Consider the following 144179-nt stretch of genomic DNA (forward strand, 5'->3'; position numbering starts at 1 on the left):
CGATGTGTTTTGATATTTTGGGAAATTTCAATAGAGACAATATCCGAACAAATAGAAGTTATCGAGTCAAGCACGATTTTCGAGATGACTTTGCAAATATTTGCATTTAGTTAATGTGTAATATTAAATCTATCCTTTTAGGATGACCATAACCACTAAATGCGCCGATGAAACTAAGATTATGCGATACCGGCAGAGAAAAAGGGAAGAAGATGATGAAGAGTAAATTTTATACACAACTCTAAACAACAATAATTTTCTTAACGAGGTAACGATGTGTTTTGATATTTTGGGAAATTTCAATAGAGACAATTTCCGAACAAATAGAAGTTTTCGAGTCAAGCACGATTTTCGAGATGACTTTGCAAATATTTGCATTTAGTTAATGTGTAATATTAAATCTATCCTTTTAGGATGACCATAACAACTAAATGCGCCGACGAAAGTAAGATGATGCGATACCGGCAGAGATAAAGAGATGATGTTGATGAAGAGTAAATTTTATACACAACTCTAAACAACAATAATTTTCTTAACGAGGTAACGATGTGTTTTGATATTTTGGGAAATTTCAATAGAGACAATATCCGAACAAATAGAAGTTTTCGAGTCAAGCACGATTTTCGAGATGACTTTGCAAATATTTGCATTTAGTAAATGTGTAATATTAAATCTATCCTTTTAGGATGACCATAACCACTAAATGCGCCGACGAAAGTAAGATGATGCGATACCGGCACAGATAAAGAGAAGAAGATGATGAAGAGTAAATTTTATACACAACTCTAAACAACAATAATTTTCTTTACGAGGTAACGATGTGTTTTGATATTTTGGGAAATTTCAATAGAGACAATATCCGAACAAATAGAAGTTATCGAGTCAAGCACGATTTTCGAGATGACTTTGCAAATATTTGCATTTAGTTAATGTGTAATATTAAATCTATCCTTTTAGGATGACCATAACCACTAAATGCGCCGATGAAACTAAGATTATGCGATACCGGCAGAGAAAAAGGGAAGAAGATGATGAAGAGTAAATTTTATACACAACTCTAAACAACAATAATTTTCTTAACGAGGTAACGATGTGTTTTGATATTTTGGGAAATTTCAATAGAGACAATTTCCGAACAAATAGAAGTTTTCGAGTCAAGCACGATTTTCGAGATGACTTTGCAAATATTTGCATTTAGTTAATGTGTAATATTAAATCTATCCTTTTAGGATGACCATAACCACTAAATGCGCCGACGAAAGTAAGATGATGCGATACCGGCACAGATAAAGAGAAGAAGATGATGAAGAGTAAATTTTATACACAACTCTAAACAACAATAATTTTCTTTACGAGGTAACGATGTGTTTTGATATTTTGGGAAATTTCAATAGAGACAATATCCGAACAAATAGAAGTTATCGAGTCAAGCACGATTTTCGAGATGACTTTGCAAATATTTGCATTTAGTTAATGTGTAATATTAAATCTATCCTTTTAGGATGACCATAACCACTAAATGCGCCGATGAAACTAAGATTATGCGATACCGGCAGAGAAAAAGGGAAGAAGATGATGAAGAGTAAATTTTATACACAACTCTAAACAACAATAATTTTCTTAACGAGGTAACGATGTGTTTTGATATTTTGGGAAATTTCAATAGAGACAATTTCCGAACAAATAGAAGTTTTCGAGTCAAGCACGATTTTCGAGATGACTTTGCAAATATTTGCATTTAGTTAATGTGTAATATTAAATCTATCCTTTTAGGATGACCATAACAACTAAATGCGCCGACGAAAGTAAGATGATGCGATACCGGCAGAGATAAAGAGATGATGTTGATGAAGAGTAAATTTTATACACAACTCTAAACAACAATAATTTTCTTAACGAGGTAACGATGTGTTTTGATATTTTGGGAAATTTCAATAGAGACAATATCCGAACAAATAGAAGTTTTCGAGTCAAGCACGATTTTCGAGATGACTTTGCAAATATTTGCATTTAGTTAATGTGTAATATTAAATCTATCCTTTTAGGGTGACCATAACAACTAAATGCGCCGACGAAAGTAAGATGATGCGATACCGGCAGAGATAAAGAGATGATGTTGATGAAGAGTAAATTTTATACACAACTCTTAACAACAATAATTTTCTTAACGAGGTAACGATGTGTTTTGATATTTTGGGAAATTTCAATAGAGACAATATCCGAACAAATATAAGTTTTCGAGTCAAGCACGATTTTCGAGATGACTTTGCAAATATTTGCATTTAGTTAATGTGTAATATTAAATCTATTCTTTTAGGATGACCATATCCACTAAATGCGCCGACGAAAGTAAGATGATGCGATACCGGCACAGATAAAGAGAAGAAGATGATGAAGAGTAAATTTTATACACAACTCTAAACAACAATAATTTTCTTTACGAGGTAACGATGTGTTTTGATATTTTGGGAAATTTCAATAGAGACAATATCCGAACAAATAGAAGTTTTCGAGTCAAGCACGATTTTCGAGATGACTTTGCAAATATTTGCATTTAGTTAATGTGTAATATTAAATGTATCCTTTTAGGATGACCATAACAACTAAATGCGCTGACGAAAGTAAGATGATGCGATACCGGCAGAGATAAAGAGAAGAAGATGATGAAGAGTAAATTTTATACACAGCTCTAAACAACAATAATTTTCGTAACGAGGTAACGATGTGTTTTGATATTTTGGGAAATTTCAATAGAGACAATGTCCGAACAAATAGAAGTTTTCGAGTCAAGCACGATTTTCGAGATGACTTTGCAAATATTTGCATTTAGTTAATGTGTAATATTAAATCTATCCTTTTAGGATGACCATAACAACTAAATGCGCTGACGAAACTAAGATGATGCGATACCGGCAGAGATAAAGAGATGATGTTGATGAAGAGTAAATTTTATACACAACTCTAAACAACAATAATTTTCGTAACGAGGTAACGATGTGTTTTGATATTTTGGGAAATTTCAATAGAGACAATTTCCGAACAAATAGAAGTTTTCGAGTCAAGCACGATTTTCGAGATGACTTTGCAAATATTTGCATTTAGTTAATGTGTAATATTAAATCTATCCTTTTAGGATTACCATAACAACTAAATGCGCCGACGTAAGTAAGATGATGCGATACCGGCAGAGATAAAGAGATGATGTTGATGAAGAGTAAATTTTATACACAACTCTAAACAACAATAATTTTCTTAACGAGGTAACGATGTGTTTTGATAATTTGGGAAATTTCAATAGAGACAATATCCGAACAAATAGAAGTTTTCGAGTCAAGCACGATTTTCGAGATGACTTTGCAAATATTTGCATTTAGTTAATGTGTAATATTAAATCTATCCTTTTAGGATGACCATAACAACTAAATGCGCCGACGAAAGTAAGATGATGCGATACCGGCAGAGATAAAGAGATGATGTTGATGAAGAGTAAATTTTATACACAACTCTAAACAACAATAATTTTCTTAACGAGGTAACGATGTGTTTTGATATTTTGGGAAATTTCAATAGAGACAATTTCCGAACAAATAGAAGTTTTCGAGTCAAGCACGATTTTCGAGATGACTTTGCAAATATTTGCATTTAGTTAATGTGTAATATTAAATCTATCCTTTTAGGATGACCATAACAACTTAATGCGCCGACGAAAGTAAGATGATGCGATACCGGCAGAGATAAAGAGAAGAAGATGATGAAGAGTAAATTTTATACACAACTCTAAACAACAATAATTTTCGTAACGAGGTAACGATGTGTTTTGATATTTTGGGAAATTTCAATAGAGACAATTTCCGAACAAATAGAAGTTTTCGAGTCAAGCACGATTTTCGAGATGACTTTGCAAATATTTGCATTTAGTTAATGTGTAATATTAAATCTATCCTTTTAGGATGACCATAACAACTAAATGCGCCGACGAAAGTAAGATGATGCGATACCGGCAGAGATAAAGAGATGATGTTGATGAAGAGTAAATTTTATACACAACTCTAAACAACAATAATTTTCGTAACGAGGTAACGATGTGTTTTGATATTTTGGGAAATTTCAATAGAGACAATTTCCGAACAAATAGAAGTTTTCGAGTCAAGCACGATTTTCGAGATGACTTTGCAAATATTTGCATTTAGTTAATGTGTAATATTAAATCTATCCTTTTAGGATGACCATAACAACTAAATGCGCCGACGAAAGTAAGATGATGCGATACCGGCAGAGATAAAGAGATGATGTTGATGAAGAGTAAATTTTATACACAACTCTAAACAACAATAATTTTCTTAACGAGGTAACGATGTGTTTTGATAATTTGGGAAATTTCAATAGAGACAATATCCGAACAAATAGAAGTTTTCGAGTCAAGCACGATTTTCGAGATGACTTTGCAAATATTTGCATTTAGTTAATGTGTAATATTAAATCTATCCTTTTAAGATGACCATAACAACTAAATGCGCCGACGAAAGTAAGATGATGCGATACCGGCAGAGATAAAGAGATGATGTTGATGAAGAGTAAATTTTATACACAACTCTAAACAACAATAATTTTCGTAACGAGGTAACGATGTGTTTTGATATTTTGGGAAATTTCAATAGAGACAATTTCCGAACAAATAGAAGTTTTCGAGTCAAGCACGATTTTCGAGATGACTTTGCAAATATTTGCATTTAGTTAATGTGTAATATTAAATCTATCCTTTTAGGATGACCATAACAACTAAATGCGCCGACGAAAGTAAGATGATGCGATACCGGCAGAGATAAAGAGATGATGTTGATGAAGAGTAAATTTTATACACAACTCTAAACAACAATAATTTTCTTAACGAGGTAACGATGTGTTTTGATATTTTGGGAAATTTCAATAGAGACAATATCCGAACAAATAGAAGTTTTCGAGTCAAGCACGATTTTCGAGATGACTTTGCAAATATTTGCATTTAGTTAATGTGTAATATTAAATCTATCCTTTTAGGATGACCATAACAACTTAATGCGCCGACGAAAGTAAGATGATGCGATACCGGCAGAGATAAAGAGAAGAAGATGATGAAGAGTAAATTTTATACACAACTCTAAACAACAATAATTTTCGTAACGAGGAAACGATGTGTTTTGATATTTTGGGAAATTTCAATAGAGACAATTTCCGAACAAATAGAAGTTTTCGAGTCAAGCACGATTTTCGAGATGACTTTGCAAATATTTGCATTTAGTTAATGTGTAATATTAAATCTATCCTTTTAGGATGACCATAACAACTAAATGCGCCGACGAAAGTAAGATGATGCGATACCGGCAGAGATAAAGAGATGATGTTGATGAAGAGTAAATTTTATACACAACTCTAAACAACAATAATTTTCTTAACGAGGTAACGATGTGTTTTGATATTTTGGGAAATTTCAATAGAGACAATATCCGAACAAATAGAAGTTTTCGAGTCAAGCACGATTTTCGAGATGACTTTGCAAATATTTGCATTTAGTTAATGTGTAATATTAAATGTATCCTTTTAGGATGACCATAACAACTAAATGCGCCGACGAAAGTAAGATGATGCGATACCGGCAGAGATAAAGAGATGATGTTGATGAAGAGTAAATTTTATACACAACTCTAAACAACAATAATTTTCGTAACGAGGTAACGATGTGTTTTGATATTTTGGGAAATTTCAATAGAGACAATTTCCGAACAAATAGAAGTTTTCGAGTCAAGCACGATTTTCGAGATGACTTTGCAAATATTTGCATTTAGTTAATGTGTAATATTAAATCTATCCTTTTAGGATGACCATAACAACTAAATGCGCCGACGAAAGTAAGATGATGCGATACCGGCAGAGATAAAGAGATGATGTTGATGAAGAGTAAATTTTATACACAACTCTAAACAACAATAATTTTCTTAACGAGGTAACGATGTGTTTTGATATTTTGGGAAATTTCAATAGAGACAATTTCCGAACAAATAGAAGTTTTCGAGTCAAGCACGATTTTCGAGATGACTTTGCAAATATTTGCATTTAGTTAATGTGTAATATTAAATCTATCCTTTTAGGATGACCATAACAACTAAATGCGCCGACGAAAGTAAGATGATGCGATACCGGCAGAGATAAAGAGAAGAAGATGATGAAGAGTAAATTTTATACACAACTCTAAACAACAATAATTTTTGTAACGAGGTAACGATGTGTTTTGATATTTTGGGAAATTTCAATAGAGACAATTTCCGAACAAATAGAAGTTTTCGAGTCAAGCACGATTTTCGAGATGACTTTGCAAATATTTGCATTTAGTTAATGTGTAATATTAAATCTATCCTTTTAGGATGACCATAACAACTAAATGCGCTGACGAAAGTAAGATGATGCGATACCGGCAGAGATAAAGAAAAGAAGATGATGAAGAGTAAATTTTATACACAACTCTAAACAACAATAATTTTCGTAACGAGGTAACGATGTGTTTTGATATTTTGGGAAATATCAATAGAGACAATATCCGAACAAATAGAAGTTTTCGAGTCAAGCACGATTTTCGAGATGACTTTGCAAATATTAGGTCCTTACATATGAAATTGGCGTTTTGTCGTCCTGGCCACTTTGACCTCTAATACCTCCTCTTTGGTTAGGAATTTCAAATTCAAATCTGGACAGCTATTTACTCATGTATTTGTGCTTTGATGACCGTCATTCATTTGTTTTTTTCTGTTTGCGTCACTCATTTTACAAAATGGAAAACTCAAAGTATCGCATTATTTACGAGTACGAGTTCCGCCGTGGCACTAGGAAACTACACTACGTGCTGCGGAAACGACTCGAAGTGTGAATGATGTTTCTGGTGGTCATATTGCAAAAGAAAACACAGTTCGTTTTTGGTTCCAACGTTTTCGTTCTGGAAATTTCGACCTTCAGAACAAGCTTCCTGGACGGCCTGAGACCCAAGTTGATAATGAAGTATTGAAGGCTATTGTGGAAGCCGATCCATCGCAAACCACGTCCGAGTTAGCTGCAGACTGCGGTGTTAGTGATAAAACTATTTTTATTCACTTGAAGCAAATTGGGAAGATTAAAAAGCTTGAAAGTTGAGTACCTCACGAATTGACTGAAACAAACCGGCAAACGTGCGTCGACTGCTGCGTTACATTACTGAACCGGCACAATAATGAAGGTATTTTAAACCAAATCATTACCTGTGATGAAAAATGGATTCTTTACGATAATCGGAAGCGCTCAGCGCAATGGTTGGATCCTGGCCAGCCAGCCAAATCCTGCCCCAAGCGAAAATTAACTCCGAAAAAGTTATTTGTAAGTGTTTGGTGGACTAGTGCTGGTATTGTTCATTGCAGTTTTCTCAAATCTGGCCAGACTATTACGGCTGATGTCTATTGTCAACAATTGCAAACCATGATGGCAAAGCTAGGGGATAAACAACCTAGGCTGGTCAATCACTCCACGCCACTGCTACTTCATGACAACGCTAGACCACACACTGCACAACAGACGGCTACCAAATTAAAAGAGCTTCAGTTGGAATGTCTAAGACATCCTCCGTACTCCGCGGACCTTGCGCCAACAGATTACCATTTTTTTCGAAATTTGGACAACTTCTTGCATAAGCTAAGAAATAGTTTTACATATATCGCGCTTCTAACAAGACTGTAAAATTTTATGATTTTTTTATTATTCTGTTGAATAGAGATTTATTAAAAATTATTATTTGTAGAAACATGCCTCTGCTAAGTATGGAAATCTTATCCGTATAAGCCATATACAGCAACAGGGATCGAAAATTCCCTTTCCACCAAAAAGTATGTAAAGTCGATGTTATTGTTATGCTATTCAATTAAAGTACTTATATATGAACATTTTTTAAATCAGTCTTTTGTTAACAGTGTACAGTCCTATGTTCTCATTTGAAATATACATATTTCCAAATGTCTGAGAAGGTGCGATACAATTTTGTAAAATTAAAATTTTATCCAGATGTACACTTGGCAAATAATTTGTATTGAGGCATTCGTATGCTTCAATGTCATGGCATAGTAAAAGTAGTAGAAGAGATTTTCAGTGTACTTTATCCTTTACAGAAATGGTTATCGCGGAAAAATGTATGTAATGTATATATAGTTACAAACCTCTACATTAGTTTCTGTATTACTAGTATCGGTTCTTGTGATGCCTGGCGACTTGTCTCAGTTTGAGGCGTTGTCTTAAAGAAAATATTATTCACAACTTAGTTTAAAAAATATTTTAAAAGATATTATGTTTGAATATCGACATTTATCTTTTAAAGATTTCAAAAACTGAATGAGTATAACGTGAAATTGTTATTAATCGTAAATTACATTTTATGTCGTTTTCCTGACTTAATATCTATTTGGGGATTGAGAAAATACTATAAAAATCAGTGGCTTTGTTTGAAACTCGGCGTCACATAGCATGTTAAAAGTCGGTAATTAAAGCTTTCTACGCAAGATCAAGGTCATGTCTGTCTCCTCACAATGTTTTCCTTAATAACGTGAGCAGTTGTTTCTTTACACACACTGTAGTTAAATCATACGGATAGCTCTAGGTCTTGTGTTATTTGATATGCAATTTTCCGACTAAGTTCTAAAACTTTTCAAGGCATATTTATGAAATACGGACCTCTGGATTGGTTGGTGTGTTATTAGAATGATTGTCATTTGTTTCTTGCACGGCATTACCACTTTGGTCGTTTTGGGGTGCGGCCTAAAACAATAGCAATATTTTGACTGAAATATTATTATTAGAGTTATATATTAACTATATAAAATAAACGAAGAACCCTATTTACAGCCTCGTGTCAGCTTTAATGAATTTACAGCACTTAATATTACCGCAATATTAGCTATGGTGTTCTACATATTTCTACCGAAACTTGGGCATTTTGACAGTTTCAGGTGTATAATAAAATAGTTTTAAGAATCATCATCAATGTACAGGTATAAATATATTTTCAGGCTTTAACTGTAAATGTAGCTATTAGCCCAATGTTTTATTAAATGTTGAGATAAAATTACAAAGCATATGATTTGGGCTCAGGTGTTGAATTATATTAGTGTTCCGTTTCACGGTTCAACTGTTTGTATTAAAAAAAATATTGTTCTATTTTGCCAATCGATTTTACGTATCGTTTGTGATAACAATTCGCCGTAAACAACTATATAAATAAGTGATCTTACACGTCTTCTAGGGTTTTAAGGCCGTGAAAATCTAAGTTTACTTACAAAATTATAATTTATATATCTCAGCGTCAGAATCACTAGCACTGTTGTCGAAGAAATACTCTAGGGATGAGATCTGGAAAAATATTTAAAAAAAACAAATGAAGCTTAGCTTATTGAAGTATATTACTGATACTTTGCTTGATTCAAAATTGTACTATTTTATTTAGTATATAAAACTCAATTAATAAAATAATAAAACTTCATTACTATTGACATAAACGCAATTATTAATTCGTCTAACGAGTCTTTTGCAGTGATGATAGCAGTCCTAGTTCTATTAACATAATATTTTTAATGACGGATAACTTTTAGGTATTTCATACTTTTGTACATACCTACTTGAAATCGGTTAGCGTATCTGATAATAAACAAATTTAATTTTACTCTACTCGAACTCGTCTTTCAAACTATTCTAACTAGGATAATAATGATATTTACAGAACGGTGCATCTCGAATAATGATAACGTCGTTAACAAAGTAAGGTAAAGCATTTTCATATAAAGATTTTCGATTGGTTGCTTCTTTTTTAGAACATATTCCCAACTATTCCAGATTCCTCGTTCTAATAAAAACTATTCACGCTACTCAGCCATGTATCGTATAACTTTAGAGTATAACACAAATTACCAGCAAATATATATATTTAATGTGATTAAAAAATGCTTAAAAAATATTTAAAAATCTCTCGTATCTTTTATTAAAAATGGCTTTGTTATTCTTCCTTTATATTAAATATTTATTATAATGATCAATGAATCTAGAATTTAGTATGAATTTGTACTTTGCTATATTTTTTGTATAAATAGATAAAACTGTGCTTTATGTTTGAATGTGTATTCCGTTTTTGGCTTTTGTGTATAATGTAATTGTTTGAATATTGTTTAATGAGTAGCTGTAGGAATACTTAAAAAAAATGGTATAGGTAATAATGGTCGCCTTACTTATAAAATTAACTGTAGAATTTTCTAAGTACTGCTGATAAGATACTTAGATAAGGAATATATAATATAAGATGTTTTTACGGGATCAAAACGAAAACGGAACTAAATAAAACATGTAATTTTACTACGTTAACAGTGCTTTTTTGTTCGCATGAACACGGTTAAATATAGCACCATTCCAATCACCCTAAGCGTTATCCGATAAAGTATTCAAAACAATTGTTAGTACATACGGACTTCCCTGTCACTGTTGTCCTGTATAATCATCTTGCATGAAGTCACTTTCACTGATTAGAGGTAGGATCTGAAAATATATGTATTTGGTATTAATTATTCATGTATGTGCAAAATTATAATGATTTGGTAATAACTTTCTATGAGCGTTGCATCTTTAAAACAGTACGCGCCTTTTATTTTTGGTTTGATCCATGCCAATTTAATCAACCGAAATTCAAGGAAACCGTCTTTCTACACAGCAACATAAGGAAAAAATGTAATAATAATACATAATTATATATCAATAACAAAATCAGTGGCGCTGCAACATTTTTGATCTAGACCTAAGATTTTTCGTGATCATTTTTTATTTTTCTACGTATGTAGGTGATCAACCTTTTGTGCCCGACATACTCAGTCGCCTTTCTTTGGTCCAACACATGCGGACAATTTTATCCGCTCGCACGAACGGAAATGTCTGTGCGTATAGACAGAAAGTCCATTGGTCCAGGGGTCGAACATACGACCTCAGGGATGATAGTTGCACACTGAAGCCAATAGGCCAATACTGCTGAGTAGGTATAGAAGTAATAAAAATAACTAAGTTTGATATTTTTTTCATAAGAAAAATAAGATGATTAGGATTTAAATATCATAATTATATATAAACAATTACACATGCAGGGTGCAAGACAAAGAAATAACTTTTTAGTATACATAAACAATAATTTTTAGATTAAACCATGAAATGTCCAGACAGTAGTATACAAGAATATTATAATATATTAGTAATATTACGTATACCATTTCCTCTGGCTTTTCTATTTCGTTCGTGTCCGTACCAAGTGGTAACAGATGTTGTAACCTTTTGTCTCGTCCCAAAAAAACACCCAACAATTCTTCTAAATAGCTTTTCACTTCTAAAATAAAAAATATAATAAGAAATACAGCAAAAACAAAGTAATTATTGCACCGTTACTTGGTGTTACGATAGCGGTAGACAATAACGGACGTTTTTTTACGATTAGCATGTAGTAGTAATAGTAGGTTTATATTTTACAAAGGTTAACTAACCTGAAGTCTTATGTACTTGTCCTCTCCTCGGTTTTCCCTTAACACCATCTCTAACTAGAACAATCTTCCCCTCACTTATCTCATTGCTGTCTATCAAAGCCACATTTACCACGCTATAACTTGAAAAATCTTTTGTGTCTTGTGAATCATCATCCACCCACTCTACTAAAACCCATAATCCCTGTTCCATGGTTGAAAGTTTCAAGAAGTCCTATTAATAAATTACTAATTCGGTAACTAATTACGTCGTCGTAGAATTGAACTAAAGTAAGGTAAAAATCTATACAGTGGATGCGTGTGCTCATCCGGTTTCCCACCCACAGAAACAAAAAGATTAAAAATAAGAAACAAAAGGCGGTGTGATGATGTATCTTTATAATAAATATTAATTTAAATATTTAATAAATTATTGCCAATTTATTATTATATTTTCTTTAATGTTATTACTAAAGAAATATATAATTCGTTTAATAACCAGATATGATTTTGTACGTTCAATGAAGGTAGATGAAAATAAACTGAGGAACTTAAGCGAAAATTCATGTGGGTACTATTTTGATGTGTGATTAATGCTTACAGTTATGTTAACACGATCACGGCTTAGTATAAAAATATTAATGTGTGTATGAATAAAATAATTATAAGTTTATAATAATAATAAATAGCTTCAATCCGGTTAAAAGGTGTTTTCTATTAAAAGAAAACTTTTTTCATAATATCGATAATAAACTGTAAGTACTAATTATTACTAATTTAGCCTTTTTTAATTTGATTGTTGTGAGACAAGTGATGTAATGAAGCATTCGAAACTGTAAGCAAACTGGTCTAGATTAAAAATTAATAGATGAGGCCTAGAAAAATAAAATTAATGTTATGTTATGATAATGATATGAGTGAATAGAAAGCGATGCGTAAAATTAGATTATTCATGGTTTATTAGGATTTTTTATGATCATCAGCGAGGAATAATTCGTGAAAGATTTTGTCGTGTAGATTTTAAGTTGATTGACATCAGAATATGGAAAAAGTTCAATAATTACATTTATATGAAACACGTGTTAGTTTATTTTATTATAATTTATAAATTTTTGCTTATTAAAGATAGAAGATTGGGACAGCCTCGTGTATTTTTTGATTAAAAGAGTAATAGGAGTTAAAAATTATTACGGTACGTAAAACGTCACTATTTAATTATAAAATTAGTTCAATTTAATAAAGTTTTCTTTCAACATTAGTAGGATGAATCATGTGTATTAAATTCGATTAAAGGATGTATAATATAATACAAATCAAACCATAGGTAGTATCATATTATAAAATTATTAAAAGCTTATAAAATTTTTAAAAGCTTAACAAATACATAACCTTATTGATAACTTGTAGTAAACTTATTACCGCGGTTATAACAAACAAGGTTTCACATCCCTCTCGTCCACTTTTATTCCCTCACACCCTCACCACCCCTAAATCCAGGGACATGGGACACGACCCGAGTGAATTTACTACCAAAATATACTTTTCAATGCATTTATGATGCAAACTTTTGAAACGTATTGGTTCATATTATAATTGATTGCCTTAACTTCTCTAGTAACAGTTATTTATTAAAGTTTGTATAAGGATTATTATCATTAATCACATACATGCCACCAAAACCGATGCTGAAATGTATCTGAGTGAGTCTGTTGAGGCAATTAAGGATTTAAAACATAATTTCCTATTTTATATCTTTATTCACGTGTAAACATAAAATAAAATATATTGTACATATATATTTTCAGGTCGCGTGCGTTGGTATCATGGATTATAGAAAAATATATTTGAAAACACGAGTGGACGCTAAACTAACAATGGTATTATTCTTTTGTTAGTTCAATAATCTTTACTTACTCTGACAAACTTTATCTTCACATTCGAGACTAACCCCTAAGTTTGACTATATTATGTAAAACCAAATGCGTTTTTGCCACACAGGAGACATTCTTGTCGGTAAGTCCCCACTGTCAACCATACCTTTAAAGTTACGTATATATTGAATTGGACAAGTTCAAAAGACAATCTTCTTTCAACTACAATATAGTATTATCAAATAAATGTAACATATATTCAAAAACATCATTTACAAAACGGAAGTGAGTTTTTGGGTGTGAAATGAAACTTATCCTTATAACAATTCTTAATCGAAATTATTAGTATTGTCACATAATATTATTGTCAGCGATTATAAATGTTAGCAGTTTCAATTATTGTCAGAGTTTCAATAAATGTAAGGGAAAACTGGGTGGAATATTGTCTAATAATTACAATTTCACTTTTATTTAAGACAAACTTATTTAAAATAAAAAAGTTATTTCAGTTAATAACTTTTGGTTACAACAAATGTACATAAGAACTATGTAGAACGTTTCATTAAAAGTAGGACAATGAATATGCCTGGAACCATTAAATTAACTGGTTGAATAACAATATAAATTAAATAAACCAAACATAAAATTATATCATTAATAGGTATATACATACAAGGACTACTATGCTGTAAGGATTTTCAAAGAAATTATGATCTGGTGGTACCAACTGTTTGTTGTCTCGCTCTTTTTTACACGATGAAAGCGAGATAGGGAAAAGCTATAAGATTTGTTTTAAATGCACCAACCCTAAACCTGGCTAACTTTGTTCCATTTGCAAATTCGGTCAGTGTCTTCCGGTTTCTTGAAGTTGATAGTTCTAGATTCTAAAAGTAAATTTGGTGATACGTTTTTCTAACACAACTTGCTAATGTAAGTAAAATATAAAATATTATTTTGTTTATTGTATGTTTTTCTTAATTTAAATAATGTCAAACTAACATTATTTAAGAAAACTATTATACAAAATAATTGAGAACATATTTGGTAGTTTAGGATAGTCAAAATAATTGCTGTTTATAAAATGAATATTTTGAATAATTTAAGAATTGTAAATAACTATAAGTGTTTTATGAAAAGCTTCCAGTCAAAATACACACAGTTAGTTTTCAGACATTGCCACAACTACAAACACTGTTTTTAATAGCTAAGCGAAAGCTAATTAATTATTAATAAATATAATTAAAAATTAATTATAATAAAAAAAACTTTTTGAATAGTAATTTTAAAAAAAAGTATAATTTTCATCTTACATTTTTAAATTATTTTGTGAAATAATAAATAATAATTGATAAACAAATAGCTAATATGCCAATGTGTAGAACTCAATTAGGTATAGTCATTACGACACCATCAAATCGCCATTTTGTTATTGCCGCTGCATTTAGTTAACGCCATAATTTATAAATGCTAAGCTAACCTTTGCAGTTTTAAGGGCGTTTTGAATAATTTAAAATGAAAGTTAGTGGTAATTATTATCTTAACCTACCTATTTATTATTTTTCCCTTATTTAAGTTATATGTAAACAGTTGTTGTTTTCATTATTAAAATTCCCATGAAAGAAAAATCTCGCGTCGCGTCGTTTTTCCGATTAAATCTATAAATGTAAATTGATTTTTACAAAAAATTACCGACCCTGTGCATAAATAAACTTATAAATAAGTGTAAATTATTTTACTTAAAAAGGGTAAATTAAATGATTTGTGATACATTAATATTAATCTTTTTTTAAAGATTTGTTCATTTTGAAGTACGCAATTTTTTAAACAACATAATGACCGGTGGTCAGCTCCAGATGCTTCTTTGCTGACCACGACGCTTAGACATGAGATGACGAATGCCGATTAAAGAGAGATGAGATATTTTTTTGTAAACGAATTTATATTATTAGTTATGTACTTATTAATAAATTACGCCTTTTATAACCAGTAACTTGAAGTTCCAAAATTTTTTCTAAGGTTCAAATTTTATACCTAAAGGTTTTAGAAATTGATAATTTTAGCGAATTTCAAGCAGAATATATGATATAACAGGTTGTAAGGCGTCTCTTGGTAGGTAATTTGTCAAACCGGTTGGAGACAATGCGAGTACATCTAATAGGATGACCATTGTAAACAATACAAGTACCCAGGTACCTGATTGGACTAAAATCCCTTTTCGGGCTAACAATACTTCCAATTGTTACCTGCAGTGGAACAAATGGTGGATACTGCACGCCCTAAGGCGATGGATGCCTACCAAATGCCTATTTGAAAGTTTTAATTTTTAGTTATTTTAGCATTCAGAGTCAATACATAACTCTTTTAAATATATTTTGTCGTCATATTTTATTTATTTGTAGAAACATGTCTCTGCTTTCTATGGAGATCGCAACTGTACAAGCCCTGTTGAAGCTTCAAGGATCGAAAATCCCTTTTCCGCCCAGTGGTATGTAAAGTTGATGTTCTATATAACGTATATATTTATAAACATTTATTATTATTAAAGCTTTATTAATTAATCCATACAACAAGTGGTTAGTTTACATTCCTTAATATTAGTATTAGTGGTAGTATAAGTTTTAAAAAATTTAAGTTACAATTCTTTTTTGTATTGGCCATGTTAGGGTAAAAGCCTCCTCCATAACTTCATAATCATTTATTACAATCATTGTAATAAGAAAACAACATTAGAAATAGTATATACAATCTGAAATTCCCATTTAAAATAAATGTATTCCTATTCTGTTTGAGAAGGCAAGCATTTATATTCACGACGGTTTGTAAAATTATATGCAGAAACATTTTGTTTGTGCACGCCTCTGCTTGTCGGGGTTATCAATTGTTTAAAACAATACAATTTTACCCACATTCTACCTACACTCGGTAAATATGCTTTCGTAAGCAGCTACGTTTGTATAGTTATATCATTGCCTAGTAAAAGTAGTAGAATCTAATACAAACATTTATAATACGTTATTACGTGTACTTTATCCTTATTGCAGAAATGGATATAGCGGAAGTATTGGCCGCTGAAGCGTTATTGAATCTTAGGGCGTCCAACAATCCTTCAGAGAATTGTGAGTACAGCATCTTTTCGTTTCTTTATATCTATAGCCGAATATAATGTACGATATTATTTGTGGTTAGTTTTTATTTATATTAAGAATTTTCAGCTGATGGCCACATCATTGACGAGCAATCTATCAACATACCCAATGATATGGACGTAATAACAGATGGTGAATCTGACTCGTCATCACATCGGACTCCCCTGATTGAGATTCAAAATGTCAGTACATCAGTTAAAACTGAGATGCCAAATATGGAAAGCAATGAGGAGCTTGAAATGTCGACTGGGCCTTCTACTGTAGTTGCATCGAAAGGACGACGTTCTACTACGGAGAGATGCACGACGAAACGGAGAAGATCTCGAACAAGCACCCCAGTAAATATCTTATACTAGCTTTGTTTGGTAGATTTATATGTAGCCATTATACCAATATTGATTTTATACTTTCTGGGTTTCAAGAAATACAAGCAACCAACTCATTTATTGCTTTGTATATATAGTACTTAAAATTGGGATTTAACAGTATAATTTATTTATTTATTTTTATTTATTTACACTTCGTTACACTACAATATGAAAAAAATTGAACATTATTAAATCAAAAGGAGGGCAACTGGCGGCCTTATCGCTTACGAGTGATCTCTTCCAGGCAACCACTGGATGATGTATGATATATTATAAAATCTCTTTTCAACAGGAATCAAACAGACGCTGCGGCCGTTCGAATCCACAATCAAAGAATAGGTGTGGAAATAATATGGTAAGTAACTATTTTTCTATTGCGTCTTGAATATGCTAAATATATATTGTTTTAGTTCTTTTAAATTAGATTTATTTTTTAATGAATTAAAGTCAATGTCTGTTTATTCACCCAGATGCATAAAATGACAAATCCAATTATTTTAAGTTCCATTTATCTATGTTCAATGTATCGTTATAGGTTCGATTAGGAGAGGGATATGCCATGGTCCCTAAGGATGTCCTAGCGAATATTAAGTGGGAATCATATAAAAACGCAACAAGAAAACTACTAACAGCTGTTTTTCCTCGCGAGTGAGTACTTTTTAGCTATTACGTAAGGTAATTATAACACAAGCCTGGATTTTTTTCGCATTTCTAATATTATTATGATTATATAATAATAATAATAATCAATGGCGCTACAACCTTTTTAGGTCTGGGCCTCAGATTTCTGTATCTGTTTCATGATCATTTTTTTATTGAATAGACAAGTAGGTGATCAGCCTTCTGTGCCTGACACACGCCGTCGACTTTTTGTGTCTAAGGCAAGCCGGTTTCCTCAGGATGTTTTCCTTCACCGTTTGGGCTAATGTTAAATGCGCACATAGAAAGAAAATCCATTGGTCGAACCTGCGACCTCTAACAGTAAGTAACAGTGATCTAAATACCTATATAGTTATGATTATATAGGTAGGTCTTAAAAAAGCGATTTGGAAAGGGTCGAATTTTAAAAAGAACTAATCCTATCGTCTGTGGTATATTAAGAGATAAGTTTTTTTAATAATTTTCCTATAGGTAACCGTTGCTTTTTATTCCAGAGTTCTGGCAACGCACTCTATGTCAGGGAAACCATCTCCAGCATTTCCCAACAAACCAGCAAAGGCGAAGTTGGACCCAAATGTCATTAGCGATATTATTAAAACCGTTATGGCCAAATGTGGCGTAGCGGAAAATATAGTGAGGTAAATATTTCAATCATGGAAGCGCAATTGTTATCATCTCTAATATGTGTAATAGTATAGCAGACACTCGCTTAGTTATTTGTAACTGACTTTTAATAGCCAAAACGTTTTAAATAAGAAGTGTATTTCATTTACTTTACAATCGTTAGATTCTTTGTTGATAATTTATTTATTATAGTAAGTAAAATAATTTATCTATTTTTTTCTATTAAAACACTAAGTAACATTATCAAGCATCAATACTTATCTTTATATTATTGTCGCCGTCAATATTAACATGCAAATATTTGCATTTAATTAATGTGTAATATTAAATCTATCCATTTAGGATGACCATAACCACTAAATGCGCTGACGAGAGTAAGATGATGCGATACCGGAAGAGATAAAGAGTTGATGTTGAAATTTTAAACACAACTCTAAACAACAATAATTTCTTAGCGAGGTAACGATGTGTTTTGATATTTTGGGAAATTTCAATAGAGACAATATCCGAACAAATAGAAGTTTTCGAGTCAAGCACGATTTTCGAGATGACTTTAATAAACCCGAGCTACTCGTCTCTGTACTTTGCGAGCAAACAAAATCTGTGCTGAGAGAACTTTGAAGTATTTACTAACGTGGCTAATAAATCGACAGCCCGGTCAAAAACAGTTTAATGTTAACCAACATTAAAAATAAGCTAAGAAATAGTTGACTGTAAAATTTTATGATTTTTTTATTATTCTGTTGAATAGAGATTTATTACAAACTATTATTTGTAGAAACATACCTCTGCTAAGTATGGAAATCTTATTCGTACAAGCCATATACAGCAACAGGGATCGAAAATCCCCTTTCCACCTAAAGGTATGTAAAGTCGATGTTATTGTTATGCTATTCAATTAAAGTACACTTATATATGAACATTTTTAAATCATTCTTTTGTTAAGAATATACAGTCCCATGCTCACATTTGAAATATACATATTTCCAAATGTCTGAGAAGGTGCGATACAATTTTGGGTACGCTATGGCAGGCCCCTCTAAGGCCAGGTTTAAAACAAAATTATAAAATTTTATCCAAATGTACACTTGGCAAATAATTTGTATTGAGGCATTCGTATGCTTCAATGTTATAACAATTGTATCCACATGGCATAGTAAAAGTAGTAGAAGAGATTTTCAGTGTACTTTATCCTTTTTACAGAAATGGTTATCGCGGAAAAATGGATCAATATTGGGTCCTGAACCGTTTGGAAACTGAGAAACGGACAATCAATGTCCTTCGTTTCGCTTCCTTTGTAAGTACTTTTTCGTTTCTTAATTTCTTTAGCCTAAATTGAACGTTGTACAATATTAGTATCTTGAATTTAAATTATATTACGAATTTCTTAAGCCCTAAGCAAAAAAAACCCAAAAAATAAACATCTTCACTTTCAATTATTCTCAATCGAAAGATATCTGCATGTAGCCCATCAATTCCCCCCTCCCCCAGAGTATGAAGATGCAGTTTAAACAGAGATTACCCCAGGGGGGTACCACACGTTTCCGCTGTGGAGAATCCCCCTCTGAGCGTCCATCATCGGAACAATCAGTATTCGGTGGTGGATGCACAGGCTGCCCTTCGTATTCTGGGGTGGGCAAAAACTGCTCAAAAAACTATAAGTTTCGATCTCGGGGCAAACGGAAGAATTTACCGAAGGCATCCCCTTCCACGCTCTCAGTGGACTTTACCAATGTTAGGGGGCTCAACTCTAATCTTAACGCGGTTCACTTTCACCTCGAAACTGCGAAGCCGGCCTTATTCTTCCTTACTGAGACTCAGATATCCTTCCCGGCTGATACTTCCTTCCTCTCCTACCCGGGGTACAAATTGGAACATTCATTTGTGCCGCGGGCGGGAGTTTGCGTGTACGTCAGAGAGGATATCTGTTCTCGTCGCCTCGGGTCGCTTGAAGGAAGGGACCTATCTAGCCTCTGGCTGCGCGTAGACTGCGATGACCATCCGCGATTCTACGCATGCCTGTATAGGTCCCATAGCGGAAATACCGAAACTGAGCGACTCATTGAGCACATCCAAATGGCTACAGATTCCCTGCTCGAAGGGGTTCCTACCGCTGAAATCGTGATACTTGGCGATTTTAACGCTCACCATGCCGATTGGCTCGGTTCGGAAACCACCGATCACGCGGGAAGATCCTTTCACGACTTTGCTTTAGCTTACGACCTGTCACAAATGGTCCCTGCGATTACGCGAATACCAGATGTGGATGGTCATAAACCCTCTTTGTTGGACCTTCTGCTGACCTCACATCCGGAGACCTATCAAGTCTCTGTTGACCCGCCATTGGGTTCATCGGATCATTGTGTGGTCCGGAGTACTGTGCCTACTACGCGCGCTCCTCGGCCCCGTTTTTCGGGTTGTCGTCGTATTTGGCACTATCGGTCAGCAGATTGGGATGGGATGCGGTCTTTCTTTGCGTCCTACCCTTGGGGGCCTATGTGCTTTTCGTCGGAAGCTCCAGATTCCGTCGCTGCCTCTGTCGCCGAAGTGGTTCTGCAGGGCATGGAACTTTTTATTCCATTCTCTGCGGTGCCGATCGGTGGCAGGTCACAGCCCTGGTTTAAGCGTTCTTGCAAGGCGGCATCGCGTCGAAAGCGAGAATGCTTTAATGCATGGGCGGAGGCGGCGATATCCCGTGATGCCAATACCAGCGAACATAAAAAAGCATATAACTCAGCCTCCAGGTCCTTCAAACGGGAAATCGCTAAGGCAAAGTCAGAGCACATCGCCAGATTTGGCGAGAGATTGGCCCAACTCCCTTCTGGGACCCGAGCCTTCTGGTCTCTCGCCAAAGCTGTACAAGGGAATTTTTGTCAGCCATCGATACCACCGCTGCACAGAGAGGATGACTCGCTCGCCCACACTGCGAAGGAGAAGGCCGACCTCTTGGGCTGTCTCTTTGCGTCCAACTCGACTTTGGATGACCGGGGGAGATCACCACCGGCGATTTCGCGGTGTGATAACTCAATGCCGGAAATCACATTCCAGCAACGTGCTGTTCGCAGAGCACTATCTTCCTTGGACATTCATAAGTCGAGCGGGCCGGATGGTATCCCTCCAATTGTGCTGCGTACATGTGCTCCTGAGTTGGCTCCGGTCCTGACGCGCCTTTTCCGGTACCTGTACTCGCTCGGCACTGTCCCGAGGTGCTGGAAGACCGCTTCGATACATCCGATCCCTAAAAAAGGCGATCGCACTGATCCATCCAACTATCGCCCAATCGCAATAACCTCCTTGTTCTCCAAAATAATGGAATCCATTATTAATGGCCAGCTCTTGAGTTATCTAGAGGGCCACCAGCTGATTAGCGATTATCAGTACGGCTTTCGTCGTGGTCGTTCAGCTGGTGACCTTCTAGTATACCTTACTCATAGATGGGCAGAGGCAATTGAGTCCAAGGGGGAGGCACTAGCGGTTAGTTTGGACATAGCGAAAGCCTTCGATCGGGTGTGGCACAAAGCACTGCTCTCGAAGCTACCAGCCTACGGGCTTCCTGAGAAATTATGCGACTGGATCTCCAGCTTTCTAGCCGATCGGAGCATCAAGGTCGTCGTCGACGGAGCATGTTCCGACCTTAAACCCGTGAATGCTGGGGTCCCACAAGGCTGTGTTCTGTCCCCGACCCTGTTTCTTCTGCATATCAATGACATGTTGCAACTTAGCAACATTCATTGCTATGCGGACGACAGCACTGGGGATACTCTTTACACTGGCCGGGCAGGTATTTCTCGGGCAGTTGTCGATGAGTACCGGAACAAACTTGTGTCTGAAGTCGAAACTCTTTTACGTGGAGTCTCGGACTGGGGTAGACTAAACCTAGTCCAATTTAACCCCAAGAAGACACAAGTTTGCGCGTTTTCCGCGAAAAAAATACCCTTTGTCGCTACTCCTCTTTTCGAAAACACTCTTCTTGAAGCCACAGCCAGCATCGGAATACTTGGCGTTGACATATCGAACGACGTTCAGTTTCGCGGTCATTTGGAGGGAAAGGCTAAATTAGCCTCCAAAAAGCTTGGTGTGCTCAGCAAGGCGAGACGGTACTTCACTCCGGGCCACCGCTTGCAACTCTATAAAGCGCAAATACGGCCCCACATGGAATACTGTTCTCACCTCTGGGCGGGGGCTCCCCAGTACCAGCTCCTTCCACTTGACCGTATCCAACGAAGAGCGGTTCGAATCGTCGATGACCAATCCCTCTCCGAGCGGCTCGATCCTTTGGCGTTGCGTAGAGATGTGGGGTCACTCTGCATCTTCTACCGCATTTACCATGGAGAGTGTTCAGAGGAGTTGTTCGGATTAATACCTGCAGCTGAGTTTCAGCATCGGACGTCGAGGCAAAATACAAAATTCCACCCGTATCACCTCGACGTCCGACGTTCCACGACTGAGCGTTTCTCAAGGCAATTTTTACCGCGCACCACCGCTATGTGGAACCAGCTGCCCACTGAAGTATTTCCGAACCAATTCGACTTAGGGTCCTTCAAGAAAAGAGCGTACAAATTCTTAAAAGGCCGGCAACGCACTCGCGAGCCCTCTGGCATTGAGAGTGTCCATGGGCGGCGGTATCACTTAACATCAGGTGAGCCTCCTGCCCGTTTGCCCCCTATTTTATAAAAAAAAAAAAAAAAAAAGGTCAACTATGCTATCAGAAATATCTTATGGGATAAATTAGGTTTCTCAAAGGTTCGAAGAACAGGTTGCAACATTCGTAAATACTGTGATCATATTTTATGGCATGGCAAAGCCTGATCCCTAAGCCCTGGTATAGGCTACATAAAAAAAGGTTTTAGTTTGGTATTACAAGAAATAAAATCAACTTTTCAGATGTGGCAGAGAGAGTGGTGCTCCTTCAGCGCCAATTTGTTTATTAAATTAGGAATATAAGTATAGAAGAGGAAGGACAGTAACAAAACTGCACCATTGAGCAGACTTTATATTAAGAATAAGGGAAGTCGTAGATGGATGCCAACTAATCACGTATTATTGTTCACGTGCTTAGCTAATTCTAAGAGACGATCCAGAATGCATTATTGTTAAGGATTGTTCACTAATAAAACTTAAAAATATAAAAAGTTTATAACGTATTTCTTGAAGTAAACTATTGTTACCGTAAAATAAAAGCTAGTGAAACAACTCTAAGGAAGTGCGAAAATTTACGGAAGGAATCGGAAAGCTAATTAACAATAGATAATTTTTAAACATGTGAACTATTAATAAAGATATAAGGATCGAGCCAAGTAAACAATTTAAAAAAACAAACAATGCAATAAGAAAGGAGTATTATGATCCACAGAAGAGAAATTCTAACGTAGAACTTAACGACATATGGAAGGACGAAGAAAGGATGCTATTAAATAAAAATTGACATAAAAAGGAATTTTCATGATCAATTACAGTCAACTTATTACTTAGTATATATGTATAAGCTCTTAAATTTTTTTATCACATAATGACAAACAATCGGTGTCAGGATAAGAGAACACCTTTACACATTAGAACAGGTTATTGCCAAATATGTGGAGATCAGCAACGCATACCACACTGTAAGCCCCGTATTAATCTGGGAAGCTAAGAAACGAAGCAAAACTCGCAAAATACATTAAGTTACTTCAGAAAATATACGTGAAATTCACTAGCAGAATTGAATGAGAAACCCGAGGAGCAGAGTTTAAAATAAGAAGAGGCGTCAGGCAGGGAGATCCTCAAATTTCTCCAAACTTCATGTTAATGTGAAATATTAAATCTATCCTTTTAGGATGACCATAACAACTAAATGCGCTGACGAAACTAAGATGATGCGATACCGGCAGAGATAAAGAGATGATGTTGATGAAGAGTAAATTTTATACACAACTCTAAACAACAATAATTTTCTTAACGAGGTAACGATGTGTTTGATATTTTAGGAAATTTCAATAGAGACAATATCCGAACAAATAGAAGTTTTCGAGTCAAGCACGATTTTCGAGATGACTTTGCAAATATTTGCATTTAGTTAATGTGTAATATTAAATGTATCCTTTTAGGATGACCATAACAACTAAATGCGCTGACGAAACTAAGATGATGCGATACCGGCAGAGATAAAGAGATGATGTTGATGAAGAGTAAATTTTATACACAACTCTAAACAACAATCATTTCTTAACGAGGTAACGATGTGTTTTGATATTTTGGGAAATTTCAATAGAGACAATATCCGAACAAATAGAAGTTTTCGAGTCAAGCACGATTTTCGAGATGACTTTGCAAATATTTGCATTTAGTTAATGTGTAATATTAAATGTATCCTTTTAGGATGACCATAACAACTAAATGTGCTGACGAAACTAAGATGATGCGATACCGGCAGAGATAAAGAGATGATGTTGATGAAGAGTAAATTTTATACACAACTCTAAACAACAATAATTTCTTAATGAGGTAACGATGTGTTTTGATATTTTGGGAAATTTCAATAGAGACAATATCCGAACAAATAGAAGTTTTCGAGTCAAGCACGATTTTTGAGATGACTTTGCAAATATTTGCATTTAGTTAATGTGTAATTATTTTAAATCCCTTTTCCGCCCAGTGGTATGTAAAGTTGATGTTCTATATAACGTACATATTTATAAACATGTATTATTATTAAAGCTTTATTAATTAATCCATACAACAAGTGGTTAGTTTACATTCCTTAATATTAGTATTAGTGGTAGTATAAGTTTTAAAAAATTTAAGTTACAATTCTTTTTTGTATTGGCCATTTTAGGGTAAAAGCCTCCTCCATAACTTCATAAACATTTATTACAATAATTGTAATAAGAAAACAACATTAGAAATAATATATACAATCTGAAATTCCCATTTAAAATAAATGTATTCCTATTCTGTTTGAGAAGGCAAACATTTATATTCACGACGGTTTGTAAAATTATATGCAGAAACATTTTGTTTGTGCACGCCTCTGCTTGTCGGGGTTATCAATTGTTTAAAACAATACAATTTTACCCACATTCTACCTACACTCGGTAAATATGCTTTCGTAAGCAGCTAAGTTTGTATAGTTATATCATTGCCTAGTAAAAGTAGTAGAATCTAATACAAACATTTATAATACGTTATTACGTGTACTTTATCCTTATTGCAGAAATGGATATAGCGGAAGTATTGGCCGCTGAAGCGTTATTGAATCTTAGGGCGTCAAACAATCCTTCAGAGAATTGTGAGTACAGCATCTTTTCGTTTCTTTATATTTATAGCCGACTACAATGTACGATGTTATTTGTGGTTAGTTTTTATTTATATTAAGAATTTTCAGCTGATGGCCACATCAGTGACGAGCAATCTATCAACATACCCAATGATATGGACGTAATAACAGATGGTGAATCTGACTCGTCATCACATCGGACTCCGCTGATTGAGATTCAAAATGTCAGTACATCAGTTAAAACTGAGATGTCAAATATGGAAAGCAATGAGGAGCTTGAAATGTCGACTGGGCCTTCTACTGTATTTGCATCGAAAGGACGACGTTCTACTACGGAGAGATGCACGACGAAACGGAGAAGATCTCGAACAAGCACCCCAGTAAATATCTTATACTAGCTTTGTTTGGTAGATTTATGTGTAGCCATTATACCAATATTGATTTTATACTTTCTGGGTTTCAAGAAATACAAGCAACCAACTCATTTATTGCTTTGTATATATAGTACTTAAAATTGGGATTTAACAGTATAATTTATTTATTTATTTTTATTTATTTACACTTCGTTACACTACAATATGAAAAAAATTGAACATTATTAAATCAAAAGGAGGGCAACTGGCGGCCTTATCGCTTACGAGCGATCTCTTCCAGGCAACTACTGGATGATGTATGATATATTATAAAATCTCTTTTCAACAGGAATCAAACAGACGCTGCGGCCGTTCGACTAATCCACAATCAAAGAATAGGTGTGGAAATAATATGGTAAGTAACTATTTTTCTTTTGCGTCTTGAATATGCTAAATATATATTGTTTTAGTTCTTTTAAATTAGATTTATTTTTTAATGAATTAAAGTCAATGTCTGTTTATTCACCCAGACGCATAAAATGACAAATCCAATTATTTTAAGTTCCATTTATCTATGTTCAATGTATCGTTATAGGTTCGATTAGGAGAGCGATATGCCATGGTCCCTAAGGATGTCCTAGCGAATATTAAAGCCGGTTTCCTCACGATGTTTTCCTTCACTGTTCGGGCTAATGTTAAATGCGCACATAGAAAGAAAATCCATTGGTCGAACCTGCGACCTCTAACAGTAAGTAACAGTGATCTAAATACCTATATAGTTATGATTATATAGGTAGGTCTTAAAAAAGCGATTTGGAAAGGGTCGAATTTTAAAAAGAACGAATCCTATTGTCTGTGGTATATTAAGAGATAAGTTTTTTTAATAATTTTCCTATAGGTAACCGTTGCTTTTTATTCCAGAGTTCTGGCAACGCACTCTATGTCAGGGAAACCATCTCCAGCATTTCCCAACAAACCAGCAAAGGCGAAGTTGAACCCAAATGTCATTAGCGATATTATTAAAACCGTTATGGCCAAATGTGGCGTAGCGGAAAATATAGTGAGGTAAATATTTCAATCATGGAAGCGCAATTGTTATCATCTCTAATATGTGTAATAGTATAGCAGACACTCGCTTAGTTATTTGTAACTGACTTTTAATAGCCAAAACGTTTTAAATAAGAAGTGTATTTCATTTACTTTACAATCGTTAGATTCTTTGTTGATAATTTATTTATTATAGTAAGTAAAATAATTTATCTATTTTCTCTATTAAAACACAAAGTAACATTATCAGGCATCAATACTTTTCTTTATATTATTGTCGCCGTCAATATTAACATGCAAATATTTGCATTTAATTAATGTGTAATATTAAATCTATCCATTTAGGATGACCATAACAACTAAATGCGCTGACGAGAGTAAGATGATGCGATACCGGCAGAGATAAAGAGATGATAATGCTGAAGTGTTAAGTTTATACACAACTCTAAACAACAATAATTTCTTAGCGAGGTAACGATGTGTTTTGATATTTTGGGAAATTTCAATAGAGACAATATCCGAACAAATAGAAGTTTTCGAGTCAAGCACGATTTTCGAGATGACTTTGCAATTATTTGCATTTAGTTAATGTGTAATATTAAATCTATCCTTTTAGGATGACCATAACAACTAAATGCGCTGACGAAAGTAAGATGATGCGATACCGGCAGAGACAAAGTGAAGAAGATGATGAAGAGTAAATTTTATACACAACTCTAAACAACAATAATTTTCTTAACGAGGTAACGATGTGTTTTGATATTTTGGGAAATTTCAATAGAGACAATATCCGAACAAATAGAAGTTTTCGAGTCAAGCACGATTTTCGAGATGACTTTGCAAATATTTGCATTTAATTAATGTGTAATATTAAATCTATCCTTTTAGGATGACCATAACAACTAAATGCGCTGACGAAACTAAGATGATGCGATACCGGCAGAGATAAAGAGATGATGTTGATGAAGAGTAAATTTTATACACAACTCTAAACAACAATAATTTTCTTAACGAGGTAACGATGTGTTTGATATTTTAGGAAATTTCAATAGAGACAATATCCGAACAAATAGAAGTTTTCGAGTCAAGCACGATTTTCGAGATGACTTTGCAAATATTTGCATTTAGTTAATGTGAAATATTAAATCTATCTTTTTAGGATGACCATAACAACTAAATGCGCTGACGAAAGTAAGATGATGCGATACCGGCAGAGATAAAGAGATGATGTTCATGAAGAGTAAATTTTATAAACAACTCTAAACAACAATAATTTCTTAACGAGGTAACGATGTGTTTTGATATTTTGGGAAATTTCAATAAAGACAATATCCGAACAAATAGAAGTTTTCGAGTCAAGCACGATTTTCGAGATGACTTTGCAAATATTTGCATTTAGTTAATGTGTAATATTAAATCCCTTTTCCGCCCAGTGGTATGTAAAGTTGATGTTCTATATAACGTACATATTTATAAACATTTTTTATTATTAATAAAGCTTTATTAATTAATCCATACAACAAGTGGTTAGTTTACATTCCTTAATATTAGTATTAGTGGTAGTATAAGTTTTAAAAAATTTAAGTTACAATTCTTTTTTGTATTGGCCATTTTAGGGTAAAAGCCTCCTCCATAACTTCATAAAAATTTATTACAATAATTGTAATAAGAAAACAACATTAGAAATAGTATATACAATCTGAAATTCCCATTTAAAATAAATGTATTCCTATTCTGTTTGAGAAGGCAAACATTTATATTCACGACGGTTTGTAAAATTATATGCAGAAACATTTTGTTTGTGCACGCCTCTGCTTGTCGGGGTTATCAATTGTTTAAAACAATACAATTTTACCCACATTCTACCTACACTCGGTAAATATGCTTTCGTAAGCAGCTACGTTTGTATAGTTATATCATTGCCTAGTAAAAGTAGTAGAATCTAATACAAACATTTATAATACGTTATTACGTGTACTTTATCCTTATTGCAGAAATGGATATAGCGGAAGTATTGGCCGCTGAAGCGTTATTGAATCTTAGGGCGTCCAACAATCCTTCAGAGAATTGTGAGTACAGCATCTTTTCGTTTCTTTATATCTATAGCCGAATATAATGTACGATATTATTTGTGGTTAGTTTTTATTTATATTAAGAATTTTCAGCTGATGGCCACATCATTGACGAGCAATCTATCAACATACCCAATGATATGGACGTAATAACAGATGGTGAATCTGACTCGTCATCACATCGGACTCCCCTGATTGAGATTCAAAATGTCAGTACATCAGTTAAAACTGAGATGCCAAATATGGAAAGCAATGAGGAGCTTGAAATGTCGACTGGGCCTTCTACTGTAGTTGCATCGAAAGGACGACGTTCTACTACGGAGAGATGCACGACGAAACGGAGAAGATCTCGAACAAGCACCCCAGTAAATATCTTATACTAGCTTTGTTTGGTAGATTTATATGTAGCCATTATACCAATATTGATTTTATACTTTCTGGGTTTCAAGAAATACAAGCAACCAACTCATTTATTGCTTTGTATATATAGTACTTAAAATTGGGATTTAACAGTATAATTTATTTATTTATTTTTATTTATTTACACTTCGTTACACTACAATATGAAAAAAATTGAACATTATTAAATCAAAAGGAGGGCAACTGGCGGCCTTATCGCTTACGAGTGATCTCTTCCAGGCAACCACTGGATGATGTATGATATATTATAAAATCTCTTTTCAACAGGAATCAAACAGACGCTGCGGCCGTTCGAATCCACAATCAAAGAATAGGTGTGGAAATAATATGGTAAGTAACTATTTTTCTATTGCGTCTTGAATATGCTAAATATATATTGTTTTAGTTCTTTTAAATTAGATTTATTTTTTAATGAATTAAAGTCAATGTCTGTTTATTCACCCAGATGCATAAAATGACAAATCCAATTATTTTAAGTTCCATTTATCTATGTTCAATGTATCGTTATAGGTTCGATTAGGAGAGGGATATGCCATGGTCCCTAAGGATGTCCTAGCGAATATTAAGTGGGAATCATATAAAAACGCAACAAGAAAACTACTAACAGCTGTTTTTCCTCGCGAGTGAGTACTTTTTAGCTCTTACGTAAGGTAATTATAACACAAGCCTGGATTTTTTTCGCATTTCTAATATTATTATGATTATATAATAATAATAATAATCAATGGCGCTACAACCTTTTTAGGTCTGGGTCTCAGATTTCTGTATGTGTTTCATGATCATTTGTTAATTGAATAGACAAGTAGGTGATCAGCCTTCTGTGCCTGACACACGCCGTCGACTTTTTGTGTCTAAGGCAAGCCGGTTTCCTCAGGATGTTTTCCTTCACCGTTCGGGCTAATGTTAAATGCGCACATAGAAAGAAAATCCATTGGTCGAACCTGCGACCTCTAACAGTAAGTAACAGTGATCTAAATACCTATATAGTTATGATTATATAGGTAGGTCTTAAAAAAGCGATTTGGAAAGGGTCGAATTTTAAAAAGAACTAATCCTATCGTCTGTGGTATATTAAGAGATAAGTTTTTTTAATAATTTTCCTATAGGTAACCGTTGCTTTTTATTCCAGAGTTCTGGCAACGCACTCTATGTCAGGGAAACCATCTCCAGCATTTCCCAACAAACCAGCAAAGGCGAAGTTGGACCCAAATGTCATTAGCGATATTATTAAAACCGTTATGGCCAAATGTGGCGTAGCGGAAAATATAGTGAGGTAAATATTTCAATCATGGAAGCGCAATTGTTATCATCTCTAATATGTGTAATAGTATAGCAGACACTCGCTTAGTTATTTGTAACTGACTTTTAATAGCCAAAACGTTTTAAATAAGAAGTGTATTTCATTTACTTTACAATCGTTAGATTCTTTGTTGATAATTTATTTATTATAGTAAGTAAAATAATTTATCTATTTTTTTCTATTAAAACACTAAGTAACATTATCAAGCATCAATACTTATCTTTATATTATTGTCGCCGTCAATATTAACATGCAAATATTTGCATTTAATTAATGTGTAATATTAAATCTATCCATTTAGGATGACCATAACAACTAAATGCGCTGACGAAAGTAAGATGATGCGATACCGGCAGAGACAAAGTGAAGAAGATGATGAAGAGTAAATTTTATACACAACTCTAAACAACAATAATTTTCGTAACGAGGTAACGATGTGTTTTGATATTTTGGGAAATTTCAATAGAGACAATTTCCGAACAAATAGAAGTTTTCGAGTCAAGCACGATTTTCGAGATGACTTTGCAAATATTTGCATTTAGTTAATGTGTAATATTAAATTTTTAGGATGACCATAACAACTAAATGCGCCGACGAAAGTAAGATGATGCGATACCGGCAGAGATAAAGAGATGATGTTGATGAAGAGTAAATTTTATACACAACTCTAAACAACAATAATTTTCTTAACGAGGTAACGATGTGTTTTGATATTTTGGGAAATTTCAATAGAGACAATATCCGAACAAATAGAAGTTTTCGAGTCAAGCACGATTTTCGAGATGACTTTGCAAATATTTGCATTTAGTTAATGTGTAATATTAAATGTATCCTTTTAGGATGACCATAACAACTAAATGCGCCGACGAAAGTAAGATGATGCGATACCGGCAGAGATAAAGAGAAGAAGATGATGAAGAGTAAATTTTATACACAACTCTAAACAACAATAATTTTCGTAACGAGGTAACGATGTGTTTTGATATTTTGGGAAATTTCAATAGAGACAATTTCCGAACAAATAGAAGTTTTCGAGTCAAGCACGATTTTCGAGATGACTTTGCAAATATTTGCATTTAGTTAATGTGTAATATTAAATCTATCCTTTTAGGATGACCATAACAACTAAATGCGCCGACGAAAGTAAGATGATGCGATACCGGCAGAGATAAAGAGATGATGTTGATGAAGAGTAAATTTTATACACAACTCTAAACAACAATAATTTTCTTAACGAGGTAACGATGTGTTTTGATATTTTGGGAAATTTCAATAGAGACAATATCCGAACAAATAGAAGTTTTCGAGTCAAGCACGATTTTCGAGATGACTTTGCAAATATTTGCATTTAGTTAATGTGTAATATTAAATGTATCCTTTTAGGATGACCATAACAACTAAATGCGCCGACGAAAGTAAGATGATGCGATACAGGCAGAGATAAAGAGAAGAAGATGATGAAGAGTAAATTTTATACACAACTCTAAACAACAATAATTTTCGTAACGAGGTAACGATGTGTTTTGATATTTTGGGAAATTTCAATAGAGACAATTTCCGAACAAATAGAAGTTTTCGAGTCAAGCACGATTTTCGAGATGACTTTGCAAATATTTGCATTTAGTTAATGTGTAATATTAAATCTATCCTTTTAGGATGACCATAACAACTAAATGCGCCGACGAAAGTAAGATGATGCGATACCGGCAGAGATAAAGAGATGATGTTGATGAAGAGTAAATTTTATACACAACTCTAAACAACAATAATTTTCTTAACGAGGTAACGATGTGTTTTGATATTTTGGGAAATTTCAATAGAGACAATATCCGAACAAATAGAAGTTTTCGAGTCAAGCACGATTTTCGAGATGACTTTGCAAATATTAGGTCCTTACATATGAAATTGGCGTTTTGTCGTCCTGGCCACTTTGACCTCTAATACCTCCTCTTTGGTTAGGAATTTCAAATTCAAATCTGGACAGCTATTTACTCATGTATTTGTGCTTTGATGACCGTCATTCATTTGTTTTTTTCTGTTTGCGTCACTCATTTTACAAAATGGAAAACTCAAAGTATCGCATTATTTACGAGTACGAGTTCCGCCGTGGCACTAGGAAACTACACTACGTGCTGCGGAAACGACTCGAAGTGTGAATGATGTTTCTGGTGGTCATATTGCAAAAGAAAACACAGTTCGTTTTTGGTTCCAACTTTTTCGTTCTGGAAATTTCGACCTTCAGAACAAGCTTCCTGGACGGCCTGAGACCCAAGTTGATAATGAAGTATTGAAGGCTAATGTGGAAGCGGATCCATCGCAAACCACGTCCGAGTTAGCTGCAGACTGCGGTGTTAGTGATAAAACTATTTTTATTCACTTTAAGCAAATTGGGAAGATTAAAAAGCTTGAAAGTTGAGTACCTCACGAATTGACTGAAACAAACCGGCAAACGTGCGTCGACTGCTGCGTTACATTACTGAACCGGCACAATAATGAAGGTATTTTAAACCAAATCATTACCTGTGATGAAAAATGGATTCTTTACGATAATCGGAAGCGCTCAGCGCAATGGTTGGATCCTGGCCAGCCAGCCAAATCCTGCCCCAAGCGAAAATTAACTCCGAAAAAGTTATTTGTAAGTGTTTGGTGGACTAGTGCTGGTATTGTTCATTGCAGTTTTCTCAAATCTGGCCAGACTATTACGGCTGATGTCTATTGTCAACAATTGCAAACCATGATGGAAAAGCTAGGGGATAAACAACCTAGGCTGGTCAATCACTCCACGCCACTGCTACTTCATGACAACGCTAGACCACACACTGCACAACAGACGGCTACCAAATTAAAAGAGCTTCAGTTGGAATGTCTAAGACATCCTCCGTACTCCCCGGACCTTGCGCCAACAGATTACCATTTTTTTCGAAATTTGGACAACTTCTTGCATAAGCTAAGAAATAGTTTTACATATATCGCGCTTCTAACAAGACTGTAAAATTTTATGATTTTTTTATTATTCTGTTGAATAGAGATTTATTAAAAATTATTATTTGTAGAAACATGCCTCTGCTAAGTATGGAAATCTTATTCGTATAAGCCATATACAGCAACAGGGATCGAAAATTCCCTTTCCACCAAAAAGTATGTAAAGTCGATGTTATTGTTATGCTATTCAATTAAAGTACTTATATATGAACATTTTTTAAATCAGTCTTTTGTTAACAGTGTACAGTCCTATGTTCTCATTTGAAATATACATATTTCCAAATGTCTGAGAAGGTGCGATACAATTTTGTAAAATTAAAATTTTATCCAGATGTACACTTGGCAAATAATTTGTATTGAGGCATTCGTATGCTTCAATGTCATGGCATAGTAAAAGTAGTAGAAGAGATTTTCAGTGTACTTTATCCTTTACAGAAATGGTTATCGCGGAAAAATGTATGTAATGTATATATAGTTACAAACCTCTACATTAGTTTCTGTATTACTATTATCGGTTCTATTTCCTTCTTGTGATGCCTGGCGACTTGTCTCAGTTTGAGGCGTTGTCTTAAAGAAAATATTATTCACAACTTAGTTTAAAAAATATTTTAAAAGATATTATGTTTGAATATCGACATTTATCTTTTAAAGATTTCAAAAACTGAATGAGTATAACGTGAAATTGTTATTAATCGTAAATTACATTTTATGTCGTTTTCCTGACTTAATATCTATTTGGGGATTGAGAAAATACTATAAAAATCAGTGGCTTTGTTTGAAACTCGGCGTCACATAGCATGTTAAAAGTCGGTAATTAAAGCTTTCTACGCAAGATCAAGGTCATGTCTGTCTCCTCACAATGTTTTCCTTAATAACGTGAGCAGTTGTTTCTTTACACACACTGTAGTTAAATCATACGGATAGCTCTAGGTCTTGTGTTATTTGATATGCAATTTTCCGACTAAGTTCTAAAACTTTTCAAGGCATATTTATGAAATACGGACCTCTGGATTGGTTGGTGTGTTATTAGAATGATTGTCATTTGTTTCTTGCACGGCATTACCACTTTGGTCGTTTTGGGGTGCGGCCTAAAACAATAGCAATATTTTGACTGAAATATTATTATTAGAGTTATATATTAACTATATAAAATAAACGAAGAACCCTATTTACAGCCTCGTGTCAGCTTTAATGAATTTACAGCACTTAAAATTACCGCAATATTAGCTATGGTGTTCTACATATTTCTACCGAAACTTGGGCATTTTGACAGTTTCAGGTGTATAATAAAATAGTTTTAAGAATCATCATCAATGACAGGTATAAATATATTTTCAAGCTTTAACTGTAAATGTAGCTATTAGCCCAATGTTTTATTAAATGTTGAGATAAAATTACAAAGCATATGATTTGGGCTCAGGTGTTGAATTATATTAGTGTTCCGTTTCACGGTTCAACTGTTTGTATTAAAAAAAATATTGTTCTATTTTGCCAATCGATTTTACGTATCGTTTGTGATAACAATTCGCCGTAAACAACTATATAAATAAGTGATCTTACACGTCTTCTAGGGTTTTAAGGCCGTGAAAATCTAAGTTTACTTACAAAATTATAATTTATATATCTCAGCGTCAGAATCACTAGCACTGTTGTCGAAGAAATACTCTAGGGATGAGATCTGGAAAAATATTTAAAAAAAACAAATGAAGCTTAGCTTATTGAAGTATATTACTGATACTTTGCTTGATTCAAAATTGTACTATTTTATTTAGTATATAAAACTCAATTAATAAAATAATAAAACTTCATTACTATTGACATAAACGCAATTATTAATTCGTCTAACGAGTCTTTTGCAGTGATGATAGCAGTCCTAGTTCTATTAACATAATATTTTTAATGACGGATAACTTTTAGGTATTTCATACTTTTGTACATACCTACTTGAAATCGGTTAGCGTATCTGATAATAAACAAATTTAATTTTACTCTACTCGAACTCGTCTTTCAAACTATTCTAACTAGGATAATAATGATATTTACAGAACGGTGCATCTCGAATAATGATAACGTCGTTAACAAAGTAAGGTAAAGCATTTTCATATAAAGATTTTCGATTGGTTGCTTCTTTTTTAGAACATATTCCCAACTATTCCAGATTCCTCGTTCTAATAAAAACTATTCACGCTACTCAGCCATGTATCGCATAACTTTAGAGTATAACACAAATTACCAGCAAATATAAATATTTAATGTGATTAAAAAATGCTTAAAAAATATTTAAAAATCTCTCGTATCTTTTATTAAAAATGGCTTTGTTATTCTTCCTTTATATTAAATATTTATTATAATGATCAATGAATCTAGAATTTAGTATGAATTTGTACTTTGCTATATTTTTTGTATAAATAGATAAAACTGTGCTTTATGTTTGAATGTGTATTCCGTTTTTGGCTTTTGTGTATAATGTAAATGTTTGAATATTGTTTAATGAGTAGCTGTAGGAATACTTTTAAAAAAAATGGTATAGGTAATAATGGTGGCCTTACTTATAAAATTAACTGTAGAATTTTCTAAGTACTGCTGATAAGATACTTAGATAAGGAATATATAATATAAGATGTTTTTACGGGATCAAAACGAAAACGGAACTAAATAAAACATGTAATTTTACTACGTTAACAGTGCTTTTTTGTTCGCATGAACACGGTTAAATATAGCACCATTCCAATCACCCTAAGCGTTATCCGATAAAGTATTCAAAACAATTGTTAGTACATACGGACTTCCCTGTCACTGTTGTCCTGTATAATCATCTTGCATGAAGTCACTTTCACTGATTAGAGGTAGGATCTGAAAATATATGTATTTGGTATTAATTATTCATGTATGTGCAAAATTATAATGATTTGGTAATAACTTTCTATGAGCGTTGCATCTTTAAAACAGTACGCGCCTTTTATTTTTGGTTTGATCCATGCCAATTTAATCAACCGAAATTCAAGGAAACCGTCTTTCTACACAGCAACATAAGGAAAAAATGTAATAATAATACATAATTATATATCAATAAAAAAATCAGTGGCGCTGCAACATTTTTGATCTAGACCTAAGATTTTTCGTGATCATTTTTTATTTTTCTACGTATGTAGGTGATCAACCTTTTGTGCCCGACATACTCAGTCGCCTTTCTTTGGTCCAACACATGCGGACAATTTTATCCGCTCGCACGAACGGAAATGTCTGTGCGTATAGACAGAAAGTCCATTGGTCCAGGGGTCGAACATACGACCTCAGGGATGATAGTTGCACACTGAAGCCAATAGGCCAATACTGCTGAGTAGGTATAGAAGTAATAAAAATAACTAAGTTTGATATTTTTTTCATAAGAAAAATAAGATGATTAGGATTTAAATATCATAATTATATATAAACAATTACACATGCAGGGTGCAAGACAAAGAAATAACTTTTTAGTATACATAAACAATAATTTTTAGATTAAACCATGAAATGTCCAGACAGTAGTATACAAGAATATTATAATATATTAGTAATATTACGTATACCATTTCCTCTGGCTTTTCTATTTCGTTCGTGTCCGTACCAAGTGGTAACAGATGTTGTAACCTTTTGTCTCGTCCCAAAAAAACACCCAACAATTCTTCTAAATAGCTTTTCACTTCTAAAATAAAAAATATAATAAGAAATACAGCAAAAACAAAGTAATTATTGCACCGTTACTTGGTGTTACGATAGCGGTAGACAATAACGGACGTTTTTTTACGATTAGCATGTAGTAGTAATAGTAGGTTTATATTTTACAAAGGTTAACTAACCTGAAGTCTTATGTACTTGTCCTCTCCTCGGTTTTCCCTTAACACCATCTCTAACTAGAACAATCTTCCCCTCACTTATCTCATTGCTGTCTATCAAAGCCACATTTACCACGCTATAACTTGAAAAATCTTTTGTGTCTTGTGAATCATCATCCACCCACTCTACTAAAACCCATAATCCCTGTTCCATGGTTGAAAGTTTCAAGAAGTCCTATTAATAAATTACTAATTCGGTAACTAATTACGTCGTCGTAGAATTGAACTAAAGTAAGGTAAAAATCTATACAGTGGATGCGTGTGCTCATCCGGTTTCCCACCCACAGAAACAAAAAGATTAAAAATAAGAAACAAAAGGCGGTGTGATGATGTATCTTTATAATAAATATTAATTTAAATATTTAATAAATTATTGCCAATTTATTATTATATTTTCTTTAATGTTATTACTAAAGAAATATATAATTCGTTTAATAACCAGATATGATTTTGTACGTTCAATGAAGGTAGATGAAAATAAACTGAGGAACTTAAGCGAAAATTCATGTGGGTACTATTTTGATGTGTGATTAATGCTTACAGTTATGTTAACACGATCACGGCTTAGTATAAAAATATTAATGTGTGTATGAATAAAATAATTATAAGTTTATAATAATAATAAATAGCTTCAATCCGGTTAAAAGGTGTTTTCTATTAAAAGAAAACTTTTTTCATAATATCGATAATAAACTGTAAGTACTAATTATTACTAATTTAGCCTTTTTTAATTTGATTGTTGTGAGACAAGTGATGTAATGAAGCATTCGAAACTGTAAGCAAACTGGTCTAGATTAAAAATTAATAGATGAGGCCTAGAAAAATAAAATTAATGTTATGTTATGATAATGATATGAGTGAATAGAAAGCGATGCGTAAAATTAGATTATTCATGGTTTATTAGGATTTTTTATGATCATCAGCGAGGAATAATTCGTGAAAGATTTTGTCGTGTAGATTTTAAGTTGATTGACATCAGAATATGGAAAAAGTTCAATAATTACATTTATATGAAACACGTGTTAGTTTATTTTATTATAATTTATAAATTTTTGCTTATTAAAGATAGAAGATTGGGACAGCCTCGTGTATTTTTTGATTAAAAGAGTAATAGGAGTTAAAAATTATTACGGTACGTAAAACGTCACTATTTAATTATAAAATTAGTTCAATTTAATAAAGTTTTCTTTCAACATTAGTAGGATGAATCATGTGTATTAAATTCGATTAAAGGATGTATAATATAATACAAATCAAACCATAGGTAGTATCATATTATAAAATTATTAAAAGCTTATACAATTTTTAAAAGCTTAACAAATACATAACCTTATTGATAACTTGTAGTAAACTTATTACCGCGGTTATAACAAACAAGGTTTCACATCCCTCTCGTCCACTTTTATTCCCTCACACCCTCACCACCCCTAAATCCAGGGACATGGGACACGACCCGAGTGAATTTACTACCAAAATATACTTTTCAATGCATTTATGATGCAAACTTTTGAAACGTATTGGTTCATATTATAATTGATTGCCTTAACGTCTCTAGTAACAGTTATTTATTAAAGTTTGTATAAGGATTATTATCATTAATCACCTACATGCCACCAAAACCGATGCTGAAATGTATCTGAGTGAGTCTGTTGAGGCAATTAAGGATTTAAAACATAATTTCCTATTTTATATCTTTATTCACGTGTAAACATAAAATAAAATATATTGTACATATATATTTTCAGGTCGCGTGCGTTGGTATCATGGATTATAGAAAAATATATTTGAAAACACGAGTGGACGCTAAACTAACAATGGTATTATTCTTTTGTTAGTTCAATAATCTTTACTTACTCTGACAAACTTTATCTTCACATTCGAGACTAACCCCTAAGTTTGACTATATTATGTAAAACCAAATGCGTTTTTGCCACACAGGAGACATTCTTGTCGGTAAGTCCCCACTGTCAACCATACCTTTAAAGTTACGTATATATTGAATTGGACAAGTTCAAAAGACAATCTTCTTTCAACTACAATATAGTATTATCAAATAAATGTAACATATATTCAAAAACATCATTTACAAAACGGAAGTGAGTTTTTGGGTGTGAAATGAAACTTATCCTTATAACAATTCTTAATCGAAATTATTAGTATTGTCACATAATATTATTGTCAGCGATTATAAATGTTAGCAGTTTCAATTATTGTCAGAGTTTCAATAAATGTAAGAGAAAAATGGGTGGGATGTTGTCTAATAATTACAATTTCACTTTTATTTAAGACAAACTTACTTAAAATAAAAAGGTATATCAGTTAATAACTTTTGGTTACAACAAATGTACATAAGAACTATGTAGAACGTTTCATTAAAAGTAGGACAATGAATATGCCTGGAACCATTAAATTAACTGGTTGAATAATAATATAAATTAAATAAACCAAACATAAAATTATATCATTAGTAGGTACATACATACAAGGACTACTATGCTGTAAGGATGTTCAAAGAAATTATGATCTGGTGGTACCAACTGTTTGTTGTCTCGCTCTTTTTTACACGATGAAAGCGAGATAGGGAAAAGCTATAAGATTTGTTTTAAATGCACCAACCCTAAACCTGGCTAACTTTGTTCCATTTGCAAATTCGGTCAGTGTCTTCCGGTTTCTTGAAGTTGATAGTTCTAGATTCTAAAAGTAAATTTGGTGATACGTTTTTCTAACACAACTTGCTAATGTAAGTAAAATATAAAATATTATTTTGTTTATTGTATGTTTTTCTTAATTTAAATAATGTCAAACTAACATTATTTAAGAAAACCATTATACAAAATAATTGAGAACATATTTGGTAGTTTAGGATAGTCAAAATAATTGCTGTTTATAAAATGAATATTTTGAATAATTTAAGAATTGTAAATAACTATAAGTGTTTTATGAAAAGCTTCAAGTCAAAATACACACAGTTAGTTTTCAGACATTGCCATAACTACAAACACTGTTTTTAATAGCTTAGCGAAAGCTAATTAATTATTAATAAAGCTAATTAAAAATTAATTATAATAAAAAACTTTTTGAATTGTAATTTTAAAAAAAAGTATAATTTTCATCTTACATTTTTAAATTATTTTGTGAAATAGTAAATAATAATTGATAAACAAATAGCTAATATGCCAATGTGCAGAGCTTAATTAGGTATTGTCATTACGACACCATTTCAAATCGCCATTTTGTTATTGCCGCTGCATTTAGTTAACGCCATAATTTATAAATGCTAAGCTAAGCTTTGCAGTTTTAAGGGCGTTTTGAATAATTTAAAATGAAAGTTAGTGGTAATTATTATCTTAACCTACCTATTTATTATTTTTCCCTTATTTAAGTTATATGTAAACAGTTGTTGTTTTCATTATTAAAATTCCCATGAAAGAAAAATCTCGCGTCGCGTCGTTTTTCCGATTAAATCTATAAATGTAAATTGATTTTTACAAAAAAATACCGACCCTGTGCATAAATAAACTTATAAATAAGTGTAAATTATTTTACTTAAAAAGGGTAAATTAAATGATTTGTGATACATTAATATTAATCTTTTTTTAAAGATTTGTTCATTTTGAAGTACGCAATTTTTTAAACAACATAATGACCGGTGGTCAGCTCCAGATGCTTCTTTGCTGACCACGACGCTTAGACATGAGATGACGAATGCCGATTAAAGAGAGATGAGATATTTTTTTGTAAACGAATTTATATTATTAGTTATGTACTTATTAATAAATTACGCCTTTTATAACCAGTAACTTGAAGTTCCAAAATTTTTTCTAAGGTTCAAATTTTATACCTAAAGGTTTTAGAAATTGATAATTTTAGCGAATTTCAAGCAGAATATATGATATAACAGGTTGTAAGGCGTCTCTTGGTAGGTAATTTGTCAAACCGGTTGGAGACAATGCGAGTACATCTAATAGGATGACCATTGTAAACAATACAAGTACCCAGGTACCTGATTGGACTAAAATCCCTTTTCGGGCTAACAATACTTCCAATTGTTACCTGCAGTGGAACAAATGGTGGATACTGCACGCCCTAAATGAATTAAAGTCATTTTTTAATGAATTAAAGTCAATGTCTGTTTATTCACCCAGATGCATAAAATGACAAATCCAATTATTTTAAGTTCCATTTATCTATGTTCAATGTATCGTTATAGGTTCGATTAGGAGAGGGATATGCCATGGTCCCTAAGGATGTCCTAGCGAATATTAAGTGGGAATCATATAAAAACGCAACAAGAAAACTACTAACAGCTGTTTTTCCTCGCGAGTGAGTACTTTTTAGCTATTACGTAAGGTAATTATAACACAAGCCTGGATTTTTTTCGCATTTCTAATATTATTATGATTATATAATAATAATAATAATCAATGGCGCTACAACCTTTTTAGGTCTGGGCCTCAGATTTCTGTATCTGTTTCATGATCATTTGTTAATTGAATAGACAAGTAGGTGATCAGCCTTCTGTGCCTGACACACGCCGTCGACTTTTTGTGTCTAAGGCAAGCCGGTTTCCTCACTATGTTTTCCTTCACCGTTCGGGCTAATGTTAAATGCGCACATAGAAAGAAAATCCATTGGTCGAACCTGCGACCTCTAACAGTAAGTAACAGTGATCTAAATACCTATATAGTTATGATTATATAGGTAGGTCTTAAAAAAGCGATTTGGAAAGGGTCGAATTTTAAAAAGAACTAATCCTATCGTCTGTGGTATATTAAGAGATAAGTTTTTTTAATAATTTTCCTATAGGTAACCTTTGCTTTTTATTCCAGAGCTCTGGCAACGCACTCTATGTCAGGGAAACCATCTCCAGCATTTCCCAACAAACCAGCAAAGGCGAAGTTGGACCCAAATGTCATTAGCGATATTATTAAAACCGTTATGGCCAAATGTGGCGTAGCGGAAAATATAGTGAGGTAAATATTTCAATCATGGAAGCGGAATTGTTATCATCTCTAATATGTGTAATAGTATAGCAGACACTCGCTTAGTTATTTGTAACTGACTTTTAATAGCCAAAACGTTTTAAATAAGAAGTGTATTTCATTTACTTTACAATCGTTAGATTCTTTGTTGATATTTTATTTATTATAGTAAGTAAAATAATTTATCTATTTTCTCTATTAAAACACAAAGTAACATTATCAAGCATCAATACTTTTCTTTATATTATTGTCGCCGTCAATATTAACATGCAAATATTTGCATTTAATTAATGTGTAATATTAAATCTATCCATTTAGGATGACCATAACAACTAAATGCGCTGACGAGAGTAAGATGATGCGATACCGGCAGAGATAAAGAGATGATAATGCTGAAGTGTAAATTTTATACACAACTCTAAACAACAATAATTTCTTAACGAGGTAACGATGTCTTTTGATATTTTGGGAAATTTTAATAGAGACAATATCCGAACAAATAGAAGTTTTCGAGTCAAGCACGATTTTCGAGATGACTTTAATAAACCCGAGCTACTCGTCTCCTTACTTTGCGAGCAAACAAAATCTGTGCTGAGAGAACTTTGAAGTATTTACTGACGTGGCTAATAAATCGACAGCCCGGTCAAAAACAGTTTAATGTTAACCAACATTAAAAATAAGCTAAGAAATAGTCTTACATATATCGCGCTTCTAACAAGACTGCAAAATTTTATGATTTTTTTATTATTCTGTTAAATAGAGATTTATTAAAAACTATTATTTGTAGAAACATGCCTCTGCTAAGTATGGAAATCTTATTCGTACAAGCCACATACAGCAACAGGGATCGATAATCCCCTTTCCACCTAAAGGTATGTAAAGTCGATGTAATTGTTATGCTATTCAATTAAAGTACTTATATATGAACATTTTTTAAATCATTCTTTTGTTAAGAATATACAGTCCCATGCTCACATTTGAAATATACATATTTCCAAATGTCTGAGAAGGTGCGATACAATTTTGGGTACGCTATGGCAGGCCCCTCTAAGGCCAGGTTTAAAACAAAATTATAAAATGTTATCCAAATGTACACTTGGCAAATAATTTGTATTGAGGCATTCGTATGCTTCAATGTTATAACAATTATATCCACATGGCATAGTAAAAGTAGTAGAAGAGATTTTCAGTGTACTTTATCCTTTTTACAGAAATGGTTATCGCGGAAAAATGGATCAATATTGGGTCCTGAACCGTTTGGAAACTGACTTTTAGTTTGGTATTACAAGAAATAAAATCAACTTTTCAGGTGTGGCAGAGAGAGTGGTGCTCCTTCAGCGCCAATTTGTTTATTAAATTAGGAATATAAGTATAGAAGAGGAAGGACAGTAAAAAACTGCACCATTGAGCAGACTTTATATTAAGAATAAGGGAAGTCGTAGATGGATGCCAACTAATCACGTGTTATTGTTCACGTGCTTAGCTAATTCTGAGAGACGCTCCAGAAAGCATTATTGTTAAGGATTGTTCACTAATAAAACTTAAAAATATAAAAAGTTAATAACGTATTTCTTGAAGTAAACTATTGTTACCGTAAAATAAAAGCTAGTGAAACATCTCTAAGGAAGTGCGAAAATTTACGGAAGGAATCGGAAAGCTAATTAACAATAGATAATTTTTAAACATGTAAACTATTAATAAAGATATAAGGATCGAGCCAAGTAAACAATTTAAAGAAACAAACAATGCAATAACAAAGGAGTATTATCATCCACAGAAGTGAAATTCTAACGTAGAACTTAACGACATATAGAAGGACGAAGAAAGGATGGTAAAATAGGAGGATAAATAAAAATTGACATAAAAAGGAATTTTCATGATCAATTACAGTCAACTTATTACTTAGTATATATGTATAAGCTCTTTAATTTTTTTATCACATAATGACAAACAATCGGTGTCAGGATAAGACCCACACCTTTACACATTAGAACAGGTTATTGCCAAATATGTGGAGATCAGCAACGCATACCACACTGTAAGCCCCGTATTAATCTGGGAAGCTAAGAAACAAAGCAAAACTCGCAAAATACATTAAGTTACTTCAGAAAATATACGTGAAATTCACTAGCAGAATTGAATGAGAAACCCGAGGAGCAGAGTTTAAAATAAGAAGAGGCGTCAGGCAGGGAGATCCTCAAATTTCTCCAAACTTCATGTTAATGTGAAATATTAAATCTATCCTTTTAGGATGACCATAACAACTTAATACCCCGATGAAACTAAGATGATGCGATACCGGCAGAGACAATAGGAAGAAGATGATGAAGAGAAAATTTTATACACAACTCTGTCCTCGGATGGGTTTGCGGATGGGTCCTCTACACCCATCCGCAATGGGGTGCGATTCTCAACTCGCTTTTCGGATGTTGATTTTGAGTCCCGCAAATCTCGCCTCGCGTTCCAGGTCGTCCAACTTAGATTGCATGTCGCGGTGCGTGTGACTCAGCAGACAGAGGTCATCGGCATAATCCAAATCTTCTAAGATGTTGGTTAATCCCCAATATGTTCCGCGGCGCTGGTTCTGATGTGTGTATTCTGATGTATCTTTGTTTGATGGATTTATGTGTAGGCATTAGACTAATATTGATTTTATCTTAGTTAAGTTAGTTTTAAGAAGTAAAATCAATACATTAATTGTTTTTTATTCTCTCGCATATGATTAAAAATACATGCTCCAGTTACACTTGTATATATAGTACACACAAATCAAAATGACAAAAATAACGTGATTGTTGACCGGTAAGTTGGACTGAGAGGATTTAATACTTTTAGTTTATTTTATATTTTACTTCCGTACTTTCCGTACTAATTATGACTTCTTTATACGAGTTTCTTTTTCTTATATGGTAATGATGGTGTCTTTTAAACGGCTGGTAAAAAGAAGAGATAGAGGGGGAAGAAGAAAATCAACTTGAACAGTTTCGATTTACAGTTGATATAGTAATAAAGTAAAGGAATTCCATACAGTTAGGAAGGAAATTCCGGCAGTAATAAAACTGTAACAAATTCTTCGTCAATATATTGATTGCAATAGAGGAAGAGAATCTCTTAGGTTAGAAAAATATTAAATGATAATCCCTCTCGTTAAAGGAAGCCTGTCAGGGATGTATATAGACTGATGATGACGCCGAATGACTAAGCTATCGTTTGAGTAATCTGATAAATGTTATTATTTTTTACAGATATACTTGAGGAGATTGTTTTTTGAATTTGTTAAATGCCAATCAAAAAGGACAGTTTTGATGGAGAGACAGGACATAAAACTACAAAGATACATGTTTTTGAAGAAGAAAACCTCGGAACTGAAGAGCATAATAATTAATTGGATGTAATTCATTTAGATGAGACTTATTTTCACGGTTCAAAAGTATTTCAGTTGGAGCGAGGTGGATCATTGTAAATGTTGGTGGCGAAAATGGCTTTGTACTAACTGTTGTCTGGTGTACAGGTCAACAAGTGTATCTGCTGACTACCACCACGATATGAATTAAGACAATTTCAAAAATAGCTGACAAAGAAAATAATTCTAAATTTGACAAGACTTTCATAAATTGTTATGGATAATGCTACTTATCATTTCGTACGTATGAACAGACCGCCCACACAAGCCAATCGTATTGCGTATATAATAGAATGGCTCCGTGCAAATGATTCAAATTATGATGTTTGACGTAAATGTCAACTACTAGAAGTAGTGAAACAAAAAATGTCCTTGTATGAGATAGATGAAATATTAATATCGAACGGTCAAGATGTTTTAAGATTTATCATTGCACATTAAATTCCATAGAAATGATTTGGGGGGGTATAGTGAAGCAAAAAGTTGCTGATAAAAATGTTAATAGACCTGCAACTGACTTAAAATTATTAACGAAAGGAGCTTTCTCACAAATTGGTGCAGCGGATTAGCGAACATGTTCTGAACATATAAAGAGACTTGAAAATGAATTGAATTTGAATTCAATCAAGCAAGATATAATAATTGAAATCCTGGAGGAGAGATTTATAATAAACACCTCTTTATCTTCATCATCTGATGAAGAACAAGAAATGCAAGTGGATTTCTTGGAATAGTTTTCAAGCTTTGACGTGGCTTTAAGTTATTTGTATTATTAAAATGATATATAATAAATTAGTACATAAAGTAATTTACGATTTATTTATTTTTCATTTCATTTATTTTCATATCTTAAGAACCAGTTGTATTGCAACATTCTTCATACAAATAACTTATATACTTCATGTTCATTAATACTAAAGACAAATAAAAATTAAAAAGTTTCAAGATCATTTAATACATTACCCCAGTATTGCCAACAGCAAATTTTTATTTCCCTATTTGCCATGATTGCGGAAGAACTATACCAGAAGTGTTACAGCATTTCATAGTTATTGTTTCTATTAACTTTAATTATCTTTTGTATTTGTGTGTTTTTATATTGAGCTAAAATTTGTTGTAGAGACATAGCTCCCACACAGAAAAACAACAACACACTATTGAGTACTTTTTTACTCTAAAACTATGTATATTGCAATTTTAAAAAGGTTTATTTTTTAATAATGATTATTGGGAGACTTGTAAAACTTGAGGGAAATCAATGATGCTCACTTGGTAATACTAGACAAAAATTATTATTATTAATAGTATTATTAGTTGTTTTATTACAATAGTCATGAAACAGTAGCTAAGTCAAATTTGTACGTATTATAATTCCGACTGAATGACTTGTATCCACGATCATGTAATACATTAATAAAAAAAATAAAAATTTATCAATTGTCAAGTTACGTAAACTGGAATTCGCCGGGGTTACGTTTTTGTCAGCAAAGGAGGTCCTAAAATAAATTTTCGTTAAACTAAATCTATTCCTGAATTAAGTTCTGCTATTTAAATTATGTCTCTTATAACTAGGAATGTGTTTCGTACTTTAATACAGGTTTGTACTGACGATTTAATTGTAAACCTTTTTTTCTTTATAATTCTACAGCTGTTTCATAAAAACATTATCCAATTATTATTTACTAGGTTGTTTAATTTACTTTTGACTTTAAACAACTGTATACTTAAAAAATACACCTGTAGTGATTTGGCTTGATTACATTATAATTGCGTATTTGTACTGTAGTATTATTGTCACTTCACTACTTCCCAGATCTCACGTGATTATAGACGTATACATTTACATTGTCGTGTAGGATATCATGCACTAATTATATTGACTGGTTTCAGGGTTCTCAACATGTTTCAAAGGGCCTTCACACTACTGCGGTAAATCCTGACAAAAACGTATGTTTCGCACCTCAATCTATCAGCACCTTGGTGAGAAAACTAACTTACCCACTAATCTTCGTAAAATCTATAGAATAATTAAGCAGTGGTACGAAATTCCTAATACAACCAACATGTCAAAAATCATTCATTAAAAATAAAAGCCACTGCTTAATTATAACTATGTCAGTATAGAAAATATTTAATTTTCAAAATTTTTTGAGAGATGTCAATGTTATAATTTCTTAAGTAGTAAATTGGCGATATAGATCTTAAGATATTTTTTTAGTGAACATATATATGATTTTTAAAGATTTTACCAGGCTCCCTTGGCATCAGGTCTCACTGTAAGATTTGTTGTTATTGTTGCATGGTATTTAAAAATTGGTGTATACCACCCCATTCTATTCAATTCAAAATTTTAGATTTAGAATCTTTTTATTTTATTAAAGAAGAAATATTGATTGTGACACACACTATTGGCATATGATATTGAAATCATTGCGAATGGAATGGTTCCATTGCATGAATAAAAAGATAAAACTGGTATTAATTATTATTTATTTACTTCACTATTTTGTTAAATATGTATAGATCATGATAATTCATAAAATTCACAGTGTTCTAGTTACAAACAGTTGTTTTATATACATCTCTATTGCCATTATTTCTGCTTTAGTGGACATTTAAAATTTTGTGTAATACACACACTTCTAGGAAGCCAGGTTGTTAAAAAATAATAACACATTTTTGGGGTATAAGCTACATATTAGAACTTATATGGCATTAATTTTACATAGAGTCAGAAAAACAAGGTTACCAATTGGCTTTAGTCAAAAAGTTATATATGTTTTCTAGCAAATAAGTTTTGTCAAATAATAAATGTGAAGTAAATAGAATATTATGTTATGTATATACATGGCATGATTCCCGGTTTATGTGCGATGCCTTTGTGTTGTCCAAATGCATTGTAACACTTAACAATGTATACAAATATGTCTATGCATTTATTTAATAGGAAATCTGCGATTAGAACAATTTAATCCCACTGGAATTGGTGAGTAACTATTCTATTAGCCACATGCATTTAATAAATATGAAACATCTATGGACAAATACTGCTGTGAGGTGTAAAGGATTGCAATATTGGTAGTAACTATAAACTGTATAGTCTTAAGATAAATTAATTTATAACATAGAAAATGTATATGAGGTTTAAGAGTCAAAGCAGGGCTTGATTAAATGCTCAAGATTAATAACATTGTAACATGTAAAAAATGGTGAATGAAAATATTTAATATCACTATTGTATTTAATATCACTGCATGATATTATAACTAATTATAATTATATTATTAAACAATACAGCAAGCAAGCAAGGAAGGTCACATAAAATGTACGCTCATCCCTGGTGATGGTGTGGGTCCTGAGCTGGTATACTCTGTTCAAGAAGTTTTTAAGGTAAATTTTACAGACTTAAATAAAACTAACAGTCTCCAAAGAGCCTTTTCTTAAATCTATTTCTACCATATTCGTAATGGTATTCGACCTTCATATTTTTCATGAATACCTAGTTATATATTTATTTCATTGCCTTTTTTTAAAGTTATTTGTAGCTGTAGTTTTTTCTTACATCATTTCTATGATAGAATATATTTTGCTATTCTGTGTTTTGATAGGCTGCAAACATCCCCGTGGACTTCGAATCTTTCTTCTTCTCTGAAGTGAACCCAACATTGAGTGCTCCTCTTGAAGATGTCGTCAACTCCATTGCTAATAACAAAATTTGTATTAAGGTAATAATGTAATTACTAGCTTGAGTATAAAATATGTGGGGTACAAAGCCTTTGCTCAGTGCATTGGTACGTTTTAAATAGTAACTGTAATCGCAAAGTAATATTGTGAATACAAATAAGAAATATATTAGTATTGGACCTTTGTCTTTTAACGCAATACCGACAAGCAACCTACATTTCGATAAAGTTACCATCTTAATGTTTTTTTCAGGGAATCCTGGCAACCCCGGACTTCTCCCATACAGGAGAATTACAGACCCTAAACATGAAACTACGTAATGCATTGGACCTGTATGCTAACGTAGTACATGTTAAGTCCCTGCCTAATGTTAACTGCAGGCACAAAGATGTCGACTGCATCATCATCAGAGAGCAGACCGAGGGAGAATATTCAGCTCTGGAGCATGAATCTGTCCCTGGTAAGATCAAAATTTCGTTTAATTGGTTATATTTGCCATTATTTTAAGGTTAGATTAGGAAAAGATAGAAGCAAAGTAGATCATATTGTTTATATACATTCAATATTACTTACATAAAGAAATAACATTACAAGTTGTGTATCACTAAACATTATTCTGATTCATCATTATTAAGTACAAAGTCCGGTCATCTATATATATATATATAAAATTAAGTATCAAACATTGTCATTGCTGAGCTGAGCTGATACCTTTTCTGTATATCTTCTATGATCTAATAGGCAAGTAGTAGGTGATGAGCCTCCTGTGCCTGACACACGCGGTCGAATTTTTGGGTCTAAGGCAAGCCAGTTTTCTCAAATTCATTAATAATAGAAAGATAGTCCATTCGATAGCCGGGGCTCGAACCTTAGCCCTCAGTGATGAGAGTCGCAGTCGTTTTTATACTAAACAGATTAAGTAATTGAAACTTGGCAACACCAGTCTTAAGTTGTACCGTATGAGACGCAAAAAAAGCTTCCATGAAATCGTTACAGGCGTGGTCGAATGTCTGAAAATCATAACTGCGGCTAAATCGGAGCGTATAGCCAAGTTCGCGTTTGACTACGCGGTGAAGATGGGACGTAAGAAGGTCACCGCCGTACACAAAGCCAACATCATGAAACTGGGCGATGGACTGTTTTTGCGAAGCTGCGAGGAGGTATTGGATGACTTTATAATAACGAAAATCATGGTTACTAGTAAATGTATTTTGTAAGTGGCAAGTAAACGAATGTCTTATATTTTGCCACTGAGCTTCGGATGATTTTAAATGCATTTTTATTGAATACAGTTATTCTCTACAGTTTAAGAGAAAAATATTTACTATCACATTTTTCGGTCTTTTTTCAAGTCTTTTATAACAAAAATATATAATAACGATAACAATGATAGTAATAATTATATTACAATTAATGAAATTCTGTAATAATCTTAGTGGCAATAAGGTAAAGTGAAATAATTGTATTATTTGTATTCATGTCTATGATAATAAAAGCTCTTTGTGAAAATTAATCTCATTTAACTTTATTTAACCAATTTCTGTGAATTTGCATATAGTAGATCATTTTTCGAAAAGTCATAAAGAAGTTTCACTTCTTACGTGTGTATGTTGAGGCCAATAGTAACCGCTAACTCTTATAGTAAACAGTTGATATTTCTCATCTTATGTAACTATTATTCTAATACAATTTTCAGATAGCAAAACTGTACCCCCGCATCCAATTCGAAAAGATGATTGTCGACAACTGCACCATGCAAATGGTATCCAACCCCAACCAGTTTGATGTGATGCTAACACCGAATTTGTATGGCAACATCGTAGATAACCTCGCCAGTGGGCTTGTAGGGGGCGCTGGTGTTGTCGCCGGAGCTTCTTACAGCGCCGAGTGTGCTGTCTTTGAACAGGTAAATTATGAGTGAACGAAGGAATGAGAGTCAATGAATTTTTGTAATTATAATTTTAAAGCAAACGACTTTTCCTCTCTGTTTTTGCGAATGTTTTCATGTCAAAAGGGAGTGACGTGTCGATCGCGTGATTGGTAAATCAGGTGATGTTTGTGTCCCGCGCTGTGTACGATGCGTAAACTTGCCCCCACTCCCTTGTTTAATGCTCAAGAAGTTTGCCGGTATCTGTAATAATACATTAATATGGTGGATATTTTTTTAGGCCTAAGTTCTTTGAGTAATTAAACATTTATTTTTTACAGGGTGCTCGGCACATATTCTCCGGTGCAGTGGGCAAGAATATCGCAAATCCAACGGCAATGTTGCTGTGTTCAGCTAATCTCTTAACACACGTCAATCTTCACTCCTACTCCAAAATGATCAAGGGTGCCATTAACAAGTCAGTATAATTTTAACAATTAACTCGGATATGTTTGAATTTTCTAGAAGAATTTGGAATAGGATAGAAGTTAGAAAAATATTTCTTATTCAGTAATATTCCAGTCCATACACTTCAAACAAAAATTCATTCAAATCGGATCAAACATGAAATTTAATACAAGAAACGTTTATTTGGTACTGCGGGTCGTACTTGCGTAGAAAATATAGTTATTTTTTGGTTATTTATATATATATATATATATATACATAATTCTATGGCCACTTTGCTCAAGGGATTGTAGTGCTGGATTATTATTACTATATTTTATTTATATGTTTATTTTCAGGGTGCTAACTGATGGCAAAGTGCGAACCAAAGACCTCGGCGGTCAATCTACCACCAAAGCCTTCACTAACGCTGTTATTCATTGCCTAATATAAACACTTAACACACACACATCCCTCTACCGTAAACCATAAACAATTTTAGATCTTTAGATGCCTTTACCAGTAAAAACTTGACAATTTACAATTGGTTAAATGTCACATTCACTTCCGTAATAATACGTGTGTTTTGTTGTTACTTAACATTATGACAAAATCTACTATCGATCCGGTGGTAAATGCCGTTTTTATATATTAACTTTGTTCAATTAAATAGATGTCATTATAATCCAGGTTTCAAAGTGCTATTAACGAGTCTGAGCTACATACGTTGGTAAACGGAAACTTGGGATAATTGACCTTAAACATTATAATGAATTAAATAGTTATAATAATAGTAAAAATATTGAATCATTTTAAACTCAAGTAAAGTGCAACTCTTTAGATTAAGTATAATTTATTTTATTTGTATTTATGATCTGTGGTTTTGTAGTTACAGTATTATATCAATATTTGTTACCAGTGTAAATAAAATTAATTAAATTGATTTGTTTATTTTTCTTATTCTTTCTCCATTTAATAGCTTAATATTTTATTTTATTTACCCACAAAATATTACAGAATAATCTTGCATACTGGATAAATTTCGTAACAGATAGTAAAATAAAACATATCATGTGATTTGAGTATTTACTGCAATTACTGAGAAAACATTGGGTTTATTAAAGTTTTTTAAATATTTGTAGGAAGTGTAGGGCAGTCATTGATTTGAGGGAAATTGAATCAATCAAATGCACCGGGCTGCGGGATAACTCTTGGAGCTGCTAGCTTCTTGACGCGGTCTGATATTATATACTTGAGTGCGTTAGGTGGAACCTAGTAACAAGATAAAAATTAAGAAATTAGATTTCGAGCGAAATTTCTATATGCTTTGTCAAAATGTTTGAAAATTACCTTAACGGGATCTCTGTACCAGGCTTCTTGGGATAGTCTTCTGTACACCTTGAAATCCGGTAATCGAGATATTTGGTTGAGTCGAGGCAATAACGCCGCTATTGGCTTCCCGTGTCCTCTCTGTAAGTAACAAGTAATTACCCGAAGGATAATATATTATTTTATGTCATTGTAATATACCATCATTAACTTCAGACAGTTAACTATATACAGCCATCGGAAAGAAATAAGAAAATTCAGAGTTGTGCGTTTAAAAAATATATAGTCATCTAGTTGGCCATGTATTAATATTTAATTACTTAAATACTTTTATACCTTAGACAACCTACTTCCTAGGTAAAAAAGGCCGCTAAAATTAGTTAGCATTGCATTACCAAGTGTCCCAATATAATTACCTTTATGGGTGGCGGTCTGTAGTCCTTCCTGGGGCCAGCAATTTGACTAATATATTCCATATGTTTTTTCCATTCGCTTTCCGTCCACCCACGTTTCTTCTTAACTTCTTTGGAATCCTGCTTTTTGAGGTCCAGCACGCAGTTTGCGAGTTTTGAATAACAGGTGGCATTAGCTGCTTCTATCATGCGATCTATTCGGTCAGTTCGCTCTTGACTAAAGCGATTTTTATATAGTCGCTTTAAGATGAGAAAACGTCTGAAAGTATTTCAATAGGTTATACAAAATGCACGGTAAATTATTAAATTTTGCCATATTGGCATCATATTGTTAGAATTTACTATGTCAAATCAAAATTAACTTAATAAATTATTAGATCTTGTATATATATAAGAATTATTTTTGGGAGCAAATGGGCATTACGCACCTGAAATTAACTGATATCGCCGCCCATGGACACTTCCAATGATAGAAGGGGTTTCTGGGCTTAAATAATATTTACGCTTTTTTATTGGTATTCGTGATATACATATAATAGAACTTACCGTATGTATGGCCAAGCAACATCGGTAACTCTATCAGTGGCTTGTGCACCTAAGGCCGACTTCCGAATACCTCTAGGATTGATTGCTGGCATTCCCTCTCCGGTATCAATTATATACTTTCTTGGCACACTCAATATGTTCAGTCGTTTGGGGATTTTGTATGGAAAGTTAGTGGTCGGTGAGTCATATTTTGGTTTACCCATTTTGCTAGCTGATCAAAGAGTTATACTGCAGTTTCAGATTTTGGGATTACATTTTGCTTATTTAATCATGGTTGTATCCATATTTATTCATTTTTATGGCGGACTATTGTTGTGATGTTTTTCTGGTTTGTCCTGTCTTGAATTGACATTGTCATAAACATAAACAAAGATATTTATAAGTGTGTAAAAAGTATGTACAATAGTGTGGGTCACTCTAGTTAGAAAAAAAATAAAAGTAAATTCTAATATTAATATTATTTTGTAGTGTATAATTAAAAAAAAGGTTTAGCTAAAAAACGGATAGTGAAACATACATCTTCAGCCTGCAGAGATATTCTACCTCTCAACGTAAAAACGTCGGTGAACGCAAAATAATTAGTTAAATATATTTACTTTTTTTATGTCATGTGTAAGTAAGTTTGTGTGAGAGACTAAAAGCCCATTTAGATGGAGAGAGTTTCTCTAGAAATCGTAAACGACTATCGCCAGCAATAATCGCCATAGCATTATCGTATAAAAATGTTTGCATACAGGCAAGAACTAAATTCTCGCCTACAATTATGGCATACGAGAATCGCCAGTGATTTATCGCTAGGCGATAATTTCCTGCGTCTGTTTACACATTTTAGTAAGAAGATTCTTACAAGAAACTCGTCTAGTATAAACACGATCTCGTATGACATTTTTTTATGTTCATGCGAGTATCGTACAAATCGGTTTGAACCGTTTTGAGTGCGAGATGTTTCATTTTCATTTCTTCTACCGCATTTACCATGGAGAGTGTTCAGAGGAGTTGTTCGGATTAATACCTGCAGCTGAGTTTCATCATCGGACGTCGAGGAAGAATCCAAAATTCCACCCGTATCACCTCGACGTCTGCCGTTCCACGACTGAGCGTTTTTCAAGGCAATTTTTGCCGCGCACCACCGCTATGTGGAACCAGCTGCCCACTGAAGTATTTCCGAACCAATTCGACTTAGGGTCCTTCAAGAAAAGAGCGTACAAATTCTTAAAAGGCCGGCAACGCACTCGCGAGCCCTCTGGCATTGAGAGTGTCCATGGGCGGCGGTATCACATAACATCAGGTGAGCCTCCTACCAGTTTGCCCCCATTTTATGTTTAAAAAAATCGAGTTTAGTGATTACTAGTTTAGTGATTATTACTATTTCAAACATTGTTGGAATTTGAACATGTTAATTGGCAGGCAACACTTGTCACATGTTAAGAAAAAGTTTTAGTTTAGAATATTGGAATGCCTGTTTAAATTTTAAATAAAAAGGTTGTTTACTGTTATTAATATGTACTTCTCTTAAAGACGCAGATAGTGAAACAAAATTGGAAACGTCCAACAAAAATGACACAAAAATCCTTTAAATTTAGCGCTGCCGATAATATTAAATTTATTGAACTTTTTTGTGTTTGTGGAACACGGAACACGAAAATTATAGAAACAGTTATGCGAGAAATGCAGCTCTTAATGCATTAACGAGAGAATTGTGTGTTGAGGGATTTGATCCCAAATAAATTAGTGCAAAAATTTAAAATATGAGAAGTCAGTATCTACAAGAAAGAAAGTAAAACGATCGTTGATGTGCTTAAATTGCATTGGTACAATTCTTTGGACTAATTTTTAAGGAAATCCTAATATTAGATATTATATTTTCTCATTAAGCTTGCGCAAGCTGAAAGCAAGATACCCAAACAAATCCAAATCGTCCTAATTTTGTCTAGACCTTTTATCGATTGGATGCATCGATGGCTGAATCGATGTCCAACTTTTTGGTTTTAGTTTTCTTAGTTTGGATTGGCATTGGTGTTAAATCGATTATTATATCGATCACGGAGTCTAAAATATTAACAGTTTGTTAATATTAATTTTATTATTTCTGTAATCTACCTCATAAAAGCAAGACTAATTATGAATATATTAATTTTTGAAGTAGAACAGTTTTTTATTCATACCTTAATAAAATCTTCCAATGCTATGTAAATAGCTTGTAGAACTGCAACCAAAAAGTTACTAATTGTACACCTACGTACTCTAAATATTGTAGCAAGAAATTCTCGCTAAAGTGGAAGAGCGAGAGGTTTAAATGTTAAGACGAAAAAACTTTTTTTATATTCTATCGGTAATCGTACATTCGAGACGAGAAACTCTCTCCATCAAAATGAAAAAACCGCTCGATGAACAACGTAACTTTTATGATTGAATTGCCCTTTTAATTATAATATGAATACTTATAAAAAAACAACTTAAACAACTCAGAAGTAAATGACCTACACATATGTACAGATATCTATATTTACAATTTAAGAATCTTAAATATAATCAATAAATATACAATTTAGGCGACTTGTTTAGTCTCCGTAGCGACTGTGTTCTTTTCGAATTCAATTTCTTGAATAGCAGGTTCTTCTAAGGGTTCAATATTTTTATTTTTGCCTCGATTTCGGAAACTGTAACAAAATTGAAGAATGTTCGGTTAGTTTCAAGCGGAATAATAACGTGAGGTACATAAGTAACTACAAACAACAGGCATAAGTTGTTAACAGTTAACGTTGTTTTTTATACAACTATCAAAGACGCTGTAATCCTTTTTATAATTTAGGCGGCAAAATTTATACATACCATCCCCTTATTCTTTGATAAATAAAGATAGCGCTCATTGGAATTGGTGTCATGATGGCCACCGACACTGGTACAACTAAAACACAAGAAATATGTATTATTAATAAAAAAAAAATACTATATACACTGAAACAACAGTAATACACGAATACATATTGTCAAAAACCGATACGATTATAGCTTTTTTAAACTCTATTTAGAACAATGTCTACTGTTAGAATTTATTTGGTTCAATTAAATGTGATTTATAAAGAAAGGTTATAAAAGTCATAGTGATAAAGGCCGGCAACGTACTCGCGAGCCCTCTGGCATTGAGAGTGTCCATGGGCGGCGGTATCACTTAACATCAGGTGAGCCTCCTGCCCGTTTGCCCTCTATTTTATAAAAATAATTATAGAAATACCATACCAGTCGTAAGATCGGCCTCGGGTTGAGGTAAAGCGTATCGTAGCAGGAAAACAGCGATTCCCATATTTTGGACACCTGTTTCTATTGATATTGCTATAGCATCTTTATGAGGCTGTCGGAGTAAGCGAGCTACAACATATCCGCTCAGATATCCTAGCCATGGTATGCCCATACCAGCTACTATTATCTAAAATAATAGGTAATTTGTAAAATATATAAGACGGGATAAGCCAGTACTTTAAAGACACTACTGACATTGAATAAACTAAAATACAGTATTACTATTGTATGTTAAACGATAACTGTTTATTAGCCTAAATAGGATAGATATTAGTAAAATTAAATTGAAAAGAATTGAAAAATGTATGCTTATAACGTACGTAACGCATACGCTGCACGTACGACAAATAAGTAGTTGGGTTACCTAATTGACGTCTGTTTGTCTTCCGATAATTGTTTTGAGTGAGAACACAATAAAAGTTTGGTGATTTATATGTCAATAAACTATGAAGTATTATTATCAGATATGTGCCTGCTTTATTGCCTTAGTATGAAGTATAAGATTAAAAATTTATTTATACAACGCTACAAACTCATTTATTAAATCTTCCGGCTACTTTAAACCACACTATTGCCTCTTTTGCAGTGATAAAAATGCAGAAATAAATAGCTAGTCCAGCCATAAGTTCTGTTACAAATGAAAATGTATTTTTAATGATGTAATGTAATATTATTAAAATTTATATCTACATATGTATTAGCCTCAGCTTTGGCTTTTATACAGGCCTTTTAATCTATTTGGTCACGAATCTATGGATTTCCGCACTGCATCCAAATGAAATTTCCCCACTGCAATTGTTCCAAAGATTTTTTAAGAGACTCAATGTCACCGTGTTCTTTAGAGCAGGCCATGTCCTCTAAAACTGACCATAATTTAAAGTCTTAAGGGCCAGTCTTCAGCTCTTATAAGTCCGGAACGTTGGTTTCAAGCCAGGCTTGGGTAGTTCCTGACCAGACTTCCGTGGACTTTCCGTGGACTGCACCACGGAAAAATCCACGGTATTTTTTAGAAAAGTGTATTGCTGAGAGGTTTCACAACATGATCCAAGACTGTGTCTTGTTACACTTGGGCAGAAGTTTTCACTGCTTTTTTCACAAAAATGTAGTTTTGTGACGCAGCACCCTGTTGTACCTTTCCGACCACTTGAGCACCTTCTTTAGAACCGTGAGCGTATACTTTATCATGCCATTAATATTTTTTTCTTGTTGTGTTCTTGTGTTCTTGTTCTTCTCAGTGTTCTTCAATCGTGAATTTTTTTGTAAAGAGTTTTTCACCTGCGTATCGCGATAGAAGGCGAATTGATCCACTCTCTTTAATTGTAAAGATTGATTCAGGGCATGTCCTGTATATCGACGATAAGCACCGAGCTTCAGGTCTTGTTTTACTAATATTTTTTCCTACGCAGTCTTTAATACGCGACAGAGTCCTACCGGGAATCTTTATTGGTCGCGATAAGATGTTTTGCTTCCTAATGAGGTTTCGACAAATTCTAGCTTTAACAGCATTAACAGCCTTTGTAGTTCTAACAGCACGCATCTGTTCATAGTACGATATACGAACATACAGCGACGGGATACAAAGCTTTTGAAGTGTCTGGAATATGACCGACGGCTCCATACACACTTTGTGCAAGGCGATCACTGCAATCCTCTTTTCTTTAACACATCATTCCATATTGTAATTTAATAATGAACACTAAAAATTATGTGAAGTGGCGCAAAATCGAAAGAAGGTTTTAAAATAATATACGAGTTCCAAATTCAAAATAATTAAAAAGTTGAAAACAAGAAAAGTTTTATGTAACAGTATTTAAGGCCAGACTAGTTGCTTTTTGTAATACAGATTTTTAAATTTATTTAAAATAAGTACTCACGTTCCACGTAAACAATTCAAAAATGTACAAATTGGTTACGATCGCAAAAATGATGATAAATAGCAGTAATGTTGTTGAGAAACCCTTTAATATCTTGACCATGAAGCCAGCAATTCGTGGGGTAAATTTCTGCATAGCAAGCCCAATCCCCAGGGGTACCATGAGACCCACAACGAAATATGCTATACGTGCATATGGTATGACGATGTTGGCATCACTGAATACCACTTGGCCAAGTGAAAATATCCAAGCAGGCATCAGACCTGTAAGGAAATCGTAAGTAAGAAACCAAGCCAGGAGGCCTCTCACATTGTCAGAAGGCTAGCAAGTGCGTTGCCGGCTTTTTAAGAATTGGTACGCTCTTTTTGATTTACATAATATAACAGCAAGCATCATTACGATATACCAATTCAAACTATCTAAATGTCTGGAACTTAATATTTAATCACGAGAATCCTAAGTTAATTTTAGTTACTCACCAAAAGAAGCTAGCGTTGATATAGAAGTCATGGCCAGAGATAGATTAAGGTTTCCGCCCAAAATGAACGTCCAAATATTTGACGCACCGCCCCCTGGCGATACTCCGGTGAAAAACATACCTAAACGCATTGCGGGCATATCCGGAAATAGAACAAAACCGAGACCGAATGATATCTGAAAAAAATACAATGTGACAAAATTCTTTACCATACAATATTTACTTTATTGCATGGAGTGTCGAATCGTATACACTATGTGATGTCACATACATTAAAAAAAGTGCAAAATTTAACAACGTCAATCAGTCAAGAACAATCTCAGTGAATAATATTGCATCATTATGAATTCTAATTCGAAATGTTTAAAAAATTAAGACCTGAAATCAGTGGTATAATGCAACGGGGCAGAAAGTATAATAAAACATTTTAGCCAGCTTATTTATGTCGATGCTCTGTGGACTGTAAACTTTTCAATATTAAGTATAATGCACTTAAAAATATTACTTACGAGAGGCATAAATAAAAATTGTCCACACATGCCAATGGCAGGGCCGAGCGGTCGTTTTATGACCTCCAACACAGTTGGCCAGTGCATGGCACACCCAAAGTTTATAAATATTAGCGATACCTGGAATGAAGCAAAATTGTAAATTGTTTAAAGGGCTTATATAAAATAGAAAATTATTTTACAATTTGTTTATGTTATCGCATTTTTAAATGAAGAAGAATTTGGAGACCTGCTCCAATAAACTAAAAAACTGAAATTTATTCAATCTAGCAATAGTTGGTATTACGATTTATTGACTAAGGCTTTACTAACCAAACAACTCATAAAAAAATTACTTACAAAAATAGCAACGCTCATGGTAAAAGCTTGATCGATAGGTCTTTGTGGTCGAAGGACTGTCACCGGCAAGCTTCCGTTAACAGGAATTCTGGTGATACCACGTCTTACTTCCAATGAAAGGTCTGCTCTTCCTTGAAAAAATAAAATAATAACTCTAAACTTTCTTACTGTATGAACCATTCATATAATTCAATTCCTTTGGCTATTTCGGCTGTTGCTTTGAGGCCCAAATTATTATTCTACAAGGGATGATCGAACAATACATACCAAGAAAATGAGCATTTATTCGAAACCGTCCTTGAAAAAAGCCGCTATCAACATTTTCTTGCGTTAGACGATAAGTAGAATTCCACTCCACTGTCATCAGGTGCGTGTGACTGGATATACCCACAATATCATCGTCCTCTTGGAAAATTTGTCCTGGAAAATGTGTTTATAGATAACATGTAAAGTTATTGTTTGTATATTACATTTCAGAAGTACAACTTTATTTTTACTCTCAAAAATCATAATAATATAAGCACAATTAGATACTTATATAAATAGTTTATAGGAAGTATACACATGTGTGAAAATTACATAAGAACTTAAGAACGCGCAGGGCTAGACAGATCCATCTAACTTCCTCTCAATCAAGTATGCCTGCAATATTACAGTACACAACTCACGAGGGGACTCTTTGTATTGAAGATGTCGTTTGGGTTCGCCAAGGATTCGCGAATGTAATTACATAATTATGTAGGAATAAAGAAAATAAAAATGTGTGCGTGTACTAGTTAGTGTACCCGTAAGAAGTGAAACTTCTTTACGACCATATTTTTCGAAAAATGATCTACTATATGCAACTTTACAGGAATTGGTTATATAAAGTTAAATTAGATAAAGTTTAACAAAAGGCTTTTATTATAAAAGACATGAATACAATTATTACATTTTACCTTATTACTACTAAGATCATTGCAGAATTTCATGAATTGTAATAGATTTATTACTATCATTGTTATCTTTATCTTTACTTTTGTTATTAATTGCTTTGAATCTCTTCGAATCAACCGTGGTCGGAAAAGGAAAAATATGGCGCGTAACGGAAAAAAACGTGACGCGTAACCGAAAAATGTGACGTTAATTTTTTTTCCAACGCCGATAAAGAAGTTTCACTTCAATAATAATAGCAGATAATTAACACAGCAAGGTTTCCAAAACGACTGGGTCTCCATGGAGTTGCTGAAAATGTACACCGAGTCATTTTTCATCACAGTTTCTGTTAATATTAAACGACGAGCACAAATGTAATAATAATCATTGCTAGCAAACTTTTACGGAAGAACTTTTAGTTTTATAATTTTTAGCAAAATTATATAGAATTTTTGCTTCTTGTCTCCGTTATCTTTAATGGAGTGCCTATTAAAGATAATTCCACTATACCTTATAACTCAACGTTCTACTTAATATACTACATTGTATTAAAAGTAATATAAAATATGTATGTTTTTTTTATGGAATATAAAATACAGGTATCACTTATTCCACGTCATTAAAGTTGAATCGGTAGACATCCCTACCTATAAAAACTACCAATCAAATAACTAAATAACTCTCGGTATGTAATACCTGTAATATTAAAATCCACATAGTCGTACTCATTCATTAGTACTGTTATTTCTTCAGGATCAAACAACGCGACCAAGTCTTGACTCAAAGCAATTGGACACATCAGGCACACAATTAAAAAACGAAGCATCTTGATGTCTGTAAAAATTACTTTTTAAGTTAAAGCAATTTGCCAAAATGTAGGATACATTGGGGTAACAAACTTACATCGGTTATCACAAAACAAGTTTGAGGTATTATACACTATTAAAATATATCCACTTTTGGCAAAAAATCCTATTTTTCATCTAATTAGTTAAAATTACACAACACCATTCTCTAGAAAATTTAATTGCATTATGAACATGATAACAGCTACTGAAGACAAATAGCGGATACGCTACGTTCACGGATAGTTTAACGGATCGGTAAAATTATTTACTTGTGGATGTAACCGTAACCAACAACGAAATGTTAGTCTTAGTAAACATTGGGTTTCTTAGATACTTGTAAAGGATGTTATCAGTCTATCTTACGCTCTTGATAGCGAAAATACTCCCACTGTTTAAAATGTGGCTGTCTTACGATACCCTATGAAACGACTTTACATAAAAATCAGATCTTCTTATCTTTTGTTGGTAAAGAGAAATCAGGACTTCCAACTCTTGGGCTTTTAATTAGATAGTGTACTATGCATACAAGTGGATACGTATCCTCAGTTATAACCCTTCTATAAATCAGTGACTGTATTTTTTACTATAGCCAAAACGTATTTTAACTAATATAGTATATGAATAGCACAGTTTAATACAATTTGCTTATAGGAAAATTTATTATTAGGTACTTACACAAATGGAAATTATATTATAAAAACTTATTAATAAATTAAATAACCATTTTAAAATTTTAAACCAAAACACAATGTAATTGATTCGCTTTACACACGCGAATGTCTTTGGTTTATAAATCAATTACTGCAATTGAGAAATATACTTAACCGGGTTTTTATTACAAGGGCATAGAGTTTAATTCAATTATGCATAATCGTTATTATCAATTTATTTCACAGTATCTCGTGGGCCAACTCACGTAGCGATTATCAATGATAAAAATTATATTAATTACCATGATTATGTAAGGATAATCACGTTTAACCAAATACATGCAAATTAATTTAAGTAGATTAAACATATTATTAATTATACCGCTGCGATTATGCAATCTAATGCCTAGGACTAAGACACGTGAAGCTTTAACTAATTATTTCCACCACGCCTGAAAGGCTTTACTGTTTTCTAAAACGTCAAAAAGAACAAAACTTATTTATCAATAAACCCATAGCGGATTATTGAAGATATGACGTCCTAGTAATATAAATTATATTTATTTATTAAAGTTTACCACATCATACATATGTAGTACTAAATCTACAGCATATTTTACCAAATCTTCCATCTAAAATGTATGACAATTGAAGTAAACAGAAGTGTTTCAAAAAAAATTAAAACTTAAAAAATACAACTAAAACAAAGATGAAACGGAGATTTTTTTTGGTAAAGTAGAAAAAAAATAGTAATAAAAAAAACATCAGCAAAACAGCGAATTAGATTCGAGATAGGCGATAACAATGCTTTCTCTAAAACCGATCAGCCCACTACCGAATACATCCAGCTCCGGATAAGCACTGTTCAATCCTTTAAAATCGCGAAGAATTCGAAAGTGAGAGAATGCTTGGACTCCTAGGTTAGTTTTTGTAGAAAGAGTTTGGAAAATATTGCTGATTTTATACCTAGGGAATGAGTAAGATATGACAATTTTAATATCCTGGAAGAGGTCACTGCACTGTATATCATTATTTAGCAGTTTATATAAGGTAACACCGGCTAAAAAAAAATTTAATATGATATCACTGTACGATTTATATTCAGTTACAGTTTTGGCCTAGTGAGTTTATCGTGCAGTCTTTATCAATGTAGGTGTTTATCCCGTTCGAAATTAGGCTGTGCATCATACTTTCTATGTACTCAATAAGCACTTGCTCCAACCGTGAAGGCTAACGTCGTGAGGCTACCGGCATGTCTCAATGTGTCAGACAGAGGCCTGGTCACCTACATGCCTATTAAAAATATATCAAAGACTGTATCTTTGTATGCAATCTCAGGCCAAGACCTATTTAGAGTTGTAGCGCTTCTGGATCATTATTTAATTTTAACTAAACAGTTTATTGATAATCCACACTTTTTGAAGAGAAAATTCTTTATCGGCGTTGTAAAAAAATTACCAAAAATATATAATAACGATAATAATTATAGTAATCATTCTATTACAATTAATGAAATTCTGTAATAATCTTAGTAGTAATAAGGTAAAATGAAATAATTGTATTATTTGTATTCATGTCTATGATAATAAAAGCCTTTTGTTAAACTTTATCTTATTTAACTTTATTTAACCAATTTCTGTAAATTTGCATATAGTAGATAATTTTTCGAAAAATAAAGTCATAAAGAAGTTTTTTTTTTATAAAGTAGGGGGCAAACAGGCAGGAGGCTCACCTGATGTTAAGTGATACCGCCGCCCATGGACACTCTCATGCCAGAGGGCTTGCGAGTGCGTTGCCGGCCTTTTAAGAATTTGTACGCTCTTTTCTTGAATGACCCTAAGTCGAATTGGTTCGGAAATACTTTAGTGGGCAGCTGGTTCCACATAGCGGTGGTGCGCGGCAAAAATTGCCTTGAAAAACGCTCAGTCGTGGAACGGCGGACGTCGAGGTGATACGGGTGGAATTTTGTATTCTACCTCGACGTCCGATGATGAAACTCAGCTGCAGGTATTAATCCGAACAACTCCTCTGAACACTCTCCATGGTAAATGCGGTTGAAGATGCAGAGTGACCCCACACCTACGCAACGCCAAAGGATCGAGCCGCTCGGAGACGGATTGGTCATCGACGATTCGAACCGCTCTTCGTTGGATACGGCCAAGTGGAAGGAGCTGGTACTGGGGAGCCCCCGCCCAGAGGTGAGAACAGTATTCCATATGGGGCCGTATTTGCGCTTTATAGAGTTGCAAGCGGTGGCCCGGAATGAAGTACCGTCTCGCCTTACTGAGCACACCAAGCTTTTTGGAGGCTAATTTAGCCTTTCCCTCCAAATGACTACAATTTTTATTTGAAAAATACTCCAAAACGGAATACACGATATATTCGAAGGACACGTACTAACAACAAAGACAAAGTTGTATTTAGGAATATGTAATGTATGGGGGTATGAAAGTGAGTATGTATGTTTGTGAGTGGGTTTTGATATGATCTTAAAAATCTATTCGCGTCTATGTAGACGCGTTTTGAAGGGATATGGAATAAGTCGAGGCTCGCGTACTCCTTATTATATAGTATACAATACGTGTAAGTATATTATTTTAAGCATATTTTGTATCGAAATATGAAACTAATACTAGCCGTATGACAAGTTCTATAATCGGGTACATTTAAGTTAATAATTTAAGCAACTCGGGACGGTGAATATGATTACTCCATAAACCATGTTGAAACATTAAGTATGCTCTCTTGCCACTAAGTGTTAGTGGTTCAATTTCAAATCGTCAAGCCTCGTTAATATTGTCAAAATTATTGTTAGTAACATTAAATTTGTTCAAAATTTAACAACTGCATAGCAAATCCAGATTTGTTTCCTTTTCATTAAATTTTTTTTACTCACATACAGTACACTCAATTGACTATGAAGATGAATTTTTTAGCAACAGGAGAGTTGTTGATTGGACTTTTAAAAGAAAACAGAATATCATAATAAAGGCAACAATATTTGTACTAGAACTTTATAATATATATACGTCGCAGTGAAGTGGTTAAATCAGAGAGTTAATTGAATCTCTAGACAGTTAATTAAATGTCGATATTCAATCAAGTCGCAAAAGTTCCGTCAGACAAGTGAGTGAACGAAACGTTTAACGAGTGTCCCATACGTTCCTAGGCAACAAGACTAACCTAACCTAACCATTTACAATACAAGATATTGATTTAACTAATTTACAGCGACATATTATATATCGCCTACATGTTTACTAAATTTGTCGAATAAAAAACCTGTATGTATATATCTCAAGTGTATTTCTCTCCAAATATACGATAACTTAAATACTGATCTCATAACAACCACAAAACAATCTTTCCACATCTGTTTCACCTATAAACGAGTCATGTGAACATTATATACATTGAAGAATTGGTATCATTATTTGTCAAAATGTTTAAAACCTTTGTTTACTGTATGCTTAACAGTTTTTTTTATATATTTAAGAAATAACTATTAAAAAACAGTGAACATTGGCCTTATGTAAAATCAGTCCATACGTTAGATATAGGAATGATTAAAATTTAACCGTACAAAATATCACTTTTTGATAACATTCTTCAATAAGCGACAAACTGAGATCTCTAAATAATCATAAAATGAAAATTATTGACATAATTAAATGTTAGCATACATTATATAAAACTGAATTAATCCTCGTTAAAGATATAGGTGAATAATGAAACTATAATATTCTAAGAATATTGCTTTCTCTTTTTATTTGTAAGGAATATCAAGAGAAAGCTAACAAACTTCTAAAAGAGTTTGGATAGCCACCCAAACTCTTTAAAAATGAAACAATTCCATTTTTAAAATTTCGTACATCAAAAACAAATTTTGAATCTAATTCCAAATTCAAAATAACTAAAACCGACGTTCATTAACAATTTCTCACTCTATTTCGGGTCTTTACACTAAAATTTGTAAACTTTGGACTAAAGGTAATTAATCTTTAATTGACAATTAGAGCCAAAACATATGAAGGCCTTAATTCTAGTTGTCCTAAAATTCACAATAATGTGCTTGTTAAAGTTATTTAGTATTTTACTACTGATTAAATTTTAACAAGCACGATTTTTCTTATATAATTGATATTTTTTGTATATTGAGCAGAAAACAACGTCTATCGGGCTAGATAAATAACAATAAATATATAAGAAAATCAATGTCGAAAATATAGCGACAATATATAAATATAACAAATTTCTTTCATAAAATACATTAACTGAACTGAACTGAACATTTATAACAGTTACATAAATGCATAAAATGCATGTCGACGACAAAAATACGCAGCGTTACTATGGCAACCGTGTATTATTTTGACGTACACAGCGTATGCCTATTTGTGAGCGTATTATATATTATCTATTTCATTTTGTCTTGGAAATAATAGACAATTAAAAAAAAATAGTGGAGTTGAGGTGAATAAACGAAAAATATTATCAAAAATATCCATGATGATGACAACCAAAACACTTCCTGCAGTTAATAAATATAAAAAGCGCTTAAATATGACAATGAAGTATTCGACGAAATCACTTTTTAACAAGATATGTTTGGCGAGGACAATACTTGTAAACGTATAAAAAATAGTTTCTTATTGTAAAATGTGTAAGTATAAAACTGGTATAAAGTTATTATTCGTATAATTCTGTTTGAGAGAAAATGTGACAATCGAAAAATATTCCTTTGTAAAGCGATTTATATGGATAAAGAAGTACTTATTTCGCTATACATAATGGCGTGTTTAAAATCCAGAAGAGCAGAGGCCTTAGCAAGGATACATTCGAATTATCAATACGAAGCTGTAAACATTGAACTGGACCATTTACCATACAATTTGTATGTAAGCTCTAAGTTTTCGATACAAAAGCCTGTATTGACTTTTATTTTGATTTTTCGTATTGTTCGTGGTAAGACCTCCGCTGCTCGTAATATGTATGAATTATTGATTTTTAAAGCAAATACCGGCAATAAAAAAAAAACAAAATTTCGAATATAGAATGCAGGCGTATTTGAAAATCGAAGCGACTGGTCGTGGTCACTGGATTCGTTCGAGACGATCTGGCCAATCACAATCAATCGACACATTTATTTTTTATATTAGATTTCTATTTAACATTTTCTCTGCGTAAAAAGATCTAATATGAGCTATTTTAGGCCTCTTTATTTAGTGTCATAAGTGGCTCCATCGAGGCCGGCGTTTGCTCTGTCTGATATTGGCGAGATATCTTCGAGGATTTTCTTGTGCTCATTTCTTCGTCGGTAGCTGGAAATTAAAGTATGTGAATTAAGCAAAACATTTTTAAGGTTTTCTACATCTTTAGAGGCAGTTTTATTACTCATGCATTGAATTAAGATTTCATGCAATTAACATATAAAAGTTTTAATTAATATGCGACGTCACAGTCAAGTTCTAACAAACAATTCAAATTATTTACTAATGCTCTATTGTATCAGTCACAGACAAAATACCCTCACAAGCGTTACATAAGACCTATGAAGTAGTCTTTTATCTCGTAAACCGCTTCTTTGACCTTCCACCTTAATTAATATATTCCATGCTTTAACATAAACTTAAAAATATAACTTTCATGCTTGACCATAAACATAAAAATATACCTTTCAAGAATTAAATAAAAATTAAAACCTAAGTGTCGTGTACAATGTTTTGTTACGTTCCGTCGTATTTTTTATTTAAAAACATTAACTAGTAAATATTTCATTAATTTTATATGCAAATTTTATTAATGCATTAACTCTATCAATTGAGATAAAGATAAGATAAAAAAGCTTTGAATAATAACGTATAACATATTACTTTAAACCGGTTTATATTAATTAAAATATTTGCTTAACGCATTATGAATTTTATGTAAAAGGATATTAACTATATTCTAGTTGCGAACCTATAAACTAGAATAGTTGAATACTTACGAAACATCAACTAATTATACCTAAATATTATAATATGTACAAATGCCATACAAAAACCAATGTCCCATGCATGTTTCGCAAAGCCATTTTATTAGTATTTTTACAAACATTATTTATCTTCTTCTAAATTTCAATTGAAAAAAAAACTATTTTTGTAAATAGTTGTTGTAATTTGTTTTTACATTATTGGATTATTCTGCGATAACTTTTAGAAAAAGATAAATAGCTCACATAGCCCCGCCACCATTTTTTATGTTTGTATACGTACGCGTACCTCCCAAACTATCGAACATCGCAAATGTTGATGACATGTGGAAAATAAAAACACACGAATTTAGTCTATATACTTAAAATAACAAAAAACGTTATATTAAAATAAAACTCAACACAAATGCAAACACAATGCAGCAAAAAAAGTCCCAATAGTATAAAAATTACTTTTAAAGTACATTACTTTAATTTATTTATTTCAAGGATTAAAAACCTTATAAAAACCAGTGTTATCTGTCAAAAAGGAAGCATTAACACAACAAAATAATTTCAAAAATTAAATAATTATATTATACAGTAACTCATCAAAACTAAGATTACAAAATTACAATTTGCACCCTTTTAAACACATTTTCATACTATTTATTAAGATTAAATATGAAGAGGGACATGACTGGTGAATTTGAGTGAAACAGCCACAAATATACATACCATCCCCTTATTTTCTGGTAGATGTAGATCATCGTCATAGGTATGGGCGTCATTATAGCCACCGATACAGGAACGACTGAAAATTAAAAACAATCAAGTCATACAACGAAGTAAGTTATGTATTTATTTTTCAGTATTTTGCCCCTGACACGGGTAGAGTTTTAGTTATAAGATGTGCCGAATTGCTCACGATGTTTCCTGTACTTACGAGCGATTGTTAATTGCGTACATATAAAGAAAAGTTCATGTATAGAGTACGCTCAAGCTAGGTCATCACTGCTCTTGTAGACAAGTTTCTGACATCGAAAATAATTTCATATTCGAAAATATTCCATTAAAATATCCTGGCTTGACATTTTTAGGTCTATGGGTGTGTTTACAATATCGGAAGCTGAATACTACTTGAATTGTATTCGTGTAGTTAAGTGCGAAATTAACACACGTTTTTCTAACACCTAACGTTATCGTATTGTGAATCTTTAAGCGTATTATAATGAAAATATTGAATCTCTTTCCGCCCTCGAACGCGCAGGCGCAGGGAGACTCAAATCTTAATTAAAAAATAAAATCCTTCGACATTTAATTCACTCGCCACAAAATAACACGTTTTTATTGCTATAAATATAAATATGCTTAATTAATGAACATAATTGTCTCAAACATATACTTTTGTCGTTCTAGGTGACCTTATGTTTTGCAAAATATATTTTTTCGAACTTGTATGGTCATCGAAGGCAATGTAGATAGTCCAAAAATTTTAAAAAGTTGTTTTCTTTATGTAGATTAGGTCGATCAAACCTTGGCTTTTTAATTTAAGAAAAAATATTATATTTTGTAGTCCTTTTTGGATATAATTATAGTAATACATTTACTATAATAAAAGCATTTCCTTGCTAACTACGCCACTCAGACATAAGCTACAGACAGGAGAGAGATTTACGATAACGACAGGATATAAAAAAAATGTGTGCGTATGACCTTATTTTTCAAAAAATGATCTACTATATGCAAATTTAAACCTTAAATAAAATAAAATTAGATAAAGTTTAACAAAAGGCGTTTATTATGATTGAAGTGAATACAAATAATACAATTATTTCATTTTACCTTATTACTGTTATCGTTATTATATATTTTTGTTATTAATGGCTTCAAATCTCTTCGAATCAACCGTGGTAGGGACAAGAAAAAGATTTCATGTAACGCAAAAACGTGGCGCGTAACGAAAAAATGTGACGGTATTTTTTTCCAACACCGATAAAGAAGTTTCACTTGAATAAATATTTATCTAAACGCTACCTTACCTGAATATGCCCTGGAAGGGGTTTTTTTTATAATTCGAGTAGAAGTACCTTAGCGCTTGAGGTGTTTTACAATAATATATTTTGTGACAAATCTGGTATCAGTATACGATTGTATGCATTGCATTACGCTTGAACACGTGGGCATATAAATTTCAATAAGTGACGTAGGTCGCCTTAGCAATAAAAATTGTCTATGGCTTCATAAAACAAGTAAAACACATTATATGTATTAAAAACTAACCTGTTGTAAGATCAGCTTCTGGTTGCGGTAAAGCATACCGCAGGAGGAATATCGCAATGCCGGTATTTTGAATACCGGTTTCTATTGATATGGCTAACGCATCTGGGTGAGGCTGTTTGCATGCGATAGCCACTAAATACCCCGCCACGTAACCGAGCCATGGAATACCCATGCCGGCTACAATTATCTAGGAAAAAAAATATAAAGAAATTTAAAAAACGAACGTTTAAAATTCAAACACAGAATATATCAAAAATATGTTGATGATTTATTTGTCGATGTTCGAAAGGATAGTTGAATGATTCGTAACTAAAATATTCTGAAAGTTTTTTTTAAATATTATAGCAAATATACAGAACGCGTTATTAAAACAAAAGATTACTAACCTGCCATGTGAACAGCTCGAATATATATAGATTTGTAATAATCGCAAACACGATTATAAACAGAAGTAAGGTTGTCGAAAAAGCCTTTAAAATCCGCACCATGAACGCTGCTATTCTAGGCGTTAACCGCTGCATTGCCAGCCCTATCGACAATGGTACGATGAGGCATACGACAAAGTATGCGATATGCTTGTACGGCACCACGATGTTTGCGTTACCAAACACAACTTGGCCGAGGGAGAAGAGCCACGCTGGCATAAATACTGTAAAAGATATATTTTATTTATTTTTTAATCTAGCGCCAAACATAACTAAGAATAAAAGTAATTGTAACACCTTTAATAGGCAAACGCAGCGTACTTTATATTTAGCGACTTATGATTACTAACGGAATTCATTCATATGTTCATTGTTATAGCTAGAAATATAATAACTTATTGAAAAGATAATTCTACGAAACTGTTTGTAAGATAGGTGGATAGGGGCAAATGCAGGGTAAAACATTATATTTTTAAACATGACTGAACATTTCGCTCAGTTAGGCTTCCTTAGATTTATAAGCGTGGCGATTATGTAAATCTTCGGAATTACGCTCGAATCCTCCCGAATCCACTCCTTTAGGCACTAACATTATACAGGATTTCATTTAGCATTTAATTATTTAGCATTCTTTTGTTATACGTGAGGTTATTATAGAGTAAATATAATCTATAAATAATCATCTATTATTTAAAGCATAACGTTGACTCAGGAACCGTACAATGACTAATTAGTACTCAAACTCAAAATAACTTTATTCATATAGGTAACCAAGTACAATTATGAACGTCAACAGAAAAGATGTTAAATTGATTCTAAATTTAAATTTAATATAGATACTGGCAAACATCTTGACCAAATCTCCTTGCCTACAGAAGTGATTTTTAGGCGGGCGGTGGTACGCGGCGGCGGGAGAGTGACGTGTCGATGGCGTGATTGGTAAAACATTTTACGTTTGTGTCTTGTGCTGCGTACGCGCAAAATTTCCACCACCCCCTTGTTTAATGCTCAAGAAGTTTGCCGGTATCTGTACCAGTTTGCATGTTAAGGGAGTAGAGTTTCATGTATATATCCCTTACAAATGCTGTTAAGTTGTTTTTAGAGCATTAAAATTAGTGTTAAACTGGAACTTACTAATCATAACGTATTTTATAATATATATAGGTCAATAAATTATTATTATGATTAAAGAAGCTAGTCATTTATAAATTCATTGCAATAACGAAACAATCTTAATAATATCGGCTATACGTTGCAAGATATACTAAATATGTTGTTGTGGATTAAATTTAGTACTTATTATAAAATTTCAATAGTTTATATAGTTTTCTTTGAATGAAAGAGGGTAGAATCCGCAAGAATTATCATTAAATCTATAAATAAGGAGCGACTAGTGTTGTTTCAAGAAACGGAGTTTCTGGTCATTTAAACATAATACTGGTACCGGTTGCGTTCAGCAGCGTTGCCAACTATTTTTTTCAACAAATAAAAAACTAACATCGTGTAAATAAATCTTTTGAGTATTTGTAACAAAATATTTCTAATTATGAGATATCAGAACACATTGCCATTGAAATGGTTTACGTACAATTAATTTATAAGTATTGGCAACCCTAACAAAAGGATGTGAGTTATTCAAGACCTTATCTTTACTCAGTATTAAAACCACTTTCTACTCTATACAGCCTTTTTTATAAAATACAATCTGGGCCTGGCCGTCGAAGCCCATTAGACCTTTGTATAGGTTTATTTTAATTCTAAATTTCATTTCATATATAGAAATAATTTATGCAATTCCACTTATAAAAATTGTAACTTTATTTACCATTAGGCTGATGGGAAAGAAACAGAGAAAGTCGTTATAAAAGATCTCACTATGACACTTAATAGGCGACTGTAAACCAAGGGGAGAATGAATGAGTCATTCAAATCGTTTCATTGTGATGTCTAAAGATCCTGGCCAATAACAATCAAGCAAAGTAAACCAATTTTTTTTTTTAATTTTGACCCGCCAGTTATTGAGTTATTAAAACTTACCAAATGACGCCAAAGTACAAATAGATGTCATAGCGAGTGATAAATTAAGATTCCCGCCCAATATAAACGTCCATATATTTGAGGCGCCACCTGCGGGTGACACCCCCGTACAAAACATGCCCAGGCGCATAGCTGCTGAATTTGGGAATATCACATAACTTAGGCCGAAGGATAACTGAAATAAAGGAATATATACTTTGGATTGTACACGTGTTTTGAAAAAAATGTCATTGAGAGACGATAAAAATAAGATTTTCCATATAGTGCGTTTTTTATATTGATTAATAATTATTATTGATTTAAAGTTGCCATGATGATCGCCAACCTTCGATAAGAGATGGCACTATAAGTAGAATTATATTGATATGTGATCCTTTCATTGATTGAATTATATGATTTGATTTTGTTAAACCAATTTGTAGACAAATTTTAAAGGTGTACAAATTTATTTATGATTGGCCAGTTGTCATTTGTTACCCCAAGAAATACCTTCGGGGACATCATCTGGTGGAACTCGGACGGAAGGCTACGCCTTTACCGTGTCCCCGGGAAATTGCCGGTGGTTGGTTTTGTGGGCACAGAGGCGAGCCCCTTTTAACCCTCCACCTCAAAGCATAAAACTTTTTGTAGGGTTTGTGCGTAAGTAATAACACATAGATATACATACAAGTGGCATGAACAGGAACTGGCCGCACATTCCAATGATTGGCCCAACTGGTTTTATCAGCACCTCCTTTACAGTCGGCCAATGCATAGCACAGCCGAAGTTTATAAATATTAGCGACACCTGAAAACGTTTATAGCTGTAATTAGGAGGTAAGTACTAAAAGCTTTAACTCAAGTGACAATATAAAACCATAATGGTAAAACCAAAGTTTTACATATAATTAGTTTAAATGAAAAACCGCCGTCAATCTGGATATAAATTCACAAAACGCATTAAAATTATGCTAGCCGAATTGGATTTCGATTCTACAGAGGCCTTACAACATATTTTAGGACTTTGTGGTTCCAAAACTAACACAGACGTAGCGCGCGTCTATAACAATTCCCAGCCACACTTTATAGAGTGTAGTATACGCACACACACACATTCACTTACTCATACATTTACGCATAGTTAGGGTCTTATATGAATTTTGTTTGATTATTAGTCTTAGATGTGTAAGACTATTTTTCAAGAAAATATTGATTTAAGCATGCACCATGTATCACGGAATAATTGTTATCTAGTTACCCACAACACCCCCTAGTGTGGGGCTAACGATAGATCAATTTTATCACAACCATATATCTGTCAAGTTTTATTATTTTTATTAAAATGCAGATCGACTATGCAGCTCGAAAGATTCACTTTCGGGCTGTAGAAAGAGAGGCACCTCTTGCACGAGTCACTATTTGCATATACATTTTCATCTCGTCTTATCTATAATTAACATAACACGGTTGTATGCTCCAACTCATTGCTACATTGTTGTCCCTTCTATACATTAGTAGTTATTTAGTAATTCTCGAAACTCATATATATAATATATAAACAGTCATAAATATTCAATGGACCTCCAATTTCTATCGTCATAGTGTTACATAATATGTGAATGTTATTGTCATTACGTTTTTAATATCGCTTATCATTCTTAGTTAGCATTATAGCGATTTATTAGAGAACACTGTCTCCTTCGTGTCGTAACCAATATTGATATGGAATTATGTAACACAGAATATATTTTAATTCAATTTTAAAATGAGTGAGTTTTCAAAGCGAAATAATTTTTGATAATTCTATTACTCCAAGCGAATTTCATCATATGCGCCTGGGCAACCCAACTATATGACTATGTAAATCGTTGTAGCTACATTTAATAACGACATAATTAATGTTTACTAAGGAAAAATTCCAGCCAGAATGGTTCTAAGCATGCAGAGGTTTTGAAATCGTTCCAAAATGAATGTTTAAGGAATCGCTTCAAAATTATTATAAAAAATTAAAACGGTTATAAATAGACCATATAAAACTAACAACGTATTTTAAAAAGAATTCATAAAAAGTATTACATTCAGGTAAACAGCTTTCTTCAAAGCATTATTATTAAGGGAAGTCCCCATATATAGCAATAGAGAACTAATAATAATTATTGAATAGTTTCCTATACACATACAGGGCGTCCCAAGGTTAGGGGTACATCAAAGGAAAGTATTAAATATATTAAAGGAAAGTATCAAGGGAAAGTATAAATATAGTAGATTAGCATATTTTGCTTAAAGAAGGCTTAATTTTATTTTGAACAGTATTACTTTATTCAATGAATTTTTAAAAATTACCTGTCTCGCCTGGGAATTGAAAAGTTACAAAAAAATTTAGCCACATCATATCGAGTATAAATCAAGACAGCGGGCTTATTAAAAGAATGGCAATTTGCGTAAGACAAGAGGGATCACATTTTGAGCATTTTATGAATTAGATAGGCATCTACGATATTTAAGGTACTTTTCCTTGATGTCCCACAGTTTGGGACGTCCTGTATATGCTTACTACGATTCTGTTATCAATATGCGAGACTACTTTTGATAGTAGTGTTATCACGAGGAAAGGAACTATTGAAGTACTAGGAAAACCAATAAAAATACGTATATAAGATTACCAACAATCGTCTCATAATTGCAAGTCACGCAGCCAATGTGGCCTTGTTAAACGTTACGATTGACATTTTGAGTTTTATACAAATAATTATTTATATGTTTAAAATCTCGAGTAAACCAAAGACTCGTTTTATATTTTCCATAACACTTTCGTAAAAATAACATTAATTAGAATTACAAGTGTTCAAATTATTATTGATATCCTTGACCTTTAAACAATATTCCGTACACATTACACGCGTCAAAGACTTTTGCGATACGAAAAAATACAAATAAAAAATGAAATATGCAGACACTTTTTTGTTATATGCGTTAAGTAGGTGCTATTATTATAAAAAGACGACAATTTCCTGAATAGTTAAGAGCATTCAAAACGTATTTTTGTCACTGACAACCGGGTGGTATTTTGGTCTTCCTGAAATTAACTTAATGCTAATTGAAACGATTAATTTCAACTTTATCCCTCTATTAAGTGAAAATTTTATGAATCAAAAATTCTTTATTAATAATTAATTTGTTGAAAGTAACAATTAATTCTTATAGAACAAGTAGGTTCCTTAGTCTATCATTCATCGTAACTACAATGACAACATTCGGTTGTTAAACGTATTTTACAATTTAACGCTCAGTCTTGCTTCAACAGTATCTGTATTAAATTGTGACTGGAAACAACAATACCAGCAGTTGAGTTTCATCATCGGATGTCGATGCAGAATACGAAATTCCATCCGTATCACCTGGATGCCCATTGTTCTACAACTGTGCGTTTTTAAGACAGTTTTTGCCGCGCACTACCACTATGTGGACCAGTTGCCCACTTAAGTATTTCCAAACCAATTCGACATCGGGATCCTTTAAGAAAGGAGCGTGGCAATTCTTAAAAGGCCGGTAACGCACTGACAAGCATTTTCAGAGTCTCTATGGTAACGGTATCACTTAAGATCAGATGAGCCCCCAGATCGTTTGCCCCCGTATTCTATAAAACAAAATACAAAAATACTTACAAATATAGCAACACTGCTCGTAAACAATTTGTCTATGACTCGGGATGGTCGCACTACTATGACAGGCAACGTCCCATTAGCTGCAAACACCTCCTTGTCTCTTTTCACTTCTATGACGAAATCCGTTCTTCCTGTGTAGAAAAACAAATAGGAGAGATCAAGATCAAGATAGGCTCTCGACGGTGTGGTGGCAAGAAAATCATAATATCAATAAACTGATCTTGTTTTGTAAGTTTACCAGAACTTAACCAAATTTGGAGTATACTTTATAAATATATATAAGGATATTTATCAAGTCAATAATAATAAATTTAAACTTAATTTAATTAAGATCGTTATATTTATTCAGTGAGTAATATTAATTGGAACGAATTTTCATAAATCGCTAAAAATATTGTGTTTATTCCACAATATGAAGGGCATATTATGTAATAAACAAGTTTTTTTTTTATTGTGGGTATATTTATGATGATTTTAATATCAATTGTTAATAACTTATGTGACACGTTCTTCGACCATGACATACTCTTCCGATATAAAGAATACCGTAAAAGGACGTCTTGCAATTTGCAAATAGCCCTGTAATTTGGCAATAAAGATTTCCTTCGTTTATTTTTAGCATTCTATAAATAGCAATGTTATTTTTAACAATGGTTATTTTGGCATACTTTCTATAAATAACATAATTAATACAATGCCACAACCCCAATACATTGAATTTGATTAATAAACAACTGAAAGCTTTATATTTGCAATAATGTACGAGATAAGTCATGGGCGAAACAACTTTGTGCTTCAGTGGAAGTACTTGTTTAATTAAAAATAAACTGGCAGTTTTAGATTCGAAACACAGGATAAAGTATATTATTTTGATTTCGGGGGCATCTGAGGGGCATACGATAAATATATTGGAAAAAACCCTTCAACTTTTTGGAATTAACGCCAGTGTATTCCTTAAACTTGATTTGTTGTAATCGAATTCAGTATTACCATTACCAAGTGCCAACTATGTCAAGAAAGGGTTCACACGTGTGCACGTTATTTTATAGTCTATGAATACGAAATAATTCATAGAGATATTTTGTCATATAGTTTTCAAATAGCTTTAAAGCATTTTATTTCTTCATTATTTTATTATAGCTTATAAATGCTACATTTATGTATTTGTGTAAATGTATGCGTATGCGTAAGCAGATTAATTAAAATATCTTGTTTTCCCAACGTTTATCAGCGGGTGCTTTTAATATTTAATGTTAATAATCTAATAAATCTTCAAGAATTAAGTAGAAACGATGACTCTAATAGAGAAGGTAGTATCACCATCCTTTTTGGCATATGCTTATCTATACAAAATATTTACAACCCAACAGAAAGTAATTATCATATAAATATATATGTCGCAGTAAAGTAGTTAAATCAGAGAGTTAATTGAATCTCTAGACAGTTAATTAAAAATCGATATTCAATCAAGGCGCTAAAGTTCCGTCAGGCAAGTGAGTGAACGAAAAACGTTTGTTTCACGAGTTTCCTAAACGTTCCAAGGCAACAAGACTAACCAACCTAACCATTTACAATACAAGCAAAACACCGAATATCTAAGCTCTCAGTTCTTCACGATCACATCGAAATAACAATAAATGTCCTTTCAGTTTTATATTGTTAATCAACAAGCTGGCTTTCGGTCAGACAGATAGTTAAACATTTTCGAATCTGCTTTACTTAAATGAAAATGCTAACGACTTGATTGAATATCGACATTTAATTAACTGTCTAGAGATTCAATTAACTCTCTGATTTAACTATTTTACTCCGACATATACATTACCATACAGCATACAATAATCTTCTTAAACAGATCATCAGAAATTCTATGGCGAATTCATTAGTCTCTCGCAAATAATGCAATAACTTCGCGTTTATAGCCGATAAAGTAGTTCATACTTGAATATAGCTTTTAAATGTTTAAATTAATCACAAAAGCTGGTGATTTTTATCCCAGATGTCGTGCTTTTAAACCCGTCTATACACCAATATAGTTTCTTTGTATTAGTGCGATTTACACATACAGTATGTATCGGGAAAGTCCAAAGATCAACGGTGTCAGTTGTAGAAGGTTGATCACCTACATTGCTTTTATAAATGAAACATGAAGATGCCTCTACCTCATGTCCCAATAGAACGCAGCGCTATGCCAAACTGAGGAACTGATTTTAGGTTACTAGGGATCACATATAAAGTTTTTAATTACAATAATAAAGAATATCGGAAAAATTTTCCAATATGGATTATATATAATACAATATCGATTTAAATGCCCATATTTTTTTGTAGATAGTACTCAAGTATTTGAAAGTATCGAACGTAGAATATCCTTACCTAGGAAGTTCCCATGTACTGTCAAAGGTGCGGTAAACAGTTGACCATCAACATAGTCGTCAGCTAATTTATATGACGAATTCCATTGAGCACTCGCTATATGCTCTATATCTACTTTTGCTATTATTTCATCGTTTGGTAGAAGTCCCGTACCTGAAAAAAGTGATAAAGTAACTTCTGTATTGTAATCTATGTTCTTTAAAAACTTTAAAATATCGCCTTTATTTATAGACATTATAATACATATTAAAAGCGAGATTCAGGTGGAAGTATGGCTCCCGTATGTGCAAAACGTATTATATTAAGTAATTTGCGCTTAATCTCGAATCTGAATTTTGCTCTACGTAACTTATTTAAAGTATCCAATTGAAAAATCAAACAACTATCACTGTCCTTTCAGTTTTCACAGTTTATATATATGTTATTGTAATTATGTATTCATTTACAAAAAGGTAGTTTGATAGACAATTGCTCGACATTACAAATTACTTAAACGTAAACACGTAAAAGCAAAAATATATATATTTTTCATATTATGTTTACACTTTGAACACAGATTTAAAAAAAGTGTAATAGCATGTGTAATAGCAGTATTAAGTCTAGATCTAGAACCAGAATCCCAAACAAATAAGCATTATCGTCGCTTGTGATCACATCGGCTGTGGTATGAATATCAAACCTTCAATACATCAATTTATATACTGTGTTTTACTTGGCGACACATAAATAAGGTTTTTTGCGTAGTTTTATCGCTACACTAATATTATACAGAGCATAAATATTTTTATCGAATAAACTTCAATCCATTTGGGCCGATTTTAAAAATCATTTTCATCATCATAATGCTTATAAATAATCTCAGTGAATATAAACTCTTATGCAAAAAAAACGGACACCTAAGGATATTTACGTTCTAAAGTCTTCCAGACCATCCACAACCTAGGTTATACTCTTCTTCTTCTTCTCTTCAAGTACACACTTGACGTATTACAATTCCCCCACAAAGCGATCGTCTCTCGGTAATGTGTATCGTTATCTTCCCTTCCGATACCGTTGCCAGGTCCTCTGGACAGTTATACGACTCACAATTAGCCGTCGAGACACGTAAGTTAGCGCATAGCGGCCGGCACGTCCACAAGGGGTAGTAAAATTATAGCCCTAATTGAAGAAGGTTGTTTTGTGAATTTCAGCAAGAAGAGGTCACACTCGTTAGGTTAGAACGTAATTTTTTTTAAATGGATGTTTTTTTGGAAAAGAGTTTATATTTCCATTTTTAATGGGCGGAATTTTATCAATGAAAATATTTACTATGCTATTGAGTCTAGTATATTTATCTCGATAAGATTAGCTAATTTATTAAATAACAACCAACCATTTACAACAACTTGTACGAAAGCATTATCTCCCATGTTCAGCTTTATTTCCATTGGGTGGAACGAAGCTATGATGTTTGGCACTGACTGGCAGAGTACCCATAATGGCCCTAAAGCCAGCAGATACAGGATAATGAGGTGTAGCGGCCAAAGGGGACACATTCTTGAGTACACTGTAAAAAACCTTTATATTAAACTTTGACTTCTTTTGATTACATATTCAATTTGCAATATTAAATTTGTTTTTACTAAACAAATTGCAATTTATTTAAATAGCAACGGCTTTAATTCAGTTATTATTTTTGAATAAATTCAATAATAAAAACAATTTGTTAACGTAGTAAAGCATTTTTAAATATTGAACATTGAAACTGTCCATCGAAATAAAAAAGGTTTGTTAACGTAAAACAATTTAAAATATTAAACGTCGAAACTGTCCGTCGAAATCAAACTCAAGATTCACTCACTTTTAAAATTTAATTAACTTAAACTAATTTGCAAGCATATGTACTGATTCGCGAACGAACCGCGAATGTCAGGAATAGCTACCAACTCTCACATATACACTTAATTGCATCGAGTTAAAAACCAGATTCCAACAAGCTACATAACGAGATATTGTTTCAGTGTATAAGTCATTTGATAAGATATAATAAAAATTGTATTAATTAAAATGAAACAGTCATGTACCTACGAAAAATATACAACGATAACTTTGCTGTTGCCGTTACAATAGACGACGTCAATATAAGACGGTATGCTGGTTAATGCACCAGTTAAGGAATTTGTTTAAAGGCTCACTTCAAACTAAATTAAAAGTTTTAATGGCTTAAAAACTTTAACCCGTAAAAGCTTCAAAAAGTAAAAACCAAAATCTTCACTCATGAGTAGTCGTAGTCAATGTTATAACATTAATTGAACTTGGTTATCTTGACATTTCTCCCGACAAAGATATTGTTTATTTAATAACTATTAAAACAGATAACGATTTTTGTATTTTTAACTTAATTACTATTCGTCTGCGATAAGAATACTGATTTCAGTTAACAAAAATAAAGTCAAATACCAAGTGCATTAAAAATATTAAATGTTTCGTAATAGCGACTTAAATTTTTCAAAATCAGATCACGTATTAACTTAGTCCAAAAACATGATTCAACTTGACACCTGAATACTAATTTAAACAAGATTTTCATACAGACTTATTCAGATAAATAAGAAGATATTCGCCTTGGACGCAGATTTTGTAACACTCGCTTTAGCGCGTCCTAAAAATCCAAGTATTAGCTAGCAATTAGTACTTATAATTGACATTTTCTTTAGGTCTGGCTAAGATCAAAATATTTCTATCTATATTATTAAGGCCAAGACTATAGTAGAATTTATAAAACCATGTTTCAATATCCCGTTATTGAAAACAGATTGCGTTATCGTAGTCCTTATAGTGTACATAAAAATTTCTCATTAAATAAAATAAATACAATTCAGATTTTGACACTGACATAGATAACCTGTCTAAAAGCAGGTTCAACAGCAGAGCTCAAAAGAATAAAAAATATTTTAATCGTATAAGTACTCGTTTTAAAAAATATATGGCGGAATGAAAATAAACTATTTTGCATAGATGTACTGATGGAAATACACTTATTACTCATTTAAAATGTTTTTGATTCGTTTAAAATGTAGTAAACCTAGGTTTACATATATACGTCCAGCCAAGGGCGTGTATATCTCTATTCTCTATCGTCCTTAAACGCTAAATGCTTTTTAATTAAATATATATCATATTTCATAAAATCGCTAGTAACAGCTTTCGGCCAAACTAACGTGCTGTAATTTAAATAATATTATGACTCCACAACACTCGACTTGATTTATTAAAAACGAAATTAGATAAATGTTATAGGTGACTTTGTATTTTTTTTTGTATCGAGGAAATAATATTGTATTCTGTTATTAATTAGACTCAGCTATTGACATTATAGTGAAGGATCAAAACATATTTATTATTATTGATTCATCATCATGAGACATCACATAGATCAAATCAAATCTACGATGAGTGATTTTGCTTATAGCCCGCTCTTAATATAAGATTCAAATTTTTATGCCATAGTAATTACGATATCATAAGAATGTTTTATACGATTGAAGAACAAGTATAAAAACCTATTAAGTATTAATAAAAAAATAATGCAATTAAAGCTAAGTAATGTGCATTATAGCGCAACTGGTTTACTTCATATAAGCTTGCATTTATTTATTTAGTTCTCTAACCTGCAAACTAATGGCATATTTATCATTCAACATTCTATAAGGATGTTGATTGAGTCAGGTCGCGTTTACACTAAACTATGTACAACGTGTCTCAAAAGGAAGTTCATATTGTGTTGATTGATTAAAAAGTTTAAGTCGTGTATCAAAAAAGTGTTTACTTATTATTAAAATACACATTTTGGGAATTTGTTTCTTAAAAATAATACCGGCCGAATGTAATCTAATCGTAAATAAAATTACTTATGACAGCTCGGCAGGTGGACTCAGGGATGGCTACCATTTCGTGACAGATATTTTCTTTCAGTTGCACCAGAGAAGTCTGCTTATTGGCGTAGACTTTAGATTTAAGATAAGCCCATAAGAAAACATGCATAGGGATTAAATTAGGACTGCGTGGAGGCCAATTTATGTCACCACTCCTGGAGATCCATTGAGAAAATTTCACGAACACGTGACAGAGGCTCTGACTGGCATCTTGGGGCTTATACTCTTGCAGCTTTAGGTCTTTGGGTAAAATGCGGTGTAATAAAGATCTATGCACATTTAAAGGACTAGCACGCAATGTAAACTTTCTTTCGAGACCCCTGTACTCTGAGTATTGCCTTCAATGACTTATTTTAAATTGGTTTGACAGAACAACATCCGTAAAGATTTTTGACCAATTATTTATTTACACTTTGTAACCTTATACAAAAACATACATATAAAATGCTCGTTACATAAGATATTGGGCAATGGGTGGTCTTATGGTTAACAAACGATTTTTTCCAGATCACCTTAGTATGGAAAAATTAAAAAAGAAACGCCTACAGACGGTGAAGTACAAGAAGTGCATAAATAATAACCAAAAAGGAACATAAAAGTTCAGGAACATTGGTTGCGGTGAATCTCTACAAATAGTAAAATGAATTTGGTCTCGTAAATAAATAGCAACACCACCCCCAACTCTGTTCAGGCTGTCGTTCAGTAGAAGATAAAAGCTAGGTATGGGAAAGGAAGTAGAAGGAAGCCTTCCTTAAGCCCTTAAGTTTTAAGCCAAGTCGCAGTAATGAGAATGGCGTGAATGTTACAGTATTGAAATGATATAAACAGATCGGTATAATGCACCGGTACACTTGAACACTGATGTGGACGTTTTAAATTTGAAAAAATTGAGTAGGCCAAGTTGGTAATTAGAAAGGTACACATTCAGTGGGATAAAGAGAGTAGATACTGAATAAGCTACTTAAATTAGCTGACGATACAAGCGACTGTATTCATGGACTACTATTAAGATAACGTTTAGACTTATCAATAACAATTACAATAACCGTAAAGCTACAATGCTAAAAACTAATTAACACTCAGAAATAAAAACTGTATCGATCGTTGTTTGAACTGCTTCCATGGAGGCTTATAACAGTGTAAACTTGCACTTTAAAAGAGAAAAAGAGCCTGAGATTATCAGGTACCTATTTAAAACTTTACTTATACATTTTAAATTCAAAAATAAATAGACAGCAATCAAAGTACACGTACTTCAACGACATCTACCCGCCCAATCTATATTGATTACTCAGGCCAATCACAATGTATTTTAAACGTTGAATTCAGATGTATGATATAAATATATCCCTGAATATGTAATTGATAATAGGAAAGTTCCTTAACATTAAAAATTACGATGTTTATCATACTATCCAAACACAGATGGAATAAATACTTAAATTAGCAAGCTCTTCATATTAACCATCGTCTAACATCTAATTAAAAATTAACTAAACCGGTGATATATTACTTATTAAATCAATAGAGCTTGTTATTTGAAAAAGGCTCATCACTTTCCATTGATAAACTTTTAATGCCTCAATGATAGTAAAACGTTAATTAGAATGTCATATATTTATTTTTAGTAATTTGTGATGGCTCTTAGGGTATTTTAGTTTAGTCAAAAAGGCAATATCGCGTAACACTGTTATAGGCTTAGAAATAGACCAAACTAAGACGAAAAGTCCTCAATAACTTTTTCTTTTCATACACCCCTTTACCGGAGATTTTCCGCTATAAACTTCATAGTAGACATCTGCATTTGCAATCATTACTAGTACCAAAAAGGTAATGTTATGAGAGGAATCTAGGTTATAAGTTTTTATGTCAATGTAACATGTACATACATTAGCAATGCAATAAATTAATTCAATACATGAATGAATAAATTCTTCATTTAAACCTTTGATTTGATATTAAACATCTGTCAATTGACGTGAAAAAAGTGACAGATTGTCAGTAATAAGGCTTTAGTCTAAGATCCATCCAATAGTATTACTCTAATATAGATTTGCTCTATATAGATTTATTTTCTAACATCAAATAGTAAAGTTAAACGAGTCTTTAAAGTGTGACACGCGACAAAATACTAAAAATAGATTAGCAATTTGGTACCGTAATTTTGTTTGTCCATTAGCGACTCAAGGGCTTTGTGTATTAGAAAATCAATTAATTCATAAGGATAGTGGTTTTTTTATACTACGACAAGCACGCTTCTATAAAATATTAATATCGTGAAGGTGAATAATATAAGTAAATTATGGTGCTAAACTATGGTGCAGGTGCTACATATTTCATTATTATAAAAACAAATCACAATTTATATTATATTATTCAAAAATAAATATAATATTGCATTCATCATAACACATATTATATAAACACATCAAACACACATTATCCTTAACTCACGAGGAGTTCAAGTAAATATTCTTCTCCTTCCTAAGCAATGTTATTATGAGACAAACGTCTGTTTGCTTAATAGTATAATATTAAAGTTAAGGAAATAGAAAACGTATGTATGCACAGTTTGACGTAATAACACATTCCTTGTTAACACATTAATGGACGTATATTAATTCATGAAACTGCTCGTTAATACATTTACAAGAAAATGTATACGTCTTTTATTAAAAAAGACATAATACAGCAGAATTTATCATGTTCGACGTGCACTTTTTTTACTAAATTAGTACCTATATATATATATATCTTTATATATATATATATATATATCTTCTTTCAGTCAAGTTATATATGAACTTTGATAAAAAGAGACAAATCCTTTAGTTTGGACAGTGTAATAAAAGTAATTGTTACGAATATGAGTAAAACACTATCTAGTCTGTTATATTGTAACAAAAAGATAACGCAAAGACTTCGATCTTACAGTTGTCCGCGCGCGGATCTTATTGTAATATAAAATGGACGTCTTATTTGGTTTTTAAATATCTATTCAACACCTTGACATTTACTTGTATTTGTTATACTTATGTAGGATTTTTTACTGTAAAAGAAACATTAGTCTATACCAAGGTATGTACTTAGCCCGAAACATAATTAATTAGGAATGTCTCAAAGATCCCGCGATTTTAATTCAGTGGATTGATAGAAAGAAAGTTATCACGTTTTACTAAATATGATTAAATTGTATAATGTAAATTGATAAGTAATAATTAAGAAAACACTTTTTAAACGGATTGAAGCTCTGTATTATATATATATATATATAACTATTCTTTACGATTCGATTTAAAATTCGTAAAACTGTAGAGATGCCGAGAACAAAATGTAGTCTTTAGACACTTGAGGCTTTTATGCAAAGTTTTATAATAAAATCTTTACATACTATACTGTTGAGTGAAATTATTATAAATTAAAAAGTAATACTCGAACACCAGACGCGTCTCTGTGCACGTAGTGTAAGTAATTAGAAAATTAGAAAATTGGAGATATGAAGGTTAAAGTCTGATTTTTAGGGCTTCTTTTAATTTTTTATCAATGGCAAAATATACATTTTCGTTTAAGAAATATAAAGCTTGGTTGTAAAAAAAGACGCTAGCTAGATTAGAATGTTTACTAGAATGATACTGACAGAGAAGAATACTATAAACTATGAATTGGAATAACTGTATGACCAAAACAATGGCTGACTAGACTGGAAGGCTCAAGGAGATGTATCTGGATATTCGATGGGTAGCGATTTTGTGATTTACAAATCAACACCAACAGTTCATAATAATTTGCACATGACTGGCAAAATCAGTTTATTGCTGGAAGGAAGTTATTACCTAACCCCTGTTTTTACTACGACTAGCCCAGTTAGAACTAGGTGCAATAAAAATACCGCGTTATCCATTCGAATGCATTTATAGTCGGTAACTTGATTGCAATTGCAAAAACTTTTTTATATTAAAAATAAATATTCAATCTGCAAGTTTAAAACATCTTAAACTGATATGAATAATGACTTGATCGAATGGCAGTGTTTAGATAAAAATATATGATGACTGTAAAATAGGAAGAAATATACTGAGACTAGATCCAATTCACTTACTTAGGTCAGGTTAGTAACTTTAACCTTGCAAAGTAACGCGTCGGATGCGGTTAAGGCCAACGATTCGACTGGCTATTGCGAACTTGCGTTCCCTGTTCGTTATAGCTATACATAATAAGATTATTAGTCTGCCTGTATCGGAATAACTGTCGCTGTATTCACGTCCATCTCAGTAAACCATCAAAGATTTTGTACGATTAAGAATATATCATGAGGCTTATCCTCGCTCTTTTATGAGTAAGCAGCAATAGGAAAAATTATATTAATTTATATGTAAAAAAATGAAAGCAGCACACAATTTAGACAAAGAAAAACGCCAGCTAGTCTTTTCATAGCTAACATTTGCATGAACAATTTCATACAAACAAAAAATTATTACCTTTAAAAGAATAAGATTTTGATTGCTAAATTAAAACTTAGACAACATTATTATTAACATTACCTAACAGCAAAAATGTTCTCAGTTATAAATTTTTATAATCACAACCAATGATTAAGGTCAAGTAGTATATTAAATTAAATATAAAATAATAACTTTTAAACAAGACTGTCAAGTTTAAATATTAAGTGAACCTACAATAATTATTATTAATTGATTACTACATTATGATTATACATTACTTATAAAAAAATAAAACCTCATGTAAAGGCAAATGTGTCACAATGTAATAAATGTCTATTTCATATTTGGGTAATTAATCTAGTAATGAAAACAGTTATGCAAATGTTTTGTAAAGAATTATCAGTCCCTAGTTAAGTAGTAAGTTATTCTTGAACCCGTTTATCTTAATAGCTAAACATTCATTTATTAAAAACTCAAAGCCGACGAAACGATTTATTAGTTATATAAGGAACAGGTTTTTGTTATATTAGTTTCTCTCCCTAACGGTGCAATAATATTATACTACTTATTTGAACAAAAAGGGGTTGATTTATTTTCAATCAGGTAAGGTATTTGATAAATTAATTTGCCACATTTATTAGAAGACCATCAGTCCAAAATGACGAAAGTTAAAGGATTACAAAACCGGTTTATATCTTATCACTTAAACTTTAAATAGTAGAAAATTACTTTATGTCTGTTACTTTAGTACCTAACCAAGCTAGTTGTGTATCATAATATCAAATATCTACGGATATTTATTAGAAGGCTATGTTTGGCCTATGCAAGACTCCTACTATTACAATATATTATATAGTATGTAAGTAAATTATGTAAGGTATAGAAAGATTCTAGAAGTTATGAAGTAAATATCCTTTATGAATTAAAAAAAAATATTACAAGAATATATGTTGATGAAATGTTAACTTATTCTAGTTAGTTACACAACAAACTTTTACCTTATAAACGTCTGGAACTCGAAAAAGCAAGTTGCACAACACCTTTTCCCTTATCAATAAAAAATAAAAATAGTTTTTTATGAATTAGATTAACTTTTAAAATAAATATTTGTATACTAAATGCAATATTTCCTTATATTTCATTGAAGACATTTAAATGATTGATAATTATTTTTCGCAAAATTCCGTGATTGAAATTTACATTTCACTGTATTAACTGTCAATGTCAATAGATAATCAAAAAATAAATATTTTAAATATCTTTTGTCTGTCAATTGAATGTCTGGCACGATACAAGATACATCATTGTCAGCTGTTCAAAGAAACTGTCGTAATTAGTTTCGATACCTGTGGTGTAATGTCAAATTTAACAGTAAACATTATTCGAGTTCTTTAGTCTGCGACTAACTGACAGTTGACACTAGCATATCGCTGTGTGCTAATGTTGATTGAGAAATTTGAAAATCTGGTTTGTTGATTCGAAGTGATTGTGCTCAAGTTTGATACTCGGCCTTATAAAATATTTTGAATAAAGAGAATGCCGCCGAGTAGTTTACGAGTCGTGTACGCGTTCGCAAGAGAAATGCACCCAAAAACGACCGACATTTTTATTCAATACGGTACTGCCGGATTCCGTACAAAGTAAGTTACTTTTTCTCTGATTGAAGTATTAAGTCGATAGCTTATTTTCCATGTAGGACACATTAAATAGCCAAACTATGTCTTATAATTTTTAACTTCAGCCAGCATATTGTAACTGTCACGTAAGCAAATTATTGTAAAAGGATCCTATGTCCTTTTACGATTGCATACTAGCGAATGAGTCACCAATAAATATCTTGCAACGGGAAGTCTCTAAATTGTGCTGGTCAATGACTTTTGTGTTTGATTCAAAATACATACTGTTATCTAACCAACACTTTTTATTACCATGCTTAGAAAACGTATTGTTGGATTAAAGTGATATCAGTTTAGTATTCTATTAACACAACTTTCTTAAGTAAATAAAATCAACACTTATTTTTTTAGTAATTATATATGAAGAAATAGAATCCATAATATATTGTTTTATTTAGTTATATTTTTTATATCAAGTATGTAGTATCCTAGACATTTGTCTAACACCTTACATTACAATTTATGTAATTTTTAGGGTAAAATAATAATATTTTAGTAAATCTGTTATAAAATTTTTTATTAATAACAGTTTGTTATGAGATTGTGGCAAATAACTATGTGATAACTATTGATTTTGTGAATATATTAGGTTGGCAATAAAAATTCTTTCCCAGTTTTAAGTTTTAAATTACCCAATTATAATAAAATAAACATGTCTTCTATATAAATATACTATGAGAGTTCTTTAGAATTTGTCTAGATATTTGGCTTTCAGCCAAAATTTTAAATCATGGGCTTTCATAATACTATTTTATAGGATAGCAATGAACCTGTGAACCAGCTATTTATAGATTGTTAGGCATAAATGTAGGTTAAATGCTATATAGTAAGAAGATATGTCACGGATATTAAATATTCTATAATCTAAAATTTAATATAAGGCAAACCTTAACAATAATTTATTTCATTATACATTGGGCTTTTACCTAAGTCTTAAGACAAACAAATTAATATATTTAAATAAATGATTCCCATATTACAATTTTATATTATCCTACCTACATTTAAATTATAAAATCTATGTCAATTAAAAATATTATCAAAGGATACAAGGTAAAGACCTCTGGGTTCCATGTCATATGAAGGGTTACATATTAAAACCAATTTGGTAAATAAAGAAGAGTTCCCTTGGGAAGCATCTAGAATCTCATTTTAAATTATTTAAATTCTTCCAGAGCCAGTCTCCTTGAACATGTAGTCTATCGCATGGGACTACTTGCCGTTTTACGATCGAGGTGTAAAAATGGTAAGTATTTTTAATTATCGTTACTCCACGACCTTAAAACTGCGTATGCGTATCTTTATATTAAAGTAAAAGTTTTATCTGTGCACATCTTTTGCTTAAAGCTCAATAGCTTAGCCAATGCTTATGGTATAAAGTATTTTAAAATTCTAAAATATGCTGTTTTAGTGATGCAGTTCGCTGAAAATATAAAAAAAAACATGAATACAATATATTCAGTTTCTGAAATAGGAAGTGTAGAATAAACGTGTTAAATAATATTGTAATTATTGTTGATAGAACTTACGCTAAATTTAAAATTACATTTGAGGTAGATGTTATTTTTGAAAAACTTTGGTCAATATAAAGCATTTATAAAAGCGAAGCATGCATTTTAAATGTCAGTACATTTAAAATGGTGCATACAGCCAACATGATCTAGAGCGCAAGGGCGGAAGTGGGTAAATCGACTAATGGGTCACAGACAAGAAGCTGCGTCTTAAACCACGTTTATTTCTACTTTCAAGCCATGCACAATATTAAATTGGTGGTTTGGTAAAACAGTAGAGGTATAAATTGCATGCTCACTTATGACTGTCGCTTTACTGTGAATAACCTACATAAAAACGACCTATTCATTAAAATTTTCTACTCTGATTCTTAAAGTATGAGAAAGCTAAAGTTATTTTAGTTAATAGCGTTCCAAATTATTGTAAATAATTTTAAGAAAAATTATGAGATTTCAATGAGATATTTTCATTAGAATCTATTGGTAAGGTTTCTTAGTCTAAATATGAAAAAAATATTACATCGAATAGTCTTAAAATCGTTATGCATATGCAATTATATCGTAAAATCGAAACAATAGTTGTATTGAAAGTTTACAAGCTAGAATATTCCTTACGATTTTCGTTTTTAGCGCCAATTATCTGTTATTATATAAACGACAAACACGATAAATTCGCAATACTAGTATTAAGCATCCTCAACAATTAATGCTCGACCTTAAAGGCCTACTACGGTTACTTCCGAGCCCTTGATCCGGTTACAGGAATCCCTAGCAATACTACCTATGGATACGATATTTTTAGGTCAACGCAAGGTTAAAATGGTCGCTGTATCTAGGCTATTGCAACAACATATTCAATTTTTAAGGTAATAGTTTTGCTTTTGAAACGAATTGATTTGTTCGTATAACCGACTGCAATGCACTGCATAAACAATTTTACCGAGCAGTTTTTCCATAGAAATAAATTTCATACTTAATAACTGTTCATTAAATATAGTAAAAGTGTATGATATGATAAGTTTGATATTTTTTTGTAACTCTTTAAAATATCGGAAAAAAGAGGGTGGAAATGGACACGCTAATCTTGTACTAAACTTATTATGAGCTCATTTAATATAGAAAAAAGATAACTGATGTCAAAAGCGAATTATCAATTGCAATCTATGATCTAATCGGGCGTGGTTCTACTTTATAATCAGTTGGAGTGATTAATATTTACATTTCTTTATATGCTTAACTGTGTTAATCGCCATTACATTGACGACTATACTTAATTAGGTTAACACATATTTAATATCATATGACATATAGTTATATGTAACCTACAACATTTGTCTGCTCTAAATCTATATTCACCCTTAAACCCGCAGTTGTTACAAGTACACGAAAAATATTTTATAGGTTTTAAAATATATATATTTTTTTATCGATCACAATATTACGAGCGATTGTTAATTTGTTATTAAACGCAATTTTATTAAATTGCATTGAATAACGTCATCTATATTTTAATATAGAACCTGCATTACATTTAAATATACTTCTACTCGCATAATATTTTAGAAGGTAATAAATCATGTATTACGTACTATGCTCTAATAAATTCGGTTGTTTCACAATAATATTGCTCAAAACCCTCGTTAAAATGTTTCAAAGAATTTCACGCGAAATAACTGGGGAGCGAGCTAAAAATAAAGAACATCATTGCTTATGTTCTCGTACCTGTGGAGGGGTGTTAGCTAGACATTGAAATATCTAGTCTTATTTATTGCCTATATAACTTACTATGTAATTGTTATTAATTATCTAGACTATAATCTGCCGAACAGATTTTCATGCAAATTGTGAAAGTATCAATTCTTAAAAGGTGCTTGCGAGCCTCATACTAGTGGCCCCTGCTCTGTCAGTCGCTTTTACGTAATGACACAGTTCATAGGCACGAACTTTGTCTAGAAATACACACTTTATATCTCCTTTTAGGCTAATTTTTTTCGTTGTTCTTTTTACTATTTTTAATACATGTCAGCCTCTGTTTATTCATAAGTATACTTTACCTAAATTATTTAAACAATATTGAAATTGTTTTGCAGGTCGTACGATCGGAATGATGATCACGGCTTCACACAACTTAGAACCAGACAACGGCGTTAAATTAATCGATCCTGATGGTGAAATGCTCGAAGAAAGTTGGGAAGGGATTGCTACAAGGCTCGCTAATGTCAGGTAATTGTTTTATTATAAAAGTAAACTTATAATTATAAATACAGATGGACAGCGTTATACCAAACTTACAAGCAGTACTTCATAAACTTGATTAATTTTAAGTAACAAATGGAAAATGGAAAACTGTTCTCACCTCTGGGTGGGAGCTTGACCGTATTTGAATACGAAGAGCAATTCGAATCGTCGACGACCAATCACTTTCTGTGCGGCTCGATCCCTTGTCGTTGCGTAGAGATGTGGGGTATCTCTGCATCTTCTACCGCATTTACCATGGAGAGTATTCAGAAGAGTTGTTCGGTCTTATACCTGCAGCTGAGTTTCATTATTGGACGTCAAGGCAACATACAAAATACCATCCGTATCACCTCGACGTCCGTCGTTCCACAACTGAGCGTTTTCTAAAGCAGTTTTTGCCGCTCAACACCATTTCCGAACCAAGTCGACTTAGGGTCCTTCAACAAAAGAGCGTACCAATTCTTAAAAGGCCGGCAAAGCACTTGCAAGCCGTCTGGCAATGTGAGTGTTTGCCTCCTATTACATTTAAAAAAAAAACAATTATACAACGTTACTCCACTGCAATGCGACTCAAGAGTTCGATATAAGTTAAAAGTTATTAATTTAGTTACATTTGAATAATGCAATCATAGCCAAAACTATATTTACTTCCTTATCATACCTTAAATCTTAGTCGTTAATAAATTTATTATTAGCCATTAATTTTAAAGCAAAGTTGCGGTGATCTTTAGATTTTAATTATATTATATAGCTAATACAATTTTGTAGTATTTATTTTAGTTGTTTATTAAGAATCCAAAAAGTATCACGTATGTTTCCCGTTGACATTTCACCTCTCAAGGTAAACTACATTTACACTCGGCGTCGAAGGTTACTCAGTGTTGTATTGATTGTAAGATGTTCTGCGGAATTATTGATTATTTCAGATAATGAATACTTATTGAAAATAGTTTGGTTATAATTAAACAGTAATTAATACGCAGAATTAGAGCTTCTTCTGAGGCCTAGCATGTAGTTACAGACTTTATTCATTCACTCACTGACTCACTCACTCACACATTTGCACTCACACCTATTTATGCACTCAAGCGTGTTGATAGCAGTTAAAAATCAATAACAAAAATAAATAAAATAAAGGATGTAACTAAATTATATATAAATTAAATATTTTATGGAATGTATAATTAAGTTTGTTATGAAAGAGCTGGAAACCCTGACACAGGTATTTTTTACTTAAAAGAGTTCCCAAATCTTACACATTGTAATGCAATTGTACTTAAAATGAATAAACACATATATTTTATCTTTAATTAATATGACGGGTTATTCATAAAAAATCCACTAGTTGACAGAGATTGCCTGTTAGCAATTAGATGTTTCTTTTAATTGTTTAAATAATAGTTTTTGTATAATATATTAAATAAAAAAAACTAATATCGTTTAGGTGTTCCATAATAGTGACTCCGATAGTAATAGGCAAAACGAAAATATTAGCTAGAAGTGCCTTAATTGACACGCTTCTCCAAACTAGACGGCCATTCCCACCTTAACCACAATCAATAAAGTGCTTGGGGATACAGTATTCCTATATCGAACCACTATACAATAGACTACAATAATAAAAAAAGAAATAAAAAACAATTCTATATGGCGACGCGGTACGCTGGGCAAGTTTTAATAGTAGTACATAAGTTTAACAAATTGTGAACTGTGTGATATTAATAATGTGATATCTGTGAGAATGAATTATATGAAAATCTATCATATAATATATACATCGTCAAAATTGTCGCTGTATATAAGTACCGCAGTTTAAAAATAATTGACTAAATTACATATTACAGTGACAATGACTTAGAATCAACAACTGCACAAATCATCAAGGAAGTCAACGCCGACATGGCACTGAAAGCCAGTGTCTACATTGGTATGGACACCAGGTTAGTAAAGTACATCGTATAGCAGTAACAACCCAAGTATAAGAGATGTTAAACTCGGTTAATGTTAAGTTTCGTATTATTTTTATTATTTAGTATGAATTACATCTTTAACTATATCTTTAGTGTAATAGATTTTTTTAAATATATAATATTATAACATAGCTGTAGCAGTACTTTAAATCAGTAGCAACTATGTAGGTTCTTTTAACTACTCATTTAAAAGGCGTTTTTTACAATATTTTTCGTTACCTTACGAATATTATTTTGCGATTTTCAGATACACAAGTCCACGTCTGGCTGCCGCGGCTGTTCACGGTGTAATGGCCTTGAAGGGGACCGCTAAAGAGTTTGGCATTGTGACTACCCCCATTTTACACTTTTGTGTAAAATGTCGTAATGATAATACGTATGGGACGCCTACGGAAGAAGGTAAATTTCGTATAAATATTTAATTTGTCAAATTTTTGTGCTTATAAAAGTCTATTCTCTATGTGCATTATTTCTAAAATACGAAGTATTATTTAGATCATTGTTTTATTTATAAGTTCAGTAAAACAATATGCATACCACTTAAATATACGAGAAAATATATAATTAGAAATTTCCCACATATACATATCATATATTTATCAGTTAGTTATAGAACATAGATTTTTTTGTATATATGGACAGAACGACCCGATCAAGAGATTCAATAACAATTTTACTCGTCTTAAAATAAATAAAGTATCTATGAAACAGATGCAATAAGAGTCGTAGCACCACTGTATTATTATATGATAAAAATCCAATATTAAAACCGAACTTAAATTAAGACTCTATATTCGTTAAACACAGTATTCGTATTTCCTTTTAACGAAAATCAAAAACGCGTTTAAAGCGATATTTTCCAACGCATACTAGAAAATATTTACGCATGTTATGCGTATGTTTAGTATTGTGTTTGGTTAACTTAGCTTTTACACATTAAAGGAAACAATTTTTTTAACCGGATTAAAGCTATTTGTATTATTATAAACTTATAATGATTACATAATTTTCGTCGGAAAAAACTTAAATTTTCTTTTAAATGTTTACGATGTTACTATTATTTAATTACAGGTTATTACGAAAAAATTGTAGGCGCATTCAAAAGTATTCGCCAGAAGTTACCAGTCTGTGGTAATTACAATACCACATTATACGTGGATGGTGCAAACGGTGTAGGAGGGAAGAAGTTAAATATAATTAAGAAGACATTGGACGGTGAACTCGACTTGGTCCTTTACAATTTGGGCGGAAATGGCGGAAAACTTAATTTAAATGTGAGTGTCTAAAAATATTAAATTTTACACAAGTTCGATACAAATTTATTATAAAACTCTTCAATGTATATAAACGCGAATGTATTAGATTATTTACATACGTCGACGTTTCGAGTGCTTTAGCCAACGTGATCAGCGCCTTTATGCTAAGAAATAGACTTTGGACTTTGAATTTATTCTTATCTATTTTATACATAATAAAAAAATATGTTTTTTTTTGTGTTGATCATTAGTGTTTTCTAAGACGTAACATAGATTAGGCTTAGAATTAAGTGGACTATAAATAGGCAAGTTAATCATTACCATAAATTTAAAACGTATATTATTTCAGTGTGGCGCAGATTTTGTGAAAGTATCACAGAAGCCGCCAGTGGGCGTTGAACACGTACCTTACCAACGTGTAGCCTCTTTGGATGGAGATGGAGACAGAATCGTGTATTATTTTGTTGATGACAGGTAAGTGACACCCTTTTCTCTTATACAGGCTTACCATGTAACTATAATCAGACTGTATGAATAACGAAATACCAAGCCGCAAAGACTCATTTTACAAAATCCCAAAGTGTTATAAAGTAAAATAATTTTGCTAGTTATAGTGGCCCTGATCAGATTTCTGTAGTTGTTATATATGTTTATGGCTATGCTTATATATCTGTATATAATAGAAATCTTGCCATTAAATTAAAAATATTTTAAAAAATTTAAACTTCTAAAACGATTTAGAAAATTGTATGTATATTTATATATTAACACTTCGTTACATTACAATATAAAAAAATGAACATAATTAAATCAAAAGGAGGGCAACTGGCGGCCTTATCGCTTTCGAGCGATATCTTCCAGGCAACCACTGTGAGTAAAGAAAAAAAATGTATTAAATTACATTATATAGGCAAGAAGTACAAAAATACATGTTATACACAGTTATTAAGACAAAACTAAACAGGAAACAAGAAAAACAAACTAAACTGAAAAGATGATACATTAAAAATAAAAAGTAAAAAGACACAAATCACGATAATTTAAGATAAGTCTCACGTATATTATTTCTTCACTACTCATGACTATAATATTTTTCAGTAACAATATGCAACTATTAGATGGAGATCGCATAGCAACATTATTCGCCAGTTACATAACAGAGCTACTGAAAGGGTGCGATGCGACGCACCTACGACTGGGCCTAGTACAAACAGCGTATGCGAATGGCGCCTCTACCAAATACATTACTGAGAACTTGGTAAGGAATTTCTTTTGTTATATAAATTCAATATTATTACAAAAATCTCTAGAGTGGAGATATTACTAATAAAAAAATACTTATATATTACAATATAAGTGTTTTGTGTGTGTATTTATTAGTTTTTTTTCTATGGTAAACAAATTGTTTATGTAACGTTGTCTATGTCTAGTTGAAGCTACAATTGCATAATATATTTTTCTATAAGGATGATCCTGTATTAATATTACAAATTAAATAACATTTAGAACACTTGTATTGCAGAAAATACCAGTAACGTGTGTGAAGACGGGTGTAAAACATTTACATCACGCAGCTTTATCATATGACATAGGAGTTTATTTTGAAGCCAATGGTCATGGGACCGTAGTGTATAGTGATGTCACGAAAAGTACTATCGCTAAAGTTGCTCAAGAGGGGTGAGTATACATTAGAAAAGCGAGTAGGACGGATCTAAGTATTTTTTTGTCAACTCTTCTGATTGAATTATTGTGTTAAACTACAGATTTAGATCTTGTAAGAAAATACTACTTCTATACTAGAAGTTGGAAAGTTAGATCATAACAAGAAAACAATTTTTTTAACCGGATTAAAGCTATTTGTATTATTATAAACTTATAATTATTTACATAATTTTAAATTTTCCAACGTTTCGCGTGCTTTACAGCGTGCGTGGTCACGGTGACTGAAGACAAAAGGTGTTGAATCTCAAAAATATCACAGCTGTAGAGAAAGTTGTGTTATCTGTATTTATTTCCCCGGAGTTGGTATCGACTCCCGTTGGTAGTGACCATGCACGCTGTAAAGCACGCGAAACGTCGGAAAATTTAAAATTATGTAAATAATTATAAGTTTATAATAATACAAATAGCTTTAATCCGGTAAAAAAAATTGTTTTCTTTCAATGTGTAAAAGCTATGTTAACCAAAGACAATACTATAGATCATAACAATTCAATAGATATTCATCATCGCTTCACTCACTGACAGAAATGGTCGTTAATTTTTATATACTATTATTTCAGTGACACGGAACAAAGAAAAGCTGCTCAATTATTACTAAGTTTCATCGACTTGACCAATGAGACAGTTGGTGATGCAATTTCTGATCTTTTCTTGGTTGAAACAGTACTTTGTGCCAGAGGACACGATGTCAGACAGTGGATGGAGACATATAATGATCTACCCTGTAGACAGCTGAAGGTTACAGTTGAGGTTAGTATTATCGCTTATGAACAAATAATAACCAGCAATGTTACTCTGCAACTCCCAATAGTTATGCCGACTTTAATATTCAGTTTATCTACCACGTATTCCAAAGTTTGCGACGTCGTGCCTTGCATGTAGCGTTTTATAGCTAGTATGTAATATTTTTATAATGCTAAATAATAGGTATTTGAAAGAAATGTTGTACCATAGCAAATTTGGGGCCGTTAAAGTATCAGAGGAGGGGGGGGGGGGGGTGTCTTAGATTTTTTTGATAAATACGTCAATAGAAATTATTTACTTTATTACACATATTACCGACATTGTCTATGCTTGAAAACGCAATGCATTTTCGAGGATTCCTACAAAAAACTATTATTTTTGAGAGCTTTGCTTACTTTTGCTGACAAGAGGGGTGGGGGGGGGATAAATTGAACGGCCCCTTTTAAACGTACTCATTTATTAAATTGCCAAGTTTTTATTCGAAATAACGGATCTGTACGCGATATTACGTAAAGAAGCTTTATTTAAACGTTTAAAGAAAACACTTTTTTACCGGATTGAAGCTATGCATTATTTTAAACTTATAATTATTTTACGGCGGTCACGGTGACTGAAGACAAAAGGTGTTGAATGTCAAAAAGTATCACAGCTGTAGAGAAAGTTGTATTATCTGTATTTATCTACCCGGAGTTTAGACCCGACATAGCTTTAATCCGGTAAAAAAGTGTTTTCTTTATTCAAACATATCTCACGTGAACCAACCGTACATTATTATTTAAATTCTCTCTGTTTCTATTTCTTACATTTATTTAATTAATTCCAGGATCGCAATGTTTTCAAAACAACGGACGCGGAACGAAAATGTACGTCGCCGGAATTGCTACAGGAACGTATAGATGCGTTAGTATCTTCGTATACCTGTGGGCGTGCGTTCGTACGTCCGTCCGGTACTGAAGATGTTGTACGGGTATACGCTGAGGCTGATGCTCAAGAGGTTTGTTTAAAAACTAAATAATTATTTATTTACAATTTTAAAGTCCAGTTCAATTATTTTCCAAAATTGGCTAAGATATAGTACACAGTATATATGAAAGTCAGACTGGTAAAGTAAGAGAAGTTTTGCAAGTCATTGTAGACACAGTATTTAATATTAGATTGATATGGGCAATCAGTTCTTTACTCTTTCTATATATAACAATATTATAAAATTAGTTTTTAGAATTAAAAATTAAATTCAAGCCAAACGGGAAAAAAATTACGGTGAAATTAAACTTAATGTTCTGAAATGGTCATTTTATTTATTTTTACAGTCTGCTGTTAAATTAGCAGAGGAAGTAGCTCAGGCAGTTTACGACTTAGCAGGTGGAGTTGGGGATAGACCGACTGTATCGGCTTAAGAACTCGTAAAGCATAAAGGTAAGTACAGACGTTTTTTTTATGTAATATATTTTTTCATAAAAATGTTACACTTTTGTACCTACAAACTGTGAGAAAGACAACACGTTTACCTAAATTATTCATACTACTCGACGTTTTAAAACTGTCACATCACGTGCACAGGTAACTGTTTGACAATAATTGCTAAGTTAAGTACCAATACAAATAGTGGTAAATACAAAATCATTAATTAATAAAAAATTGTTTCCAGGTAAATTGCTGTGGAAAATGCTTAATATCAGGTTATTTTCCAAGAACATCATCTCGGAATATAAATTTATTTTACCATAAAACGTAAATAATATGTAGTAGGGACAAATTACAATATAATAAGTTTATAATAAGAATATATCCCTGCCTGGGTAAAAAAGACGTAAGATTGTGTTCTTTTATGTTAAGTAGTGTACAAAATTACTTATTTTTATTATGAATAGTCTAAAATTGCAATTGTGGTGGCATAACACGCTTTTAAAAAAGAATTTATTGAAATGAATAACTATTTATACAAATATTGTATAGCTGAAGAATTTGTTTGCCTCGCTAATTTCAGGAACTTATAATCAAATTGAATAATGTTTTGGTTTTGGATAGTTCATTTATCTAACGCGGATTAAATTCTGGATAATTAAAAAGGACTTAATTACAATTACTAATTATTAACGCGCTATCTTCTGTTTTATTACCTAAAGAATCACCAATAAACTTTTAATTAAATTAATTAAATCCTAGCCTATTCTGGACCAAATGTTTTTTTAAATGTAGACAAATGTGAATATTTTAAAAATTATACACTATATACATTTATTAATGTTAAATAGAATTGGATTTAAATGGTACTTACTGTCAGAATAATTTTGTGGCAGCTTTTTTTCATGACAAATATGCCCGTCCAACATATTATGAGGAATTCTTAATCTCTGACACATTATTTGCTTATGTTTTACTACCATGTAAGTGCCCATTTTTTTTTCTAGTTCACGTGACTATGTGTTATGGTTTTCTATTCAGGGTAAGAAGGATAAGTATTGACATTTTACTTATACATATATTAATAGTCCATTTAGGAGTAGGACAACAATAACTTTGAAATATTATAAAGAAATGTATTTAGTATGGAACAGATAAATAAGCATAGAAAGGTAATATAAGCAATTTAATCATAAAATAAAGAGAACAACAATTTTTGTTTAAAATAAATTTATGGTTAACAGCCCTTATTTGTCTATTCCATTATTGTATCTTTTCTGCAGTATATAATAGTTATTAAAAGTACCATTAAGAGTGACAAACACATGGTTAATTTTTAGTAGCTTGTTTGATGCATGATTCGGTATAGCTCTAAATTGATTAGAAAACTAGTCTATTGAGTATAAGTATTCATTTAACTAGTCGCAAGAATTTCTTAACAAATGTTAAATTGAGATTTTCTCCACAAAGAAAATAAATTTAATTATTTGCCAGTTATGTAAATCAATAAAATTGCTCATCTTTTGACTAGTAATTAACTCTTAATAAATTCTCTATTGTTCTTTGGTATCATTGTAAGAGCGAATTAGTTTACCAGTAAGTTTTATTATTACATAACTGCCAGAATTCCAAATTTTATTGCTAGGGCCCAATACATTTTATAATGTACTGTGATTGTAGTCTTGTAATAATTTTCACCTTATAAGCTCTCTGCACAATTAACATATAAAATGGAGATTTATATCAGGATTTGAGAATCCTTTAAACCATAGCAATTATAAAGACTGGACAAAAGTGTTTTTTTGCCAATTAGCAGAGATTTAAGTAACTAAATAAAGCTAATAGAGGATTTGCCATTGTCCCAAAATGAGTGATCTTATTATTTTGTTCTAATAATTCAGTCATCATTAGTGCAATTACATGCAATTGTATGTAAACATATGCATGCCATTACTATAGTATATATTGATTATATTTGTTTATGCTGATTGTATTTTTTATTTGGTGTGGAGGTGCATACATAATGGTGCTGTTATTATGTTTTACGCAAGACTAAATTATAAAACGTTAGTAGTTATTAGACACGGTTTAAATCTCTGCTAGTTAGTTTTCTTATAAATTACTAAAAAGGTATTTAATTTTACTTTTTAAATCTGTTAAACCAAGATTTCTCAGGTCATGTTAATTCAGAATTTCTTTATTATAAAGTAACAATTAAAATATTTATTAATGTTTTATTTTAAAAGCATCCATTATTTAGGAATCAATTGAAAAAATAGACTGCTTATGATAATTATTTTAAAAGTAATTTACTTAATTGAATTTATTTTAAAATTATTGATTATTTGATATTGCAACTAACCAAATTTGATGTATATAGATTTTGTATTGTTCTAATTAACATTATTTTGTTTGGTAACAGGTAAAATATGTAATATAAAAGCAGGTTTCAAATAAATTATGTTACATTAATAAATTTATAATTGGAAATATGAACAGCCTTTACAATTTTTCAAGGAAAAGATCTTGTATTGTAATTTATCTGAGGTGTTATCTCCCACTACTGATAGCAAATACGTGAAAAAATTAACCAACATTGATAAAAGATATGAGATAGAAAATGTTATTTATGTTTATGTAGCTTTATCTTGAGATTATCTTTAGATACTGTATATGCAAAACAATTTTATGTTGAGTAGTTTTGAATTTTAGATCTTAAACACAATTAGAAGCTACTACCATTTACAAAGAAATCACACTTAAATATATTTAAAAAAAAAATAATTTCAATTGCTTGAAAAATTTTATGTATGAAATATTAAATAAAAAATGATTACTTTATGTAAAGCATATCAGAAAATGTTGATGTATTTGTTAAAATATCAGCGTGAGGTTAACTGGTTTATCTATGTGCCTTTGTAATTCATTATTTACCATAACATGAATAAATCTCTAATTAATCTTTTGTTTTTCTATTTCCCTGACCCTTCCATTAACACAGTCCTTAACAGGGGCTATTAAGATATGTACTACCCAATATTTTAAAAATCTATAAAATAATAGATGACACATGTTTCTTATTTCAAGAAGTAAGAAATATTTGTAGAGCATGTATAATAGATATTAAAAAATATTTCAACAAAAATAAGATTTATTTAACAAGAACACATCAAGTAGAGAATAGTGATGTCTTATAACTAAGTATTTCTTAAATCATCAATCAGCATTATATACTTTAATACAATTAAAAACATAATTTTACAAGAGATCAGATAAAATGACTGGTTCTTTTGTGATTTAATTAAAAAATTATACCAATTAAGGAATGTTATGTAATCCTATTTATATAACTATATTATAATTATCTCAAGAATTGAGAAACAAGAAATGGTAATTTTTTGTCAATTTAAAATTGTTATACTTCATTTTACAATGTTTGTGAATACAATCACATTAAAAAATATAACTAAAAAGATACAACCATGGGTATAAGAATTGACTATCTCAAGGTCATCTTTGGAAGATTTGCAAAAATCCAATAGTAAACCAACCCTGTAATATGCAATTTTCTTTTTTCCCTTTACATTACTACATTGAACCTAAAAAGATAAGTCCTAGAATGGCCATCTTATATAGGGGTAACTTAAATATTATATTTACACTAGACAAAACCAGGGGTAACTTAAATATTATATTTACACTAGACATAAAATCTTGCTAGCGTCAAAGTAATTGTTAATTGTTTAAACAACACAAAATTATTTAAACTAAATTTAAGGGATGTTAATATTTTGGTAACTTTGAAATTAGACCTCGGTATGTAAATAGCCTTATACCATTGCCTACTAGAATCACTTAATTTGTGCATGTAACACATTTAAGTTCATAATACTTAATTCAACTATGCAAGAGTGGGTCCTAAATATGGGGCTTGATCACAATAAAAACACTCTGGAACTTTTGTTTCTTGTAACTCTACCACATTTGAACTTATTTCATTAACAACATAATAATATCTACATCTTCTTGGACCAATCCCTTCCACAAATGTGTCATAAGGTGGTGCTAAAATATCGAAAAATGCTGCTGGTGTGTGCAGAGCCTCAATTTCATGGTAATTAGATATGGTTGGTGTCAGAATGCATGTCTCAGAATCTTCCTTACAAATACGGTCTTGAGAAATCTCTGCAAATAATCTTCTACGTTTGTGTATGCCTTGAGCGAGTCGCGCTGCTTCGTGTTTTGCGCGAGCTTTAAAATCTACTTTATTTATTGCTTCTTTAAGAGGATATTCTGAAAAACTTTTAACTCTTACCGCACCAGATATAACTTTTAAAAGCCCATGCATGTGTGGATGATCATGCAAAGGCATTTTAAATCCAGGTTTTAGAATAAAAATACTCATGTTTACCGTACTGTTTTGAAACACTTCGACGTATGTACACGGGGCTTTGTTTGGTCTGTTCCAAGTAGCAGGATCGTTGTAACTATGATCGAAGCCAAGATGATCTGCTTTTAATTTATCCACTAGGGATTTTAATTTGTTCAAGTTGGTCGCAAAATCGTTTTTGAATTTGTCATCGAAAGTTCGTAAAGCATGCCGGTATGTGGTAATAATAGGGGGTATGTTGACGAGTTCCATAGCTGACTTTGCTTCATGTTTACTATCCATATGAAACCTGTTGATATTAAAGCACAATAATTTATTTTTGCTGCGTAAACGACTAAAAAATCGGCACGTTATCAAAGCACAACTATCTCTAAATGACATTTTTAAACTTGGATAACATTTATCAAATTAGAAAATGGAAAATGTCATTGTCAACACTCAACTTTATCGTCCGTCGCAAATGTCTAAACTATTGATAACCGGATACCTTAACAAAGACTAATACAATTAATATAATAATAACATATAATTATTGTAAATAAATTATAAGCAACAATTTTGCAATAGCCATTATCTGCTACTGTAATTGGTAAACAAAAGTTTTACAAATTCACATCGTCGAATAATGTTTGTAATAGTTTTCGTATTAGCACTAATAGATGGCACTAGGTGTACATACAAGTAAACTATTACGATTTTTGATTGTAATAAACATTAAGGAAAATCCAAAATAATATGTTCATACAAATTGATTTTGACTTTACTAACTCTGAACCTTAGTTTGTTCTATACTATATGTTTATATGCTGAAAAAATGTAGCGATGGTTACGATTAAACGTTTAAACAGCCACAAAACCGAATAAAAACAATAAAAAGCCGTAAGTACTGTAAATACATGGAGGTCAGCTTTTATGTGTGGTCTCTGGAAATAGCTAGCCGTAAACCACTTAAATAAATAAGTCGATCATTGTTACGTTTCGATACGATTTTATTGAGCTTCCAATGAGTTTCTCTGTTTTATCGCGATTTCTGTGTAAACTGAGATTAGTTAATTCAGTTTTAGAGATAAATTCGTCAATATGTTTGATTTTTCCGGCTGTTAACCGGATTTGATTTCCGGAGCCAAGTTTAGGCAGTTTTATCGTGTCTCTGTTCTTTTTGTCTTACAATATTTATTGACATATGTAATTTATTATCCTTCTTAGTATCGTGAGCTTGTTGTCAGCATTTGTTATTAGTTTTATAGCTAGGACCTTGAGTTATAAAGGCATGCGAGATTTTTACTAAGTTTCCATCCAACCAACTATCACTAAAAAGCTATCAATTAAATATCTAATAAAATCTGTATTTTATAATGGTAATTTGTCGACTATAACTCCTGTTAAATTGATATAAAAATACACCTCGCTTAGAATAATTTTGTTGACACAACCTTTTATCAAACGGGAGAACAGAATAGCAAATATAAAAACGAAGAAATTTAAACCAAATTATCAACGTCCACATTACGACGTAAAATTTTCCCACGTCTTCGTTCTTATGCAATCATATGCATTCCGTTTTCAATAAATCAATATATTTATTGAATTATAGTAAATCGGATTTCCTTTCTACGAAGACCACCCACGCAGAGACAGAGACCAGACTCGGTAGCCTGTCTTTGCTTCTCATTGGTCCTTAGCGCACTTCGGAGAATAGTCATTACATTTTATTTATTTACAAGACATTGCACCTTAGAGGTGTATGTTACGTAACGCTTGGGTTACTCATATCAAACATAATTTTTTGTATGTCTTGCTAAGCAAGGACATATTATCTTTGTGCTACATGTAGATAGCAATGTGTTGTAAATACCTATTGAGCATTTAGAATTTGTGAATCACTGCAAGAAAAAGAAAAGACTGCATCTCGAACGTTTAACCAAAAGCCCTTTCCATAAATAAATAATTAAATCCTTTATTTTCTAAGGTAGTACAATTAGACCGATTAATTATATAATCCGCACAATCAGCCATATATAAATAAGCATGCAAATGTCATATTAATTTTTATAATGTCATATAATAAGAATATTAACATAATGTCATAATAATAAGTTGAGCTATTTATAATTCTTATTCAACTTATGGCCCAACTACTCAGCCACGGTATAAAGACACCTTGCCTTTAAAAATTTAATCACCTTTTTTGAAAGAATTACAGGGCTGTGATCTATTTCACTTCTAGGAAAGTGATTAAATGGATTGATTTGGAGTAACAATTTTATAAGATTTAAGGTTTAGTAAATATTAGAGTTAAGCAGTGTTGGCCTAGTGGTTTCAGCGTGCGACTCTCATACCTGAGGTCGTAGGTTCGATTCAATGACCTTTCTTTCTATATGCGCGTTTAACATTCGCTCGAAAGGTGAAGGAAAACATCGTGAGGAAACCGACTTAGACCCAAAAAGTCGACGGCGTGCCTCAGACACAGAAGGTTGATCACCTACTTACCTATTAGATTAACAAATGATCATGAAACAGATACAGAAATCTGAGGCCCAGACCTAGAAAGGTGCCACTGATTTATTTTATTTTTTAAATATTAGTGTATTTATTAGTTAAGGTATGACTGTATTGATTTAAGTACCATGTAGATGCGTACCAACATATTAACATGTTAAGTCTCTTCCCTTAAAAGGTAAGAATCAGAAACGAGACTCGAAACTTGACTCCCGCACGCCAAAAATGATGTATTTGACATTTATGACAGTATGACAGTTATGACTCCTGTATGTCAAATATACTAACTATGGTTAGGGCTAAGTCTCCACTGTAAATCACCTCCTTTAGTCTCATTCACAAATACGAACATAGGCGGTCTTCTTTTTTAATACATTTATTATTATCGTTGTATCATTAGAAGAATGATTTTAAAATGAGAGTCGTACGCGTTCAATTTGCGTAGCATTAAACGGATAATTACACCACCTCACAACAACAAAGCTCGTCCAACAAACTACAATCACATAAACATTTTCAACTGCGGACACAGGTTAATAAAAGTTTGTTTTCGAATGTCATATTTCTTAGAAAATACGGTTGTGTTTCAACTTTTGATATGTTACAGTTAGTTCGTGCTATTTTAACGATGCAAAATATTGTATACATTGTTTTGGGCGATGTTTTCTAATTTCAAGACTATTCTTATATATTTTTAGACATAGACGTAACATTTTTTACTAACGAAACACACAAAATAATAATAATACTATTCAAAAAAGAAAAATAATAAAAAGATTTTGGAAAAAACGGAATACATTAAGTGTATGTATGTGCGTTGTGGTTGTAACTGGCCCCGGTGTAGCATGCTGTGGAGCAGACGTGTTTCACAGCGCTGGTTTCTGCTAGAGACCACAACATTTAGTTTGCGCCTCAGACGCAAAGAAAGAAAAAGAATTCAATAATAAAAATTGTAGAAAAAAATAGTAACAATTATTTAATATATATACATATAAACTTTTCTCGTTTATTGTCTAACGGTTCGACAATTACTATATTACTTAATGGCAATATGCTTTTTTGGAAACAAAGACCGACGACACCATCATACAAAACACAAACCTACATATAAGCTACCCAAAAGACGCACTTTCTTTGCCCAAGGTTTTATATCAGAGCACCTTTCATAAAAACAAAATTTTCACTATCGCTTCATAACGTACATTCACTAATCTTAAGCGACATCTTGTCAACCCGTCCTATGCTAAAACGGAAAGTTCTGCTTCTCGTGCAACATTTGAGTTATAGAATTGCAAGTGTTATGTAGAAAATATTATGTCAAGTACTGTTTATATGTCAAATGGCAGGACTAGCTAGGACACAGGGAATCCTAATCTGTCGAGCTTACGGAATATTTATAACGATTATAACTTACAAATAAACAAATTACATTATGTATATTGTTTCGCGTGTATTAATTGTTTTATGTCTCGCTTAATTGAAATATGAACGCTACAATAGTATCAAAGGGATTGGATTTATAAAAAACTGCGGTAAAATTACAGAACACAATTAGAGATGAAAGGATACGAGATAGTCATACAATTGACGATGGATTTAGTCATCTTTAACTTCACCTGGAACGCAGCCAGCGTTCTGCTTTCATTTCTATGAATGTAGAATAATATTACTACAGAGGTAATTAATTAGCTGGAAAATGTATTTTTTGCCGAAAAAGGGTAGTCATCGCATGGACACTCATTGTAGAGTGTGCGTTGCCGGCCTTTGGGGGAGTAGTATGCTCTTTTAAACTTTTGGAGGTCTTAAAATCTCTTAGATACTGTTAAATATCTTAGAGTATTAAGTAAAAACACAAAGATCTATGGCATAGACCAATATTTATTATAAAAATAACAGAGTTATTTTGTTGTCTAATCTAGTTTTAAGAACACGTATTAGATTGTCGCTTTATAAGTTTTGTAAATTTAAGTATTACGATTTTATAATCAACTAAATCGTTACTGATTTTTTACTTGTTTAATACTGATACATCTAAACAACGTAAATTGCCCGCGAAGTTTTATGTCAAATGACATTTGGTTTTTGAATTTTGGTATTTCATTTAACTTTATTTAAACAAAATTTAACTTTAAGAACTCTCACTTTTAATTATTGTAGCGCTTTGTTATGTATCAATAAAAAAATAAACTTTACTAAATAGTTTACTTACTGTCTTGGAAAGTGGATTCCACCGAGAAAACCTTGGCGGTTTCATGGTACATCCCAGCTTCTATATAACATTAGTCTGTGCAATCAGAAGCACATAGTAGTGTTCTTAGTAGCACAATAACGTCGGTAGTCGGTAAGGTAAACAAGCGGCGGAAACACAACGCTTTGTTCGTCTGTCTGTCAGTGGAATGCCACTAGTGTTTTATTGGCCAACTTCCGTGTTTACACGTTTATTGTTAATATAAAAAACCATAGAAAAGTATTTGTTGTTGTTACATAGATAGTAATGCATAATGTATGGAACGAAGGTACCTATAGGTTATTATTACGTACGATCTTGTAACAGTGGACTATATATATATATACATCCGCCACAGCCATTATATATATAACAATGGCAGTGGCGGATTTACCAGCAGGCTGAGTAGGTTGGAGCCTAGGGCGGCATTTGGAAATCAATTTTTTTGTTACTTCATAGAAATGAAAAAGATTTTGGAATGACTGTTTTTATTTTTTTTCAGATGGAACTGTTGTCTACCCAAAATAATGTCACGTGGTATTTCAACGAAATTTTTGCATTGTACAGGCAAGGACTAACTTCACTTCAGCCTATATATATTCCTATACCTTGAAAATTTGTAAATCCACGGCTGCGTATAGTAATTAATATCAATATCAAATACAACTTATGTAAAGTTTTCTGCATCTGTATTATGGTTTCTAATTCAATTATATTAATCTATTCTAATATTAACACTTGTTTGTGACAAGGTGACATATCGCACCAAAGTTTCTCCTAAAAGCTATATGTATAATTAGGAGCGCGGTACTACCCTCAAAATTAAGACATAATTACACTGTTTAAAAATATTATCGTTTCACACCAATCGTTTAACCTCATACCTTTATTTTGTATACTTTAAACGATTCAAAAACCATATACACGGGTGCATTGAAAAAATTAACCAGGGGTTGTAAGCCTTTGAAATTATTAATTTGTAGATTGATAATTAAATAAAAAATCTGTGCGTGTAATAGTGTACACACGTAAGAAGTTTATGGCCTTATTTTTCGAAAAATGATTTACTATATGCAACATTACAGAAATTGGTTAAATAAAGTTAAATTAAATTAATTTTAACAAAGGGCTTTTATTATCATAGACGTGAATACAAATAATACAATTATTTCATTTTACCTTATTACTAGTAAGATTATTACAGAATTTCATTAATTGTAATATAGAATTATTACTAAAAGATGTATGTATAATTTACTAAATTTAAACACATTTTAAAATAAAAAGACTTCAATTTCCCACTAAAATGAATAATTATGTTACTTATAATACAATATTGTAATAAATCATACAATTAAATTATAAGGTACAATTTTAGTAGGAACCCTTTTCATAAGTCTGTACCTCCTCCAAGGAATGCCATTTTCCTCTTATTCATCCACCTGGGGCCAGTATGGCCCTACAGAGACCCGAGAACTTGTCGGTCCCATGTTACCACTACGATCAAATGTTGTCAACCTCTGGCCTATTAAACGAAACCCGCTCCTTCTAAACCAGAAACAAAATGTAAACATCGAGTTGGTTACGACCGAGTAACGACAAAAATCGTTTAAAATGTGTGACGCTTCGTTCTAGGAAACGCTATGTTAAACTCATAAAATATAAAAATATGATGAACAGGCGTGAACCCGATTATAAAGGGGTTAATTGGATAATTAACTGTGATGTAGTGGTAGGACTAACAAATTTATAAAATATAATACACTTTTCTACTGTAAAAGAATTTCTTCAACATCTCTAAATCGCAAATCAAGCGAAATAAACTTGGTATAACCAGTCAGTATTCGAAAAAAATCCAGCAAACTTTGAGGCTTTGATAATATTTAAAAGTCCATATCAATTATTTTTATATTCAGCTAACTCAGATAATACAAAACCTTGACAATTAAAAAGAGTGGCGGAGAGGTTATTGCTAGTTCTTCTCTTCAGTTATACGCCCTTGATTTGAGAACTGGCAGTAAATGTGAAATCAGATCATATATACATTTCTGTTTTTGACATTTATAATAAATGATTTTAAATTGAATTGAATTGAACCAATGGCGCTTCAATCTTTTAGGTCTGGGCCTCCGATTTCTGTATCTGTTCCGAGATCATTTCTAATAGGAAAGTAGGTGATCAAAGGCACAGAACCCTGACAAACAGCGTCGACTGTTTGGGTTGTCACGGTTTCCTCACGATATTTTCCTTAACCGTACGAGCGAGTGTTACATACGCACATAGACAGAAACTCCATTGGTGCACAGCCGGGGATCGAACCTACGACCCCAGATATGAGAGTTGCACGTTTAAACCAATAGGACAACGCTGCTGCACCTACCAATGAATATTTACCGTCATAACCGTCTTATTAATGAATAATTGTCGCCAATATTTCGGAATACATTACAACTTTGACTTGCCCTTCTATATCGACTTGTCTAAGCTACTTTTAACCACTGAGACGTAATTTAATGTGTTCATGTGACGAAGTTAAGCAAGACTCATCCCGTTCATAATCTTGGGGCAGGTGTAAAAAATCGCTTGCCTATTATTTACCCGTAACAAGAAATACAGTGTAATTAAAATCATTAAATAATATACAGGTCAACGGGATTTATCGTTATTGATCGATCTATTCCAGGCTACCACTGTTAGGGGAAATGGTGTTTATTTAATGAATTTTGCAAGATATAAAGAATTGACAAAACAAAACATTTATAACACGTTGACAATGAAAATGGACTCATAAACATTTTGGTGCTTTCTAAAGTTCATAAGTCTTATTGCGATAAATTGTTTTCATCTTTTTAAAAGCTTAAAGCCAATTTAAAAGGCTATACCATAAAAATCATCTAAAATACGATTGTTTGTTGATTGATTGATTCTTTGTGATGGACACACACCAATATATCTTTACAATTTTCTTACCTTTTATAATAATAATAATTAAAATCAGATAAATAGAAAAAATCGAACAAATTTAAGAAGTTTGGTTCCAGGCAGTGTAGGTACCTTTAACACAGGCAGCATTTCCTCGCTGTATTGCGATACTTGTTCTCTGATCAAGCAAAGCTGAGGTCACCTATACCACCTGCCAGACTTAAATCTTCAACTAGCTCCCTATTCCCTTCAACCCTTCCCTCTGTGGGAACCCCTCGAGAGTGTCTTTTCCAATAAAAATGGAGGAACCCTTTTATTACTCTTTTATCCTTAGACCACAGAGGAAGAGGGTTTTAATTGTAAGGCGTTTGATAAAATTGTTAATGAATTAAATATTATTTTTATTTAAATTTCGTTAGCGATTCCATAACAAACGGGCCTCAACTGTCAGTCACATTCACAGTCACTAGTTATTTTTACGTGCCTCGCACGTGCGTTTGTTTAGCAAAGCGGTTATATTCGAGCGTCTAATTGATTTCTGAATGCACTAATTGGTCTTCGGATTGAGACGTCTTTTGTTTCAAAATTCAATGCTATAGTGCCGTTATACCAGAGATAATAGTTTCGTAATACCTGAAAACAAATTGTGGTGTCTTACACATAATACTACTTATTTACATACATTACTAGAAATTAATTAATTATTCAAATAAATTATGCAATGTTTAGAACAGACTTTCTTAAATAAATATTATGCTCCACGAATTATTTTTTAAACACATTACCATATATGCAATAAAAAACATTTTAGCCTGTAATTTATATGTAATATTGGATACCTATTATGTAAAAGAAAATTCTTTTTGCTTGATTATTTAAAATAATTCTATGTCATTATATAAAGTTTAGGGATAAAATAACTTTCTAGTTCATTATCATCATAAATGGCTATCTATACAGCTTTAGACAAAACCATATAAGGGAAAAGACCTTTCGCCATCGTAAGCTAAATTTGCACATACAGATACAGTAACTGTCTAGTTCAGCTTCAGCATCAAAAGCTGTACAGCCCTTAATAGGCCTTTGCCTCCACAAGTATCTTTCATCCGTCTCGTGCTCCTTGCTTCCAACTTCGAACACCTATTGTTCCGAAGCCCTTGGCAACTCTATCCCACCAATGCAGCCTCGGTTTACCTGGCTTTCTCATGGAGGTTTAGTTCCTATGTAAAGTAAATAAAGAAATAGTCCATATTAAGTAGTAGTAGTAGTAACCAAATAATTGGCAGAAACCAAGGTTTTTAAAAAATAATAAAATTCGAATGCAAAAAAAAATCTTTCATGACTAAATGTTACGGAACTAAATATTCCTACATAGAAAACCTAACAGCGTACTTCAGTTATTTCTTAAAATAATCTGAAAAATCGATAATAGTAAATACTAATTAACTGGGGTTACGCAAATGTGTCTGCGTGGGCGCATGAGTGTAATTACTTTTAAAAGCAAAACGTGCGCATAAACTTTATAATCATCGCTATTTCTAAGTTTGCAGGTTCTTCTACTTTACACCTTTTGTATGCGATTTAAAAACATTTGTTTCATTTGAAAAACATTTTACTAATAATTATATTGATAATATTTTCAGAATACGTTCTTAGTTCTTCTCATAATACGTCGATATACAGAAATAGGTCAAAATTTTGGAAATTTGTGCCTTTCTTGTGCGTTACGTATATTATATATATTACGTATAATTAATTTATTTATGTATTGCATAATCCCATTACTAACATAAACTATATATAACAAAATAAATGTACTAAAGATATAGCCAAAGATGCTTATATACAAAAGCTTGTAATCAAATATTTACAAAAGGAAAATATCAAATAAATATTAAATACATTGAAATACACAACTAAGTAATATACAAGTTGTTGTATGATCGTGTGAAAGTGAAGGAATGTACGTGTGGTGGTAAGGTGTGCTCACAGATGCAGGTGATTTGGCGCTATGGATATTCTTAATATTCCTTTTAAATATATTCCGCGATAGCTTAAGGTTTAAATAGGACCACTATTGTAGTAGCACACTGTTGTAGCCTAAGATAAAATGAAAGCCAATATAAATCTCTTTTTTGCGGTGCCTCTTCAATAACCGAAGGTCGGAAGTCAATCTCTTTGTTCATTGCCAATCTAAACAGTTATTTCACTTGACTTCTCGGACTCTCGGATGTTCCGTAGCCAAAAAATGTTGACCTTACCATTTTTGCAATTTTCATAATTATTATTTTTATCGTTACGGAGGAGGTAACCTGGATAAGGAGGTTTTCCTCTGCCTTGATAATACGGACAGCTTCTTTTTGCGAATACGCTTAAGCACCTTAACTTTGTCTAAAAGCAATTTGATTTTTTTTATTATTCCTAGCATTTCCCATTTTAGGGATACTTTTGCTATTTGACTCAGTATGTCTTTTAAATCTCTAATGAACATTACTTCTCCATATCGTACCCCTAACTTTCGTACTGATCCGAAATTATTGTGATATACGTGGGTTTTTATTTTTTTAACTTTTGTGTGCCCTTATTTTATTTTCCCTTTCACTTTTTAAATATGTTTTAATTGATTTGGTTTGTAGTAGAAGTAATTTTATGTCTTATGTAGCTTTGCAATTCTTGCACTCGTCTTGCTTGGAAGAGATCGCTCGAAAGCGATAAGGCTGCCAGTTGTCCTAGTTTTATTTAATTAAAATTGAACTGTATTAAGTTCAACAGAAAGTAAACAAATAAATCTTTAATTTAATAATAAATTTGGTAACACTGAGTACAAAGTGGAACTAAACAACTTTTTATCGTCATGAAACGACGAGTGAAATGATTATTTTGTTTACATTAATGCACTACATCTGTTTTAACAATATTCAACACAAAACTTTAGAATTGATTTCGCAAAAGCAGTAATGAATAAAGACTTAAACAAAGTGCAATAACGTTTTTAAATACAGGCTAAAATGCATTTCATTTAAGAATTGTATATGGTAGTGTGTTTTAAAAACAATACGTTAAACATCTGTATCTTCTGCCGCAATTAAGAAGAGTGTTCAGAGGAGTTGTTCGGATTAATGACTGCAGCTGAGTTTCATCATCGGACGTCGGGACAGAATGCGAAATCACCAATATCTTTACGTCGTTTGTCGTTCCACAACTGGGCATTTTATATATATCTGTCACGCACCACCACAGCCAGAACTATCTATCCACTGAAGTACTTCCGAACCAATTTGACTTAGGCTCCTTTAAGAAAACAGCGTTCCTGTTCTTAAAAGGCCACCGACTGACTCTCGCGAGCCATCTGGATTTGAATGTGTCCATAAGCGAAGGTATCACTTAACATCAGATAAGCAGCCTTCTGCCCGTTTGAATCCCATATATTTTAATAAGCTACTGCGGTGGTATTTGTTACAAATCTATTACAAAGTTATTATCCGTACTAAAAAACCTGACTAGGTAAAAATCCGACGTAAAAACAATATTACACCGCATGTGTGTTTTGTTTATTTGTTCGTCAGTTCGTGTGTGTCGCTGGGGTTTTATTGTTTTACAGCAATAAATACACATTAATGTTCTGAATGTGGCGGACTGTTATAATGGGTAATTAAAAGATTCATTCCTGTATGAATGCAGCCTGCTAATTACGCAACTAATCTACAACATGAGTTAAACTTCGACGCACATAGTAGACAGTAGTTGATTGAAGTATTGTATCGTCTTTCGGTATTTTATTGTCAGCGTCATATGAAAGATACTTATAAAGAAATACAAGTTATACTGAAAGAAGTGTGCTTCTATTGCTTAAGAAAAATTGTGATTAAAGTAAAAGTAAAGTAGTATTTCTTACTTTAGGCATCCCATAATTCCATTTCCATTCAGGGCGTGCCAACGCCAGCGTTGTCGTCGCGTAAGTAAAAGACACCTTGCGTCGCTTTGACTCTGCACCAATGTGAGTTGAACGTACAGTACACACGTAAAAATTGAAACTTCTTTATGACCTTATTTTTCGGAAAATTATCTAATATATGCAACATTACATAAATCGCTTAAATAAAGTTTAAACAAAGGTTTTCATTATCATATACATGAATACAAATAATACAATTATTTAATTTTACCTTATTACTACTAAGATTATTACAAAATTTCATATAATAATAATTACTATCATTGTTATCGTAATTATATATTTTTGTTATTAATGGCTTCGAACCTTTTCGAATCAAGCGTGGTAGGGACAAGAACATGATGGTACGTAAATAAAAAAATTGACGGTAACCGAAAAATGTGACGGTATTTTTTTTCCAACGCCGATAAAATTTACATAAAATCCCTTTTACATGTAAAATTTACATTTTGGGAGTAGAGTGTAGACTGTTTTACTCGAGTGAGCTCCAACGGTTCAAAAACGAGACCTAGCTATAAGTCTGACGTCAAAGATGTATTGGGTTTCGTACGGTAGCCATAATTCGCGCTAAGCCTCGTTTCTGAATATCACCCTAAGATATTGATTTGCAAGCAACGTCAAAAGTGGCGTTCTGTATAGTGTCAGAGGCCATGGCTCATTTTGTTAAAACTCTAATTCAATAACATTATGTAATAAAGTACTTGTTATTTATACGTTTACAGAGATTGCCTTAATGTTTACCACCTGTAATAATACCTATATATGATGGACATCAGTCAATCAATCAGGCGATTGATGAGTTAGTAGCTGATGATCCATTTGATGATTATCTTTTTGGATTCATGTTATTGTAACTTAGGGTTGTATTCCAAAGGAATTTATATCATTAAAATATTTTACAATACACAGTGGTGTTTCGAGATGGTTTTGGGATATTTAATTGTTTAAACTTTAATGGTATTAACTTATTTTTAAGTGTTAAAAATATTGTTGGACTAGTGCTTCGTCGTCGTCGAGCGTGCAGCTCTCATCCCGGTGTGGATCTCGGCTATGCACTAATGGACTTTTGTTTCTACGTGCGCAATTATCTCGTATGGAAGGAAATGTGAGGAAACTGGCATGATATAGACTTAAAAATTGAAAGCGCACAGGCACATTCAGTGCAGTCAGATTTTTAAGTTAAAAAAATCACGAAGCCAGGGGTTCTTGCGCTTCTTGAAGAGAAACTTTTACAGGCATATTTTTCCGTTACGCGCCGGCTTTTTCTTGTCCCTACCACGGTTTATTTGAAGAGAATAGAAGCCATTAATAACAAATACATATAATAACGATAACAATGATAGTAATAATTCTATTACAATTAATGAAATACTGTAATAATAATAAGATGAAATAATTATATTATTTGTATTCATGTCTATGATAAGAAAAGCCTTTTGTTAAACTTTATCGCATTTAACTTTATTTAACCAATTTCTGTATAGTTGCATATAGTAGTTATAGTAGACCATTAAAAAAAAGGACATAAGTTACACTTCTTATGTGTGTACATTAAAAACATGAGTCAAAATCTTAGTACATATCAATAGACAACTCAAATTGGTTACTCACGTATGCGCTATCAAAAATAGAAATAGATTAATGTAATAATTAATTAATAACACATATTTTTATTATTTCTAGTCTAAAGTAAAGCTGTTTATCTCCTTTCAGTACGGCGTATACGCATACTAAAGCGTTATTTTATTTTATGTATATTTTTCAAGTGAATACGAAGATAGCGGTCATGATTATAGCAACCCTAATTTGTATATCGTTCCATAGTTATAATTTGCCTTAATCACATAGAAACGTCAACAAACACACTGACAACTAATTTTAAACAGACCACATACGTACAATGGAACCGCATTAAACTGGTCGACAAAATATACAATTCGTATACAAACACGACCTAAATCCATTTTAATTTTTAACAGTCTATTTTCAGTGTATAAAAAATACCGTAATATTTTAGATTGGTTATTGTTACATTTTTCCATCAAACGTTTGTTGCCATGGTTACGTTGCTTATGGTAACCAAAGTAACAAATCGTCATGACCGTAGAACAATGTCGGATTTGAAAAAAATCCAAAATCCACTTTTTATCATATTTGGATACTACATTGAGTTAATATTACGGTTACATTAAAAATATCCATATGTTTTAAATTTCTAATTAATCAGTCGGTAAAGTTACGGATTTGATAGGTATGCTCATAGAAGCATGTGTGTTTTTTTGTTTCAAAACAAAGCCTTTTGTTTGCTTGTATGCCAATTTTCATAATTACAGAATATGAATTCAAAAAGTTATGACAAAAAAAACTAACATGAGTATATTTTTTTAAAATGCTGCCCTGTAATGTTTACTATTTGTCAGATTCGTCACTATTTTACGACTATGAAAAAGTTTACCTGTGTGATTCTAGTCATAGAACACTTTCATAGTACAATTTGATTTCGCATTTCGGGTCGCGTGGCGTTATAATGTGTTTCTGTCTGCCTTTAAAGGGGTATTCAGTCTCCAGGTACATATGTATCATTGCATTCAAAATCCAAGAATTTTCAGCATTACTATGATTTCTTTTATGTTTTGATTTATTTCAGCGGTTAAACTGATATTGTGTCTAAGTACATAAACGTCTAAATGTTTATGTTGTATTTAATAGCTGGAATGAAAAGCTATTGTTAAACCTCCTTTGTGAATTAGCAAATATAGTGTAAACAATGAGAATCGGACTTATTTATAAACGTATTATAGGACTTAACTACCAACTCTTTCTTTCTTGTCTTGACTTTCTTATATGTGCATTTGAAACTCGCTTGTTCGTTGAAAGAAATCATCATGAGGAAACCGGCATGCCTTAAACCCAAAAAGTCAACGACGTGCGTCAGGCACAAAGGCGTTCTAGCGCTATTGTGTTCTTTTAAAAAAATGATTTTATAAGCGATAAATTAGTTAGAACACCTCGAGGTGGTGTTAAAATCATTCCATTATAACATTTTTACATAGGATTGGTATGAAAAAAAAAACTATAATATCGAATTATGTATTTCGATTTTATTTGGTTTTTTCTCCTGGGTGTCTTATTTGTCATGCGGAAATGAACAATAAATATTTCATAGCAGAAACCATCGAGATTCTACCCTTGTAATATATGATTATTATTTTGTAGAACTGGGGGCAAACGAGCCGGAGTCACACCTGATGCCAAGTAAGTCCTTCAAGAAAAGAGCGTACCAATTCTTAAAAAGCCGGGCACTCACTCGCGAGCCCTCTGATATTCTGAGTGTCCATGGGCAGCAGTCACTTAACATCAGGTTCGCCTATGGCCCGTTTGCTCCTGTTCTCTAAAAAAAAGTATAACCATAGATACTTACAAGGAAATACAGTTCTATTTTCAAAAAAGCGCTTACTTTTCTGGTACTACCTCTTTATCTAGGGTAAAGTCTGTAAGTTATTCTTAAAAAGGAATAAAGTATAATTTTAAATTTTCTCATTCTGTGATCACAACACACTCATTCGAACAAATTAAAGCTGAGGTGACATTTCAGCACTATTTAGAAACAGCGTGTTCACTTAAGTCATATTTTAATTTAAGTTCGATAATAATTCAAATAAATACTTATTGAACAAATTAACGTAATAAATGATACATTAATATAATTTTTTTAATAAAAAAAGTCAATAGCATAGTAACATAAAATTTTGTTTAACGGCTATTACAGTGGTGGCACCACACAGCGGTTATAACACCCCCTTTGCTTCGCGGGTAATAGAAGCAACTAGGGATTAACATTAATTTTAGTGCTACAATCCTTCATATGTCTAAAGTCTCTTACGTTATTTTCCCATGACATTTTTATTTTACATGCGGACAATGTTAACAATATGCTTATAAACAGACGAAACACACGACCACAGGTAAAAGATCTCAGAGAAGTAGCAGAAAAAACAATTTAAAACTATTGCTATCTGAAGCTAACTGTATACAAAAGTGCTATTAACTCATAAGGAGCGGTCAGGTGTAGAGGGGAAGGGGGGCCGAGGAGGGAGGCCGTCGGGAGGGACAATCGGCCTCTAATGAGTCGCCGCTCCAATAATAATTATCTATCTACACTTTTGCCCGACTTTTCATTCTTATTCTAGGGTTGTCGATGTAAATATAAATTTTATTACTTATGTGAGGACTTGTGTGCACACTCCATCCAACACTCCATCTGCCTCCAGGTCTATCTGGACTCTATCTTAAATGAATATTAAGCTACTATACTATATATTTTTGAACATTTGAAATTATGTGATAGGTTCTATGTTTTATATGATATTTTGAATTTCATGTAAGTTTCATTACTACTCTGACTTGGTTTGATTGTATTTATGTAAAACGAATGTCAAAATCTAGTTATGTTTTTTTTATATAAACAGGAATATTATTATTATTGTATTACATACATGTCTTATATTATTAAAAATACTTTTATCACGATATTATTATTAATATTATTATTATCACGAAAAGTAAGTAATATCAGGAGTTAAAATGCTAATCAAAAGGTGTTTTAATAAATTTGATAGGTAATTATACATTGTATTATTAAAAAAAACTAGAACAATGAGAATGACAAAGATAACATTCAGCAATAATGAATAGATTTTCTTTGTTGCACTGACAACCCTATTTAAAATAATAGGAAATTTGTTTTCCGGTTCGGTAGCGGACCAATTACGGGATTAAGGAATTATTTCCACTTTTTTCTCCCCGCCATAATTCGCCTCGGTTTCCGCCTATTGAATCTCTTTTGATTAGCCATCTTTCGGTTTTCCGCTTTCCATTGTACAACGTCACGTACGATTTAGCTCGCCTTTAAGCTTCTTACAAATTCTACTCCTTCACTGTATCTAACATGAGTGTGGTAATTTTTTCTTAAATGTATTAACCATTATCCAAATGGCTTCATTTTGAAAAGGCACACTAATGAAACACATACAGTCACAGAGAACACACAGCATACAAAAAAACCACACATGTGCATCAAAGACAAGCGAGCACAATATATAAAGGGAAATATTACAATTATATACAGCTATTCTGCTAAGTGATTCCGCCGCCCTCAGACACACACAACCAGAACTGCCGTAGTGCTTTGCCTTGTAGGAATTTCTCATTTCTTGGAGGACCCTAAGTCGAATTGGTTTAGAACTACTAATTATGACTGATCTATAGAATATAGAAACTGTCATTGCTTCAAAGATTATTGTTATAGCACGAAAACTTAAACGATACTGTTTGCTGAATCACTGTGGTAAAAGATCTCTGGCTCCAGAGGTATCCCGTATGCCAACAACATTACGGTTCAATACTCTTCGATACTCTTTTCTCAAAGAATTACATTGACTTAGTGAGAAACTTAGGGTAGGTAAGTTGTGCACACAATATTAGTTTCTCTACAAATATTATAATAAGTGTCCATATGTCTTAAGTTCGTGTTCGAACCATCAGATCATGGCGCCAAATTTGTTTTGCAATGGCTTAAAAATTAAAATAGCAACAATCTAATTGATCTCAGAGTTTTATTGCGAGTAGCAAATGGAAGGTTCATAATTACGGCTGGCTTAGTTTCGGATGATTTACGATAACGACAATGTAAGTGCTTCGGAAAAACTCACAAGTACTGCCTCAGACCACTCCAGTTGCCAAAAGAACCGGCGACGTACGCTTAGGAAGAAAAACGTTTTCAAGATTGCAAACAATGTTATAGCATTCTTTCTATATAGATATTATCTTCTACCTAATAATAATTTATTGCAAGAATATGGTACAAAAAAGTTGGTACAATAGTAATTTCGCATATTCTGCCATACAATGGCGCTCAAATTTGTCGTTAAAGGAGTTTTACATTTTACATTATTAGTCATATTAAAATTGGTCAATTCTTATATTATTTGTATCGTACATATCATATCAAATGTTATTAAATTTATATCAACTACAGTGTTTGACGCAAATAATCATTTATTGAGTAATACATTTTTTCCATAAGTAGTCGTAGTAGTAGTAGTAGTAGACTCTAGTCGGAAGATCTTTTGATTCTATGGTTAAAAATTATGAATGTAGAATAATTTCTAACCAAATTGTTTGGTATTAAATAAAATATAATTTCTCCTGAAGGAGGAGAATGTTCAGCATTCCGCGACAACTATAAGGACGAATCTGTAAATTCTTAGACGACTACAAGGGTACTGTTTGTCGTCAGTGTGTTACCGAATTATCCTGATCTTCCACTTCGAGAAGCTTTTGATAACTGGCAGAGTAGAAGATACGAAACACCGAGGCCCATCCCCTACGCTGGACCAAAAATGTTAAGGTCTTTACAGGCCATATTACACAGGCGCTAAGGCTCGCCAGCAGGACAGAATAGAGAAAGATATGCAACACCGACACGACCATTAAAAATGAAGAAAGCGACTAAAGAAGAAAAATAATAAAATCTCATTGTTTAATATTTATTTCAGAACCTGTGAAGAATACTTTAGAATGCGAAAAAATTTCCCCTGAACTTAACCACTTATATTCAACTGAGTCATGAAGAGCTATGTTTTCCCACGCTTCCCAATAAGTTTTTATTTATCTATTAAAAGTAATGGTAGAAATGCTGTGTTTGTCTGTTATGGGTCAATTAGGTTTTATTTTTGTTCATTTCATCATGTCCGTTGGCAAAAAAAAATATAAAAAAAAATTCATTCTATCAAATTAAACTCAACAATCCCGAGTAAAAAACAATCTTTTACATAGTGATTTATAAGGGCCAGTTAAAAATAAAATAAATCAAAGGCGCTACAAAATCCATCCATCCCATCCACCATGCCATCGAAAAGGCAAGTAGGTGATCAGCTATCTGTGCCTGACGCACGCCGTCGACTTTTTGGGTCTGAGGCAAACCGGTTTCCTCACGATGTTTTCCTTCACCGTTCGAGCTAATGTTAAATGCGCACATAGAAAGAAAACCAATCTAAGGGCCAGTTACAGGTGATTTAAAGCACGATGTACGCCTTTGTTGACGACTGTACAATAAATAAGTAGCGTTGAATTGGGCAAGCGAATCTCAAGTGCTATATTAGAGGCCCGGCCGCTGCATTCGGGTTAATAGTTAGTGCTTACGTGCACAATGTTTGTAACCTTCGTTTTGATTTATGCGTTATTCATTTGCCAACGGTGTTTTGGTTGCGATTTGTTGTTCGTCTGACGAACAGTAACGCCTGATTTAATAATACAAAATCCTCTTACTTTTATATTACACACCAACGGTCTCATTCCCAAGGTTCAAAATCAGCTGAATTTTCTAAATTCCGTCTGCAAACACCAACCGATGAGTTCAGGCACCTCTTATTCGAATTTTTCGCGAATATAACCGAATAAACAATACTTATGCAGAGTTTATGATATAATAGAATAGAATGTTTAGATAAAAGTTGTGGAACGACGGACGTAAAACAATAAAACTTGGCGATTAACAAGAGTGACGGAGAGTTTATTGCCAGTTCTTCTCTTCCGTTCTACGCCCTTGATTTGAGAACTGGCAGTAAATTTAAAACATAGCTTCAAGTATTCCGAACAATAAAATTCCTCTAAACACCTTAGACTAAACATTCGACAGTAGTAACTTCATTCTTTTTTCTAAAAACAGCAAATAAGTACTTAACTATCTGTTTACAGAAGTCAAAAAGCTTTTTCTTCAGCTTTTAAGGTTCATTATTGAGATATGGAGTCCATTATCACTACTGTCATGTTACGAAGACAGCCACAGATAACAGAAGTACGTATTTCGCCACAATAGCGACTGTACAGTGTAATAGATAAAGGTGAACATAAATAATTGTGAAGTGTCTAAGCAGTTTTTGTGTAACCACCCTTTATGTTGAACTAGTGTTGTCCTTTCACTTTCAATTAAATAAAAATATTTTTAACTGTTATATTTAATGATTTTCGAATCTATCAAAAATAATTTGATAATTTACCCGATTTTTTTAGCTCTATATACAATATAACTCGTAAAAGAGATTTTCTAAGTATTTTTTATTTCTTTAAATTATGTATGTGTATTTTAGTCGATTTTTAATTACTATCGAACTATATAATAAGTCGTTTATTAATATAATATTCTTATTAATATTAACGAAAATTGATAACATGATTTACAATGTATCAGCGTCAGTTTCAGTGACGGTGCTTAAAACGCTATTAAAAGAAGCATGAAGCCTCTTTTAGAATTAATCAAAATCATTACAAAATTAAGTCTTTAATACGGGTTTCACAAATAGATAGAGTTATTCCGGTGAAAAAATATAACAGTTATTGTTGAAGAGGTTGCAGTATACACAGTCGAAGCTTCGTGCATCACTATTCGTAGACATTGCTTCAAGGTAAGTTTCTAATCTCAAACAGCTTGTTCTTGTCTGTTTACATCTTGAGAACATGCACTTCACTTCATACACTTTATGTAAAAATATTGTGCTTAGAATTGGTTTGCTTAGGGGTTAAGCAATTTTCAACCCTGGAGTCATCCTTTCGAACCCCTGTTTTTATTTTAGCACAAGTTAGATTAAATTGTACGAGAATAAAAAATCACTTTAAGAAATCGCCTAGTCTTTGGTACATATTTTTTTTTGTATCACAATCTCGTATTCAGCGCTGTCAACTTTGGTAAAAATGACAGCTCTGGGACAGGCCTTAGACTGAAAAATCGACACGCGCAGCTCACGCAATTGCTTATAACAATTTTTGATACCAATTCACTTATTTAAGAATTAGTAACAATTAAATATTTTAACTAACATTATATGCTTAGGTGGCAGAAAGTAACAGTCAACATGCTAGGCATGTAATGAAACGCATCGATCCAACTCATTTGCCTATCTGTTTGATCAACTAGCTGTATATCTTTCAGGCGCTAGTTAAACGGCGCTGTTTAGTTAAAAGGCTAATCTGTTAATTGATAAGCAGTTGGCTGCGACATATATATTAAATTTGATTAATTAGTTTAGCTTTTATTGATTCATTTTGTTTCTTTTAGTTTTTAGCGACCTGTGTTTTAGTGACGACGATTTTCCAATAACCGATCGGGTTCAAGAGTTCAACAAGGAAATAATGCAAATCTTTCAACCTACATCGAAGTAGATCTGCCTTAATTCATGACAGAAATATGGTTGTGACAGAATCTTACGCTAGTCCCGCCTAACACTAGGCGGTGTTGGGTTATTATTAACTAGATTACAATTATTCCGTGGTACATGATGTAATCTTAGTATTACATCTAATCAAACAACAGTCGTATAAGACCTTAAGTATGCGTGAATGTATGAGTATGTGAATGTGAGTCAGGTTGTTGGGTTGTTATAAGAGTGCGCTGTGTCTGTGTTAGTTTTTGGAACCTCAAAGTGCTAAAATATGTTACAAGGCCTCTGTGGAATCGAAATCCAATTCGACTAGCATAGGTTAATGCGTTTTGTGAGTTTATATCTATATATTATATTGCATATAGTAGTTTGAATAGACAGATAGTTTGACTATCTCAGATCCCATAGATTAGGACATTTTATAATAAAGGAAGGAGATCATTGCAAATAAGCGTTCGCTAACCACAGTTCTTCGTTTTGGAGGCGGGAATAAAAACGTTTCTAGATATCTCTAAGAATCCTTCCACTGTATGCGACAATAACACGAATTAACTGCATAATTCGCCATTATTTCGACTTTTCGCTAACTTTGAAACTAATAATGAGGATTTTAGGACCTAAGAGGAGATCAAGGAATATTTGAAGGTGGGAAGACTTCGACTTTGTTAAGCAGTAACAATTTCGTTTTTTCTTTAAAATATTATGTATTAAGAAAACACTTATAAACGGATTAAAGCTATGTATTATTATTATAAACTTATAATTATTTACATAATTTTAAATTTAATTTTTTTCGACGTTTCGCGTCACGCCAGCGTGCGTGGTCACGGTGAATAAGTTTATAATAATAAAACATAACTTTAATCCGTTTAAAAATGTTTTCTTTGTGTAAAAGCCATGTTAACAAAAGAAAATACTAAATATGATGTATTCGTGGCGTTTGTTTAATGTTACATCAGTCAGTTTTGTTTTAATTTTTCTCTTTTTGTCTATTAATGTACTTATATTTTCTGTTAGATATATACTATTATATATTATCAATGTAATCTGCTTTGGCTTTGTGTATTGTCTGAATGTTTGGTTTTATAATATGTATGTGTACTAATAAATAATATTATTAAGTCATAAAATAACTTTGCATTCTAATATCCATTACCGAAGACCTAAGATTAGAAGCACTCAGAGTCAAGAGTTGGCATTAGATCGGGAACTATGAGATATGAAAGATTCGCTTAAAGCACTTGTATGCGATCAATAAATTAAATTGCAATGATATTGCCGTAGTACAGTTTTGTTTACACTATCGTAAATTTAACATGAAATGTATTGCTACCAGAATGAAACGTGTTTAATTAGATGGTCTATGTTTATAATAATTCTGCGTTTTATTCCGGTTAAAGTACAATTTTTATGTTTGTTTCGCAGATAACTTTTAAACAGTAATCCAATACAGTTAATAATGCAATATCTTGTAGCTTTGAACCGACGGACGTACACATACATCTAAAAATAATGTGCAATTCTCGAATCCATTTTATAACACAAAAAATACATCAAAATCGGTCCAGCCGTTTGGAGTTCTTTTACAATCACCAGGACAGAAGATATATATAACACGACAGTATATGTGTACTGTATATCTTTTTTATATACGAGACATGGCCTATGAGGTCGAAATGGGCAGTCTACCCAACAGGTCCAGTTCACAACTTCGCTAAACGTTATTAACCGTGGGATTATCTAACATCTCTGTCTCAAAAAGCTCTCAATAATTAAAAGTTAATTACTCAGTGTAAGCAACCTGTTTAAGAAAAAGATAAAATGTAAATTGTTACAAGCCATTACAACCATTTCGAGTGGTCCGGTTAGGGTATGTCCACACTGGCTTCGATTTTACCAATTGTGTATAGACTAATAATTTAATAAATAAAACATTTATTTGACTATGTATTAAAAGCTCATTACACACTTGAATAAATATTAAATATCTTAAATAATAATAATCAAATAAAATATAAAAGTTATCTTTTGGAATGTCAGTCGTCTGTGTTGGAATTGACTCATATTTTGTGAGATCGTTAGAATTTATATATAGCTATCACTGAAAATCAGTGTTAGCATAAAGTAACAACTATTGCCATTATATTAAAAAATATGTGCCTGTACTAGTACACACGTAAGAATTGAAACTTCTTTATGTCCTTATTTTCCAAAAAATTATCTACTTTACAGAAATTGGTTAAATAATATAAAATTAGATAAAGTTTAATAAAAGGCTTTTATTATCATAGACATGAATACAAATAATAAAATAAAATAATTTTACCTTATTACTACTAAGATTATTTCATTAATTGTAATAGATTAATTACTATCATTGTTATCGTTATTATATATTTTTGTATATATAATAATATTATAATGGCTTCGAATCTCTTCGAATCAATCGTGGTAGGAACAATAAAGAGATGGTACGTAACGAAAAAATGTGACGCGTAATCCAAAGATGTGACGATAATTTTTTTTCAACGCCGATAAAGAAGTTTAAAGCTGAGTTGGGTCTATTTTTGAAGTGATTGCGTTTGTATTATATTATATATACCTATAGATCTGTAACCGGATGGAGGAGGATGGATGGATGGAGGAGACCTATGTCCAGCGGTAAACGGAAAAACCAAAACTTGACAATGCAAGCATATGATGGTTCCTAATGTTTTACCTACTGCTAAAATTATTTTTTTATCATCCATTTAAATGAAACTTATGGTAATATAGTTTATTGTTATATATATATATATACAAATACATATTATTTGTGTGTATGTGTGCTTTATATGTGCCATATTGATTAGTTAACAGTTTTATGAACAATCTAATGTTTACACGTAAATCGGGGCCGCTGTTTCCTATAAATTTTTGGACTTTATTTGGAAAAACATTGAGTAGAACGTTAAATAAATTTTAGATATTTCTTACGTGCCAATGCAATCTAGATCCTAGCACCAGTCAAAGACCTGGTATTTACCTCGCTCAGCCCATAGCATACATCCTGGCCATGTTGCCAACAAGGGACTGGGCACAGGGACCAAACTATTCAAATTTATTTTACTAATTATAGTTACTAATATAATATTTTTTTTAATACATGACATTAAAACTTAGTTGAACAATGTGTTCACAGCCTAATGATGTTAATGTAACATAGATTATTAAGTCTAGTGTCAATTTGTGTAAGCTTCTGTTGGGGTCAATGTTACCGTTTAATGATCTATAGATTATTTAGTCTTTAAGTGTTGCCACCAAGGAATAAGTTGAAGAGGGAACCCTTAATACATATTATTAATTAGTTTATATAATTAAACTCACAGTACTTTCTGAATTTATTGAAAGTAGGTGCAGGAGTCGTTAGGGCGCAGTATTGTATGTCTTCGCCCTACGAGTATCTACTAACAAGCATATGCTTTTATCTAGAAAATTTTATCAAGTCTCGTACTTGTACACGCTTTTAGATCTAAACTTTTAATTGTAGTAAATGAACTTTGGGTAAAATTAAGAGTCGAGACTGAATGCTCAATATATATATGGCATGGATTTAACCTATGCGATTCAAACTTAGCGATTCCATATATAAAGGGTAAAGCCTCGATCGGCTGCTGAATAGTCCGCCATTTGCAAATTATTGAATAAGTATATTTTTAACTATTTTCGAATTTTAAATTTCAGTTATACTTATTTAAAACAGCTGTAACAAAACAAAACATTGATCCATGAACTGTAGGGGAGGTTGAAAATCATCAGAACATGGGCTAGTCAGCTCCTATCAATTATAGGTAGGTTGCTCATACCTAATAAAGCATATTAGATAATTATAAAGTGAGAAAAATAGCTATCCATTAAATATCCTACTAACGGTAACGTTTTACAGTATTTAAAAGCATATATATCTGACCTTTAGATATATGATATATATTATGGCGCCCAGGTTCCTTGGATGGAGACCTCGGCAGAACAAACCCGCGCGGCCTCCCATGGACTATATGGACTAACGAAATTGTCAAGAAGGTTGGGTGCCAGTGAAGGCAGAGAGGCCAATGCAGGGTATACTGGAGGAAAATGGCCGAATTAAGAGGATGATGATGATGACATATATTATGGTTTTGAGACCAGTAGGTTGGTCTAAGTACGAATGGATCCACAGAGTGGAGGTGGACCAGCTGCAGCTGAAAGCCATTCATAGGTAGCTAGTAAAAGTAGGTGGCACAGGACAGGGAGTGCTGGACGTTTCTGGTTTCAAGGTTTCAAATAGTGTCTTCTATTTGGGTCCTAGAGACAGCGGAGTGAATGATGACGTCACTTTCATTGATCACTTTGTTCCCTACATCATACAACCTGGTGTTGTTTATATAGAAAGAAAAACAACATTCAGAATGATCGCACCCACGCTTAACCGCTAGGGAACTGCTCGTGTAATTGATATTATACGAAATAAATTAATCGGATTCTGCGCCCCTCTTAAAAGCTTATTGGCAATGTTTAGCTTTAGCAGTGAGCAGGCAAATCTGTACACACATCCATCACAGCGATTTGTTAAGTCTAAGAGCTGATGATGTAAAACAAGAGGAAACGTTGCTGGTCTTGACGTGTCATGTCGCGTCACAACGGGTATTGGACTAGAGATGCTGTAAACATCATCTTTCCGTCTTTTGTTTTAGGTTTCCATCCACCATGTCGTTATTTTATTAAATAAAATTACTTGCCGTTGTCTAGTATATAGATGACTTACGGGATCTATATTATATATATAAACGATATGAAGTAGTATTTATTCCTTACCCAAATTCTGTACAGATTAGTATGGCGTACTTTAGAATAACCTTAGGTTTTTAAAAGATATTATTATATATATATATATTTTAATTTGTAATAAAATATACCTACTATTAAATGTTAAACATATATTAGTAAATAAAATTCAGTATGTAAAAAACCTGTCTCTATTTGTAAACTACAGAGCTGATTTAGGGGCAATCTCTTGGAGTATTATGGGGAAGTCTTTTGCAATAGGACACTTTAATGTGTTGACTTTTATTGGATTGTTAAATACTTGTAAAGTGATCGCTCGCTATAACTTTACGGCAAACATTTGTTCCAACAAATACAAGGTCTCAGTTATAAAATAGATGTATATATAGCCAAGTAATAATAATATTATTAAAATCGCCAATAATTAAAAAAACAAAAGTGTTTTACTTAAATACTACCAAAGTACGCCTGAAGTTATTAGCGCGTCACGAAAGAACTAAGCTAGAGAATATACTATAATCATAAGAGCGTTGTACATCCACAGACTAAAAACAAGTATAGCAACGAAAGAGGTTTTAATCTATCAATTAATAGAGATAAAGTAATCTGTAGATATATCCTATAATTATACTCATTATACTGACTATTTTTAAAACAGTATCTAGTAATCCAAATAATTTTTTTTATGATTTTTTAATAAATCAATTTTGTTTTCTTACGGCGACATTTTTGATAAAATAGAAAAATATACTTCATATGAGCTGATTACGAGATTTCAGCGTTTACGGCCTCATCAAAAACATTAAATAGCTTATTATAAACCCTTTTAGCCGAAATATTCCTCTGAACACGCCCGATGTTTGTTTAAACTCAATTTTAGTATCACATTACATGGCTTTAGAAAAAAATCTGCGTCGCTTAAACCTGTGGTTCTCAAACTGCCTACATTAATAACGCTAATTAACTATTACAATATTTCAAGTGCGTGTTCTTAGTTTTTATTTATTTACAACATTTGTTTTATGAAAGTAACAATAAACACTTCATTAACCGTCCCTTTATACAATATAAGTCCTTTAGATTTTTGTATTTATGTAATTTTATAAAGCTATAAGAATGCCTCACTTCGGGGACATGAGACTTTAAGTCAAGTAATTCAAAATGTTACACAATATATATATATATATATAAGTAGATGGATAAATTATCTATTACCATTAAACGCAATATTGAGTATACAATCGATTTATTATTAATAAAATAAAATTTAATTAAACTTTGAGAACATCAAACCCGGCATTGGCGTAGTGCGACTATTAAGTAATAGTTTTAGGCCGGATGCGTTTAGTAAATATTTCAGTGCACCGACGAACAGCGACGACTGTGGAGACAAACAAATAAATTATATATTTTTGAAGTTCTAATACTTAGCATTATATTTATTTTACACGGATAAAGAGGCTGAACGTGCATCTGATGTTAATTGATAACTCCTTTTTCATAAAAACATAGCCAGTGTCATTACCCTTTTTATCTAAAATATTTTTTTTGTCTTGAACGGTGTATTTGTACTCTTTTAGTTTCTTTGACTTAGATAATTTACTAAAGAAAAAGACAAATATATGTAAGAGATAATGTAATAAGAGAACACGATGTCAATTGTTTTATTAGCAACGCCACGCAACAACATAGACCTCTTACAGGTTGTATATTCAATATCAATTTGTCAGAAGTGCGTTTAAAATTGATACCGTCGTTGAACTCAGTGCGTTCTGATTGGCGCCTGGACAGGAAGTGTGCACGGACCTTGTTTTTAAAAATTTAATGAAATTGTCGGACTACGATAGTGATAACGAATCAGAATCTGCTAGATACATATGGCAAATGACTTACGTCAGATACCACGTGGTTTTTACCTTTTAGGTCATGTAATAGTATTTACTTAATTCTCTACTAGGTACTCACTAATTTCTCTCTACTCTATTAGCTACTCTTCAGAGTTACTAAACGATTACTCATTATTTGAAGCTAATACATTGATCCCTATATTATAGTTTGAATGACAACTCCATCGTACTTCTGTTTCAGAAGCGCCAATAAATTAATTAGAAATTCGTTAAAGACGTCAATCGCTTGTCTATACATCCCATCCATCATATATACTCACAAACATTTTAAGCTAATATCAACCATAACGCTGTAATAATACATCACAGAATCCATTCAAAAATACTCTTAGCGATTTATATCGGAACTATGTATGGTAAAATATCTTTAATGACATTCCCGGCGGATCTTATATGAAACGTATAGTTATTAGTTATCTATTTTCAAGCGTTACAATATTCTTAATCTACGTAGTAATATTAATTAATAAAATTGATAAATATTAGATTAAGTGGCAGTGTACCTTTAATAAAGGCAGCATTTCCTCGCTGTTTAGCGATACTTATTCGTTAAACGAAAAATAAGGTCACCAGCACCATATACGAGGCACCAACTTAAATTTTTAACTAGCGCCCGTACACTTTAGGTTATATAATCTATTTAGTGTCAAAAATATTATAATTTCTCTTTATAGGCCTTTTATAAGTTTAGCAGTAAACTCTACCTCTCACGGTACGGTTTTTTTAACGCCAGGAATTACTGTCACGCTTATACCTACGGAATTTTAACTAGATTTAATTAGAGGCAATTTAACTACAGCCAGTCATAAAAGTTGCCTACACAATGCACACTTACATATAAGGTAACCAAAAGAGTAATCTTCGCCCAACGCTTTTTTCCTTCAGAGGCCCTTTCTTAAAAGAGAAATTTTCACTATCGCTTTAAGACTTTATACATTCACTAACAATATCAAGCAGTATGTAAGAAAGGATTTTCTTTCTAACATTCTTCTTTTAAAGTCGGCATCACAGAAATCAGAGACAAAGTCCATAGATATTAGAAACGCGTACACAATTGTGGACAAAAATTTAAGGAATTCACGAGTAAAGTCGAGAGTTTAATCTTACTTAAGTTCATTGAGGACGGTAGCTATCAATGAATGCCTTGAAATAGTGTTTATGGATAATTTTATGGTATAGCGGAAGTTGAGATTTTTATGTCTTTTTATGGAAATTTTATGACCATATTAGGTGTACAATGGGGTGATGGAAGGTTAATGAGATGTTTTATGGCTTTGCGGATTTGGTTTTAATTGAATTTTGGTTTTTACTTTCAAGGAAGTAACGTTTAATAGAAATTATTATTTTGTCTGTATTAGTATAATATTTATTAGACATAGACATAACATTTACAACAAAACACACACACAGGAACACATAAAATAACATTAATCAAAAAATAAAAATAATTAAAAAAAGATTAATAATAGAGAGATAACAATTTTTTTTAAAGAAAAAGGTTTAATTGTGTAATGCGTGTGTGCTGTGGTTGTAATTGGCCCTGGCTCAGCATTATGTTGAGGAGCAGAGTTGTTCCACAGCGTTAAATTATTATTATTAAACACACATTTGGTCAAGAAACGTGAACTTTAAAAGCCATTAACCCCTTTTAACAAAAAAACGGCTTGAAAAAGGGAAATTAGTTAATTTGCCACGCCACTTAACTAATAGGCAAAACAGGAGACGCGACGGATAAAAAATTGGACCATATTTATGCAAGTGTTAACCTCTACTATTGTCACTCGAACGAATTAAACAATAATATATATTATTTAATTTGAAAGAATTAATTTTATTAGGGAAAGTGTTAATTTATTGGTTTATGATACTAATACCTGCTTTTGATCTTCTAATGACGAATAATTATTAATTATATTAATAGAGTTATGACATATTAACTCAAATGCAATTAAGGCCGTCTCTTCGTTAGATTAATAAAGACTAATACAGCCTTGTTTTTTTCATAATGGACTTCCATTCTTAGTACGTTTGATAATGTTAACTATTTTAAGGGTGTCCGGTATCTGTGCATTTTATACTGTAAAAAGTGTGATATTAAAAATACAATTCAAGTAGACTCAAGACGAGATTAGTATTAACTCTTAAGTCATACTCACGAACACTCCACGAGTTGTGTCGCGTCCAACATCGCTGTTACTCGATAGTGACCCTTTTGCCGAAATGTAGACAAACGAATCTCGACAGTTGAAGTATTAGGGGTTTGTCTAGACGACCACCCCATACAGGTCACTTTGCGGCGTCTATGTACATTTGCGACAAGTGCCCGTCTGTTTGTTGGTGGTCTGCAAAACGTCAAAGCAGAATTTTTTAAATTGCATCTTTTAACATTGATTATAAATTCAAATAGTGGAAGTGCGTAAACACAGCAAATCAATAAGAATCTCATTATTTTTATCATAAAAAGGTTAGTCTTAGAGTAGTCTTCAACCCGAAGAATTAAATTGCCAGATATTGAACTAACCTAGATGATAATAAAATATCAATGAGATCGAAATGCAGGCCCGGGCCATGAATTAAGCTTGACCCTGAATTACCGACCAGTCTACAGTCAAGCCCAGATCTCTTCCCCAATCGCTCAGTAGCCACTTTAAAACTGCAGCTTTACATGCTGATAGCAGGAGACCATTGCACTCCAGGCCTCGTCACTTCCTAGAAGTCAAAAGATAGTCAAAGAAATGCTTATGCCTCTAAATGTTTTTTTTTTATCACCGGCTTATCTTAATTAAAAAATAAAGAAAACAATTGTTACATCGATTTCAGGGTTATTGAAAAGTTCAGTTTTTCACTACTTCAGTTACCCCCTGCTATAGAACGATCTCGCTGCAAAACCATTTCAATTCTGAAAAACTGGATATATTTGTGACAGGTTTGGGAAAACTGACAGAATGTTCCATGTTTTTTTAGTAGACATTTGTTTTTTAAGGCAAGTTAGTCTGGATCCCAGGCATTCCATCATTCCATTTGTCTCCCTTTGAGAATAATGCGTTTTGGCCAAAACTCACTAGTATCAATATTGAGCATTCTGATCAACGAGTTCTGGATATCCATAGTAGCCTCTCGAATTTTAAAATTTATAATATATGAAAAGATTTTCATTTTTCTTCTATACCCGAGTGTGCCAAGCGATAGTCAATATTATTATTATTTGGCCTACGCTGTAAATAAATGAATCAATTGTGTTTTATTCACGGATTTCCAGCTTCCATGTCTCACCCAGAGCGCGCAATACTATGTATGATGAAAGATATAAAATAAAGTGATTATTAGCAAATGTGTTTCGTAAACAACGCTGGGAAGCAATGATTGTTGCACTGATAATTTGCACATGCGGTCGATTTCAAACATGTTTCATCGTTGTAAAGCGTTTTTGGAGTCTAGGGAGAAGTGTAACAAAAGTTATAACAATTTATTTATTGTGCAAATTAACAATAACACTGTTCAAATATTTACTGAAATAATATTTTTTATAACATTTTTAATGTACTTTTAACAACAGCAATGCTAAATTAACAAGGTTACTTTTAACTAATATAACAAAAATATATTTAACTGATAGAATAAAGAAAGTTAACAAAATTTAATATTAACGTTTTGTATAACTTGTTATTTTTTATAAGATTTAACGCATTAAGTAAAATTAACATGTAACATCACTCCTAGTCTAGGGGCAGACGTATATGTTCTGGATGTACAATGTATGTTAGAGACATATTTTTAACCAATCGTTTTTTTTACAGAACAAACGGGCAGGTTGTGAGTGGTTAGTGATACCGCCGTCCAGATGATACCAGAGGACTTTCTTTGCTGGACTATAATAATTGGTACGCTCTTTTCTTGAAAGGCCCTAAGTTAAAAATTTCTTCGGAAATACTTCCTTGGGAAGGTATGTCCACATAGGGGTGGTGCGCGGCAAAAACTGCTAAAATACGTTGTGGCCGGACGCCGGGACATAGAGTTGATACAGGTGGAATTTCGTGTTTTGCTTCGACGTCTAAATGTTAATAAATAGAAAATAGCAATATTAGTACTATATTTTTTGTTCGGTCTTAGATAAAAAAAACGTAACAATACTACAATACAATACTTTGTTTACGTTAGGCTGATTCTAAATGTATTTTGTACATTTAACTAAATAATAAAAAGGGCTTATGCGCCATCAATTAAAGACAATTTAACATTCATTCATGTGCTAGCGATGGGTGTTTGTTTACCTGACGACATTTCCGGCGCACGTGCCACTGAGTAACTCGAACTAATGTTAATGCAGTACTCAGCTAGTGATGTGAATTTGACGTCGATGATTGATTGATGATATTTTATGGTTTGGAAAAATTAGATTTGAACAACTTATACCTCTATTGTTTAGTAACGGTATCTCTCTCTTTTCAGTCGGTAGCTGTCTGGAGTAAATAATCTGTTTTCACCGGTTTCTGTCCACGCATCTCTTATTACAGTCTGTAGTTTTAAGGACGATGAGTTTTGTCTTGATCGTTCCAACTTGTTGGTGAACGACCACGTAATTTTTAGCATTTAAACTTTACTTAGACCTAATAAAACTATTTCAAATTATACATTTACCAGAAAACCATTTGCTATACATTAAAAACATACCCTATACGCTTAAAATAGGTCGTTTTTCAATGAAGAGTCGAGAAAGCTATTAAGCTGTGAGAGTAAACAGGAGCTTTTTGACGCTGGAATGAGTTGAATACAAGAAATTATAATATCTCCTCGCAAATATGCGTTTATTAATATCTTTAAACCTAGTTTGATAAAAGTTAAATTATGGACGTAGTCTGGAAGGTTCTGGGCTTCACACTCTCGGCAAAACAAATGTTTAAAGTTATGTTATCAGATCAGTATTTTGGAGAACAGTGTTTTCTAACTTGCTTTAGAATGGTGTCTTAACGTTATAAAAATTATAAGTGAGATATAACCATTTAAGAATTAAATTAATATCTACTAATATTTTTTTAAAACACACATATCGATAATTCGTTCATCACTATCGTACATCACTAGCAATCCTGAGAAGGATGAGCGGTAATGCAATGTTTACAGCTTCACTGAGTCGATAATACTCGTTCGCTTCCATTTCCTTACTAATGATTTAATGATGATTAAGTAGTTTTATTGTATTTTAGGAACATCTCTATTTTTTAGTGTTTCATCGCGTTTTTGATGATTACATTATCAAATTACATCCTTTTTGGAGTCTCGTCTATGTGTAATTTATTAAACATAAAGTTTTACTCATAAACATAAAATAGATCATTTTTAATAATTCAAGCACTTAAAGAAAATGACGTTTTCCGAAAACAAACACAGTTAATATTAAGATTTCATATTTTTTGTATTATTATTGTTATTTTTCTTTTTTATTATTGCTACTTTAGGTTTTGCACTTTTACACGGTTCTTTTCTTTTTTCTTAGTTAGGTCAACATTCTAATTCGTATCATAAGAAACAATCTGGTCTTGACCGTTAAGTTTGATTTACCTTCTAGAAAACGGGGCTTAGGGTTGCTTGGAAGAAGTCGCGAGAGTGGTAGTTTTTAATTATCAAGTTTATTGTAATTAATTCTTATGGTAAACATTTATTTATTAACAAAAATACATACACTCCTTACAGTACTAAGCCAATACGATAATGTCAAATATATATAATATTAAAAACAGAAAATACACAATATCGCTACGTTAACTCACTCTGGTGTAGTGTAGTGTGTAGTAGTGTATATTAAGAGGGATCTGTGCAACAGACTGGTTCTGGCATCGCAAACAATATCGAATATACTTACAAAGACCGACCGAGTTCTTGAAGAACACTTGGTTCCCTTCCCCCCCCCCAGGTCTTTTAATAGATAGGAAGCCAACTGTAAGTCCCGTCTTGTTTCTTATTGTACCCTATCCCAATGACAAATAATTTCGGATATGTTAAGAGATAGTCGAGATAGATTCCATACAGTATGTAATAAAGAAAACGTGTAAACTTTTTCTGTGGACGCTCAAACATTAGACAGTATTTAGTTTCATACGGAGCCCAAACAGACGAGTTACAATTTAAATAAATAATTAAAAAATCACTCAATAGGTCTTATTCCGCATAGGTAATTTGAAGAAAAAAAACAGATTTTTGGTTTGTCGAATTATTCTATGGACTTTCTTTCTATGTGCGCATTTAACATTCACTCGAACGGTGAAGAAAAACATCGTGAGGAAACCGACATATCTTAGACCCAAAAAGTCGACGTCGTGTGTCAGGCGCAGAAGTCTACAAAATTGACAAATGTCATCACCTACTTGCCTATTGTATTGACAAATGAAACAGCTACCGAAAACTGAATTTATCTAATTTAATTATCAATTAACAAACAATTAATAGTAAACGAATAATATATATAATAAGGTCTAAAATTCAAATAAATACTGAAATATTTATACAAAATACATAAAATAAGTATCTCCCAGGTAATTGTAAAGTCAGTTCACACGAGTTGAAGGAGATGCGCGTCTTAGAAAATTCTTCGGCCGGAAGTTGAAGCTTGGCATTTTCATAATTCAACGCTGCCTCCGCCGTATTCATATGATAATTTTATAAGAATGCGACGAGTTAGTGTGAATATGGCTTTAGGTATATTAATACATTGTTCAACTGTTATTATAAAATTTTAGGATTTGTAATTTAAGTTTTACTTTACACGATTTTTTTAAAATACACAAAATGATATATACTAATAATTATAAATAAAAGTGAATCGCAAAATGTGTTGCGAAGCGGAAAACTCGAAGACGGCTGGACTAATTTGAATATTTTTTTATTTATTTCTTGAACTCTGAGGAAGGATTTTACGTAGAAAAATATAAAATTTAGGTTTATTTAGTATAAACTAAAAAACTAACAGTATCTTTGGGGAGCTTAACTAAATGTCATCATACATATAGCTGCTTAAAAGCTAGGTTAAATAAAACAGAATTCTTCCTTCATAATTCAAGGAATTATTAAAAATCTTACTCGAATTGGTCCAGCCGTCTTCGAGATTTGCGTTACATATTTTGCGATTAATTTAGTATATAGATTGAGAAAATAGTCACATACCTATTTTTTACATATATATATATATATATATATATATATATATGTATATATATATGTATATATATATATATATATATACATGATTTTGCTGCTGGCTACCTACATAAATATATTGTCTTATTGATAAAACTAGTGAACAAAATAAACAACAGATAAAAGTATGAATGATAAATTTAAACTTTTTAAATAAAAGGCATTGCCACACTAAGCGAGCGCACAAGCGCAATTTCACTGATTTGGCGGACACTCCCAAGCTCCAAGTTGGGAGTATACTTGAGACGCAATCACCGGTTACTTGACAATTTTCTCAGCACCTGCCCTCAATCGAACTTTTGAGTCAATTGCTAAAAATGTAAAATATCATAATTGAAACCTGAAACTAGTAAACAATTCAAGTTTAAAATCCCATTATTCAATTAATTAATTCTTATAATTATAGCGAAACTTCTTTGTCAGCGTTGGAAAAAAAATTACCGTCACATTTTTCGGGTACGCGTCACATTTTTCCGTTACGAGCCATCTCTTACTTGTCCCTACCACGGTTGATTCGAAAGGATTCGAAGCCATTAATAACAAAAAGATATAATAACGATAACAATCATAGTAATGATTCTATTAAAATTAATGAAATTCTGTAATAATCTACTAAGATTATCATTACTACTAAGTAATGAGGTAAAATAAAATAATTGTATTATTTGTATTCGTGTCTATGATAATAAAAGCCTTTTGTTAAACTTTATCTAATTTAGCTTTATTTAACCAATTTCTGTAAAGTTGTATATAGTAGATAATTTTTCGAAAAATAAGGTCATAAAGAAGTTTCACTTCGTACGTGTGTACACTAGTGCACACATACATATTTTCTTTATTATGTGTGTCTATAGATAAATTCTATAAAAAAATGTTGTCTTTAAGTCACATAGACCCATGGCGCTACAACCTACGCTACAACTTTATAGGTCGTGGCCTCCTCCACATTAGTACTCCACTGGTGCTAGGATATTAATCAAGACGTATATTAATGGTAGGTATAATCATAACTGTTCTTATTATGATGATTAATATGGCATTAGTACTGGTGACCCCAGAGCTGTTGCTTTCATCGCGCAACGAATAAATTTCGCGTTAACACTACCAAAGGGACCAAACTATTTACATTAGATTTAGATTTGTTTTTATAAATATTTAATAAAAAAAATAATCAATGGCGCTACAACCTTTTTAGGTCTGGGCCTCTGATTTCTGTATCTGTTTCATGATCTTTTGCTAATCTAATAGCAAGTAGGTGATCAGCCTTCTGGGACTGACGCACGCCGTCGACTTTTTAGGTCTACGGCAAGCCGGTTTCGTCGATTCGAGCGAGTGTTAAATGGGCACATAGAAAGAAAATCCATTGGTGCACAGCCGGGGATCGAACTTACGACCTCACGGATGAAAGCCACACGTCGAAGCCACTAGGCCAACCAGCACAATTAATGTTTAATTATTTTTATTAATGCCTTCAGAAATGTAAGTGTATATGTATAGGTGATTGTTAAGTTTAGATTTTCTTTAATTAAATAATTTATGTAATATGACATTTGCTTGCCTATTTTATAAGGCTGATTATGCGGTTTTTTTCATATAATCAATCTGTCAATGTACCACTTTTTTTTGTAAATTAACGATTTATTGTTATTACGCTATGGCACCCTGTTCTAGTCCTATAGATCTTAAGGTAAAATTTAATGTTAAGAATTACCGCGAACTCTGCCTAATGTCAAAATCCTATACGTTTACATACCAAAGACAAAATCAAAATTGTCTTTGGTCATACTAAGCGCTAACTCTTGACTTTAAAATAATATATACTTTAAGTTATAGTATCGCCGTTGACTCCTGCTTTGCCATAGATATTTCGAATTATCTATGGTGTATATAACTACGCTGTACGCTTTATACGCTTCCATATTTATCTATATGCACGGGTTGCCTCGAACATATCGCATATTAACGATACGACTATGTGTAAATAAGAATATTTATTGAATTATGTAACAGCGATTGCTTCAATTTGAAAGGCATATTTATAAGGCAAGAGGCATAGTGTACCACAGGTTTACAAGACTTTATATGGTTAGGGTAAGATCTAAAGTCAAGACTTAGTACTACTCCCGTTTGTCAATGGATTTGACGTACGGAAGGTATCGCTATATTTAGATTCTGAATACTCATAGAGCCCAACAACATCAGGCCATAAAATAATCTTCAATGCATTTAGAGTAGGATATTAAAAGAAAATAAACATTATTGCATCTTTATTGAAGTAATTAACTAACGACGACTATTTACAAGTGCGACTAATAACAATGTTATAATATTTACAACTAACAATGTTCTACCTAATAAAACTTATTCTAATTTCTTTGGTTATCGACTTTGGTTTTAAATATTTCCTAACAGTGGTAGAAATTGGATGACTATGATTAAATGTTATATTTTACACATTTCAGTTTAACCAAGGTTTTTATATAGACTATTACATATTCAAATATTTGTAAATCTTTATAATTATGATGAAGACTTAATATTTCATATTGCACTGTCAATTTATTCTTTATGATTTAAAATAAGTAGATATAATGGAACCTTTAAAACATCGTCTTACTAATTTTCAACTTCAATGTTACTGGCCATACTCTCATTACTGTTTTCATTAATATCAACTCTTTTGCTATCTTTTTTATCGAACTCCTTATTTTCCCTACTGCTTTCACCTTGGTTTCTATTGAGATCACAAGACATGGGCATCCCAAACGGATGACCGGGATAATACATGTACGGCAGTGGTATATTTGGATAATTAACTCCAATATGGGGTGAATATAGCGATTGCAAAACCGCTTGATTGTATGACTCCTGTAACAGCGCTTTATATTCCGGATTTTTCGTAAAATCAACTCCATACATTCCCGCAAAATGCTTCCAAATAGGTGACCCTTCTAGAATCGGTGGCGCAAACAGCGCTGGATTTACTGTCTTGCTTAAAGGGTTCTGATATTTGAGATCGGGTATCGCTTGTCCGTTGTTGTTTACGAGTACTTTTACAGCTACCTTTCTTGCGTGATTTGCTGCTGCTGCGGCCGCTGCCAACATCCCGCTTTCCTGCATCTGTAGTTGCTTGCGTTTGGTTTTGTATCGACGGTTTTGGAACCAAATTTTGACTTGTGTTTCTGTTAGTTTGAGACTTATAGCTAAGTCGGCGCGCTCGGGGCCAGATAGGTATCGTTGCTGGCTGAATCTTCTCTCCAGCTCGTAGACCTGGGCATGGGAGAATGCTGCGCGCGATCGCTTTTTTCTGCCGCTGTTTTGTGAGTATTCTATTGTGTAGTTTGGGGAGTGCATAAGTCGTGTGTCTGGGGGAGGCGTTGTGCATTTTCGTTCGTAGTGTAGGTTGAAGGGTTTGTAGCTTATGTCAGAATTTGGAGACGAATTTAGACGCACTGGTGAGCCCGTGTGCGATGATCTTGAGTCGTAGTCATCTGAAACAAAATCAAGATATTGTTAAGTTTGCTAATTAAAAAAAAACGCTTATAACTTATAAGACTATTCCATAGTATCGGTTTCTCGCTTAGCACGTTATAACCGCATTAATACGAAATCAAATAATCGCAAAGTTAAATTAATTTAATATCACCATATTTCCCTTTTGTAACAAAAGATCCATTATCAAAACGACTATGAGGAAAAGCTTTCACTTGTTTGTTTCTAAGTCTTGCTTTGCGTGTTAAAAGTTGACACATCAACAATTGATTTCTTGTTTAATGTGTTTCATTAAATGTGTTTAGAAATATCAGTAGGAACATTAAATATATATTAAACGAGTACAGGTGGAAAAGTTACAAAACCTTGGACTGATATATGATATTCAGATATACCCCAATCTGATTTTTTTAATAGACAAAGTGTCTTCTATATTGTCCATACACTATTGATCAATGGTTATTTATTCAAGACGCTATTATGAATACATATATTAATGATACCTATGTACCGTTATTAAGAAAATAAAAATTATTTTAATTGAACATTAGGGGCATAGAGAACTTAACATATTAAATTGTACCTATTTGTTATTTAATGAACCATTGAAATGATTTTAAAGTATTAAGATAGGTATTATCTTATCTTCATACTAAAAAACTGTGCTACTTTGTGACAACTAAAAATAAACCCAATATGTTGTAAATATTTTTTTAATATAATTTTTTAAATTGAAACGAAAAAAATTGACAGTCTACAAACTAACGGTAAAAAGTCATGACGCATTACTTTCTAGCGAATTATACATTAAAGTCTATTCATACATAGCCAAAGGCAAGACACGTGTCGTACCTAGTAATTACTTGATTGAATGCTTAGTGCTTTTAAGCGTCAT

General features: G+C 32.4%; 10 protein-coding genes and 2 long non-coding RNA genes across 19 annotated transcripts in view; 5 read left to right on the plus strand and 7 right to left on the minus strand.

Annotated features, from left to right (window-relative positions):
* Positions 1–7784: 7784 nt before the first annotated feature.
* LOC123711482 lies at positions 7785–11862 on the minus strand. The gene is made up of 6 exons (XR_006753961.1): positions 11553–11862; positions 11283–11398; positions 10496–10566; positions 9321–9393; positions 8719–8802; positions 7785–8281 (listed from the first exon to the last, which is right to left on the minus strand). It is a non-coding gene; the product is annotated as an uncharacterized LOC123711482 (long non-coding RNA).
* A 394-nt stretch (positions 11863–12256) lies between these two features.
* LOC123712299 (protein insensitive-like) lies at positions 12257–18635 on the plus strand. The gene is made up of 9 exons (XM_045665321.1): positions 12257–12283; positions 13334–13405; positions 15799–15884; positions 16441–16515; positions 16612–16883; positions 17206–17268; positions 17449–17561; positions 18068–18211; positions 18540–18635. The coding sequence occupies exons 3-9, from the start codon at positions 15803–15805 to the stop codon at positions 18598–18600; spliced, it is 810 nt and encodes a 269-aa protein (XP_045521277.1). The 5' UTR covers positions 12257–12283; positions 13334–13405; positions 15799–15802; the 3' UTR covers positions 18601–18635.
* A 9641-nt stretch (positions 18636–28276) lies between these two features.
* LOC123710804 (early boundary activity protein 1-like) lies at positions 28277–31058 on the plus strand. Its single transcript, XM_045663024.1, has 7 exons — positions 28277–28287; positions 28847–28921; positions 29018–29289; positions 29612–29674; positions 29855–29967; positions 30474–30617; positions 30946–31058. The coding sequence occupies exons 2-7, from the start codon at positions 28849–28851 to the stop codon at positions 31028–31030; spliced, it is 750 nt and encodes a 249-aa protein (XP_045518980.1). The 5' UTR covers positions 28277–28287; positions 28847–28848; the 3' UTR covers positions 31031–31058.
* Positions 31059–33772: 2714 nt separating this feature from the next.
* LOC123711560 lies at positions 33773–37775 on the minus strand. The gene is made up of 6 exons (XR_006753976.1): positions 37466–37775; positions 37196–37311; positions 36409–36479; positions 35232–35304; positions 34631–34714; positions 33773–34193 (listed from the first exon to the last, which is right to left on the minus strand). It is a non-coding gene; the product is annotated as an uncharacterized LOC123711560 (long non-coding RNA).
* A 1672-nt stretch (positions 37776–39447) lies between these two features.
* Positions 39448–42905, plus strand: LOC123713761 (protein insensitive-like). Its single transcript, XM_045667595.1, has 4 exons — positions 39448–39454; positions 41712–41824; positions 42331–42474; positions 42802–42905. The coding sequence occupies exons 2-4, from the start codon at positions 41736–41738 to the stop codon at positions 42860–42862; spliced, it is 294 nt and encodes a 97-aa protein (XP_045523551.1). The 5' UTR covers positions 39448–39454; positions 41712–41735; the 3' UTR covers positions 42863–42905.
* A 4415-nt stretch (positions 42906–47320) lies between these two features.
* On the plus strand, positions 47321–52827 carry LOC123711532 (isocitrate dehydrogenase [NAD] subunit beta, mitochondrial). 2 transcript variants are annotated; one of them, XM_045664128.1, is made up of 9 exons: positions 47321–47483; positions 47777–47866; positions 49184–49276; positions 49495–49611; positions 49823–50030; positions 50567–50730; positions 51267–51476; positions 51779–51915; positions 52244–52827. In XM_045664128.1, the coding sequence occupies exons 1-9, from the start codon at positions 47442–47444 to the stop codon at positions 52335–52337; spliced, it is 1155 nt and encodes a 384-aa protein (XP_045520084.1). In that variant the 5' UTR covers positions 47321–47441; the 3' UTR covers positions 52338–52827. The 2 variants fall into 2 exon arrangements, with proteins under 2 accessions (XP_045520084.1, XP_045520085.1); XM_045664129.1 differs by having other exon boundaries at positions 47777–47833.
* Positions 52828–52956: 129 nt separating this feature from the next.
* LOC123710608 lies at positions 52957–54517 on the minus strand. The gene is made up of 4 exons (XM_045662629.1): positions 54173–54517; positions 53630–53885; positions 53235–53354; positions 52957–53156 (listed from the first exon to the last, which is right to left on the minus strand). The coding sequence occupies exons 1-4, from the start codon at positions 54373–54375 to the stop codon at positions 53064–53066; spliced, it is 672 nt and encodes a 223-aa protein (XP_045518585.1). The 5' UTR covers positions 54376–54517; the 3' UTR covers positions 52957–53063.
* Positions 54518–56600: 2083 nt separating this feature from the next.
* Positions 56601–63207, minus strand: LOC123709067 (solute carrier family 10 member 6). Of its 2 annotated transcripts, none has more exons than XM_045660169.1 (10): positions 63111–63207; positions 62284–62421; positions 60940–61092; positions 60673–60803; positions 60334–60453; positions 59826–60000; positions 59347–59609; positions 57413–57599; positions 57005–57080; positions 56601–56832 (listed from the first exon to the last, which is right to left on the minus strand). In XM_045660169.1, the coding sequence occupies exons 2-10, from the start codon at positions 62411–62413 to the stop codon at positions 56721–56723; spliced, it is 1347 nt and encodes a 448-aa protein (XP_045516125.1). In that variant the 5' UTR covers positions 62414–62421; positions 63111–63207; the 3' UTR covers positions 56601–56720. The 2 variants fall into 2 exon arrangements, with proteins under 2 accessions (XP_045516125.1, XP_045516134.1); XM_045660178.1 differs by lacking the exon at positions 63111–63207 and adding an exon at positions 62491–62593.
* Positions 63208–67841: 4634 nt separating this feature from the next.
* LOC123720316 (ileal sodium/bile acid cotransporter-like) lies at positions 67842–93812 on the minus strand. 6 transcript variants are annotated; one of them, XM_045677226.1, is made up of 11 exons: positions 93703–93812; positions 81176–81349; positions 79804–79956; positions 77428–77558; positions 74451–74570; positions 73784–73958; positions 71708–71970; positions 71322–71508; positions 69777–69852; positions 69343–69356; positions 67842–68406 (listed from the first exon to the last, which is right to left on the minus strand). In XM_045677226.1, the coding sequence occupies exons 2-11, from the start codon at positions 81336–81338 to the stop codon at positions 68294–68296; spliced, it is 1395 nt and encodes a 464-aa protein (XP_045533182.1). In that variant the 5' UTR covers positions 81339–81349; positions 93703–93812; the 3' UTR covers positions 67842–68293. The 6 variants fall into 6 exon arrangements, with proteins under 6 accessions (XP_045533182.1, XP_045533106.1, XP_045532946.1 ...); XM_045677150.1 differs by lacking the exon at positions 93703–93812 and adding an exon at positions 89158–89355; XM_045676990.1 differs by lacking the exon at positions 93703–93812 and adding an exon at positions 87817–87877.
* On the plus strand, positions 89580–103642 carry LOC123720230 (phosphoacetylglucosamine mutase). Its single transcript, XM_045676795.1, has 13 exons — positions 89580–89799; positions 91011–91081; positions 93437–93569; positions 95429–95524; positions 95802–95953; positions 96626–96828; positions 97160–97284; positions 97909–98068; positions 98333–98487; positions 99093–99282; positions 100100–100270; positions 100587–100692; positions 100925–103642. Exons 1-12 carry the CDS (start codon positions 89696–89698, stop codon positions 100671–100673), a joined length of 1647 nt encoding a protein of 548 aa, XP_045532751.1. The 5' UTR covers positions 89580–89695; the 3' UTR covers positions 100674–100692; positions 100925–103642.
* Positions 103643–103969: 327 nt separating this feature from the next.
* Positions 103970–105451, minus strand: LOC123715547 (2-aminoethanethiol dioxygenase). Its single transcript, XM_045670629.1, has one exon. It carries the CDS (start codon positions 105449–105451, stop codon positions 104582–104584), a length of 870 nt encoding a protein of 289 aa, XP_045526585.1. The 3' UTR covers positions 103970–104581.
* A 36876-nt stretch (positions 105452–142327) lies between these two features.
* LOC123711345 (homeobox protein bagpipe-like) overlaps positions 142328–144179 on the minus strand; it is a 3746-nt gene continuing 1894 nt past the window's right edge. The window contains exon 2 of the mRNA XM_045663886.1: positions 142328–143283. Coding sequence (XP_045519842.1) covers positions 142409–143283 — 875 coding nt within the window. The 3' untranslated portion in view covers positions 142328–142408. The remainder of the gene's footprint in view (positions 143284–144179) is intronic.

Source organism: Pieris brassicae, chromosome 1 (genome assembly GCF_905147105.1).
Source record: "Pieris brassicae chromosome 1, ilPieBrab1.1, whole genome shotgun sequence".
Lineage (NCBI taxonomy): Eukaryota > Metazoa > Arthropoda > Insecta > Lepidoptera > Pieridae > Pieris > Pieris brassicae.

What these genes read in the sequence shown, in the direction of transcription:
- LOC123710804 (XM_045663024.1), top strand. Translation starts at nt 28,849, where the DNA reads ATGGATATAGCGGAAGTATTGGCCGCTGAAGCGTTATTGAATCTTAGG. An exon ending in CAACAATCCTTCAGAGAATT is followed by an intron (nt 28,922 to 29,017) that starts GTGAGTACAGCA and finishes AAGAATTTTCAG; the next exon opens with CTGATGGCCACATCATTGAC. An exon ending in ACAGCTGTTTTTCCTCGCGA is followed by an intron (nt 29,968 to 30,473) that starts GTGAGTACTTTT and finishes TTTTTATTCCAG; the next exon opens with AGTTCTGGCAACGCACTCTA.
- LOC123715547 (XM_045670629.1), bottom strand. Translation starts at nt 105,451, where the DNA reads ATGTCATTTAGAGATAGTTGTGCTTTGATAACGTGCCGATTTTTTAGT.
- LOC123710608 (XM_045662629.1), bottom strand. Translation starts at nt 54,375, where the DNA reads ATGGGTAAACCAAAATATGACTCACCGACCACTAACTTTCCATACAAA. An exon ending in GTTGCTTGGCCATACATACG is followed by an intron (nt 53,886 to 54,172) that starts GTAAGTTCTATT and finishes AAATACTTTCAG; the next exon opens with ACGTTTTCTCATCTTAAAGC. An exon ending in ACAGACCGCCACCCATAAAG is followed by an intron (nt 53,355 to 53,629) that starts GTAATTATATTG and finishes TGTTACTTACAG; the next exon opens with AGAGGACACGGGAAGCCAAT.
- LOC123711532 (XM_045664128.1), top strand. Translation starts at nt 47,442, where the DNA reads ATGTCTCTTATAACTAGGAATGTGTTTCGTACTTTAATACAG. An exon ending in CTGTTCAAGAAGTTTTTAAG is followed by an intron (nt 49,277 to 49,494) that starts GTAAATTTTACA and finishes GTGTTTTGATAG; the next exon opens with GCTGCAAACATCCCCGTGGA. An exon ending in ATCAAGGGTGCCATTAACAA is followed by an intron (nt 51,916 to 52,243) that starts GTCAGTATAATT and finishes GTTTATTTTCAG; the next exon opens with GGTGCTAACTGATGGCAAAG.
- LOC123720230 (XM_045676795.1), top strand. Translation starts at nt 89,696, where the DNA reads ATGCCGCCGAGTAGTTTACGAGTCGTGTACGCGTTCGCAAGAGAAATG. An exon ending in ACAAGGCTCGCTAATGTCAG is followed by an intron (nt 93,570 to 95,428) that starts GTAATTGTTTTA and finishes TACATATTACAG; the next exon opens with TGACAATGACTTAGAATCAA. An exon ending in GCTAAAGTTGCTCAAGAGGG is followed by an intron (nt 98,488 to 99,092) that starts GTGAGTATACAT and finishes CTATTATTTCAG; the next exon opens with TGACACGGAACAAAGAAAAG.
- LOC123720316 (XM_045676990.1), bottom strand. An exon ending in CGAGCAGTGTTGCTATATTT is followed by an intron (nt 74,571 to 77,427) that starts GTAAGTATTTTT and finishes AAACGTTTTCAG; the next exon opens with GTGTCGCTAATATTTATAAA. An exon ending in AGTTCCTGTTCATGCCACTT is followed by an intron (nt 73,959 to 74,450) that starts GTATGTATATCT and finishes CCTTTATTTCAG; the next exon opens with TTATCCTTCGGCCTAAGTTA.
- LOC123712299 (XM_045665321.1), top strand. Translation starts at nt 15,803, where the DNA reads ATGTCTCTGCTTTCTATGGAGATCGCAACTGTACAAGCCCTGTTGAAG. An exon ending in ATAGGTGTGGAAATAATATG is followed by an intron (nt 17,269 to 17,448) that starts GTAAGTAACTAT and finishes GTATCGTTATAG; the next exon opens with GTTCGATTAGGAGAGGGATA. An exon ending in GTAGCGGAAAATATAGTGAG is followed by an intron (nt 18,212 to 18,539) that starts GTAAATATTTCA and finishes CTATCCATTTAG; the next exon opens with GATGACCATAACCACTAAAT.
- LOC123709067 (XM_045660169.1), bottom strand. Translation starts at nt 62,413, where the DNA reads ATGCTTCGTTTTTTAATTGTGTGCCTGATGTGTCCAATTGCTTTGAGT. An exon ending in AATAAATGCTCATTTTCTTG is followed by an intron (nt 60,804 to 60,939) that starts GTATGTATTGTT and finishes TATTTTTTCAAG; the next exon opens with GAAGAGCAGACCTTTCATTG. An exon ending in TTGAATTGTTTACGTGGAAC is followed by an intron (nt 57,600 to 59,346) that starts GTGAGTACTTAT and finishes CTATTATTTTAG; the next exon opens with ATAATAGTAGCTGGTATGGG.
- LOC123713761 (XM_045667595.1), top strand. Translation starts at nt 41,736, where the DNA reads ATGGTCCCTAAGGATGTCCTAGCGAATATTAAGTGGGAATCATATAAA. An exon ending in ACAGCTGTTTTTCCTCGCGA is followed by an intron (nt 41,825 to 42,330) that starts GTGAGTACTTTT and finishes TTTTTATTCCAG; the next exon opens with AGCTCTGGCAACGCACTCTA. An exon ending in GTAGCGGAAAATATAGTGAG is followed by an intron (nt 42,475 to 42,801) that starts GTAAATATTTCA and finishes CTATCCATTTAG; the next exon opens with GATGACCATAACAACTAAAT.